Genomic DNA, 119,078 nt, shown 5'->3' on the forward strand with positions numbered 1-119,078 from the left:
TCGGATCTGTGCCTTGATCTTCGCATGCCTTCTCGCCTTCACGTGGGCCTCCGTGTCTTAAATTCTCCTCTCCTTTCTCTTGTAAGGACACCAGTCATTGCATTTAGGGCTCACCTTAAATCCAGAGTAACTCCAAGATCTTTAGCTTAATTTTGTCTGTAGAGACCCTATTTCCAAACAAGGACATAGTCATAGATACCAGGGGTTAGGACCTAGACACGCCTTTTTAGGGGACACTATCCACCCGTTGCAGATAGTCAGGAGGTTAAGGTTGGATAGGTGGGAGAGAGCTGATGGCAGCAGGTCTTCAATTTGTTTTTTGATGTTGTACTGGGGATTCCAGTGTAAAGAGCTCAGTTATCAGTCAAAAATGGACATGTTTGGGAGAAAGGTTGTGGGGTGGACTTATGTGGGGTCATTTTCATTGAGGACAAGGGAGAAATCACGGTGGAGGAAAGAGGAGTAATGTGCGCATTAATTTTATGTGTCACCTTGACTGCACCACAGAGTGCCCAGATTCAACATTATTTCCGGGTGTGTCAGCGAGGATGTTTCTGGATGCGATTAGCATTGCAATTGCAGACTCAGTAAAGCAGATTGTCCTCTGCAGTGCGGGTGGACATCATCACTCCATCCACCGAAGGCCTCGATACCACAAAACGCGGCGGAAGGAGAAATTCATCTGCTCTTCCTGCTTCCTGCCTGTTGAGCTGGGACATTGATCTTCTCCTGCCCTTGGGCTGGGATTTATGCCCCCACCTTTCCTGGGTCTCCAACTTTCAGATGGCAGATCCTGGGACTTTTCAGCCTCCATAATCATGTGAGCCAATTCCTCATAATAATATTTGTTCTGTTTCTCTGAAGAACCGTGACTAATACTATGCATGAGCTTGTTCTAAGGACTGTAGGTCATCATCAGTGGTAAGGGGTGATTTGAATACATCATAGGATGGTTTTCTCTGATTGGTCTCCAGCTAACCCTCCTGGGCTCCTACCAGGGTTCTCAGCCAGAGTCAAGGTGAAATCTGCGTGAAACCAAGGTCAAAGGCAGCACTATGTTGCATTCTAGCATAATGTAGACAGAGTGGACAGAGTAATAACCTCTCAGATTTTCAGAGCACCCAGGAGTGGAGTATGGTGCTTTGGAAGCATCAGGGATGAAAGAATTCTCAGTTAGCTATGAGTTAGGATCAGGAAGGACCTGGAATCAATGTAGCCAACATTGGGAGCAAACAAGGTTGGCCAAGACGTAGGTGTGCAGCTACCCGACGTGCTAACTCAGAAGACACCACACCGTGCCCTTCCTGATGCTGTTCCTTCCTGACTGAAAGTTTTTGCACATATATCTTGCCTTCCCATCTGTGTTGTAGTCTTCTGGAGGACAATGACTGTGTTTTAGGTTTATATCCCTTCAGTACAGTGCTGAGCACACAAAACATACTTAAAAGCTTATTGGAAACAGACCACCAATTTGCCATGTCATTTACCAGCCTCTTATTCTTTTCAGAACTATAAACAAACAAACACAGAAACACCTCAACTATACATCAATGGTGGTGATGGAGGTTTTGTTCCAAGGTGGAAGAATGACATATCCACTGTCGGGCTTTGTATTGCCACATACATTTCTGGGCATAGACTGCTGACCACATAAACTATCACCGACTCGATAGAGTGAGAAGAATGAGTAGGAAGGGGAGATCCCATGAGAGCATCAAAATTCATTCGCTAAAGGTCATTACCCAGAAGCACTTCCATTCTTTTCAAAAGCAACTAGAGAATGGAGGGTATACAGACTGTGTAAGATGCGACTCTAAGTCTATTAGAACTGGCTTAGCTTGAGGCCTTGCATGGAGCCCTTAACACTTAGATTAATTTAATGTTTCAGCCTTTTTTCTTGGGAAAAAATAGAAATAACAAATTGTTTTTGAGAACTAATGTTTTCGTGAAAGTACCACCAAAATCTGAGTGCATCTTTCTCAAAAAAGATACATTTCATATTATTGCAACCATGTAACAATAAAAATGATACTTTCAGAGTTATTAGGAAAAATATTTGCCCATAAATTGTGCCATTTTGGTGTTTAATGTTATCACTAAAGAGCAGACAGTTTCTGCATCAACAAAGGAAAACATCAACAAAATGAAAAAGCAACCTAGCAAATGGGAGAAGGTATTTTCAAATCGTTTATCTGGTAAGGGGTTAAAATCCAAAATTTATAAAGAACTCATACCACTCAATACCAAAAAACAAACAATCTGATTAAAAAATGGGCAGAGGAGCTATCAAATAAGATATAAACAGATGGACAATAGGTACATGGAAGAATGCTCAACATCACCATTGCAAATCAAAACCACAATGAGATATCATCCCACACTTGTTAGAATGGCTATTATCAAAAAGACAAGAAATAACAAGTGTTGGGTGAGGATGTGGAGAAAAGGGAACACTTGTGCCCTGTTGGTGGGAATATAAATTGGTGCAGCCACTATGGAAAACGGTATGGAGATTCCTCAGAAAATTAAAGATAGAACTACCATATGATCCAGCAATTCCACTTCTGGGTATTTATCTGAAGGAAACGATAACACTAACTTGAAAAGACGTGTGCGCTCCTGTGTTCGTTGCAGCATTATTTACCATGACCGAGACATGGAAGCAACCTAAGTGTCCATCAACAGATGAATGGAAAAGGAGATGTGGTATCCATACATGATGGAATATTATTCAGCTATTAAAAGAAGGAAATCTTGCCATTTACAACAACATAGATAGAGCTAGAGGGCGTTATGCTAACTGAAGTAAGTCAGACAGAGAAAGACACTTACATATAGGATCTAAAAAAAATCCCCAAAAACAGACCCTTAGATACAGAGAACAGATTAGTTGTTGCCTGAGGTGGTGGTGAAATGAGGGGTCAGTGAAATGGGTGATGGGAGTTAGGTGGTACAAACTTCCAGTTATAAAATAAATGTCATGGGCATGTACTGCACAGCGTGGTGACTGCAGTTAGTAATACTGTATTGTATATTTGCAAGTTGCTAAGAGAGTAGGTCTGAAAAGTTTTCCTCACAAGAGAAAAGATTGTAACCATGTGTGGTCACAGATGTTAACTAGACTTATTGTGGAGATCATTTTGCAATATATACAAATATTGAATCATCATGGGGTACATTGAAACTAATATAATGTTATATGCCTATTATATCTCAAAAAAAAAAAACCAAGGAAATGAATAGCCGAAAGTACCTTGAAGAATTATTTTAGCAGGAGTGACCACAATAGGGGTTCACAGTTTCTTACGCCCATTTTCTTTCTTGAGGTAAGGAGAATTTATAAGCTGTTAACTTTGTATGCTCTGCATGAACTGTTGTAAAACTTTCAGATCTGGGTTGAATTTAGTGTGTATTGAATTTGTTTAACTACCAAAGATTCCAAAGAGGAAGGAGAAATTAACCAGAAAGTTTTATTTCAAGAGCAACTTGTGTTAATTAAAATATCGTTAGCAATGGTTCCATATATAAAGTTAATAACTTCTCTAATATAGCCATTTGTCATTTACAGACACCAACCCACAAACCTGAGTAACCAGCTGTTTTCCCTTCACTTAGTCAGGTTTAGGGCCAAGCACAGATTTTTCTCTGGCTTGTGTTTGTAAAATAACTTCTTGTAATCTGCTTTATGTGCATTTACACATAGAAAAAGAAGTAAAAATATATTACAAAGCCTTTATTCTTACATATTAACTATATGAAATTTAATTTCCTACCTATCAAAATACTTTTCCTTTTAATTAATTGTCAATTAGTTTCTCTTATTCTTCTTGTAATACACTCCTGAATTACTTTCCTACCTGCTATAAAATTCTATGAAACTATTCATTATGTGTTAGAAAAATATTATTCTGGATGCAGATCTCCAAAAGTTTTTTTAAAAAAAGCTATTTATCATCAAAATCAAAAAAACTTTTGTGCTTCAAAGAACACTTTCAAGAAGGTAAAAAGACAACTCAAAAAATGGGAGAAAATATTTGCAAATCATATATTTGATAAAAGACTTGTATTCAGAATACATAAAGAGCTCTTACAGTCAATAATCAAAAGGCAAATGACCCAATTAAGAAACAGGCAAAAATTCAAATAGACACGTCTCCAAAGAAGATATACAGATGACCAATAAGCACATGAAAAGACACTCAACATCATTAGTCGTTAGGGAAACGCAAATCAAAATCACAATGTCATACCACTCGACACCCACTAGGATGGAGGGTTATAATAAAAAAGACAGACAATAACAAGTGTTGGTGAGGACTTGGAGAAAGTGGAACCGTCATATATTGCTGGTAGGATTGTAAAATGGTGCAGACACTTGGGGAATCCGATTGGCAGTTTCTTGAGTAGTTAAATATAGAGTTAGCATATGATCCAGCAATTCCACTCCTAGGTATATACCCAAGAGAACGAAAACATGAGTCCACACAGAACTGTCATACACGTGTTCATGGCAGCATTATTCATAGTAGCCTGAAAGTGGAACCAACCCAAACGCCTGTCAGCTAATGACCGGATAAAGAAAATGTAGCATATCTGTACAGTGGAATGCTGTTGGGTTGTGTTATGGACTGAACGTCTGTGTCTCTCCCCCAGATTCATAAGAGGAAGCCCTTATCTCCTTGTGCTGATATGAGGAGGTGGGGCCTTGGGGAGGTAACTCAGTTAGATGAGGTCATGAGCGTGGGGCCCGGTGACAGGGCTCCTCATGAGAAGCTTCCTTGTAAGAGCTTCCTTATAATAAAGGAAGAGACAGCGGAGCTGCTTCTCTACCGTGTGAGGACACAGCGAGAAGGTGGCCATCTGCAAGCCAGGAGGAGGGCCCTCACCAGGAACCAGATCTGCCAGCGCCTTGCCCTTGGACTTCGCAGCTTCCAGAACTGTGAGAAACAGACGTCTACTGTTTAAGCCACACAGTCCATGGTATTTTGTTCTAGGAGCCTGAGCTGACTAAGACACGTCACGAGAAGGAATGACATAGTGATACACACTACACATGGATGAACCTTGAAACCATTATGCTAAGTGAAGACGTCAGACACAAAAGGCCACCAAAAAAAGGAAAAAGAAAAGAGAAAAAAAACGAGCAGAGAGGGAGCAGGTCTGTTAAAACCACCTCAGATCAGCTAATAGCGATCTGCTTGGGCCTCGGTGCTGCCGCTCACTTCTGACACAGGAGAGGTGAGAGAGATCAGAACATCCCCCTCAGAAGCGGGCAACTGTTTGCACACACGGGGCCGCCCTGGGTCTGCCCCCGTCATGCTGGGTCAGAGGCACCTGCTTAGACGAGTGAGCCAGGAAGAAATCTTGACGAAACCAGTGTGATTAATACCTGAATCTTGTGAGCACTGCCTTTGGTTTTTTAAAAACTGTTTCAACAGTCTTGTCTGTACTTGAACAAAATTTCTTTTTAGCAAGAAAAAGCATGCAAGTAATTAGACTTAATCGAATAGACTGGCTTCTTTGTTCTAAAAGCACTTGCAACAAAACTCCACCTTCTTTTAGGGGGATGGTCGCAATCCATAATTACTGAAACCTCTTGTTCCATCTAAGAATAATGGCAAGTGTCATGAGGCTACTTTTTAAATATTTTTAAAATTTATTTCTTTTATTGTGGTAACATACACATAGCATAAAATTTACCATTTTGACCATTTTTAAGTGTATAGTTCAGTAGCATTAAATACATTCATATTGTTGCATATGAGGCTACTTTTTGAACTTTATCTTTTACTTGGTCATTTTTTTCCTTCAAAATATAAGAGTGGGGGCTGGCCCCGTGGCCGAGTGGTTAAGTTTGTGCACTCCGCTTCAGTGGCCCAGGGTTCACCAGTTCAAATCCTGGGCACGGACCTAGCACTGCTCATCGAGCCATGCTGTGGTGGTGTCCCACATAGAAGAACTGGAAGAACTTACAACTAGGATATACAACTGTGTACTGGGGGGCTTTGGGGAGAAGAAAATAATAAAACAAAAAAATGGAAGATTGGCAACAGATGTAAGTTCAGGGCCAATCTTCCTCACCAAAAAAAAAAAACAGAGAGAGAGAGAGAGACCAGTTCTCTTTGTGACACTCCTGTGTCACTTCTGCACATCCATTTCAGTGAGGGTCAATGTCCTCCTAGAGAGAGCTCTGGCATCAATAAGATAATTCTGAATTACTTCATCTACTACTTCTTAGGTAGGTTATGTGAAGTCTGGATTAGCAAATTCTGGATGAAAAACGATCCCAAGGATCTGCCATGACCAACGTCAATGGAAAATTCTTTCTTTAAGATTGCCTTCATTGCAGTATACTGTTAATCCGCTTGGCCCATCGGTGTCATACTTGTTAAATTCTTTTGCTAAATCTGGGCAGACAGAACTATGGCACTCCTTACTTCCATAGCTGCTTCCAGGGGCTGCTCTGGAGGAATTCCTGCTTCTCGGCCTCTGAGCAATTGCTGAATGAAATACGTTACAGCTCGCCCTGTGATTGGAACGTGCTTACCTCAGCTGCCAGTCACATGCTCTGCAGCCACAGGACGGACAGGAGTGACACCGTCTTCTCTGTCTGCTCCATAGCAGTCACTATCAGTTCTCCTGCTTGTTTTGAGGTTCAGGATGCTGTTAATGCAAGAACAGCCCGCACAGCCGTGTGCAGGCCTGGAGTGTTGAAGGATGCAAACAGTATTTCAGCGGCGTATTCTGTTTTCTGGAGTATTCAGTGGCGGTTTAATCAAAAGAAAGTAATGACTTTCAGGTTCTTCCTTGAGTATTTAAAGAACGCTTGCTCCGTAGACTTTTCCATCAAGGGACAGTCTCCGACTACGCCACGGTGAGCAGCCACTTCAGGGTACATGTGGCTTTTCTATGACTTCACCCCAAGTAAAGAAGTCTAGGACGTCGACCCTCTCATCGCCCTCTTTGGCACTTAATGGCCCACTTTTGCTGACTCCTTGATAGCAATACATAAAAAGACAATAAACTGTGCTTCCGTGTTTCCAGCGTGTTCCAGTTTTGCACACTCGGGGCCACAGTCCACCTCGCCAGCTGGTAGCTGCCCTACCATCTTCCTTCTGCTCCTGCTGCCGTCTGGTCTGTGCTGGCTCGGTTCTGAGATTGACGGCAGGGCGTGGGGACTATCTAACCCTTCATAGCTGGACTACCTTCTCCTACAACTTCCTCCTCTCACACTGCCATCCTTAAGATGGCCACAGGTGCCCACGCTCCAGTCAGACCCAGGCTGGCTCACACCGGAGTGCTCTGTAAGATTGTTTAGAAATGGAAGTTATAGGGGCAGCAGGAGAAAATTTTGATTTCTAGGTTTTCTTTGCCTCATTGTTTATCTCAAAAGACCTAAAAATCCAGCTTAGCCTAGAATACAGTGTCACCTTCAATTTTGACAAGAATCTAATACAGGTAGGTTAGAAATCGAGTATGAAAAAGAGCCAGATGGACGCAGTGCCAAGGCTACGATCCCTTAGGAAAATGAACAGGATGGAATGGGTGAGATCACGGACGATGCAACTCGGTGTGGTCACCAATCGAATGTTCAGGTTGAATCCACTGGTAGAAGGTGACGTGTCTGGAGGAAGACGGGGGAGGAGAGAAGTTAGGCACGCTGAGGCAGGTGGGTTGTGGCAGGTTACTGCAGGAAGTGTATTTTCACCAGCAAGCTCCCTGGGCAATGCTCTCAAACCCAGATCCACATCTGAGTGATCCATGTGGTTAAAAAAAGCAAATAACAGCTGCCTGGAACCCACCTGAGGCCTACAGAAACAGGATCTCCAAAGGTGGCTTTTGTACTTTTAAGCTTTATAGGAGATGGGTTGAGAAGGGCTATTTGAGCCAGAGCAATCATTTTGCAATGTCCGAGAAACTAGTTTCTACCTGTAAATAGCTAGGAGTGGCCTGAAGAGTTAATAGTCTCACTCCCCAAAAGGGCAGACGTTGTGGATTTCCACTCACAGTCAAGATAGATTTGAACTCAAGAGGGTAGTTCTACGTTGTGAGGAATGTTAAGAACATGCAAGTCAAAGAAGTCACGAGACGCAATGGGGAAGTGAGAAAGGCTTCGACGACACAGAGCAGAGCAGAGGCAGCAGGTGGGTCTCTGCCACTGGCCTCTTGTTGGGGTAGCTCCTCAGTGGGGGGGCGGGGGGTGTCTCTCCAGAGCAGGGCAATGGGGACCAGTGCAACGACAATGCTGTCCAATACAGAGCAAGACTGAGTAGAAGAGGCCAAAACAGGCACAGGAATCAACTCTCGCCTGATGTTGTAACTGAAGACGCTGCCTGTTATCTTGGCTCGATCCCTAGGAAGGAGGGCTGGTGACCAAAATAAGGATCACAACAGGGTGCTAAGTGTTTGTACTGAGCTGTAGGTGCATACAGGTTGACAGCTTTGTAAATTCAGGTATCAATGTATTAACAATATTTTATTTTAATTATATTAAATTTATAGTGCACTAAAAGCTCCATGAAATCAGACTTGGTCTATTTTGTTTGCTGCTGTATCTCCAGTATCAAGAACAGTGCCTTACACTTGGCAGGTGCTTGTAGAAGCTCAATAAATGTTGAGTAAGTCCATCGTTCCAAAGACGAAGTTAAGACCAGCAGAAACGCCTGACCCCAGCTGAGCCTCACTACCACCAGGTTGGGACGATGCACCGTTGTTCCCTTAACAGGGGCACGTGTAAAATTAATGTTGAAGTTTGGTCTTAAGTTAGTTGTTTATCTTCTTATTTAGTCTCCTGTTCTTTCTAGGGGAGAGTTAGGGTCTTAATTCCTTCTTCTTCTCAGTTAAAATCAATTCTCACATCCTTCATCATACTAAGTGGCATAATGTCAAGGACTTCATGGTAGCACTCTTCCAAGGGTATTTACATCTTCTAAATTGAAAGGATGATGGCTTAGTGTGGCATTTGAATCATCATTTTCGTAACGGGGAAATAGTTCTTTTTCAGTAATCAATTGTTCTTGCATTGAAATTCTTATTGACATTCAAAATTTTGAGAAACAGTGTGCAAAGTGCTTTGACATACATTGAACTCTGGACAGAGGATGAAACTCTTAGCAGAAAAGAGAAGCTGTGTCTGGGCAAATACAGGGACAGGATCTGTGTTTCCCCTTTCCTCTTCTTTTTCAGAGAATGATTCCTCTTTCGCCCTGACTCTGAAGGATCTGTGAATGTGTCGGCAGTTCTCCTTGCTCCTATAGGAGTCATGCTAATAGTTACCAGGATCTCATAGCATCCTTAGCATTCGATTTGATTCTGGGGAGAATAACCCAGGTAGCACTCCACAATCAAGCGACTAGAAGAGCATTTGAAGTGTTTGCCTAAGTGTCTGTGGGCAAGGTCGGCCGTGCATTCTGAATATTCCATAGACCACCCACCCTGAGAACGCTGTTGGGGCATGCACACACACACGCACAGGGACCCGCCACTAAGAGACACGTGCTCAGGAGTAGGCAGGTCATGGTCACCAGCCTCTGGCAGCTTTGGCAAAAGCATCAGTTGGCATTTCCAACTTCTGGGGTTTGCTTCTCATCCAGGGCCCACATCAAACACATTGCTGCAATTAAGCAGATGGTCTGCCACAGTAGGTTTCATGGGAATGCTTTCTTGCTCTTCTCTGACACATATAAATGAGGTGAAAAGTCCTGTTTTGCTTTCTTCAGAGGCTGAAACGTAAAGATTACAAAGGACGGGTCCGATCGTAACTCAGCAGCTCTTGAAAACACATTCTGTAGCTTAAACCAAATCGTTTTCTTCCTGTGGGTAAATTATCCAGCATTATGACTTTCTGAAAAGCCTATACCAACAGGGTTATGCCTTCTGTTGTTTTTCGTTTGAAGTTGTTGTAACATTTACTCCTTATTTTCCTTTCAAATGGGAAAATTGGTGAAAATACTTTGTAAGCTGTGATGTGCCATTCGTGTTTAAACTGCCAAGATTTCCAAGGTTTTGAAAATTGCGTTTGGCACTATTTACAGCAAGGATTTTTCCGTGCTTATTGATTGTGTTTCTGGTTGTATTTCGGCAGCAGATGGGTCCTGTCTGGGTGTTCCTCTATAAGAAGCGATGATTCCTTTTGCTTGCGATGCCGCGTGCTTTGAAGAAAGGGCTCTGTAGCTACCAGCAGAAGCCAGAGCCACATCTGTGATTCAGATAAGGCCAAAGGCGCTTCTGCTTAGATAATTGTATGAAGCCAGGTGAGATTAATTAGGGACACAATATACTCACAATGGAGGCATCGGCTTTGGTTCCATTCCCGTGGCTCCCTGGCGCCACTGTTAATCTCGGAATTTTAGGTAGTGGTGGTAGAGTCCAGACTCACCACCACTGTCAGGAACTTGGAGGAGACTTTCAAGGCACCAGGGCTGAGGCATCTCCCTACCACTGCTCTTTTGCCCACTTTTGCAAAGGAGTCACTTCAGTGGGAGGAACAGAGCAGGAGAAACCCCATCCTGAGGGCGAGTGAAGGTGCAAGGGCCAGGTCTTCGGCATTGTGGTCAGGTTGGGGTGGCTGCCGGGAGTCCGAGGCTTTAGGAGTTTTATTTAGCTTTTCCTCCTGGAGAGCCTCTGACCCAGCCTCAGTTCTTCAGAGGTGGGACCTGGATGGAATGGGCTGAGGCCAAACCAAGGATTTGGGGCAAAGAGAAATTTATGTTCTTGTTAAAGGCAAGGTTGACTTGGGATGCCAAGAAATGTCTGCGTCCTGCAGTCCAAGTGAGTTGGTGGAGAGCAAGAACTCTGATACGGAAGGTTAACAGTGGAGAACGGGAAAGATGGAGTAAGCTAGGCAGACCCTGGAGAGCCCTCTGAAGTAAGGCAATGATGCGTTGATCCCTTTGATTCCTTTTGGCTTGAAATGTGACTGATGGGAAAGCAATTCCTCCTACTTGGGGTTTTCATTGCCTATAGCTCCTCGCATCTGAATTGCTGGATCTGAGAACTTGCTGAGCTAAACGAGGACTTAGAGACCCCAGGTTTTCCTCCTCCCCATCACCAGGTGGTATTTTGATGCGCTTGTCTGGGAACTATTCCTAATAGAGAGGTCTGGACATCAAGCTTCAGGAGTAGAAAACTTCCAGGAAATATCATACCAGGTTTGTACACTAAATGATTATTTCTAAAGATGAGTACATACATATTAGTGCACTTGTGCAATCAGAATAATTAGTCAAGGATGAGGAAGGAGTGAATGCAGCTGGCCTGTGACCCGGTTTTCCCCTGACTACAGGAGATGTTCTGGGTGGGATGGGGGGAAGAAGGCGGGTGACCCTAGCTAGTCTCCCAGTCAATATGGCTTTGGACCTCCAGGTAAATACATTAATGATATATGTTGGCAGGAGGTTTTCTCTCTGAAATGCTTTTAGTAAAATGTCCTTGAAGATTGACATGAGAGCTGGGGTATAAAACAGAGAAGTTTCATAGATGAAATGTTCCCTTACTATGTGAGGTAACCCCACAGATCCTTCTTTGGAGAGCTTGTCTATCACTCTGTGCCAGAGAGGATGTGCTCACTGGAGAAGAAAGGACTGGGGAGCTGCCCCTGATGTCCCAGAGGGACATCTCTCTGCTCCATCTGAGCCCCTGGATCATTACGGAAGCTTGATGCTGGGGAAGGCCTTGATTCATGTGAGTCTGATCCTTCGTATGAGCTCAGGCAATGATCAAATAGAGCAAAGAAAACAAAGTGCTTCTAAGTACATATGCCCATCCTCTAAGATCCATTTTCTGTTCTTAGCTCTTTTTTTTTTTGATAATTTTCCGCATTTAATTTATGGAGAAGAATAAAAAAAAGGAAAGCTTTTAATCAAGTTCTTTAAGTATTCAATGAGTTAATTTTTTCTTTTTTTGTTGTGATAAAATATAGATAACATAAAATTTACCATTTTATCCATTTTTTTTTAAAGATTTTATTTTTTCCTTTTTCTCCCCAAAGCCCCCCGGTACATAGTTGTGTATTCTTCGTTGTGGGTTCTTCTAGTTGTGGCATGTGGGACGCTGCCTCAGCGTGGTCTGATGAGCAGTGCCATGTCTGCGCCCAGGATTCGAACTAACGAAACACTGGGCCGCCTGCTGCGGAGTGCGTGAACTTAACCACTCGGCCACGGGGCCAGCCCCCATTTTATCCATTTTTAAGTGCACCATTCCATGGCATTAACACTATTACATTCACAGTGTTGTGCAACCATCATCACTATCCATTTCCAGAACTTTTTCATCATCCTGGACAGAAACTCTGTGGGCATTAAACACGGCCTCCGCATCCCTCCTCCCTGAGCCCCTGGTAACTTCTACTCTATTTTTTGTCTTTGTGAATTTGCCTACTGTAAGCACCTCACCTAAGTGGAGTCATACACTATTTGTCCTTTGTCCTTTTGTGTCTGGCTTATTTCGCTTAGCATAATGTTTGCAGGATTCATCCATGTTGTAGTATGTATCAGCATTTCACTCCTTTTTGAGGGTTAATAATACTCCATTGTATGTACCTACTACATTTTGTTTATCCATTCATACCGTTGATGGACATTTGGGTTGTTTCCATTTTTTGGCTATTGTGAATAAGCTGCTATGGACGTTCGTGTACAAGTATCTGAGTCCTTGTTTTCAATTCTTCTGGGTATATATCCGGAAGTGAAATTGCTGGATCATATGGCAATTCTACATTTAACTTTTTGAGGAACACGGTACCGTTCTCCACAGTGGCTGCACCATTTTACATTCTCACCAGCAATGCACAAGGATTGTAATTTCTCCACATTCCTGCCAGCACTTCTTTTCTTTTTTTTTTAATGATTGCCTTCTTAATGGGCATCTTAGCTATTTTTTTTAGACAAGTCTTATTATCAAATAACAATAAGATTAATAATATTTTACTACCTACTAGCTTGTCCCTATGAGCAGCTGGTTGCATCTTTGTGTCCAGCTCTGCCTCTGGAACAGCCTTGCTCCTGGTGCAAAACTGTCAAGACCGAGCTTCTTAGCCATCTCTTTGGAGGTCTTTGTCGATGTCAGCCCCCTCTTGTCACCTCCAGCCTGCCTGTTTGGGGAATTGATGGGTGAATAGCAGAGAAACCTGTTGGACGATTTGGAACCACTAGCATAATGTCATTCAACAAAGATAGCTCAGGAACAAGTTCCTTCATCGGCCTTCTCTGCTGGCTCTTTCTCCAGTGTGCCGTCTTAGTCGGCTCTGACCATCCATGCAGGTGGAAGGGGATTTGATGTATCTTTCCTGAACCTTTGCTCTGTTCATTGTTCTGTTCTTTTTGGTATGGTTTGCCTTCTAGACAGCCGAAAGGCATATTTGTGTAATGAAAGTAACTTTCATTTGCCAATGTGATTATTGATATTTTGAATACAATATTCAGCGAGTTATCACCGAGGAATTTCTATTACTGATTATTTAAGCCATCATTGCCTTAAAAGTGCATGCATATTCTGAATGTCACAGATTGTTCTTCGGTTATTGTTGTTTGTAAAAGTAACCTCTGCTCACTTCAGATCTTTAGGGCCTGTCTGCTTCTGTTATGGCTGAGCCCAAACATTCAGCTTGCAGTTGGCACTACAGAGATGGGAGGCCAGACTGGGGCCTGTTCTCTCTCCTGGGTTGTTGATAAATCTGTCAGCCAGGTTGTGGGGGCAGGATTTTTTAAGCTTTGCCAACTGGCAACGGATGTCCTCCAGGGGATGAATGTGACACCCTAACTCCCTGCTACAAAAAAATACACACATACATAGTAACACTCATTTGCTTTTTCTGTGATATACTGTGGGCTATGGAAATCTCTCAATAGGATCAGTCAGAAGCAGCTGAGTACAATACATCCTTTGCTTAACTTATTATTTTTTTTAATAGAAAAACTGATAAAGGTCTTGTGTCTATCTTTCTGGTACTTTCCATAAGTAGACAGTTTTATAAAATAAATCTGATGGTACTGGAAATAAAAATTTAGATTCTTCACTTGAGAAACTAGGATCTTGAGTTGGTGTAAGAGTTTCTAGAGAGATGGGTGATTTTAACAGATTCTAAAGTGGTTTGTCAGCTGTTGAGAGTCATCAAGGATCTTGCCGTTCGAAGCGTGGTCCACGGACCAGCAGCATCACAATTGCCGGGGAGCGGGTTAGAAAGCAATAATCTCAGGTCCCTCCTCAGAGCTGAGGGAAGAAGAGTCTGCATTTTAACAAGATCCCTAAGGGACTTGTAAGCACACTCATGTTTAAGAAGTGCTTGTCCAGAAGAGCCTCTCTATTTAAATTTAGAGGAAGATTTCCTTTAAATCGAGTCACAGACTATTTGAAATGCACAACATGCTCCTTTTCCTCTACTTGAGTAAAAGAAGACCCGAAAGATGAACTTGAAAATACTGCATCTTCATTCAGCGCCTATTCATGAAATTTTGTCCGTATCTTAATTGAAATACTATTTCTGAGCCCTTTTAAATTTCTCTGTAATTTACTCAGTATCAGTTGTAACCTTAAAGTGAGTTTTCAGGGATATGATCTGTTCCGTGTAGCTTGGGGTAGATTACAAACTGACAAACCTTTCTGGATTGTAACCTGATTTCAGCTCCTCCACAGCCTCTGGAGAGAGACTGAAGAAAGTCATGAGACAGATTAATAGGTTACTGTAACATCTTCTTTTATAACTAGTTTAACAAATACAAGGATTTTATTTTAAAATTTTAGGTTTTATTATGTTTTTAGGTTTTATTTTTATATTTTATTTATTCATTCATTTATTCACAAAATATTTATTAAGGGCTGGAAGGTTTTTTCCCTGAAATTTTTTTTTCCTATTCTGGAAGTGTTATAGAATTCAATACAAATACAATTTGAGTAAATTAAAATATAGCAATGAGGATACAAAATATATATTTTATTTCTTTATTACTACTTGATGTGTTTTATGTAGAAATGCTGCATGAAAGGATCATACATTAAAACATACATATCAACCAAAGTAGTTTTTAAAATACCTCTTTTAAATTTCGGGTGGGAATTTACATTTCAAAATACTTAGAATTTTCGTCCTTAGGTACATGTACATGATTCATTGCATATAATGTGAAATATGATTCACTTTCATTCCATAGCTTCCATAAATAGCTCTGACATTAGAACAAAGGTTTAAGTCCATGTGTAAAGTCTGGCAATACTCAGGCTTGACTTTTCCAATTACTTTTCCCACTAGAAGTGTCTAAGGATGTGGAGTTGTTGAAATATCTCTGCTACTTTGCCTTGGAAAGTATTTCATGGTGTGCTTTGCAGAGCAATTGCCACATCGAAGGAGGAGTTTATCGGCTCCTGAGAGAATGTAGAGTTCCAAGAGTGAGTGGCTTTGATGTTTAACAAGACGCTCAATGGTAAAACTGAACACCATGCTTTCTTCCTCATCTTTTTTGGTAGTGATCATCACATTTTAGAAAAATTAAGAAATCTCAGGCTCCTTCACCTGCTGATAATGCTGTATTGTGGCCCTGAACATGTACACACACAGATGTCCTGTTCTCAGAAATAGACGAGAGGGCATGAGGTCATTTGTGATGAACATTCTGGTCCCAGATTATTCTGAAGGGTTTAGTGACAAAATATACAATAACAAAGTCATTTGGCCCCCATTACAGTTGTGTGTGAGCTGCTTGTTTTTAAGAAAATACTCACAGACATTAAATTGATAATAATTTCAAGATATTTTCATTGTTTTGTGCAATGTGCGAGCAGAGTCTGATGTGGCTGTAATTTTTGTGTTTTGTAGAGAGACGGTCCATAGACATTCCCAGGTAGAGTGTCATCCTTTTGTTAGCTCTCACAACCTTTCTTAGTTCTCCTGGAGAAAGGAAAGCACCCAGACAAGCCAAATAAATTGCCCAGTTTCACGCTGTTCGACGTTGCAGAGTTAGAAAACAAAGTAACGACCTTTCAGTTCTCACTGTGTTTAAATTACTTAATGTTTACTGTGTTCAAAGATGCTGGAATCCAGCTTCTTCTAGCACAAGGGGGCTCAGTGTAGACAGTATGAGGAAGTCCCAAATAGGAGGAAGCATGGGGAAAAGCTGTGTCCTAGCACACACCTTGACACTTCCTGCATTATTTCATCTTATATTTATGAGGATGGAATGTAATTAATGCCCTCTTAGGTAATCATGAAATTATTGAGCACAACTCCCTTGACTGCATGTTGCTGTGGCTGCCCGGGGTGGAGGTTATAGAGGCCTGGCAGCGAATCAGACATGGACTATCGGCTTTCAAGTATTCTTCTCTAACCCTCGCCACGTGAATATCACCCCCGGGTCAAATTATCATATAGGCCCAGACAAGCTTACTTTACTGTTTATTTCTCTGCAGGGGCCGCAGCACGGGTGTGAGACACCTAGAGAATCAGCAGGCATTTTCTTGATTGTACTTAAAAAAAATGGTTTTCTTAAGAAGATATACACGTTTCTGATACGAATTCCAGAAGTGGAAAAACAATAGTTTTGGAAGTCAAACATGTAAAGACAATCAATAAGATATATTACTATATCTTGTCCCTGTAGGAACACTGCCACTTTCCCCTCAAGGCCAACTCTTTAAAGTTAATATAGTTTAAAAATTGAATTGGGAAGGACTAGTTGGCATTTGATAGTTAAATATATATAATGAAGCAGAAAAAATAAAAAAACTCCAAGAAAGACAATCGCATCGCTTTATTTCACGGAATAACAGCTGCGATGCTCATTTGCTGTCTTTTCAGGCTAATAAAATTTATTCTAAAACAGCCTTCCAAATACCACTACGAAAGCCAAGAATTTTTTTCTTTTTGGTAGAAATCAAATGACTTCTTGCAATACTATTTTATGGAAACTGCTGATTATTTTACCATTTGGGGATAAAGATATAGTCTCAAGAGCTGTCGAAATTCAACTACATCAAATTCAAATCACCACTTCTTACGCCGGGCTGCTGAAAACGTCTAATTCCAAGTGCATCTCCATGTCGTTGTTCACTAAATCAACGCACAATTACTCCGACAGTGGCAGTCAGGTGGCCGTTCACGCGGCGTTTTGGCCCTGTCTGGGGTGTTCTTCTTTTGCCCGTATTTACCACTGACTGATAGAGAGTCCCTCTCGTCCTCTCTCACCTCTTTGTTGTTCCTGTGGGGGAAGGAAGGGAGTGTGCCAGGCCAACGGTGGTGTCGCTTTAATTAGCCCATCCAGGGCTTGATGGAGAGTAGGACGAAAATAGTAAATACATTAAATGTTAGAGAGCTCTCCTTGGGGTGAGACGGAAAGTCAAACATTAACCTTCATGAAGAAAGATATTTGGCGCTTCTGCCAGAGGAGTCTGATGAGTCCTGGTCTAGGTTTTGTTGCTTTCATTTGGGTCTTCATGATGACGTGTGTGGACGTTCCCGCTGAAAGTAAGGATTATGCTGTCTGTCATCTTCTTTACGTGCTTGATTTCAGCTAGGCTCTCTTTTATATGTCTTTTCATTAATTGAAACGGTAATAATGATAATAGTGAAAACTAATGTTTATTTTGAATTTTATTTAAAACTAGTATTTATTGAGTGTGCTTATTCTGGCCAGTAATTATTATATTTGACATATGTAAATGAAGTAATGTATTATTTGCAATAGTGGGGAAACAATGGTAGGTGCTATTATTACCCCCTTTGAAGAGGTGAGGAAACTGAGGCACAGATAGGTTCAGTAATTTCCCCAAGATTGCACAGCTAGTAAGAGGTATAGTCAGAGTCCAAATCCAGAACCTGTTCCTTTCATGCCTATGTTAGATAGCTATTTGCTCACGGGCAGAGCACACGGTAGCTGCCACCGCTGGCTGGTGTGGGTATTGTCTGTCGGTGTACTGGGGAGACTCACAGGGTATTGGCATGGAGATGCTAATAAATAGAATCAATTTTCTGCATGACATTCTGAGAATGGAGGTGGTGAGAAACCGTCAGCACGGTCACATGATGGCCTCAGCTCCTCCGACCCCTTACAGACTGCCAGCTCAAGGCAGCTGAGTCTCAGGTTAGCTATCTGAGGCTATTGGCATGTGCGTGGAGAGTTCTGGGCCACACTGCTCTGGATAAAGCACATGGACACCATGACTCAGTTCCAGCTAGTCCTCCAGCTTGTACTTGGAAAAGTCGCAGGAGGATAGAACAAAGATTTTGAAGTAAAAATTGTGACAAGAATAGAATTGGTTTTGCCATTAACCTTTTGCTTAGAGATTCACTTTTCTTTTGCCCAGTCAGTAGCTATTGGGCAAAATAGAATTTTTGCGGTGTCAATGAATTTTGAGTTTGTCAAATTTTAATAGAATGTCACTCTCCCTGCCCCAATCCCTTTTTTCTCTAGCTTGGCCCTTTTGAGTTCAACTCAGCCAACTGTTGTTGACCAAGGTTCCATATAAGCAAAGCTCTGTGTTTTGAAGGGCAAGGCACAATCCTTGTCCTCAGGGCACAAATAACTCTACAGCAGGATGGCCTGTGATGGGGGATGTCGTGGCTATAACAATGAAGTAGCACAGAACATAGACGCAGGAGAGATTATTTCTGACTTGGGAGGGGAGGATCAAAGCTTCAGGGAGAGGATAGAATTTGCAAACATTGAGGTGAAGAAGAAAGGTATTCTAAGTAGAGAAAAAAGTGTAAGCAAAGGTGAAAGATTGCAGTGCATGTTGAGGTGGTGGGAGGGGTGAGGCTAGAGACGAGAAGCAGAAGAGTGATACGAGGGATCGAGGGATCGAGAGAGGAGACCTTGAGCCTAAATTATGTGCGGCTTGACTACTATGTAGAGCTTGAGATTGGTAGATGCCATTGTAGGAGGTGAGCAAGTAACGGGTTTTAGGAATCTAACTATCCTGACCCTCAAGGCAGGATTTTTTTTAGGTGAGGAAGACTGGTTCTGAGCTAATATCTGTTGCCAATCTTCCTCTTTTTGTTTGAGGAAGATTGTTGCTGAGCTAACATCTGTGCCCATCCTCCTCTATTTTGTATGCAGGACGCTGCCACAGCATGGCTTCAAGAGCAGTATGTAGGTCTGTGTCTGAGACCTGAACCCACAAAGCCCCAGGCCGCTGAAGTGGAGAGTGCAAACTTAACCACTACACCACTGGGCTGGCCGCCATCAAGGCAAGATTTTAAGAGCCTAACTCTCTGTGAAGGAGGCTTGTAGAAGGCAAAGGCCAGAGGCAGAGACCAGTTGGGAGGCTTTTAAGATAGTTTGGGGACAGAAGTAACAGGACCTGAAATCCGGAGAACAATGGGAATGGAAAAGAAGACATGGACAGAGGTGGACCGATGTGTGTGGTTGGCTGTGCTGGGGGCGGGAAAGGAGGGAGAGTCGTTGGTGTTCCTCACCTCGAGACGAACGAGATAATCTGATGCAACTGACCCAAACAGAGAGAAACAGGGACCAACCTATTTTGCCTTTTTTTTTTGCTTATTTTTCTTGTGGTAGTTGGTTCCAGGGATCACAGGGAAGAGATTATTTCTTGAAATGATCTGACGATATGTTTCTCAGCTCTCTCTATGTGATATTTTTTGAAGGAGTAAAGTAGAAAAGAAATCTGTAAAACATTTTCTATTAGAATAATAAAACTAGTAGGGTGTAAAATAGATGAAGGGATTCTTGAGATGTGTTTGTTTTTCTTGTAAAAGTGAGAAAGCCCAACAAGTTCAGCTGTGTAATAGCTGTGATAAATGGTACCGTGGGTGAATGTATTAGGTTTGAACTCCTGTTCTCCTTGGATCACCCAGAAGTTTCGTTAATTTAATCTTGCCTATAAAAGTAGTTTGGGCCTGTTTTATTGAAGCAACTTTCTGACATTTTCTTGGCACTTCTATTTCTGTCCTCGTCTAAACAAGAAGGACAGAGACCTGCACATTTAAAAGCATGAGCTTTCCTTGAGTCACCAAAATTTTGCTGTAATTAAAGGAAGACTTTACGTTTCTTTTTTATGTTTATGCTAAACATTGTGTTTATTCTAAATAAGTTAAAAATGTAGCTTTTGGGCCTGGCTGGGTGGCATAGTGATTAAGTTCTCACACTCTACTTTGGTGGCCCAGAGTTCAGAGGTTCAGATCCCAAGCACGGACCTACACACTGCTCATCAAGCCGTACCGTGGCGTCCCACATACAAAACAGAGGAGGATTGGTACAGATGTTAGCTCAGGGCCAATCTTCTTCAAGCAAAAAAGAGGAAGATTGGCAACAGATGGTAGCTGAGGGTCAATCTTCCTCACCAAAAAATAAGAAGTAGCTTTCTAGTAACACAAACTTGGCCAAGCAACTTATTGTGGATTTGCTGGGAAAGTGACTGCTGCCCAGCAGAAAGGAGAAGAGTGAAGCAGTAGTTGAGGACAGGACAATCCCATGTTCTTTACATTTGTATTTCAATGTTTTGCTCATGTGAGTAAGAGAACCACTGAAGAAGGGAGAGCAAGTGAGTGTGATTGAGAATTGGGATGATTTCCACCTCCTTGTCCTCTAGCCCAACTTGACGTATTGTCGTACAAAAGCCTGTCCAAGAAGCTCCTGCCTGTCTAATCTCTCTCTGACTGTCATCTCCAGTTTGTTGACACAGGCTGGTTGCCTTCCAGTTAGGTAGGTAGCCGGGTGCCTCAATTCTTAGTCTCTTACACTCTCCTCTCAAGATGGTCAGCTTCACACGCTCCGGTTCCTGCTTAAGCTCTGTTATAATTGAATATTTATTTCCTGTCTACCAAGTCATATGTACACATTTCTTTCTTACCCTAGGAACTTTGAAACACAGAAAGTTAAGTGTCTGAGATTTTTCACTTTTTAAAAAAACATTATTTTATTGAGGTCATATTGGCTTTTAACGTTGTGTAAATTTCAGGTGTACATTATTATATTTCAGTTTTTGTATAGATTGCATTGTGTTCCACACTGATAATCTAGTGTTTATCTGTCACCATACATATGTGCCCCTTTACCTCTTTTGTCCTCCCCCCTTCCCCTCTGGTAACCACTAATCTGTTCTCCTTATCTACATGTTTGTTTATCTTCCACACATGAGTGAAGTCATACAGTATTTGTCTTTCTCTGTCTGACTTATTTCGCTTAGCATAATACCCTCAAGGTCCATGCATGTTGTCACAAATGGTATGATTTTGTCCTTTTTTATGGCTGAGTAGTATTCTATTGTATGTATATATACCACATCTTCTTTATCCATTCATCCGTTACTGGGCACTAGGGTTGCTTCCACATCTTGACTATGGTGAATAATGCTGCAGTGAACATAGGGGTACATAAGTCTCTTGGAATTGTTGATTTCATGTTCTTTAGACAAATACTCAGTAGTGTGATAACTGGATCATATGGTATTTCTATTTTTAATTTTTTTGAGAAATCTCCATACTGTTTTGCATAGTAGCTGCACCAGTTTGCATTCCCACCAGCAGAGTATGAGGATTCCCTTTTCTCCACATCTTCTCCAACACTTATTATTTTTTGTCTTGTTAATCACAGCCATTCTGATGGGTGTGAAGTGGTATCTCATTGTAGTTTTGATTTGCATTTCCCTAATAATTAGTGATTTTGAACATCTTTTCATGTGCCTGTTGGCCATCTGTATATTGTCTTTGGGAAAACTTCTGTTCACATCCCCTGCCCATTTTTTCATCAGGTCGTTCATTTTGTTGTTGTTGAATTGTCTGAGTTCTTTATGTATTTTGGAATTTAACCCTTTGTCTGATATACAATTTGCAAATATTGGTGGGTTGTCTTTTCGTTTTGTTAAAGGTTTCCTTTACCTTGCAGAAGCTTCTTAGTCTGACTTCGTCCATTTGTTTATTTTTTCTTTTGTTTCCCGTGCCTGAGTAGACATGGTATTCAAAAAGATACTCACTAAGACTGATGTCCAAGAGTGTACTGCTGTATTTTCTTCTAAGAGTTTTATGGTTTCAAGTCTTACCTCCAAGTCTTTAATCCATTTTTAGGTAATTTTTGTGTATGGTATAACATAATGGTCTACTTTCATTCTTTTGCATGTGGCTGTCCAGTTTTCACAACACCGTTTAGTGAAGAGACTTTCCTTTCTCCATTGTATGCTCTTCAAAGATTAGCTGTCCACGGGTGTTTTACTTTTCAAGTAGTGTTGATATCATTATTTTATTTTTAAAATTATAAATAGTGTATTCCGTTTACAGAGCACATGTTAGAAAACGGGGTGCTACCAGCAATTTCTGGATTTAGATCTCTTCCATCTAGGAGAGTGAGCGATCTTCTAGATGTGCATGTAGATTCTTAGGAAAGGACTCTTACAGGTCAGGTTGGTATCTGGTGTCTGAGATGACATCCCAGTGAGCCACGCTTCCTGGTATTCATGCCTTTATCAGGTTCTTATTGCTGCTGTAACAAATTGCCACAGATTTTGTGGCTCGAACAACACAAATTTATGATCTTACAGTTCTGTAGGTCATGAATCCACACGGGCCTCGCTGGGCTGACATCAGTCTGTCGGCAGTGCTGTGCTCCTTTCCCGAGGCTCTGCGGGAGAGGCCATGCTCTTGCCTTTTCCAGCTTCCAGAGACCACCTGCATTCCTCGGCTCATGGCTCCCTTCCTTCATCTTCAAACTAGCAATGACAGGCCAAGGCCTTCTCACGCTGCCATTTCTCTGGTTCTCCGAAGCCAAGAAGGCTTCTCCGTTTTGAAGTACTCACATGATTAGATTAGGCACCCCCAGATGATACGGGATAATCTCCCTATCTCACGGTCCATACCTTCAATCACACCTGCAAAGTCCCTTTTGCCTTGTAATGTAAGCATTCACGGGTCCTGGGGATTAGAATATGGATGTCTCTGGAGGGCCATTTTTCTTCTTACCATAAGGCCCTTATAAAGGCCCCTCCCCTGCATGTGAGCTGTCCCTGTGACTACATTGAATGAGGGATGATGCCGTGTGACTTCTGGAGCCTTGAAGCTTCCACCTGGGCCTCTTGAAATTCCAGTTCTTGGATGCTCCATGTTAGAACTCAGCTGCTGTGCTGCAAGAGGTCAAACCACATGGAGCTGCCATGCACAGGTGCTCTGGTTGACAGCTTGAGCTGAGCTCCAGTCGACAGCCAGCAAAAGCTACCAGGCACACGAGAGAGCCATCTTAGACATCCAACCCAGTGAGGCTTCAGACAGTGGCAGGCCCGGCTGATATCTGCCTGCAGGTGCCTGGGAGATGCCAAGTGACACTCCCAGTGAGCCCAGCAACTCACTGAGCGTTGAGAGCAAACCACCTATTGTTTTAGGCCATTAGGTTTTGTTACAGAACTGGATCATCAGACAGTCAAGCTGGGATGAGGTTTCTATCCTTTGACCAAACAACTCTGGCCAGGGGTTAAGGTCAGTGTATTTGTCAAATATCTCAGTTGCAAAGACTAGAAATTGACTTATTAATCTGAGCAGAAAAATAATTTCTCAGCCACTTTGAGAGTTTAGCTAAGCTACTCCATGGTATTGCTGCCTCGGCATCCATTTCCTTTGGCAAAGGGGTCCGTATGGGCCTGAAACTGACCTCATGCAGGCACGTACGCTAGATAGCAGCCCATAGAGTCAGCGAATGTAAGTTCCTGATGTGACTCCCCCAACAGCCCTGGTGACTGACAGTTTCCCTGCCTCCCAGTGCCTGCAGGCCTTATGCATCCCTTAGATAAGACCTCCGTGGGTTTTAATTGACCAATCTGGCTGCAGCCTGGGAAACCCAAAGCCCTCTACCCATGGACCCTAATAAAGACATGTGCCCCTGTCTTGCCTCTCTCTCTCTCTGCACTCTACTTTGACCTCCCATGTTGTCCCTCAAGGCACACTGTGAGTAATAATCTTCTCTATTTCAATTTCTCCTGTGGTCTGTGGTTGAACCACGGCTCACCACCCGGCACCCTGTGCTCCACTTAACAAATGTTAATTTAACAGAGTCATAGCAGTTACCTGCTTGGAAATTTCTGCAATTTGGTTTGGATCCTCTCTTAGGAATGTTATGACAATTGTATTCTGGTGCTTTTCAGTCTCTACTTCCAATTTAACATTCCAATTTGCAAATGAAATTGGGCATCTTCCAGAATCGTAAGGACGATTGGAGGACCAAGCTTGGAGGCTGAGTAGCCAAGAACAATGCCCAAAAATTATGTCCAGTGAGAATACTGCTCCATCACCAGAGGCAAGCTTTAAACACTGACTCCCTATTGGTAACAGCAAAGGTGCTGACTCTGGGTATCAGGACCAGTATCGCCATTTCTCCTCCCCAGAAAGTCCATCTCACTTCACCTGTCGCTCCACCAGGAAGAGTCCCCGTGAATCCTATTCCCTTGTGTCACTAGCTCTCCATTCAAAGTCCAGAGCGGTGCATCTGATTGATAGAATGCAGCTAGTCTGTAGCTGTCAGAAGTGTCCCCACCCCTCCAGGCCTCACTAAAGGTTTTGTTGAAATCATTTGAATTTCGGTTTGGATTTTTAAAAATATGGTGCCTTGTATTTTTGGGGAAATCTTTTCTTCGTTGTATTAAAATTATAAACATATTATCAACAATCATTTAGAATTAAGTATTTTTGCCCACTGATCTCATTACTCTCTGCTAATTCCTATACACCACTTGCCTTTCTTAAAATTTTTGGTAATTTTAAATTGTTTTTCTGGTAGACACTCTTAAGTAATGTTTTTCAGTTAGAATGAATGAGTAGTAAATGTTTTGAGTCTTTGTACATTCAAAAGTTTTCTCCTTCCCCCTCACATTTGAATGACAACTTGGTTGTATACTGAATTCTAGGGTCCCAATCCTTTAATTAATTCTTTAGAGATTTATGCCATTTTTGCCTAGTATTAAGCTTATAGATAACTGCACTCAGTTTATTTTTCCTGTCAGTAACATGTTTATTTTGTCTTTTCATTTGTTTGATTTCTCTCTTTATTTTTGAAGATCAGGAATTTCCCTAGAACGTGTTCTGGGTAGATTTCTTCAATATGTCCTCTCAGTATCAGGGTGCTTTTCCACTCTGAACACTGTTTTTCTTTAGGTCAGAAAAAAACCATTTTTTTTCTGTGATTTCCTTTACAATTGTTTCTCCTCCATCCACTCAGTCTTCCTCAGAATCCCTAAGACACAATATAGACGTTTATGGAGAAAAAGTAAAATATCTGTTAAATGAATCGACGGACACCCCATGTGATTATTGCAAGGATGAAATGTATATATAAAACCCTTAGCACAATAACTGGCACATAGAAGTGCTCAATAATTATCTTTTTAAATTAGTAATTATTTTTGTTAGAAAAATTATCAATTTTATATTATTTTTATTAATTATTATAATTAAAATTCAAAGCATAATCCCTGGGATATACTAAGACTCAATAAATGTTAGCTCTGATTAGGAACAAGAACCAGTGCAGAGCAGAGAGCCCAGAAGAACAGGGCTCGGTTAAGGAGAGTGGATAATTCCTGAGTCCTGTCGTCACCCTGCAGACTCTCTCCTCTCTGCTGAAGACTGGTTCTCCCCAAGCCAGAGGTAGCTTTGGACCCTTTTCTGCCACTGCTTCTGTACACTCCCTCCCCAGTCATTTCCAAATGACAGGAGCAGTAACCGCCTGATCAGTCTTTTGAATAGTTTTAAAAAATACATGCATTAGTTATGCTTGCACGCACTATATAGTCTTTCAAATTCAGTGGCTCAGGCAAAGAAAGCATCTTTTGTAGTACCTCTTATCAGATGTAGTTAGGTATTTTATCACACCACATGCGTCCTCAATTACACAACAACAGAGCTTCTCTCTGCCTTGGCCTCTGCCCTCTGGGCTGTATGTTGCTTCAGTGTCTGCAGCCAGTTCAGTCAATGCTCTTAGTTCCAGGCAACACAGTAGTCACCATTTCCTCTTCCATTCTATTGCCCACTTGATTTCATTATCTCTTATTCATAGATTTATCAGTTTCAGTTTTCCAACTTGTTTTCCCTTATTTCTTGACTTAGGGCCTTTCAAATTTCAAAGCCTTCGAATTCTTGTTCAAAATAATTGTTTTATGGAAGCCCTATATGTAAAACAAATAAAAGCTGAAGTCTTTTGGTCAAAGATCCACAGCAGGAAACACAGGTCCTGCATTTCCCTGACTGCCAGCCGATTCTGCTGTTCTCATTCATTACTATATTCTCTCTTTCATCATTACTGCTGCAGCCTCTGTTTTTTCTGGACATCCTGCGTTACAGAACCCTTCTTCTGTGGCTTCGATAGCATTCTATTCAAATCTCCATCAATATTCTTGCCATATTGAATTTTAATTTGATTTTTCTGTCTTTCCTACTAGATGATGAAGTCCTTAGGCAGGGACTTTTGTGTCTCTAGTGCCTGGTAAGAGTTAGCACACTCAGTCAAACTTGGTTCAATGACTGACTCATCGACTGTGTTCAAGATCAGAGATATTAAATCAGACAGAGTGGATTGATAAAGCAGGGGTCTAAATGACGGACAGCTGGTGAAGGATCCAATAGGTAAGCTGTCATCAGAAAAGTGATGGCCCAAAGTGAGGACATGTCTCAGTCAGGACCCCAACAGGAAAGAGACAGAACACTCAAATTAGGACATTTCCAGGAAGATTTATTTACAAAGGGACTATCTGTAAAGCTGAATGTTCTGAGGTGTGGGGCATCATGGGAGATGCCCAAGATTAGTGTAGTAACTCAGGATTAGTGGCAGTTGGACTATTACCACCTAGGCCCAAGTAGACAAGGGAGGAACTGTTCCCAGAACCCAGAAGAATTCATGTAGGGGAGGCCTTTCTGAGGGGAGAGTGTGTCAAGGGACAGAGCGGGGCAGGGAGTCAGGGGAACACACGCCCTGTCCTCACTCTCTCCTCTCCAGAATCTCTTTCTGTGCCCCCTCACTGGCTGATCCCAACAGGAAGTCTGAGAGAAGAGAGCCTGTCACTGCAGTTTATCCAAGTCAGTGTCCCAGGGCAGCAGTGAATGGAAAGGATGGTGAGTGGCTCTGGAGGGGCAAATAAAAGATGTCCAGCACAAGATATCAGGTATGGGACTAAGTCTAAGATGAAGACGCTTGTTTGCCAGATTAGAGGGATATGGGGAGGGAGTTGTTAGCACACTATATTATTGCTGCATCACAAAGAACCACTAAATCTAAGTGGCATCCAGCAATAAGCATTTATTTAGCTTATGTGTCTGTGTGTTTTCTAGCTTGGGCCCAGTTGGGTGGTCTGGCTGGAGCAGCTTGTTCCATGTGTCTCTCTTCCTCCTGGGACCATCAAGCTCACCCGTGGATGCTCTTCTCACTCACAGAGATGGAAGACGTGCAAGGGAGCAAGGCCAATTGTGCAAGTGCTTTTCCAGCTTTTGGTCATGTCATACTCCATAATGTTCTATTGGCCTAAACAAGTCACATGGCCAACTCTGGGATAGAGAGAGCATGTGACTATTTCTGAACAATAATCTATCATACTCACCAAAGATTCTCCTGCACCTTTCCTCCTGTGACCTTTTGAATATTGCTTAAGGGAAACATTGACAAATGATAGAGGATTCTCTGACGGATCTTGTGGAATTCTCTCCAGCATGGTCTCTCCTCAAAGCTGTGTAGTCATATACCTAAAAAAAATTTAGAATGTATTATCAATAGATTCTGCTGCTAATTCCTGCACGTTCAGCATCTCCATAGAACCTAAATTAAAATATAATTCAACACTAGGGAGGAGAGCCACACCACATGCATGCATATAATATTCTAGAGCTGGTGAATAAACCAACTAGCACTGGCATTAAAAAAATAAAAAGAGCCTTTGACGAAGGTACATGGCATTTTTGGGATGCATATATGGCTTGATTTCAAGTATAACTTGGCAAATCCACTGGCTTTTAAAAATGTAAAAATGAATAACTTTGAGTTTCTGGTTGAGAATCAAACCCACAGATGAAAATATTTGAGTTTTGTTGCTTTTAAAGGCTAGAATGTAATGATATAGTAAATTGACATGTAGAGATGAATTATTCCATTCAGTTATTCACTTATTTTTATCATTCAATTGGTTGACTTTTATTGAGCACACACTAAATCAAGACAGTATTACTAGGTCAATCAATGGTGGTTAAAGAGATTAGTGAGACATAATTTATACCACCAACAAATTTATAGTCTTGCTGGGGAGATAAAATGTAAACAAAAAATATAGGCAAGAATAACATAAAGACTAAGGTATATTTTCTTTATAGCTCACCATAGCTTTCTGAAAACAGGACCTGTCACTTGGTATCTAACACATTTTAGGTATTTAGTAAGAGTTGAGTGTGAACAAGAAGTGGTTCATTCCGATGGGAAGGCTCATGGTAAGTTTCATGGAGGAGATGATATTTGGGCTGAACTGTAAAAGATGAGTAAAATTTCAATAAGTGAAAAAGATGGGGGAGACAATAAGGGTGTTCTAGTTGTGGGAACAACAAAACCAAAGCACACGGATGTGTAAAATTCCCCGGCATGTCTGGGTAATGGTGAATGGTTGGATATTGCACAGCATAGGTACTTAAAGAGATGTATTGGACAATGGGGTGAAGGGGGAAGTTTTGGAAAGGTTGTGTGGAAGCCCAAAATTGAGGCTGAGGAGTTTACACTTTGGTCTGTGAACACTGGGGAGCCACTGAAGGCATTGGAGGAGATGGTATAAGCAGGTAACCCAGGTGGCTATTTAAAAGTTGGAGTGGAAAACAAGAGTGCAAACTGAGAGTGGTTAGAAAGCTCGAGCAATACACGGAGCAAAAAAGTTAGTGTGATGAGCTGGACTGGGGCAGTGACAGTGGGAGGAGAGAGGAGGAGACGAGTGTGGCAAATATTGGTGAAGCATTGTTGAAGGGCTGTGGCAACCAAATACGTGTGAGTTGAGGAGAATTTCTTTGACCCAATAGTTCAAGCCTGGGTGACTGTAAGGATGCTGGTTCATGACTGAGGAAGGGAAGTCAGGAAGAAAAGCACGCTTGGTCTGTCTTCAGTTCTGCAAATGTTGAGCTTGAAGTCCAGAGGGCACATCTTACGTGGCAATAGTCATCAGGCAGTTGGAAATTTGAATCTGGCATTCTAAAGAGGTGGTATAATGGGTTGCAGCCTGGAAATCTTGCCCGGGCTAAATTTGGAGTGGCCAGATTATTTTTTTGAGTGGCAAAATTGCAAATATTACAAAGACTTTCTAAACAAGTAGTAAAATTTTTATGGTACAGTGTAACAGTCACTATTTTTCGCCAGGCCATTTTAATCCTTTCCTTCTCCTCTTTCTGCTTCCTGAAGGCCATTAACCAAGGAAGGAATGCTTTTCTTTCTGAAACTTCTTCCCAATTTGGTGAGGCCCAGAGGAACAACATATTCAGTACAATTTGAAAAGTTTTGCTCTGTTCTTCAGCTGGGTCTGAAGGTTCCAGAACCTGTATCTCTCAGGTCTATGCCTCTGCTCTCTGGTGCCGTCTGGGAGGCGTTCACTATGGTCTAATGTGTCCACCATGACTGCGGCCTCTAACCCGGGGCAACCAGATGGTATTGCACAGCTTCCAACAACAGCAAAGCTTGACTGCAAAACTTTTTTTGAAAACAGTCTGGGCCACTGTCCCTTCCCTCAGGCCCTGCTCCAAGCTGATCTCTGCTGGAATCCTGACGGGTTTGGGGCTTTGCTTTCCATTTTTGTCCTCATTAAAACATTCTCAATCTATCAGCATCCTTAGCTTTCCTGTTTTGTTCTGGGTTTTTTTTTGACTGTGGTAAAAAATACGTAACATAAAATTTGCCATCTTAACCATTTTTAAGTGTACTGCTCAGCAGGGATAAGCACATTCACGTGGTTGTGCAGCCGAACTCTTTTCATCTTGCAGAACTGAAACTCTGTCCCATTAGACAACAGCTCCCCATGTCCCCCACCCCGGACCATGGAAACCACCTTTCTACTTTTTGTCTTTATGAACTTGACACCTCTAGGTACCTCACACAAGTGGAATCATACAGTTTGCCTTTCTGTGATGCTTTTCTGGTTTTGATATGTCTCCTTGGTGGGATTTGAACTCACTTTAGGTTTTGTCACTTTGCATACCTATTGACAGGATAAAGGCCAGAACCCCACTGCCATGATGCTGGGCCTTGCTTCTTCCCCGAGGGAAAACTGGATGTTTTGAAGGAATGCTTTGGTGACATGTGATTCCCCATATCCAGTCTGCTCCTCATCGAGTCACAGAACTGGAAGGAATCCTGAAGCTTAGAGCATTCAGAGGCCAGGCTTATGGCAAAGTGTGCCCCCAGCTCTCAGCTCCCAGCTCTGCAGGTAGATTAAACACCACCGGCAAGAATGCAGGATCCTGCAAATCAAAAGAGTCTAAGAATGGCAATTCAAAGAGTTAAAATATAGATAATGAGAAAACAACCACACCAGAAGTTTGGCGTTGATAGCGTACTTTTCCTCTGAGGACAGTAACACGCTTATCAGATATTATCTGAAGAGTGAAGCAGTCCTTAAGAAAATCACAGTCTGTAATTGAACTCTCTTAATAAATGTCCCTCTGGGGACCATGTTTGATTTGAAACTGGAGAGATCTCTCTTGAAAACTTGGAAAGGGGCCTTGGTCATTGATGCTAATCTACGGTGTCAGAGGAGTCTCTTGAAAGCAGGGAGGGCCTCGGTGGATCTGGGTGTGGGTGCTTCAGAATCATAAATAGTATTTCCAATATTCCAAAGAGATCGAGGAGATGTAACAGGGTCTTGGACCTGTGACCTCCATCTGAGTAACTTAGGTTAATATGTCCCTGGGATTTCTCGTGGTCTTCCATCAATTTAACAGTTTGTTCCTATTGCTCAATAAAATGTACTATTGGAAAAGCGAGTGTAAGCATTTTAGTTGTAGGAGAAAAAAAAGAGAGAGAAGGAGAATGAGAGAGAGAGAGAGAGCTGGCTTCAATTGTCTGTTTTTTCTATTTAATGGAGACACCAGGGACTAGAAATATCCCGGGGCTGGATGCAGGCTAGATTCAAGGAACTGGTTAACACAGATAGCAAAGTCTTTGCAAGGAGCCAGGACCCAGTTTCACTTTCAACTATGACATTCTCAATACAGTCCAATCCCTTACATGTGGGCAAAGAAATTCCCAGTGGGAACTTGGAATGAGGTTGGAAACTCTGAGGAGCGAGGCAAGAGTGTGACCTGGCTCCCTGGACCGCTGGCCTGGAGCCAGATCCTCTGCTCCTTTTCAGAGATGGAATTGAGGCAGAGAAGAACTCACAGAGAGAAAAGAGACTTTTTTTGTTTTGTTTGTTTGGTTTGTTGTTGTGTCGGTGGTGGTGGCTCTTGGAGAGAAGCGTTGCCGCGCATCATCCCGGCCATCATCGAATAATGCTGTGGACTCTCCATTCTGGGCTGTACAGCAGGGCTAACCTGTGTCTACCGCACATCTCACTCACTTTTTCCTGTAGTCAAGTCCCTTTCCCTGCAGGGTGTTTGGAGCCACTTTCTACATCAATATCATCAGACTTCCTCGTTAGTTTGGTGGCATGTTATTCCGGGACATATCAGAGGAGACCCTTCTTGGGAAGTAGGTGCAGGAAGTAGTAATAATACCTTAAAAAAACCTCTCTCTTCTTGTTTCAAGTTAATGTTTTTTAAATTTGATATCTATATTTTCCCACTGTGACTGGTTTTGGGTTGTGGGATTTTAAGGAAATTCTCAAAATACAGTGCCTAGCACAAAGTTAATTATTTACTGAGTGCCAATGAGAGAGGGATACAGAAGGAGAAATGTCGTGGTCGTTGCCCAAAAGGAGCTTTTGTGTAGTTAGGAAATAAAGCAGGCACACACAAGACCATTAGTGAACAAAGCTCTACGACATGAGCTAATCGTTTGGAATCAACGAGTGCCTCAGTCAAACCAAGCAACCAACCACTGTGGATCGGAACTCCACGAAGAACAGGAACATGGCTGGGTCCCAAAAGTGTAGATGTGAGTATCTTTGTTTCCCACCCAACACCCCCTCCTTCTTCTTATAATAATAATTCTCTGATTTTGCTCTGAGGGAACTGACTGCTCATTTACCACTTCCAGCCCATGTGTTTCAGGTGATTTCGACTCCACTCTTGGCTCCATGGGCATGACATGACCCTAACGCTGAACCATCGGTGAATGCTGCTCCTCTGGCCACAGCTGGTTCAGGGATGAACACAGGACCCAGTTCAGGCTAATCAGTGCTAATAAGATTCAATACAAGGACTTTCTGAATTATCAGAGATGAGGCCTCTTTTTTTAATGGCAGCCGTTGTGCCTTCATAAGGGACAAGCACGCCTGAGAATGGAGCCAACTTAGGCAGGGAAGAGCTGAGAGATGGAAAGAAACTGAATCTGGTGACATCATTTGAGTCGCTGAATTCAGCTGTGTCTGAAACCATATTCTCTGTACATTTTAGTTATGTAAACCAAAACTTTCTCCTTTTTTTTCCTTTTATAAGGAAGATTAGCCCTGAGCTAATACCCACTACCAATCCTCCTCTTTTTGCTGAGGAAGACTGGCCCTGAGCTAACATCTATGCCCATCTTCTACTTTATATGTGGGACACCTGCCAAAGTGCGGCTTGATAAGCGGTACATAGGTCTGCACCCAGGATGCAAACTGGTAAACCCCGGGCCACCAAAGCAGAATGCGTGAACTTAACAGCTGCACCACCAGGCTGGCCCCAATACTTTCTCTCTTTTACTTAAAACATTTGGCTTGGGTTTCTGTCACTTGCAATCAAAAGAGACCCAACTTGTGCAACAGGACCAGGAGAGGCAGAAGGACAAAAGCAATTCAGTAAGAGGAAGGGCATGAGTGAGGGTAGAGAGGCGCAGGGATTACGCCATTCCGGAACAATGGTGGGGAGGCTTTCAGCCTTGGGACAGAGGCTGGTGCTAGGAAATGACTGTGGACGTTTAAAGAGGGTCAGTTCGTAACGAGTCTGGGGAGTCAGGCACAGACCTTCAGAGTCAGCGTGAAGACAGTGGGAGCTGCAGTAGGTTTGGATATGATGTTGTACATCTCTACTTTTGGTTGACGTAATTTCTTTTTCAGCATTCCTGGGAATGCCTAAAATATGGAATAGACACTCATCATAGATTTGTACTAATCAATATAAGTATGATAAATCAAATTAATTAGAGTTCAAACTAGTTAAACACTGAAACAGACAAGGCCACTTGATTTCCTTGGACTCACTTGTTTATCTTGTATGGGTGACAGACCTAGTTTATGATATATAAATCCATAAGTTAGCTTTCCGTGGGGGTTTCTTAATACTAAGGCATGATGTTTCACTCTTACTCTTTGAGCTGTTTTGTTCTTCAAATTCAGGGTCCAGAAGCTTCACTGTGACTGCTGGCAATGACAGGGCATTTTGAGGAGGCTCTCTTTGCTTACGTTGACTCCTATGGATCACGTGCACGTAAGAATGTTTTCTGACTCTTCCATTGACCATATTTTCCCTCTATGCTCCCTGGATGTCTCCCACCCTGCCGGCTTGCCTCTAATAGATGTGTTGAGGTGATAGACTTGTCACTGGCCGCTGGTGGTCAGACAGGAGTAAGCCACATCTTGGGCCTCTCCTGAGTATTTTCACCCTGGCTTAGTCCCAGCCATGGTCAATCCTTCGAGTTCCTCACCTCTTCCTAGAAAACCTCGGCTAGGTCTCAGAGGCCTCAGATTTACTTTATAGCTACATGGCATAGACTTGGTCCCAGATCTGGTCAGAGATTTACACCAGCCCTGCTGACCTGTGTTGAAGGAAAATAGAGGTTCAGCATTGCTGTGCCTCCAGGGTATTACTGGACAGACCATTGAAAGGGTGAGATGTTGGTCTTACCTTCGTCGCTAAGATACTTGTTAGAAGGCCAGTCTGGAGTTCAGATTAGATTCCCCAAAGTGAAGTTAATGCTTATGTCTGCTTCAATACAGGGCCAGTTAATTACCATCCAGAAAAATGGCGTGGGCTTACACCAGGCCTTTCCAAGAAGGAGCTAATCAAGGGGAGGACAGGTAGGGGGGGAGAAGGCGAGCTACGGAGTGAGCTCTCGTCCCCTTGATTTACAGAAGGAGTGCGACGGCGGGGCCTCTTGCTGCGTGGGACTCTCTCCCCATAAGAGAAGCACTCAGCTGAGGTCTGAGATATGAGAGACACAGCTGGCATCGCACATTCCCATGCTGTGGCCCCACCCATTCTGGAGCTCCGGGAGTCTCCTCGTAAGTACTTCAGCTCCCTGCTTCTGAGGAACACAGGTTCCTTTACCCGTCTCATGAGCAAGCTCTTGGTCCAGGCTCTTTCTGCACCAAGAGCTCAATACCACAGCAATCAGTCTTACGCTGGTGACATCTCTTTCTCTCTCTCTGGGATTTAACTGAGTGGAGTGGCTGGTATCACTTTCGAAGAAACACTGGGATCACCTGGCCTAGCTTTAAGGGAGATGTGATCTGGCTCCCAGCCTCAGCCAGGCTTCAACTCATTTCTCTTTTTCTTTCTTCTTCTCGGAGACTTTGCACACCAATCTGACTTCTTTTCACTACAAAGCAGTCATTTCTTATACCTGTCTCTTAGGAAGTGGATCTTTTTTTTTTGTCTTAGATCAGTGTTTCTAAAACAGCATCAGCGCTCCCAGCAATACCTAGGCAGTGAATAAACAAGCACCCTCCCAGCCCCCAGCCCCACAAGGCATTGATTCAGAAGAGCTAGGACGAGGCACTCCGGGTGACTGTCATCACACTGCGCAGCATCTGAAAACCTATGCCTTCGAGGGACTTAGTACTTTGCTTGGCTCCATTTTGTCTTCAAACAGGTGAATTAAGCTCTTGAAAGGTTTTACGGAGATGGCGAAGCAGCTGAGAAGCAGAGGCTGGCTTGACGTGCGGCTGTGGGGTGAGATGAGCGATACTCCTTGGTCGGCCTGGCTCATCTTACTCGTCATTTCCTGCAGGAGAACAGCTTGAGTGGCTCTCTGCAATATGTCACCTAGAAGCAGGAAGCCATTCCGAACCCACGTGTTCCCAGCACTGAGTCATCTCTAAATGTCCTGAGCTTTCCAATGACCTTGCTGACAGAACAAGTCAAAGTCAGGAAGCAGGTAAGCAACCTGCTTTGCTGTGCTGGCGAACATCTGTATTTTGATTTGACCTGTTCAATAGAGTGTAGTTAACTATTCAAACTCCATTTCACTCACTGGGACTTCGAAGTTGCTTTTGGAGTGGTATGGAGATGTTTGGAGATTTTTTCTTGCGTTGAGCTTTGTTTGGGGTTGGTTTTAATAAAAGACTTCAGGGGACAGCTATTCCAGAGGGAAATCTGTGTTGAGAGAGCTGAGTCATACTTGCTTAAAATGAATTCCCTTCAGGGATTGGATTTAAAATGTGACCATTTACTTAAAGACCATGTCTACTGCTTAACTTCACAAGGAGTTGCATCTCATGTAAAACCGTCAGATGCAAAAGGTATGTTTTGGAATGTGAAAAACTAGCACTCGCTGACTAATGTGGCTCCTTCAGGAAGGATTAGTGCCGGGCACACTGTAGGTGCGCATAAATGATCATTGCTGAGGGAGGAGTGGGATTTCAAGGATGAATTGAGATTCTACTGACTGAGGAACAGCTTTGTGTTTAGTGAGAACAGTAAAAATGTCCTCTTTATCTGCTGATGTTTATGAGTGAAATATTTCCCGATGGCCCTTAAGCGGTAAGTAACGGGTGTTTATAAGCTGACTCACTTTAAGCACTTTATGTTTTCCTTTGCTTTAGCAATTGAAGATAATAAAAAGCATTGTTGCCTGGACAGCAGCTGTGGTTTTATTCCCAGAAAGGATGGCTCTGCTGAGCTCACTATCTTTCATAGTATCAGCTGGTGCTGTTCATGCGCGGCAAACACAAGCAATTCCTCTTTCAATGAAGTGGAAAGCGTTACATGTTTGACGATGAAGGTTTAAACTTGTTGATTAGGCAAATTAAGCTGTCTGACTGCTTTCTGACTGTTCTGTATGGGCGGCTGATTTTCCAAAGGCTAATTTTCAACAGAGATTCTTGAAGCTGCTACAACCCTTCCATTAAAAAACCCAAAAAACCCCCTGTAATTTAAAGAAAATGATGCCTACGGGAGTGGATTATTTGGGGTTTTAGGAAGTTGAAATGACAGCCTTGTTAACTGTAGCTGTCTTTCTACAAAACTTTAAATTGAAGTTTCAACATGGGGAAGGCTTTGAATGAGACATTGATATTTTCTATCCATTTTTTAAAAGAATACACTTGTGAGAGGAAGTGGAGCTTAATACACTATTATTTTAGCTAAGTAAGACAAGTGCACACTGTCCCTGAGAGGGGCTGGGAGGTCTCCAGGAGGTCCTGAGTGGAGTCTCCAGGAATTGTGGGCAAATGCCCCAGAGTCGGGTATGAGGAAGTCAGTGTCAGGTGCTTCTGTCTTTCTAAGCGCCTCTGGGGACAACTTGACCTACAAATACCCGTTCTCCTCCTTCCCTGATCTTACTGAGGCTGCACGAACGAGGTGCTGCCACATCATCATCATGCTGCAAACCAGCTGTGCACCAAGGGGAGCAAAATAGGCCTTAGAAAGAGGCCATTTGAGCAAGGTGTTCTTCATTGTCAACTGAGGGGAGAAAACTGTACAATGTAAAGAAGTGCCCAGGGCAGGCATGGCACATGCTCTTTCAGGCGAAGGCTATTTCTTCACAAGAAATGAGGTCTAAGCTATGTTTATGGAAGTGTACATTTATCATGCAGATGAAAGACGGTCTTCATGGTAAAGAGCAATATTGCCTTCAGAGAAGCACTTTAGGGAAAACCATTCTCGTCCCACTTTATCCCTTCCTCTCTGTCCCCCACTTCCCTGCACCCATCAGACCAGAGCAAATATCCCTCCTCAGCCTCGTTTAGTGCATAATAGAGTTTTCTTTTGGATGCCAGCCACATGCAAGAGGTAGAAAGATAGCTGAAAACTCGAGACCATAGCGTGCCCCTCTCCTTGTGGAAATCTGGTCGAGAAAAAAAAGACGATACACTGAAGTTGTGAAAATTTCAAAACACAAGACAGGACCTAGAATCTTTAATACATAATTTAACTGTCTCTGGTAGGTTTTTAATTGAAATATATGTTAATTTTGGAGTAATTTGTATTTCTATAATATTGTTTTTCCTATCGAAGAACATAGCACACATCTTTCCACTTCTTCATATCCTATTTTGTGGCTTTCAAAAGGATTTAAAATTTTCTTCATATAGAATTCTTGCTAAATTTACTCCTAGGTTTTTTATCTTTTTTTGTGAGGATTGGCCCTGAGCTAACATCTGTTGCCAATCTTCCTCTTTTTGCTTGAGGAAGATTGTGGCTGAGCTAGCATCTGGGGCAGTCTTCCTCTATTTTGTATGTGGGATGCCACCACAGCATGGCTTGATGAGCAGTGTGTAGGTCCACGCCTGGGATCTGAACTGTCATCCCTGGGTTGCTGAAGCAGAGCACATGAAGTTAATCACTACACCCCCGGACCAGCCCCACTTCTAGGTATTTTTTCTCTTTATTGTCATTAACAATAGAAGTTCCTTCCCATTTCCATTTCTCAATAATTATTGCTAAACAGGGAAAAATGTTTGATTTTAAAAGATTATCCTGCACTTAACCACCTTATTAATTCATATAAATTTTCTCTTGGTTTTTTTATACAGTCTTGTCAGTAAAGGGATTAACCTTATTTTTCCAATGATTTTTACATAGTATTTAATTTTTCTAAAATTTGTGTGGCATTTGCTAGCATCTTCAAAACAGCGAATAATAATTGCGATAGCCATCATCTCTGTCTAGTTCTTGGTATTGAGGAAAATGGCTTTATTTTTTCATTATTTATAATGATATCTGCTATTGATTTTTGATAAATAACTTTTATTACATTTAAGTACTTGCCATTTTACTTAATATCTGTATTAGAAATACTGGGCTAACTTTGAGTCTTTTTTCCCTGCATTTATTGATATTGCATGGTGTTTCTCCTGTAGTTTTTTGATGTACTTTGTTATGTCAATAGATTTTCAAATGTTGGACCTCCCATCTCTTCCTGGAATAAGTTCTATTTGATCATAATATATTATTATTTTCATGCATTGATGGATCCTACTCCACAATATTTTATTTAGAAGATTACATAAAATGAGTCTAAAATAAGTATTTCTAAATGATCTAGGTTAGAACCTCTTTGGCAGCTTTATACGTAAACATGTAAATATTTGAAGTTGTGCCTGCAACGGCTTTCCTTCGCACAGCCACTGGTGCGACCTTGTCCATTCCTCAAGGCTCACCCAGTGCTGTCTCATCTGTGAAACCTTCCTTTGTCTTGGCCCTACTACATGAAAACACTTCTTATGCCAAATATTCTTGACATGTTGTAACATCAAAGCATAATTTTCAAACATTTAACATGACACTTATATAAGTACATAGTGAGCGCTTGTCAAAGATTTATTTAACTCGTTAATGAGGGGACCACAGTATGAAAAACTGGTTCAAAAAATTCTCTGATGAACAGAGAATTCTATAATTTTTGGGGGATGGCATGCTAAAATAAGTTGTCTAAGTTAGAGACAAAACTGGTCAGTGTCCTAAAGGGCAATAAAGTCTTACTATTTGGGGTTATTTTTTTCTACTGAACAGAAATCATTTGCATCTCTACTGGACAAAAATCTATAGGTTTTTACATAACCTCATAGAATCAATATTAAATAGCAAGTCAAAGAAAGGTACAGTCTCCCAGAGAAATAAATAATCCTTGGGTGGGCCTGTTAGATGATGTTCACATACGACATTGAAAGGAGAAAGCCAAATGCCATATGATTTCACTCATATGTGGAAGATAAACAACAAACAAACACATAGACACAGAGAACAGATTGGTAGTTACAAGAGGGGAGAAGGGTCGTGGGGGGGCACAAGAGGTAAAAGGGCACATGTGTATGGTGATGGATGGCAGTTAGAGTTTGGGTGGTGAACATGATGTAGTCTACACAGAAATCAAAATATAATGATGTACACCTGAAATTTATATAATGTTATAAACCAATGTTACCTCAATTAAAAAAAATTTATGAAACAAACAAAAAGAATATGCAGACTTCCTTTTTGGATACTTTTTCCTTAACAGTAGTAAATAGCACAAAAGGACAATCTACTTTATATTTCAATTATTTGCATGTCTGACCTATGTCAGCTTGGGGTAGAGGAAAGCACATGGATTTTGAATATGTCACACAATCTAAGGCTTGAATCTTGACTTTGTAAACCCAACCCTTACCAGGCATCGTTTGTGCTGTTGGAGAACGGGTTTGGGAAGCTTGGAGGCATAATAAAAATAGATTTAGGGCTTGGAAGCATCAGGAGAAAGCACACGTGGCACATCTCTGGCATTCTCATAGTAACATGGTGGCAACTCTCATGGTAAAAACTCAGTATGACCACATTTCACCAGCCTGAGGATACAAACAGGGTCACAAGGATGCCAGTAAGCCACAGTTCCTGTTTTTGCCTTTAATTGCCTAGGTAGCACTTTCCATATCCTTGCAAAGGGACCCTTTCCCCTAATATTTCTGGGTTTCCTCCAAAGGGGTGCCCATTTGACCACAATCAATATGACAGGCACAGTCGTCCCAACATATTCTCCTTCTGGGCCTTGGGCTTCTCTTGGTGGTCTCTCCTGCTCCTGATGCCCTTTGAAGCTCCCCATGGCAATGGAGAATGCTGGAGAATGGAGAAACCAAGGGGGCTTTCTTCTGATGCGCCCAGAGCCAATAAGCTGTCTTTTCTACCACTTCCAGCTGCCTATTCCCTTTCCGCCTATAACTGGGTATCTTAACAGGACGGCTCCTTCTGAGAAATAGAGTTTGGAGACACTTTGTTTACTCAAGGACAGTGTACTTGGATTCACGTGTGTGAGCTCTTGCTTTAGGGTAAAGGAGATTTTAAACAGCTATTACTCAGTTGTTATTTGAGTGCTAATTGGTACCAGCTGCTATGGATAATGATACAAAGGAACGTTCCTGACCCTTAAGAAGCTGGTTCCAACTATCTAGTTTAAGTAGGATAAACATACCAAAGGGTCAAGTAATTTTGTAAAAATTAAGAAATTGAGTGAAACGCTATAGGATGTGAACCCAGCCCATGGCATTTGCTGTTAGGCTCTCAGTGGCAATGCGGGGTCACTGTCCTACATTGTTAGAGACAACAGTGAAATTGAAGGAAGTTTTTTCTCCAGAGAGAGCTCGAGTAGGGTTTATAGACTTAGCATGAAGATGGTTTTGTGTTTAAATATGAAATGTCTAGGAATTCATGCTGAAATCTTCCTGCCTCCCTGGCAAGATGTTTTTGATTTTTGTTTTTTTTTTGCCTGGCAAACATATTGACTTGGAAAAACAATTCAAGAGCTCTTGTCGTGCCAACATGAATGTGTGTCGTGTACCATGTGTCTTGTCTGATCTTGTAAATCCTTCACTCCTGTCTTCGAAACACAAACATGCAGTTTCTTTAGCTAATTAGTCACTGCATTGCACTCTTTCATTAAAAAGAACAGTGGATTTACAACTATAAAGATTAAGCATGAAGTTATGGGGAGGCAAAGATGTTGAAGTATAAGAGGTTTTCAGTGTGCAGGAGGACAAAAAGTTGTAGCTTTTGAAGTAAGTACTAACCAGAAACTACATCCGTCCTGAATGAAGGCGTTTCTTTGCTTTCAGAATTATTGAGTAGGACTGTTCAGGTTAGAAGACTTATCTTTGATGAGAAAGCAAATTGCCATTATTTTTTAAAAGTCTTTCTATGACACAGATTTGTTGCTGAGTCATGTCACATCCCCTTTGTTTTATGATGAATGCTGTCTAACTGGGAAACTGAAAAAACAAAGAGGGCCTGGGCTTCCCTTCAGGTAGAATTGAGTTAGGACCTCTGGGGCAGGTGCTGCTCTTCCTGTATCAGTATGTTTTAAAAATCCCTCCAGAGCGAGCCCTGAGGATCTAGTGCTTGAAGTTCAGCTCACTCAGCTTTGGTGGCCTGGGTTCGGTTCCCAGGTGTGGAATCACACTGCTCATCTGTCAGTAGCCATGCTGTGGTGGTGGCTCACATAGAAGAGCCAGAAGGACTTACAACTAGAATATACAACTATGTCCTGGGGCTTTGTGGGCAGGAGTGGAGAGGGGGTAGGAAAGAGAGAGAGGAAGACTGGCAACAGATGTTAGCTTAGAGTGAATCTTTCTCAGCAAAAAAACCAAATCCCTCCAGGTGATTTCAATGGGCAGCTAGGGTAGAGAATCTTGGCCCTATCCCAGCTACACCACGAGATGTGGTTATGTTTACCTGGTTGTCTTGGAATTAATTGGAGTGTTGTGTTGGCATCTCTTTATCGCAGCATCTAAAGCTTGTATAACCCAGACACTAGGCCCTTATCATAGGTGGGGGCGGGGAGTCAAAGTAACAACACATCTGGCTGGGTCCACCTGCAGAATTCTAAGGAATGTTCAGTCCTTCACTTTGAGTGGTGGATTCTGAAATGGTTGGATTCTACCTGGTGATAGAGAATAGGTCTGGTTTCCTTGTCCCTGAACCTCATTCATGGGAATGCCTCCAGTGGGCATTTGTTTGTCGTAACTTCTGTTGTATAGAAAAATTTCTGTGGTCAAATATGTCTTTCTTTATGTATGTGATTTTTACCTTTTTATTATAACTGAGCTTCTTCTGCCCCAAGATAATATTGACCTATGATTTCCAGTGGTACTTCTGATCATTTTTTTCATCTATATCTTAAATCCATATGAAAAGTATTTGAAGTAGTCTTCTATTTTCTTCCTGAAAAGTTGGCCAATGTTCCACTGTCATTTACTGACATCTTTATCAATTTTCCATTGATTTGAAATGACACTGGCCATATTTCTTTGTTTATATTTGAATCTTTCTTCTAGGCTTTCTCCTCTATATCTTTGATCTTTTATTGTTCCAAAATTGTGTTGTTTCTGACTTTGAAAAAAATGTCTTTAGTGTTTAATGATTAAATAAGATGTTGGCATGGAAAGTCTGAGAAGATCTTTATCAGAAGAAGGTATTTGTTTTCTTAATTTTTAAGAATTGTTAAAATCTGTAACGGTTTTATGAATTTTATAATGATCATATAGTTTTTCCAACATATGTGATGAATTATATTAATAATGCCTGATATGAAACCATCCTTGCATTTTTGGCATAAAGCTATGTCATCATGGATCAATCTTCTAACATAGGGCTGGATTTTATTTTTCTGAAATAGTTTGCATTATAATGGAATTTAAAAAAATTATTTGACAGAACCCAGCAATTACTAATATTGGCAATTTGTATAGAAAATGAGTTTCAAGGTATAAGGAGTAAATGGGTATAAGGGAGCAGAGGCAGTCAGTCTTAAAAAGAAAAGTGAGGAATAAAAATGAATTTCCAGTTTAATCCTTCTCAAGAGTTATAAGTTTAACCTGTATGTTGAAGGAGCAACACATTTAAGGTGTAATCAAGAGTACTTTTATTCATGTGCCATCCCTTATTTAAATGCATTCTGTGAGGGTAGTTTTCCCTTTACCTTTGGCTCAAATCTCTGGCTCACACATGAAGTCTACTCTTACTCAAAGAGTCTCATTTCAGTGAACACAGTATTGAGAATCGTGAAATAGTGAAAACTAGGTTAAAATTCCTCCTCTGTGTCAGCTCCGGCCTTCAGTTGGAGCGGTGGATCTGGCTGGACTGTTGGTTTTTCCCTCTTCACCCTGCGGCTTCTTTTCCTCTCCCCTCTTTTTAGCCGAGGCTCCTTATCCCTCCAAGTTTGAAATATGGAGACTGGAGAACAGGGCAAGGAGCAGGAAAGGTGTTGCTTGCCTGGCCCCAATTTATGAAGACCTTGGCTTCTTCAAGCCTCTCATGGGGGCTTGGGGCTTCCCCGCTGAACACTAACAACATCTCATCTGTTGTTCAGTAACGAATACATTTTCTCCAGCCGGGTACTTAACATTCCCCCTTCCATCTTTCAAGTCTCTCAGGACAACTTTAGCCTTTTTGGGCTGGGGTCCTCACCCCTCCAGGCAGCCCTCTTGGGTGAGTTCTAACATCTGACCATCTCTAGCCCAGGATAAGTGCTACGTTGGGATTGCAGACTGTTGTGGACCGAATAAGTCCCCACCCCCCAAATTCACATGTTGAAACCTTAGTCCCCAGTGTGATGGTATCAGGAGGTGTGGCCTTTGGAGGTGACTAGGTTTAGATGAGGTCATGAGGTTGAACTCCCGTGATGGGATCAGTGCCTTTATAAGAAGGGACACCGGAGAGCTTCCTTCCTTTTCCTGTCTCCGCCACGTGAGGACATAGTGAGAAGGCACCACCTACAAGCCAGGAGGAGGGATCTACTGGAACTTGACCATTCCATCGTCTTGACCTTGGGCCTCCCAGCCTCCAGAACTGTGAGACATCAGTGTCTGTTGTCTAAGCCACCAGTTTGTGGCATTTGTTATAGCAGCCCGAGCTGATGAAGACACAGCCTGTTTAAATGCAGCTGTCATGCCCGCTCTTTCTTTAGAGCAGGGGCTCCAGCCGCAGCCTCTCCCTTTCAGCCTGGTGACTGACACTTATCTGGGAACTCTACTGTGTGTCCCCAAACCCAAGGGATACATATCAAGCCCACCAGGTGATCTTCTTGAAGACCCTCGCAGGAGGTTTGAGGAGAGTTAAGGACCCACTTCCCTAGGCTCCTAATCCACCATCAGTTCTCTCTAGAGTTTTCTCTCCATTTAGCTTCCTATTCTTCTAAAAGGCTGGAGGTGTTGGGTAAGCCAAGGGTTGCAAAACTGGCTCAGCAGCCTCTTTCAGAAGCCCTGCACAGGCGAGCCCACAGCTGGGCTGTGACAGTAGCAGGTGCCTATCTCCCCGAGGTCGCAGCCTAAGCAGACACAGGAGTCCTATTTTCATATCCTGTTACACAAGAGAATATTTGTCTTGTTACTTTGAATTAGGTATTTGAGTAAAGGTAGCCTAGAGAAAAGAGAAAGAAAGGGCCATTCAGGAACAGTTAGGGATCCAGCTTTGAAACTCTGGAGTAATTCAGTATCATCTTATCTGGACCACATCAAAATCGGACGGTTTTAGCCTGCACTGGATCTTTCTCTTTCTATTTACCAGCCACGGACTCCTCATTCCCTCTATTAGTCTTTGCCTGACATTTTTTGAAAATCCCTCTATTAAAATTCATGTCTCCTTTTTCATCTTCCTCCTGGTGAGTCTTCTGCTTCCTGATGTAGCTCCTTTTACCTGTTTCTTAAATCTGGGTTTTTGAAGTGTTTTCCAGAATGCTATTCCTGAGAGAGAAGCCACAAAAACAACGATATGTAATTCCATGTACTTGGTGAACGCTGCACGCATGCCAGATCCGTCTTTTGGTGACTGAAAATGCGTACAGCATACCAGAGGGTTGAGAAGTCCTGCCCTAAAGAAATTGGTTTAACTTTTTAAAGCCAAGAGCTTCTCCACCTTATTTGACTATAGACTGATAATGTCACTCTCATTCCTCTCGTAAGACTTGTGTTCTCCACAGGACGTACCTGGGAAATACTGATTTCTACCACACCACTTTGCCATTGAGGCCTTGGTAGGACGTTGTCTTGGTTGTGTGTGAGGTCAAAGGGAACTCAGGGAAGAGTGAGTGGCTATTGCCTTCTTGTGAATTTATTCCGTTTGGATCTCTGAGCTTTCTCTCAAATCGTACCCTGTTGATCTTTGCTTGTGAATTCCCTTTCATAATTTCCATTTTAGAGTTTCATTAATCATAGAAATTTCCCATATTTCCAATTGCATTAGTTATTTCCTCAGAATGATAATTTCCCCAGTTTTTCCTTTATTCAATATCTTATTAGTCATCCTCTTAGGAAAACATTTATTTCTTTTCTTCTTCATCTTCTTCTTTTTTTTTGCTGAGGAAGATTCACCCTGAGATAACATCTATTGCCGATCTTCCTCTTTTTTTTTTTTAACGTGAGCCACTACCACAGCATGGCCACTATGGACAAGTGGTGCGGTTTGGCACCTGGGAACCGAACGTGGGCTGCTGATGCAGATAGTGCCAAACTTTAACCACTAGGCCATCAGGGCTGGCCCTAGAAAAACATTTTTAATCACGTTTTTAGTAGACAAGTAGTATATATTTATTTTAGAAAAATTAGAAAATACACATAAGCAAAAGAGAAAATGATCACCCATAATCCCATCTGCCCTAGAGATAACTGTTCACTTTTGGGATAAATGTTTCTAGATTATTTTCTCTGTGTGCACAGAGGTCCACTCTGTACATACTATTTTTATGTATGGATATATATCTCTCCATACGTGTCAAATATACTTCTATAACACTTTTGTCATGGCATCACATTCTTTTAGATTCTGTAATTTAATTGATTTCCTATATAGGTATTGTGGATGCCATTCCAATCTTTCACAATTATTCACAAGTCTGGTGAAGATTTTTTTTGCCTAAATCCTCACAAACATCTTTGATCATTTCCTTAGGTTCCAGCAATTGGAATTGATTAATGGACATTTAGGTAAAGAGAATGCACAAAACTCTGAGTCTAGCTGTGTGTTCCTAAAATATCCTTTGTAGAAGGCAAATCAATTCACTATCCTATTTAAATAATATTAACATATTTAAAACATTATTGTTTTAATACATGTCAGATATTGTCAACAGTGTTATCTTTCTCAGGTTGTTAGCTCTTGTGTAAAGGATGGTGTGATAGAGGGAACATGGAATTCCACAGATTTGGGATAAAATCGGTCTGTGTGACTTAAGATAATTTATTTAACCTCTCCAAGCCTCAGTTTCTTTGTCAGTAAAATTGGGATAAAAGTTTCACATCAGGTTAGCTGACCCTAAACAATAGACAGCCAATTATTTCTCCAGCAAAAATTGTAACCATGGACCCTCTAGGATCGGTTCAAACTGACCCCATCTTATCAACAGAAGGTTCTTCAAGGGCAAGCCAAAAATTTGTGAGTCTCATAGCCAGACCATGCACAGAGGAGAAAATCTTGACTTGAAATGACCATGGAACCAAAGATTCTCCTCCCTACAGAACCAAAAGACCAAGACCCAGCTGGAACTTGAAAGTCAGGACCTTATCGGAAGGGAGGGGTCTGTTGTCCAGGAAAATCCTGTGTTAAAGCCTCTTCCACACCTTATCATAAATATTTAAAACCTGACATAAATGTTTAAAGCCTGCCAGTTGAAACCTGCCCTGCCAGCATTTCCACGTACCAGCCCATTCTCCCTAACCTCTTAAATTTTGCCCCAAATCCTAAATCGAGGACACAGATCCAAGAGCCTTCTGCCTCCTGTCTCCTTGCAGATTGGCCTCACAATAACGTGTTTTCTTTCCCAAAAGCTGATGCCACAATACTTGGCTCTTTATGTGCATCAGACAAGAGAACCCCAAATTTGTGCAGTAACAAAATGGGCAATTCAGCAAAGAATTGCAGTTCAGGGTCTGCAGCCATGGCAAGCCGAGTGCAAGCCCCCTGCAGCAAGGGAGAAGAGACTTTTATGGAGGGGAGAGGAGGTTGGGAGGGCTGTTGCAAACAAAGGGTTGGAGATGTAGTGGCTTTTCACTGGCTGAGTTGTGACTTGCCCGTGAAGAAGAGGATGTCTTCCTTCTCCCTTCTGGGCTCTGCTCTCAGTGTAGGGCATGAAAGCTCCGCCTTTCCATCTCCTGACTGCATTTTAATGAGGTTTCTGTTTATTAGTTTCCACAGGGTACTGGGGGATTATATTTTGCACACAGAAAATGTCCAATTAAATACCTTACACATACACATAGATCACTTACGTAATGCCTTTATATTCTAATTGTATGCCATATTTTCTCCCATTTAATGATCAAAACCCTAGGGAGAATCATTGTTTCCACTTTACTCAGACATGAAGAGGACAGGCACTCACCAAGTGCTTTCACTGTCAGAGACACGCAAAACCTTGCTCAACAGGAAGAACTCTAGTGTGAGAAATATTGGTTTAGTCCCAGGAGTAAATGACAAGAGAGCTGACGTCTGGATTCTGTTGCCTCCTGTGATGTTAAGATATAATAGGAAATATATATTTGGTCTTTGTCCCTGGTTCCTAGTACGGATCTTCTAAGACTCTTCCTTCCTGAGTGGTGGGGGTGAGAGGACCACTTCTTGTTATTCATAATAAGCCTTTCACCATACCTTACTTCATGCTAATGAAGTGACTCTTCCAGGTTGGCGGCTGGCTGCCAGAGGAACCAGCCATGTGATCAGAGGGTTGTAACTTTCAGCCCCACCCCCTGACCTCAGGAAAGGGGAGAGGGTCTGGGGATCAAGCTAATAACCAATAGCCAGTGATTTAATCAATCATGCCTATGCAATGGAACCTCCAGAAAAACCCTAAACAAAGGGACAGCTTCTGAGTGAATATATTGAGTTGCTGGGAGGATGGTATGCCTGGAGAGGCCATGGAAGCTCTGTACTGCTCACCCCCATACCTTGCCCTATGCCTCTCTTCTCTCTGGCTGTTCCTGAGTTATCTCCTTTATAATAAACTGATAGTAGTAAGTAAAGTGTATTCCTGAGTACTGTGAACTATTCTAGCAATTATTGAACACAAGGAAGGGGTTGTGGGAACCCCTGATTTGTAGTCAGTCGGTCAGAAGTAGGGGTGGGGCAGACTTGTGACTGAGGTCTGAAGTGGAGGGCGGTCTTGTGGGACTGAGGCCGTAACCTGTGGGGTCTGAGCTAACTGGGTAGTTTGTGTCAGAATTGAAATAAACTGTATTTGGTGTCCACAGAGAATTGGAGAATTGCTTGCTGTGGAAAACTCACACATTTGGTGTCAGAAGTGTTGGGAGTAGAGGAATAGTTTTTCTCTTGCCTTCCATCTGGCTCCAAGCCTGATGTGCTACGTGGTTCAGTTAGGCCTTGGTCACAGGGTGAGTGTGTAAATAGAATAAATTACCAGAATAAATCAATGAATGACTGAATAGACTCTATGAAATGCCTCTTGAAGGAAGTAAAGAGAAGATAGATGAGAATTGCACTGCACAATGTGCAGTAAGCCATGAGCAAATACAGACTAAAAATATAAAAAGATTATATTAGATAACAGATTTATAACAAGAAATTGAGTCATCCCAAAGTGTTACACAGTGTTATACCTTCATAGATACTGTGCCTTTCTACCAATTTCCAGAGAAAGAATGAAGAGTCTGACCAGGATGAGAATCATCATGTATACTGGCATTGGGGAACCTTGGCTGTGACCTGGATCCCTTTAGACAAGGTCTAGATCCAGCCCCTAAAAGAGCTGTAGGGTCATTTGGAAGACAGGAGAATTCTAATCAAGTAAGAACTCATCACTCACTCATCAATAAATTGGGTAAGTTTTTGTATTTGTGGAGCCATTTTGTTATATGTTCCATGGTATCTGAGATTCTCCTTGACAGGACAACATTAGGGATGCCTGGTGGATCAGTGCAAAATCTAACATTACTGTAAGCCATTTGTTTTTATTGTGGTGAAACGTATATAACATAAAATTTACCATTCCAACCATCTTAAGTGTAGGATTCAGTGACATTAAGTGCATTCATGTTGCTGTGCAACCATCACCAGCATCCATCTCCAGAACCTTTTCATCATCCTAAACTGAAACTCTGTACCCATTAAGCAATAACTGCCCAATCTCCCTCTCCTCAGTCCCTGGTAACCATGATTCTACTCTCTGTCTCTATGAATTTGACTGCTCTATGTACCTCGTATAAGTGGACTCACACAATATGTGTCCTTTTGTGCCCAACTTATGTCACTTAGCATAATGTCTTCAAGGTTTATGCATGTTGTAGTGATATCGAACCTGAGGTAAGTTCGCTCACCTGTTGCACAGCAAGCCAATCTCTGACACTGGGTGTAATGGAAGAAAGTAGGAATTTTATTATTGCACAGCACTGAGCAAGGAGAAAGGGCAGCTAACGCTGAAATCCCAAACTCCCCAAAAAGCTAAAAGGAGGGGTTTTTATTTGGGGTTTTAGGGAGGGGAGGGGGAGCATCTGGCCTTGCTGGTCAGAGCTTTCCCACCAGCCTGTCTTTGGTCTTGAGACTACTTGCAGAGAGGAGGGAGCCCGTGACCTTGCTGGTCAGCAGCTTCCCCACGAGCCTGTGTCTCTTTGCCGGGAGGAGATAATGAATACAGGTGCTTGTCCTTGGTGGTGTCCATCTCCATGGAGGATAGTGGATTCTGAAGCCAGGAAGCCAGGGAGTAAACAGGGAAAGAGAGTTTTGGTTTTAGCCCAATATATGCTGAGTTTAATGTAGGAAACTGATATCAGGGTTGGTATCAGTAGCATGTATGAGAATTTCATTCCTTTTTCAGGCTGAATAATTTTCCATTGAATGTATTGGTTTATCCATTCATCTGTCCACAGACATTTGGCTTTGTGAATAACGCACTATGAACATGGGTGTACAAAAATCTGATTGAGTCCTTGTGCTATGGACTGAACTATGTCCCCTCCAAATCCATATGTTGAAGCCCTAACCCACAATACGATTGTATTTGGAGATAGGTCTTTAGGAGATAATCAAGGTTAAATGGGGTCATAAAGGTGGGGCCCTGATCTGATAAGATTGTGACTTTATAAAAAGAGGAAGAGAGCCCTGACACAACCATGTGAGGACACAGGACGCAGGTGGCTGTCTGCAAGCCAGGAGGAGATTCTCACCAGATACCAAACCCTGCTGGACTTTGATCAGGGACGGGGCTCCAGAACTGTGATAAGATAGACTTCCACTGTTTAAGCCACACAGTCTATGGTATTTTGTTATGGCAGCCTGAGCTGACTAAGACATCCTGCTTTCAATTCTTTTGGTTGTATACTCAGAAGTGGAACTGATAGAGCATATGGTAATTCTGTGTTTAATTTTCTGAGGAATTGCCATACTGTTTTCCATAGTAGCTGCATCCTTTCAGCTTCCCACCAGCAATGCACAAAAAAAGGTTACAATTTCCTCACATCTTTGCCAACACTTATTTCTGGTTATTTTGATAATAGTCATCCTGAGGGGTGTGAAGTGGTATTTCATTATGGCTTTGACTTGCATTTCTCTAATGATTAGTGGCCAATTAGTGGCATTGGCCATTAGTATATCTTGGGAGAATGTCTATTCAAGTCCTTTGCTTATTTTTTAACTGGGTTGTTTTTTCTTTGTTGAGTTGCTGTAAGTCATTTTTAAAAGAGTAATATTGGATAGAAAGTATCTTTTTAAGCAAAACTCCCCATTTTCCATATAATACTGATTTTCTGGAATTTCCTTGCTATGCTTAAATTTCAATTTTTCCTGTTAGAATTTTTTCATTGATTTTTTTTACGATTACTGGGAAACTGAGATTTTTATCTTAGCATCTGTGTTGTGAAATGCTGATGACTGTACTTTCTGGTACGTGGTCTAATTTAGTTGCTAGTTGGGCAACCCATTTTGGCTAATTGGCCAAACCATATCTTAAAAAGCCAACATTTTAGAGGATAAAATTCATATCTTCTGTTTAATTTTTCAAATTATTTAAATAGTGATGTCCTCCAAGATCTTATAATACAGTAAATCTCTGTCTTACCAAATTGGATATGAGAAGAGGCAGCTCATGACCCTCAACGGAGAAATAGCTTATCATCAGGGTGTTTTTTTGTCTAAGAGTAGATGACTTAGACTAAATTTTTTGCCATGATAAGACTGCGTACTGAGCTGTGTATTGTTTCCCAAGGCTGCTGTAAAAAGCTCCACAACCTTGATAGCTTAAAGCAGCACAGATTTATTCTCTTACGTTCCTGGAGGCTCAGAAGCCCCCAAGCAGTTTCTGTGAAATCAAGATGTCGCCGGCCACACTCCTCCCGAGGCTCTAGGGAAGAATGTCTTCCCGTGTCTTTTCCAGCTTCAAGGATTGCAGCATTCCTGGCAATCCTTGTTGTGTGGCCTCTTCCTCCATTCTCAAAGCCAGCGGCGCAGCATCTTACTCCGGCTGTCGCATGGCTTTCTTGTTCCCGGTGTGTGAACTTGCCTTCTGCCTAATTTTTATCAGAATACCTGTGATTGCACTGAGGAGACACCTGGATAATCCAGGCCCCTCTCCCATCCTGGGATCCTTAAATTAATCACGTCTGTAAAGCGTCTTTCTTGCCATGTAAGGTAACATTCACAGGTTTCAGGGAGCAGGATATGGATATCCTTTGAGGGAGCTTTTTCTAGCCTACCACAACCTATCTATGGCTTTTGGGAAATTGAAAAAGAAAAAGAAAAAAAGGAAGTTGACAACATCATAGATGTCATTGAATCCTAGTTCCATAAACAAAGTTTAAGTTCAGTACAATTCTCCTGTTTTAATCATGCTATCCGCCTCATTTTTTCTTTTCCCATTTTGTTCTTAACCACTTGCAGTTTGGCTTGTGCTCCATGCTACTGACACAATGCTTTCTGAAGTTTGTCAGTGACTATCGAGCCAAACCCTGGAGCATCTCTCTGGTTTTCATCCTCCTCATTCTTTTTGAAGCATTCAGTACGGACCACTTATGATAAATGAAACTCTCCCTTCTTTAAATGCCTGACACTCGCTCACCTCCTGGCTCCCCTTCTTCCATCAAAATCATTTTAAGCTGCCTTCTTCCCTCTTCTTTGCTGTCTTTCACTCTCCTAACCCATGAAATTGAAATTCTTTGAGGTTCTGTGCATGGCCTTCTGGTTTTCTTCCCATAACTCAGAGTCTTTATCCTCTCTGGGGTTTAGCTATGTGTTAATGAGACTTGCAAATCTTTACCTTTAAATATGCGTTCTAACGATATGCCTGTGACAGGCATCTATGTCCTGCTCTCTTACAGGTCATGTTCCCACAGGCATCCTGATGTCATCTCCAATCCAGCATTTATAAAAACAAAATTCATCTCTCACTTTTCTAACCAGCTTTTTTCAATTTCCATGCAAGTCAACGACGCCACCATTATGCTAGACATTTTGGTATCTCATTCCTTACAACTAGGCTTTGTTGTATCTCTTTGATTCTAAGTGAAAATAGTTTTTGGTTTTGTTGTTTTTGCCTCAGTAGTCCAGAACAGGACTCCTCGGTGTGGTCCATGGACCCACAGCATCACACCACCTGGAAGCCTGTTAGAAATGCAAACTCTTCGTCCTACCCCAGACCTTCTGAATTATGACCTGTACTTTAACTGTGTTTTAACAAGCTCTCCAGGTGATTCTAATGCACTATGGCGTTCAATAACCACCATTCTAGAGTCAAGTCTAGACGGGTATCACTCCAGCTTAGATTACTCCAACAGCTTCTGAATAGAGGTCTCCCTGTTTCCAGTGACATATCTTATGGACAATTACTTCCTTATTAAATTCCTATTCTCTTTGTCAATCTTAATTCGTGTCTTATAGCAGGATGTACTTCATTCGTATGAAATACACGGAAACTCGCCTGGAGCACAAGTTTCGGGCGACAAGACGTCTAGGATTAGTTAATGCACTTCCTGGTTTTCATTCCTGTTTTGCGTGGTAGGCTCTGTCAGGTTTTTCCCCCCACCTTTCCTTCTTTGCTTCTTTCAATGTTCCCAGCTCACTGGACTTAGCTCCTTCCATAGGAAACTTCAAACCAGAAGTCTTGCTCCATCTAGGAAAGTTGACGGGAAAGAGGCTAGGAGAGAGGAGAGGCAGAGGGCTGTGGTCCAAAAACTGAATTTGGATTGCAAATGTGAGTAGGAATTTGAGCGCTGACTGCATGGCTGAGGTTTGTCATGTAGTAGCAATTCTGCTTTTTTTTTTTAGGGAAAAGAATTTAAATAAAATTTCCAAGCCTGTTAAGTTCCTCTTTGCTTTCTTCATGCAGCTAGACTTCGTGGCAGTGGTTTATTTGAGGTAATCTCCTTTCCTATTTTTCAACATTATTTAGGGCCAAGGATTCTAGGAGGAAGTCCTTTTGTTGGATTATTGGCATTTGGAAAGAAGGAAGAAAGTCTCCGAATAACCTAATTACACACTCAGTATCTGCCCCACCACTCCTGAATATATTGATTTAACTAACATTTAGTATTCCATGAACACCATTAAAAAATTAATTAAAATTTGTCAGTATTGAGACATATGCTGGAAACAGAACACCACGATGCTTAAGAGGGACTCTCTCACGTTGCTCACGGTTTAATGTGGGAGACAGACTGGTAAACAGATCCTTAAAAGATAGCCCACATCAGTGTAATTGGCCCAAGCCCCTCTGCTTTCAGGATGTCAGAGAAACTCTTAATTCTGCCCCACATGATGAGAAATTCAGCAGTGTAGACTCTGCTCTGAGTGGCACGTCATCTGTTCTGGAAGAACAGAACAGCAGTGGCAGGACAATTTGTGCTATGAAAATGGCAGAGTCAAAGGTCCCTGAGATTGTTTTCAGTTGTAAACCTGATTTACTTATTCTAGGAGAAAAAAAATAGTAGCAGGATCTTACCAAATCGTGCCTATTTATTTGCTATGATTAGAAGTTAAATTTGATTGTTTTATCAATATGTCCAAGATAGAGTTGAAATGATAGATCAACGCATTCGTTCATATGATAATTTGAGTCCCTCTGAACCAAGATAAAATTTTTGAAGGAAGTGCTGAGGTGACTTACATCTTTGACGATTTTAGGTTCAAAAGCTATTGAAACTGTGAACTTTCCTAGAGATTTCTTGGTGAATTACACTTATGATTCATCCTTTTTCAAAGAAGAAGCTCGTAAGATAATAAGAGCCAAACAAAATCATTTATTCAGAGGTTCCATCCCTTAATGAATAAGACTATCAATTTTACATTGTCTATTTAACAACCAGTAAGAATTTTGTAGTTTGCCATCTGTATAGTATAAGACCATTGAGAATAATAAACAAAGTCGAATACCCATAATCTAAAGAGAGTGCAAAATGTTCTTTAACTAGTTCAAAACAGATTTTTTCCTCTCTCCCTCCCTCCATCTCTTCCTTCCTTCCTTCCTTCTTGTTAAACTGGAGGAGCAAGGATTATCCTTTACAAATTTCTGACAAATATAACTTGCTTAAGCATTAGTTTACCTTAAAGATTTCTTGGCCATTTGTAGGAATATATGATATGGAACCAACTTACCTCACATTTTGGCAGTGATGCACTTAATGCAAGTGCGAGGAGTGACACCACATTTTAAAAATTATCTCATGCACATGAATTAGTAGAATGACATTTCCAGTGTGTCCCCCATTGATTTTAGTGACTATAAAACAATCACCAACATTTACAAAGGGCTGATGAGTATACAGAACACAATCCTAGGCATGGCGTACATGATTGGAAACAGTCTTTCCCTTAAATTCATAGTGTTCTTGAGAAATCTAAACTGATGTGCAAAACCATGGAGAATATACATTGCTGCCTGGAAATAGAAACAGTAAGTGGGCACTTTACTAAATAAGTAGAAAAAATGAACAAAGTTATCCTCGGTTGTGAAGCCTTGAGAGTAAAGTCCTTTGCTGGTTTGCTCTGCAGAAACTCCACCAGCTCTGTACAGGTTGGTAGAGTTCCAGACTGATGTTTATATGAAGTTGTGTTTATATGACATGGAGAACCATTGGCATGTATCTCTTTGAAGTTTATTATAAGCAGCATAAATCAAATCAAATCTTATAATAAGTTGTGGCAGCTTTCTGCCTCTGCTGGCACATTTGAAAAGCTCCACCTGCCTGTTTTAATACAGAACCTCTGGCAATCAGAGAGTGGTAAGTGGAGTTACATGACATTTTAGGATATCATTTCAACTCTATTTAATCTCATCTTCAGTCCTACTTCATATCAATGGTCTGTCTTGTCACATCCTCTTAGAATTTTTTCAAAGACATTAATCTTTAAAAAAAAGTAGTTTCTGCTAATATAATTTTTTTTAAAGATTTCATTTTTTCCTTTTTCTCCCCAAAGCCCCCCAGTACATAGTTGTATATTCTTTGTTGTGGGCCCTTCTAGTTGTGGCATGTGGGACGGCGCCTCAGCGTGGTTTGATGAGAAGTGCCATGTCTGCGCCCAGGATTCGAACCAACGAAACACTGGGCCGCCTGCAGTGGAGCGAGTGAACTTAACCACTCAGCCACGGGGCCAGCCCCCTAATATAGTGTTTAATAACCTCTCTTAACCTTTGTCCTACTGTGATAAATCTTGTGTCTTTCTTTAACGTTATTTGAAATTTTAAAATAGAATATTGTGACAGACACTGTTAATAATAACCAAATATTCTCGCTCTTCTTTACATTTCCCAGTCTCCTCTGTGGTTGGGTTGGGGCCATGTGACTAATGGGTCAAGGCAGTTAAGGACCAATATGCCTCCCCCTTCTCTTTCTCTCTTTAATCTGTGTACCTGCAAGTAAAGAGACCCAAGATGATGGAGTTGCCACATTGAAGAGCCTGGGCCCCTGAGTCACTGCCTGGCCAGCTGACTTGCACTGGATTGACATGAGTCAAAAATAAACCCTTGCAGTTAAGCCACTGAGATTTCAGGATTTACTTGTTATTGAGGCATAACCAGAATTACTTAAATAATGTCAAAATCTTGAATAAAATGTGAATCAAAGAAATGGGATAAAGGGCTACTTCCCATGCCTGTTTCACAACCACTGGATGGGGTTCGGATTATATCCGTGAGTTTCTGAGTAGTGCTTCAGGAGTACTTTCCAACAATGAAGTATTTTCTGCCTGCGATGAAGATTGAAACTGCCTAAGGAAGCTGTTCCCTACTTGTTGTTTTTCAGTATACTGGGGTTCCATAATGATGCCAAAAAACCTTTGTTCCTAAAAATTAATTTTAACTATTGGTTTAAATGACTGAAAGTTATTCTTTCCAAAGATTTACTTTCTATACATTTTTTTCTGATTATAAAAGCAGTGTATGCCCATTGTGGGAGAAAAATTTTAATAAATACACAAATAAAAAATGTCCCAAATCCCTCATAATGTTACACACCAAGAGATAAACGCTAATACTGTTGGGTGACGTTTCCTTCCCGTATTTTCCTTTGTCTGTGTGAGTGTGAGTACATGTTCTTATTTTGAAGTCTTGCAATATGGTTTTCTCTCTGTTTTTCATTTAATTACACCACGAGCTCTTCATCATGTTATTTAAATATTTTTTGTAAATATTGTTTTAGCTTTTTTTTCCCATTTTAACTGGGGCTTCCTTGGACTAGATTTCCTTTTGGTTAAGATGATACCTTGGGGGGAATTTTCAGTCTGCTTCTTTGTTGGATGGGTCCTGATAGCCATATTGAGCTTCTGGGAACAAATGTGTGGAATTAAGACTGTGTGCATGCGTGTGTGTGTACATATTCAGATACACAACATACACACACCAAATGGATCGACTTGTCTGACAGTTCTAGCTACCATCCACTTAAAAAAATTGTCTTTTATTTTAGAAGTGGACTAACTTGAAGGGCAGTATGGGGTCTGTTATTTCAACTCAAGAAGCACTTACTGAGCACCAACTTACGCCAGGTGCTGCCAAGTGCTAGAGATAAGATGATCATTCCTGCCCTAAGAGAGCAACAAATGGGTTCTTGGCTGCATGTCTGTTGGATCTGAGGAAACACCAGGCAGACACCACTTGGACAAATAACACAGGGTGCACCTGTCTGAGTGATACAAAATGAAGTTAGTACAATTGGGCTGCTCAGCAGAGATCCACAGCGTTTTCCAAAGAAAGTACGAATCTTTGCCATGACAGGAAGCACCTGTGAACAGATAGTTGCTGATGGTAGTGTCTAAGTGCGTGAGGGTACGTTATACTTTCTGGGAGCATGACTCCCCCCCTTGTGTTCCAGCCTTCTCTATAAGGTTGAATTAGGCTAGAGACCATCTCATCTGGGCAAGGTCAGCTTCACGGGGGTGTGACCAGTGCAGTTGCTCAGGACTCACAGTCAGAAGGGGACTCTGCACTTGGGGTTTAATGCTCTGTTGTTACCATCTTAAGATTCTTAATAATTTATCTTTGAATTTGTGTTTTATAAGTAAAGTCTGATGGGACAATGAAAGATGCAGTGGGGGCTTGAGCTTTGGCTCACGGGAGGTCCCACCCCCCTGTTTCCCTGGATTGGCTTCTTAGCCACCTGTTCCTCTGCCCCATTCAGTGATGTCTGTTGCCCTCCATCCCTGCTGGGGACCTGGGCATGGAGAAGGTCAGTTTTGGGTACTTGTGCTCCACTTCGTCACAAGACAGGGATCCTGGCTCCAGTGAATCCCCACAAGTGTCTTTTTGTCCAAGGAAGAATAACATTAAGTAGCAAAAGAACAACAAAAAACCATCGTGATAGGTCAACTGAGATAATGCAGAAGGAAGGAGAGAGTTTTCCTTATCCTGCTTTTTGAACAAAGCATCCTGAATTTTCATTTTTCACTGGGCCCGACAGATTATGTTGCCGGCTCTGCATCTGGGCCAGGGGTAGGTCATCAGTTTGAAATTATACAACATTTGGTTGCCATTCTAAAGTCTACTCAAGTCCCAACAGACATTTCACTCTTTTTTCAAATCACTCTCTTTCGCTCCTCCAGCCCCAGGCTGAAAAGGCCTGACTCAGGAGACTTTCCTGAATTCTGTGAAGCAGAATCAAACGAGGATCGGTAAATTACCCACGTCTCTGAATGCCGTATGAACAGCCTTTAGTTTAGCTATGGGATCTATTTAGCATTATCTAAAATACTTATTTAGTATGAAAAGTCCTGTATTCATGTCATTATTATTCTCTGTTAGTCTGAAAATAAGATATTCATGAGCACTGTAGCATTTCAGATCTGTGAACAATCTTTATGTCTGTAGATGTAGAAGAAAAAAGTAAACAGAACACATTTTAAGCTAAAAATTGGGGAAAATCAGATCTGAACTGACATGAGGGATTGGCTTATGAGCCATATACTTATTTTTAACCCAAATCTGCTATTTATTCATGCATACATTCATTCATTCAACAAATATTTACTGAGTACGCTATATGCCTGGAACTTTGCTAGGAGCTGGAGCTAGGGTGGCAAGCAAAAAAAGATGTGGCTCCTGACTCTATGGAGCTTACAGACTAATGGTCAAGAAGGGCATTCATAAAATAATGGCATGATTGAGTGTGTCATTACGAACTGAGATATTGCTCTGAAAGAAAGGAACAGCCTACAGGAGCAGCCAACCTGGCCTGAGAGGTCAGGAAAGGCTTCCCTGTAAAGGGAGTAGTTGAGCAAAACCTGAAGAGTCTGTAGTAACTAGGTGAACAGGGCCGGGGAGGGAAAGGCATGTGCAAAGGCACTGCAGTCGGGGGTGGGGGTGGAAGAGTACGACCCATTTGAAGAACTAGAATGTCAGTGTGGCAGAGCTCAGAGAGAGAGAGGATAGTGTGAAATGAGGCTGGGGCCGGGGCAGACCATGCAGGGCATGGTAGACCAGGTTAAGAACTTTGATCTGCAGCCTGCGGACAACGGGAAGAACAATGGGAGTTTAAGCAAAGGCTGAATAGAAGTAGGGTTGTGTGCTAGATCAGATTTATGCTTTGGAAAAGATGACTCTGCCTGCAGTGGGGAAAATAGTTTGGAGGGAGTCCTACGTGAATGGAAAAGACCTGTTAGGAGGCTGGGGCAGTAGTCCAGGTAGAGGTCGTGGCAGCCTGGACTAATGGGTGATATGGAGACAGAGTCAAATGGATTCAAGAGACACTTAGAGAGCAAAATCAATGATCAGTTGACTATAGGAGGGGAATGGAGGTGGTGTCAAAGACAATTTAAAGGTTTTTGGCGTGCATACTTTGATAGATGGTGAGTCCATTCATTGAGACAGGAAATATAAAGAAAATCAGGTTCAGAGGTAAATATCATGAGGTCCATTTTGAAATGCCCCCGTCATCCAAGTGTAACTGTTGAGGACATTCTTGTACATAGGGGTGAGACTTTATGGTATTGGGTTTATAGATGGGTAATTGAAAACTGGTAGACGATTATGTTCCTGCCAGGGAGACAGGAAGAGTGCTGTATCTTGAAAACAAAGGGAAGATAGTGTTTCAGGAGTGAAGGACTGATTCAAGGTATTGAATGTAGCCTAACAGATGAAATAGGAAGAACACTGAAATATCAGTCTTCATTCATATTGGCAAGGGCTGCTTGGATGGGGTGCTGGCATGGAAGCAAATTGGAAGGGTTGGGGAGTGAGTTGGAAGCAAGAAAATGAGACCACTGTAGGCAGCTCTAGATATGTGTGGCCATTAGAGAGAGGAGAGAAGACAGCAGCTGGAGGAAGATGTGCATGGCAGGGTTTTAAACTGGTGAAGCTCTGACTGACGAAGTGAACAGAGAGGTTCTGATGTTATCACTGAGAAAAAAATATATGTGTTTATAATTTTTGCTTAATGCTCTTTGGTTTCATTTTCAAATGCAGCTTTCCTTCAAATGTTAGATTGTCACTTGCAATCTTTCCCCTGGTAAACATTTTTTTAACACTAACTCCATGACACTCATGATTGCCTGCCTTCTCTCTGGAGATCCAAGGTGAATGCTGCACAAAGTTCCTCATAAAAATAAGCGAGATGTGAATATTTCCAAATAGTTTTCATATCAATTCTGTCTGATGTAATTCCCAAAGGTTACAGCACTGGGTTTGAAGAAATATTGGCTTTGTGGTTTTTGTGATTGCATGCGTTAATTCTCCGAAATGGTATATTTTTGGACAGGTCACAATGGATGAGTAAGATTTAGAATAGAGTTGGCAGAACATTTTTTTACATGTGTGATGCAGTTAAAATCATAAATAGCAGTGCTTTTTTTCAACTGTGTTTTGAGAGAGCCAGTTATAAACGGTGTGGAAAGCCATGGATCAGCTTTCACCTTCCATGAGACTATTAGAAGTATTGTCTGTGAATGCCACAGGCACCTTTGTGTCTTCCACCCTTTTTGTTATAATGGATGGAGTCAGTGTTTGTAATTGTGGACACATTTTGGTGAATGCTCACATTCCTTGGACCCCATTCCACTATGCTGCTTCTCTCTTTTTCCTCCTGCTACACTTTTGCCACAGGTTCTCGAAGTTTAACTACGATGCTTCTGAAATTTTTTCTTTCTTTTTTGTTTTCCTCTTCAAACTTTTGTTGGTATCAGTTCAACTCTTACATTTGTATAAATGTCTCTCAAGTTTGCATTTTACCTCAGATTTTTTCCCAGACTTATTTACCCGCTTGTTATATTCTTATTGCATCTCCGATGTCCTTGTCTTTTTCCCTCAAACCAGGTACCAATTCCCTGTCTTGGTTTTCTGTTTCTATGAGGTCACTTTCCCAATTACTTGGGCTCAGACAGGGGCAGCTTTCGTTCCTCTCCCTTTGTCACCAATCCAAAGAATTGTAAAGCTTCTGATTAACTCCTTTTAAAGAAATGAATTCAGGTACGTGGCATCAGATCAGTAGAGAACAATTTCTGAAAAGCAATAGCTTTCTGCTTCTCTCTTCCCCACTGTACTTCCATTCTCAGAGGAACTAGACTTCAACAGTTTTTCATTCTCCTGGTTACTTCAAGAACTGTAGGCAATGTGCTTACACCTGTATCGATTGATTATCTATCAACGTCACGTCTATTGACTCCCCAACATAGAAGATGAGTCTTTTGATTCTTTACTCTCCTCTTCTGATGTTTTGATATTTGTATTTGTAGTTTTCATTCTTTTATTTTTTTACTTTTGTTACTTTAATCTAAATAAGCATCTATTTCTTGTCCTTGAAGGCTTGATTTTGTTTCTTGATTTCCTTTTTGTGAAATGAGAATATCAATCCCTACCCTTTCCTCTATCTTTACTGTAGTCCTCATTTACTCTCCATCTGCACCACTTCTAAGTTTTCTGTTTGATTATCTCTAAGGGTTAAAACCAATAAATATCCCTACATTATCATATATATATATATATCTAGATCTGGGCCCCCATTACATTTCTTTCCTCCTAGATTCAGTGTCATTATTCCAAGGCCCAAAAGGATCTGTGTTTCTTTTCAGGTCTATTGAATTCTCTCTGTTTGTTTGTTAAGGAGAAATGATTATTAAAAAATTAAAATAATAGTACATATGTTTCTGCATTTTAAGGCTTTTCTTTTTAGAGCTGTTTTAGATCACAGCAAAATTGAGAAGGTACAGATGTTTCCCATATATTTGCTGCCCCCATACATGCATAACCTCCCCTATCATCAACATCCTCCACCGGTGTGATACATTTGTTACCATTGATGAACCTACAATTGACACATTATCAGCCAAAGCCCATAGTTTACATTAGGGTTCACTCTTGGTGTCGTACATTCTATGGGTTTGGATATATGTATAGTGACATGTATACACCCTTATAGTATCATACAAAGTAGTTTCATTGCCCTAAAAATCCTCTGTGCTCCACCTATTTATCCCCCTCTCCTCCCAAGCCCTGGCAACCACTAATTTTTTTACTGTCTCCGTAGTTTTGCCTTTTCCAGTATGTCACATGGTTGGAATCTTTTAGTATGTAGCCTTTTAAGATTGGTTTCTTTCATTTAGAAATATGCATTTAAAGTTCCTCCACATCTTTACAGGGCTTGACAGCTCATTTCTTTAGGTGCTGAATAATATGTTGTTGCCTATCCACAGTTTATTTATCTATTCACCCACTGAAACACATCTTGTTTGCTTCCAAGTTTTAGCAACGATGAATAAAGCAGCTATAAACATCGATGTGCACATTTGTGTGTGGACATACGTTTTCAGCTCCTTTGGTAAATACCAAGGAGCATGACTGCTGGATCACGTGGTAGGAATATGTTTAGTTTTGTAAGAAACTGCCAAACTGTCTTCCAAAGTGGCTGGACCATTTTACATTCCCACTAGCAATGAACGAGAGTTCCTGTTGCTCTACATCCTCTCGGCATTTAATGATGTCAAGTGGTGTCTAGAGTTTGGCCATTCTGATAGGTGTATAGTGGTATCTCATTGTTTTTATTTGCTTTTCCCTGATGACATATGATATGGAGCATCTTTTCATAAGCTTATTTGCCATCTGTATATCTTTGCTGCTTGGATGTCTATTAAGGTCTTTGGCCCATTTTTAAAAATCAAGTTGTTTACTTATTGTTGGGTTTTAAGAGTTCTTCATATATTTTGGATACCAGTCCTTTATCAGACATGTCTTTTGCAAATATTTGCTCCCAATCTGTGCCTTGTCTTTTTATTCTCTTTACAGTGCAATTTGAAGAGCAGAAAATTTTGATTTTAATAAAGCCTAGCTTATCAATTCTTTCTTTCATGAAATGTGCCTTTGGTGTTGTTTTAAAAATGTTTTTGCCACACTCAAGGTCATCTAGGTTTTCTCCTTTGTTATCTTCTAGGAGTTTTATAGTTTTGCATTTTATTTTAGGTCTATGATCCATTTTGTGCTGATTTTTGTGAAGGGTATAAGGTCTGTGTCTAGATTCATTTTTTTGCATGTGGATGTCCAGTTGTTCCAGCACCATTTGTTGCAAAGACTATCTTTTATCCATTGTGTTGCCTTTGCTCCTTTGTCAGAGATCAATTTGGTATATTTATGTGGTTCTATTTCTAGACTCTCTGTTCTGTTCCATTGATCTATTCTTTGCCAATAACACACACTGTTACTGTAGCTTTATAATAAGTCTTGAAATTGGATAATGTCAGTCCTCCCATTTTGTTCTTTTCCTTCAATATTGTGTTGTTATTCTGGGTCTTTTATTTCTCCATTTAAACTTAAGAATCGGTTTGTTGATATCCACAAAATAACTTGCTGGGATGTTGACTGTGATTGCATTGAATATGTAGATTAAGTTGGGAGGAACTGACACCCTAGCAATATTCAATCTTTCTATCCACGAACATGGAATATCTCTCCGTTTATTTAGTTCTTTGATTTTGCTGATTAGAGTTTTATAGTTTTTCACATAGGATCTTGTACATAGTTTGTTAGATTTATACCTAAGTATTTCATTTTTGGGTGCCATTGTAAATGGTATCGTGTTTTTTAATTTCAAATTCCACTTATTTGTTGCTGGTATATAGGAAAACAATTGACTATTGTATATTAATCTTGTATCCTGCAACTTTGCTATAGTCATTTATTAGTTCTAGTTTTTCTGTTGATTCTTTTGGATTTTCTACATATTCAGTCATGTCATCTGAAATAAAGATAGTTTTATTTCTTCCTTCCCAATCTGTATACCTTTTATTTCCTTTTCTTGTCTTGTTTCCTTAGCTGAGATTTTCAGTACAATTTTGAAAAGGCGTGGAGAAAGGAGACATCCTTGCCTTGTTCTCATCTTAGTGGAAAAACTTTAGGTTTCTCACCATTAAGCATGATGTTAGCTGTAAGTTTTTTATGGCTATTCATTATCAAGATGAGGAAGTACCCCTCTATTTCTAGTTTACTGAGAGTTTTTACCATGAATGGGCAATGGATTTGTAAAAGGGTTTTTCTGCATCTATTGATATAATCATATGATTTTTCTTTTTTGGCTTGTTGATGTGATGGATTATATTAATTGATTTTTTAATATCAAACCAATCTTACACACCTGGAATAAATCCCACTTTGTCATGGCCCATAATCATTTTTATGCATTGTTGGATTATACTTGTTAATGTTTTTTTGAAGTTTTTCCCGTCTATGTTCATGAGAGAGAGATATTGGTCTGTAGTTTTCTTTTCTTGTAATATCTTTGTCTGGTTTGGGTATTAGGTTAATGCTGGCTTCATAGAATGAGTTAGGCAGTATTTCCTCTGTTTCTGTCTTCTGAAAGAGATAGAGAATTGGTATAATTTCTTTCTTAAATGTTTGTAAGAATTCACCAGTGAAACCATTTGGGCCTGGTGCTTTCTGTTTTGGAAGGTTATTAATTATAGATTCAGTTTATTTAATAGATATAGGCCTGTTCAGATTGTTTATTTTTTTTTTACATGAATTTTGGCAGATTGTGTCCTTCAGGATTTGGTCCATTTCATCTAGGTTATCAAATTTGTGGGCATCGAGTTGTTCATAATACTTATCACTCTTTCACTGTCCATACAATCTGTAGTGATATCCCTTCTTTCACTTCTGATATTAGTAATTTATGTCTTCTCTTTTTTTCTTGGTTAGCCTGGCCACAGGTTAGGTTTATTGATTTAACTGATCTTTTTAAAGAACCAATTTTTGCTTTATTGATTTTTCTCTCTTGATTTCCTGTTTTCAATTTCATTGATTTCTGCTTGAATTCTTATTATTTCTTTTCACTTGGGATTTAATTTGCTCTTCTTTCTAGTTTCTTAAAGTGGAAGCTTAGATTATTGATTTTAGGTATTTCTTTTCTTGTATATGCATTCAATGTCATAAATTTCCCTCTAAACACTGCTTTCACTGCATACGACCAATATTGATAAGTTGTGTTTTCATTTTCATTTAGTTCAAAATATTTTAAAATTTTCTTGAGATTTCTCCTTCAACCCATGTGTTATTTAAAAGTGTGTTGTTTAACCTCTATGTATCTTAGGATTTTCCATTTATCTTTCTTTTGTTGATTTCTAGCTTAACTCCATTGTTTTCTGATAGTAGACATTGTATGATTCATATCCTCTAAATTTGTTAAGGTATGTTTTATGGCCCAGGATGTCCTCTATCTTGGTGAGTGTTCCATGTGAGCTTGAGAAGAATATGTATTCTGTTCTTGTTGAATGAGGTGGACTATTGATGTTGATTGTATCCAGATGATGGCCGGTGTGTTGAGTTCAATTATGTTCTTAGTGATTTTCTGCCAGCTGGATCTATCCATTCCTGATGGAGGGGTATTGAAGTCCCCAACTAGAATACTGGATTCATATATTTCTCCTTGCACTTCTATCGGTTTTTGCCTCACGTGGTTTGACCCTGTGTTGTTAGGGTTATACATGTTAAGGATTGTGTCTTCTTGAAAAATTGACCCCCTTGTCATTATGCAATGCCCCGCTTTATCCCTGATAAATTTCCTTGCTTTGAAGTCTGCTCTGAGATTAATGTAGTTACTCTGGTTTCTTTTGATTAGTGTTAGCATCGTATATCTTTCTCTATTTGTTTACTTTTAGTCCATATGTGTTTTATATTTAAAGTGTTTCTTGTAGACAACGTTTAGTTGGGTCTTGTTCTTTGATCTATTCTGACAATCTGTCTTTTAATTGGTTCATTTTGGCCATTAATGCTCAAAGTGATTATTGATATATGTGGATTAACATCTACCATATTAGCTGCTGCTTTGAGTTGTTGTCCTTGCTCTTTGTTCCTATTTTTGTCTTCCACTCTTTTTCTGCCTTTTTTTTTTTCTGCTTTATCTTCCCAACACCCCCCCCCTCCCCCCCCCGTACACAGTTGTATATCCTAGTTGCAGGTCCTTCCAGTTGTGGGATGTGGGACGCTGCCTCAACGTAGGCTGACGAGCGGTGCCATGTCCACGCCCAGGATCCGAACCCTGGGCTGTCGCAGCGGAGCGCACGAACTTAACCACTTGGCCACGGAGCCGGCCCCTCCTTTTGTTGTTTTAATTGAGTATTATATATGATTCTATTTTCTCTCCTTTCTTAGCACATCAATTATACTTCTTTTTTTAACTTTTTTTAGTGGTTCCCCTAGAATTTGCAATATACACTTACAACTAATATGAGTCCACTCTCAACATTATATTGTTTCATGGATAGTGTATTTTAAATAACAAAATAATCCTAATTCCTCTCTCCTGACCCTTGTATCATTCCTGTTGTTCATTTCACTTGCTTATAAGCATACATAATTGAACACATTATTGCTATGGTTATTTTAAGGAAACAATTATCTGTTAGATCAATTGAGAGTATAAAAGAGTTCATATTTTGCCTTCCCTTATTTCTTCTCTGATGCTCTTCCTTTCTTCATGTTGATCTGAATTTATGACATAAAATTTTCCTTCTCTCTGCAGAACTTTTTTTTTTTAAACATTTCTTACGAGGCAAGTCTACTGGAAACAAATTCCGTGAATTTTCACTTGTCTGAGAAAGTATTTTTCCTTCACTTTTGAAGGATAATTTCACAGAATACAGAATTCTAGATTGGTGGGTTTTTTTCTCTCAACACTAAATGTTTCACTCCATTCTCTTCTTGTTTGCATGATTTCTGAGAAGTCAGATGTAATTCTTATCTTTTTTCTGTATAGGTAGGTGTTTTTTCCTCTGGTTTCTTTCAGAATTTTTTCTTTATCTTTGATTTTCTGTCAATTGAATATGATATGCCTGAGTGTAGTTTTAGGAGGGCATTTATCCTGTTTGGAGTTCTCTGATCTTCTTGAATCTGTGGTTTGGTGTCTGACATTAATTTGGGGAAATTCTCAGTCATTTCTGTTTCAAATATTTCTTCTATTTCTTTCCCTCTTTCTTCTCCTTCTGATATTTCCATTATGCATATGTTACACCTTTTGTAGTTGTCCCATAGTCCTTGAATATTCTGTTCTGGTTTTTCAGATCTTTATTCTCTTTATTCTTTATCTCTTTATGGTCTTTATTCTCTTTGCTATTCAGTTTTGGAGGTTTCTATTGGTATATCAAGCTCAGAGCATCTTTCCTCAGCCATGTCCAGTCTACTAATGAGCCCACCAAAGGCATTCTTTATTTCTACACAGTGCTTTTCATCTGTAGTCTTTCAGTTTTAGAATTTAGGTTCTTCCTTAGAATTTCCAGGTCTTTGTTTATATTGCTCATCTGTTCTTGCAGATGCCTACTTTATCCATTAGAGTGCTTAGCATAGTAAACATAATTGTTTTCAATTCCTGTTCTGATATTTCCAACATTTCTGCCATGTCTGTTTCTAAGGTTTGCTCCGTCTCTTCAAACTGTTCTTTTTGCCTCTTAGTATGTCCTGTAATTTTTTTTTAATAGCTGGACATGACGTATCAGGTAAAATGAACTACTGTAAATAGGCCTGTAGTAATGTGGTGATAAGGTATGGGGGAAGGGAAGCATTCTATAATCCTATGATCAGGGCTCCATCTTTTAGTGAGTCTCTGTCTCTGGACTGTGAACTTCACAAACGCTTCTCTTTTTTCCCTCCCCACCCCAGGTGGAAAGGATGGCTTGAGTGGTCTGGAGGTGGGTATTTCTCTTCTCCCACGTGGTAGACCAGAAGAGGCTGGAGCTGGATATTTTCTTTCTCTCGTGAGGAAGGCTAGAGCTGGCTGGAGTTGTGCATTTCCCATCCAGGTCAGTTAGGCTCTGATAAAACTCTAGCAGCTTAGACTCTGGTCAAATGGTTTCTCCTGAGGGCAGAAATTTTTATGAAGAACAGAGTCCTCTGGCATAGTTCAAAATGATTCCTTTCTGCTTCTCCTGATGGAAGCATAGGGGATTTTTCTATGATTGTTACTGTAAGAACCTGGTTAAAGTCCTAGAGGTAAAACTCACAGAAGTGAGGGGGTTCCCCTATGTCTGGGTCCCTATGGAGTTTTTACTCTCAGATTTGTCCTCTCTGAGCCTCCAGCAATTTGTCAATTACAGCTCTTACTTTCCTACTCAAGCACTGGTTTCTTTAGAGATTTCAGCTCGGAGTGTCTGCTCCAGCAGTTGTGATTCTCTGAATTCCCTTGTCAATCTCTCCAATTTCAGAGGCGGCAGTTTGCACCGTGACCTCACTTTTGCGGATCTAAGAAGAGTTGTTGATGTTTCAATTTGTTCTGCTTTTTACTTGTTAGAATGAAGAGGTGACTTCCAAGCCCCTTACGTGCTGAACTAGAAACTGGAAGTCTTGAATTCTCTTATAGTACACTGATTGCTTAACATCGTTTCCCATTTCAGCTTGCTATATATTTAAATGTAACTTTTTTGGAGGAGGGAGCTTTGTGATTCTTATCCTGCTTTATTATTATTTTTTTAATTTAGATTTAATTCACAGATCATAAAATTTATCTTTTTAAAGTATACAATTCAGTGTCTTTTAGTACATTTGCAGAGTTGTGCAACCATCACCACTATCTAATTCCAGAATATTTTTCTCACCCCCAGAAGAAATCCCTTTAGCAGTCATTCCATGTTCTTCTCTACTCCCAGACCCTGGCAACCATTAATCTACTTTCTGTCTTTGGATTTGTCTATTTTGGACATTTCATATAAACAGAATCATAAAATATGTGTGACTTGTGTGTAGATTATTAGACTTGGCAGAATGTTTTCATCAATGTTGTGGCATGTTCATCCATGTTGTATCATGAATTAGTATTTCATTCCTTTTTGTGGCTAAATATTCTATTGTATGGATATACCATATTTATCTGTTTATCAGTTGATTGAAATTTGGATTGTTTCAACTTTTTGGCTGTTAACGAATATTGCTGCTATGAATATTTATACAAGTTTTGGTGTGAACATACCTTTTAATTTCTCTTTGGTATATACCCAGGGAATGGAATTGCTGAGTCATATGATAATTCTATGTTTGAATTTTGAGTAACTATAACTGTTTTCCAAAGCAGCTGCATCTTTTTACATTCCCACCAGCAATGTATGAGGGTTCCAATTTCTCCATGTCCTTGCCAACATTTGTTATTGTCTCTCTTTCCAATTAGAGCCACCCTAGAGAATGTGAGTAATATCTCATTGTGGTTTTGACTAGCACTTCCCTAATGACTAATGACACTGAACGTCTTTTTATGCATGTATTGGACATTTGTATATTTTCTTTGGAGAAATATCTGTTCAGATTCTTTGCCCATTTTTTTAATGGATTGTCTTATTGATGATTTGTTAAGAGTTTTTTATATATTCTGGTTACTAGACTCTCATCAGATATATGATTTGTTGTTCTGTGGATTGTCTTTTCACCTTCTTGGTAGTGTCTTTTGGAGTATAAAACTTTCTAATTTTAATGAAGTCCAATTTATCTATTTTTTTCTCTTGTTGCTTGTGCTGTTGATGTCATATATATGAAACTGTTGTCTAATCCAAGGTCACAGAAGTTACATCTATGTTTTTGTCTAAGAGTTTTATAGTTTTACCTCTTACTTTTAGGTCTCTGTTTCATTTTGAGTAAATTTTTTTATGTTGTGTGAGACAGATGTCCAACCTCATTCTTTTGCATGTGGGCATCCAACTGTCACACTGGGTGAGCTCTGAGTCAGGTCAAGTAAAGACATCTTTGTGACTGCGGTCTTTCAGGGAATGGCCAGACAGGTCAAATAATGACAATTCTTGGGGAATGAGGAGTTTACCCAGTGGCCGCCAGGCTGCTGGTTCTCACCATGATCATGGAGTGCTGGTTTTCCAGGCTACTACAGAGCTGAAGAGTGGGGGACGGGAATAGAGCAAGTCAAAATGCCACAAAACTCACTGTACTTACTGAGATCCAGTCTCTTGTCTTGAATAAATGCTCCCTGGATGGTTGGTTAATTTCCAGAGTTCTAAAAAAGTTGATTCTGGCAAGTTTCACTGGTATTCTCATTGCTTTTATGGAGGAGAGGTTTTTCAGAAGTCCTTAGTCTGCTGTTTCACTGATGTCACCTCTGTGCTATTTTTTTTTAATCACATTCTCACTATTTTCTCATCTCTCAGTCATATTTACTGTTTCATTGAGTCACTGTCCCCCAAACCCTGGAGATCAGAACCTGTATCCTCCTTATCCAGTCTTTTGACATTCTCCCTGGGCCTATAGCACGGCTTTTATAACAGAACATTCTGGATTGGATTCACTGTTTTCTAGATACAGTGCCTTGTTCTATCTTGCTTTGTCCCTCTTTTTTTCTGTTAACATTGTCAAGTAATTTCCTAAGAAAATGGTATGTGAGAAGAGAATAGGTATGTATTCTTGCATTTGTGAAATGTCTTGTTCTCGCTTTCACTCATTTTTTTTTCTTTTTTTGGTGAGGAAGATTGACCCTGAGCTAACATCTGTTGCCAATCTTCCTCTTTTTCTTTTTTTCCTCTGCAAAGCCCCAGGACATAGTTATACATCCTAGTTGTAAGTCACTCTAGTTCTGTGTGGGATGCTGTCACAGTGTTGCTTGATGAGTGGTGTGTTGGTCTATGCCTAGGATCTGAACCTGCAAACCCTGGGCCACTGGAGCAGAGTGCATGAACTTAACCACTACACCACAATGCCAACCCCATTGCCTTCACTCTTGATTGATAGTTTGGCTAAGTATTGAATTTTGGGTTTAAAACTTTTCCTCAAAATTTGAGAGCATTGACCCTTTGTGTTTCTCTCTCTTATCTATTGCCACAAAAACGATGCATAACAAAGTACCTGAAATGTGGTAGCTTACACAAGTCTAACCATTTACTGTTACTGCCAATTCTATGAGTTGTTTGGGTAATTCTTTTGGTCTCAGTAAAGGTGCTTATGAGTCTATGGTGAGCTGAGAGTGGCTACCAGACTGCTGATTTTTTTTCTTTTTGATGAGGAAGATGGGCCCTGAGCTAACATCTGTTGCCAATCTTCATCTTTTTGCTTGAGGAAGGTGGTCCCTGAGCTAACATCTGTGCCAATTTTCCTCTACTTTGTATATGGGATGCCCCCACAGCATGGCCTGATGTGTGGTATGTAGGTCTGTGCCCAGGATCCGACCCCATGAACCCTGGGCCACTGCAGTGGAGTTCGTGAACTGCTATGCCACTGGGCCGGCCCCTAATTGTTATTTTTTGTCTTTGTTTTGCTTTTTTTGGTGGGGGGGGAGGGAAGAGTCTTTCTCTTTTGCAGTGTTGGCTCTCCTCATATATGTACCTGATAGTCCTCGGTTGTTCATTTATATTCATGATTAAAGTATAGGATAACTAATATGTGCCTCCTTTATCATTTTATGAATAGCTTTATTTTCTAGTTAAATGTCTTCCCTGAATGGAAATTCTTGTCAAGAGTCTGGTGGAGTGAGGCGTTTTCATCGGCTGCCTCGCTTTGACAGTGGGGGATGGGGTACGGACAGAGCTGTGGGATGGGACAGCCCCTACTCCAGCAGTAGAGAGCCTCTTGTCCTCTCCATTTGGACACTTTACTGCTTCGTAGCGTCAAGTCTTTCTGTCTCTCAGATCTCGAACTAGATTGCAGGGTAGGAACTCTATTATATTCATAATCTGCCTCACAAATCCTGCCTTGCACAATATAATTACTTAATAAAATTGATTGATTAACTTGTTTTCAGAAGACTTTAATATTTGAGCAAACTTCCTCTTTCTGCCAGAAAATGTTACTGATCTTACTTGTAAGGAAGAAGCTCACTTCCGGTTTTCTCCAACTTGTTTTCCTTACTAGGATCCTCTAAGTAGTTTAGACAATTCCCATTCCAATAACTAGATTTATTTTGCAACTTCAGAGTTTCCTGGGATTTCCCATACAGTCATAGACATCTGCAAGATAATCTGGGAAAATTTTCAAGTCAAACAGAAGAAGTACAAGAACATCTAACTGAAATCCTCATTGTTTCTGACGGTGCTGAGTCTACTGAACGTTGTTCTTCCTTTTAACTAGACGTGGGATTTAAGAGAAGGTAGAGATTGAATTTTATTGATGAAAAAATTGTTTGAATCCCTACATCACATATACCCTTGGACACCTTAAAATCTATGTTTTCTAAGTTGTTTCTCTTTTTGGTAAAGTTTATTTTGGAAAATTTCCATAATACGCAAATGTAGAGAGTATTATCATTAACTTATATATCCATCACTCAGAATTAGCAAATGTTCCCCAATTTGGTTGAATCTACCCCCTGCTGCTTTTTTTCTTCTGGAGTATTTTAAAGCAATTTTTAGTCATCATTTCATTTCACTTGTATTTTTTTTTTCCTAATCACTATGCGGTTATCAAATGTAACAAAATTAAAATTCCTTAATGTCATCTAATATGCATATTTAAAATTCCTGGTATCTCGAAAATGTCTTTTTGATTTTTTAGAATTAGGATTCAAAAAAGACACATACACTGCGTTTGGTGATTGTGTGAGTTTCCTGTCAGAGTTCTTCCTGCCCCTTTTTCCCTGTCACTGTTGTGTTAGAGCGTTGGGTCTCTCTTTTTCTTTTTTTTGCCTCAGGACTCCTTTACACTCTTAAAAATTATGGAAGACTCCAAAGAGCTTTAATGAAAGTTATTTCACTTAAAAGAAAACCCATTGCATGTTGACATAATTAAAATATTTTTGTGAAAAACAATTAATTTTCCAGAACAGAACAGATTTAGTGAGAAGTGTAGCACTGTTTTGTACTTTTGCAAATCTCTGATGTCTGGCTTACCAGAAGGCAGCTAGCTTCCATGTCTGCTGCTGCATTCAGACTATTGCTTTATGTTGTTTTGACTGACGTATATGAAGGAAATCCAGCCGCATACGGTTATGAAGTCTGGTAGCTTTTGAAGAACTCCACAGTGTACTTGTCAGAAAATAAAAGTGCAAAAGGCAAATAATATGTTAGTGTTATTCTAGAACAGGTCTTGGGGACCCTGGGTGGGCTTCTGCTCCTCAGGCTGAGCCGCCACGGCTCTCCCATCACAGGGGGATGCTCGTCCTGCTCTGCCCCATCGAATGGCTTTAGGACTGAAGAGTTGGGGAAGAAGCTAGAGCAGGGCAATACAAAAACCTTGAACTTTCCTTAGAAGTATTGAGATTGGTTGTGGTATTGATGTGTTAATTCTGAAACTGTTTTGTGTGAGAAAGTATATGAATAAAAATATTGATGTTGGGAACAAAGGTTCCTGCTGTAGGTAAAAGGAAAGGAAAATATGGAATGGGAAAGGTGAGGAAGAATCTTGTGTTAATGGATTTGAATAGGAGATATTAGTATGAATATCTCCTATCTCTGTAAATTCATATCAGTATGAATTTATGATGTTTAAAAATACATATTTTTTATTCTCTCCAATAGAAAGGCCTGGAAACAAAAGCGCCACAGGAGCGATGAATTCACTTGGTGCGCAGGTCTTGCCATCTGCATTCCTTCTTTGGAGAAATGCCTGATTACAGTCCTGGGAATGCAGGGCACAGGTGAGCCTTGAACCCCTTGAGGTGCCAGCAAGCTAAGGTATGCACAATGAAGATGGGACCCCAAAGGGTATGGGAGCTGCCTGGAGAGGGTCCCACTGGACTTAAACTATTTTTGTTTTACCATTACTTAGATATTTAATATTTGTACCTATTTAGGAACTCCTTGTTTCTGTTGTTCTTATACAATTTTAAAAGTAAAACAAATTTACAAATAAGCAAATAACATTATAAAATCAAATGCAATTAAAATGATTTGTTTTAATATGCATATTTTGTTGAAACTAAATTACCTTTTATTAGGTGTAATATGTTTACTTTGTGTGTTTGAACTTCAATCCTACAATGAAGAGAATGCCTGCTTATATAAGTATGTTGTACAGACTATCACTAATCATTTCAAGGCTTTGTTTGCTAGTTCACCATAACGAGACTTCACCCTCAAAACTCTACCAATGAGAGACTGGCCCCATGGCCTAGTGGTTAAGTTTGGTGCACTCCGCTTCAGCGTCCCGGGTTAGGTTTGTGGGTCAGACCCCAGGCGTGGACCTATACTACTCATCAGTGGCCATGCTGTGGTAGCAACCCATGTAAAAAATAGAGGAAGATTGGCAACAGATGTTAGCTCAGGGCTAATCTCCCTCAGCAAAAAACAAAACAAAACAAAACCAAGAAAACTCTACCAAGGAATAATCCTAAATGCCATTCTCAATGATGTATCACTTTAACCCTAAAGCTTCCATTTTATTCAAGATAAGGTTATCATTGTGTTGTTATGGAATTCTACATTACAGTGGCATCTAATCTAATTACTAGGCAAGAAAAATATCTGAAGTTTTCAATTTTTGCAGATGTTGAAAAATAATAATAGTTTAAACACTGAGTGTGATCTCAGACTAAGATCCGTCCATAAATACTGGCAGTGATTTGTGCACCCCATTTAAAAATGACACGACTGTAAGTCAGGTTTCCTTTTTCCTTTTCTTCATCCTTAACTAGAAATTTTGAACTGTGGAAAACTTCTTTTACAGAAAATTGGGTGTGATTTGTCCTTTGCTTGATGTGGGTACATTTATATACTAAGTCCACATTTATGCTATTTCTCATAATTTGTGATAATTAAATTAGTGCATTTCTCCACCAACCATGTTGCTTCAATGTTAATATCTTAAAGAGTCTGGTGGAGTGAGGCGTTTTCATTGGCTGCCTTGCTTTGACAGCAGGGGATGGGGTACAGACAGAGCTGTGGGATGGGATAGTCCCTACTCCAGTACATAGTGAGCCTCTTATCCTCTCCAACCTACATTTGGGCATTTTACTGTTTCATAGAGTCAAGTCTTCATGTCTCTCAAGATAGATTACAGGGTAGGAACTCTAATAATTCAGTCCAAATACAGTGCAGAACAGTTAGCTTGATGTTAGGTGGTACCAACCTAATAGCAGTTAGTTATGCTTATGCACACAGACAAAGTTAAATTCTGTGATTTGAGTGTTCATTGGTGCTCCCATGATTGTCATACTTGGGGACACATGATTTAACTTTGAAGTGGCTTTTTAGGTGATGCAGAATACATTCACATAAATTTTTAAATTGTCAAATAAAAAATGTAAGGTTTAAAAACTTTCCTAGAGCACTCATAGCCCACAATATCCTTACTACTCACACACACACACACACACACACACTCGCTTACTCTGGAACGACACTTTTGGAGACACCCAATTGATGTGGATTTGGAACCATGTTTGGGAAAGGTTTTAATTGGTTCTGTTTCCTCATGGGCATAATCCAGCCCCCCAATTAATTTGATAGAAACACTTCCAATTGAGCTTTATTCACTAACTTTCTGTATTTGCTAAAGTTTTTTTCCCTTATAAAGTCTGTTTCCAGTACTCATAGCACACTAAGCCTGTAGTTCACAAAGCTGTAAGCTACTTTCTAGCACAGCTGTATACTTCTAGTACCGCCAATTAAATTGTTTGTTCCAAAATCTGTTTATTCTAGTTGTCTTTTACTATACAATCTATGTTATAATTATATAATCTAATTAGACACTATATAAATCAATGAGATAAATATTGGAAGGAGAATTATTTCCATGCAACTAAGGTGAATGCCCTGGATGTTGATAAAAACATGGCACTGTGCTTGCTGCCTAAGTCGATGTGAATGGGACGGCTGAGCCTGGAGGCGGGGATCACGCTGGTCCAGAACGTGCCTTCACTCAGACTGCACGACAAGGCACGCTGTGTTCTTTCTTCCCCTGAGACTAATTGGAAATTTGAATGTGATACTGTGATAATTTTCCTTATATCTGAAGATTGGTAAATAACTGTAGTTAAAAATGTTTAAAGTACTAATAAATATTTGATTGTCCACATTAATCAACTTTTACTTTAAACAGCTGTCTACTAGTCCTGAGTATATCCTATAGTCCCTTTGCCTAAATCTTTAGTCCTAGCTGGAAAATAAATAGTGATCCTAAGATAGTTATTCAATTTTCTCAGATGAGCTTTTGTAACACGTCCTAGTCTTTGCTTTCTTTTCTTTTTTTAAAGAAGATGATGTATATCTGTTTGGTCCCTGAGAAGGGAAAGGAAGAAATTAGAAAAGACTCTACTGCAGTTATCCGAAAATGTTGTAGATGTCTATTGTTCTTTACTCACAATAGATGTACAATAAAGACTTGCCTAGTTCCAAGTGAGGAGAGCCAAAACATTTGTTTTTAAAATCTAAAAATGTTTAGGAATTCTTCAAATGTCTTTTTGAGGCTGGTCTTTGAATATCTGTATTCCTGTCTCCTCATGTTTTCTGACTTGTGCTGGAGTGACCTGTCTGAATGAGGGGTGATCCGGTTATATGCTTATGGCAATTGAAGCTGCTCTTGACTAAGGACCCAAAAGAAATGGTTGTGTGATGTCTACGAGTCCATAACCTGACTTGTCTCCTCTATGGGCTCATGCAGCTCTGACCAACACCTATGTAGCTATTTAAAGATGTGCTGACCTGTGGCCTGCTTATCTAAGTAACAGAAAGTTCTGCAGACCAATAGCTGAGATCTTTTAACAATTCTTAAACAATACTGGAGAGATTTTATCTTTGAAAAATAAATACATACATGACTCACCATGTGCAAATGCAAGGTACTTTTTCCTCATGTTGGAAATCAGTGGAGTTCCTCTAACTCTTTAATTTACTTTTCATAGGCTATAATATCACAGTTTTGAAAATTCCCAATAACCCAGATTACAGCACAGCTGCACAGTTTGGAAAGCAGCTGCCTGACTAGGGTGGATCTTGTTCATGCTTATTTAAAAGGACGTTTGTTGTTATTTGACAAAATGAAGAACTTAATCAAGGAAAAAGCTTTTTATTCTGTCTCTCCCTTCTCTATATGCCACCTAATATTTTTTATTAGATGGCTTGTCAGATAATTACGAAGATTTGGTTAATGTTAAAATAAAAATACTTTAATACTTAGTTGGACAAATTGATGTTTTCTCTCCACCCCTCATCCCTTGCAAGTCAATTGATGCAACTAGAAACATATCTCTTTGCAATCAGCATAATTATTTTGTTGAATGCATTTTTTAGTGAGTCATTATGCCCACCTCCGAAAAGAGACTGAGTTAGAATTTTTTAAAGCCCCTTTTGTGTGATGTATATTTGAAAAATTAGACTTTATTTTTTAGAGCAGTTTTAGGTGTAGAGTTGAGTGGAAAGTATATTGAGTTCCCATATACCCCCTGCGCAGACACACGCACAATCTCCCTCACTATCAACAGCCGGCACTAGATGGTACATTTCTTACAACTGATGAACCTACATTGACAAATAATTATCACCCAACATCCACAGTCTTGGTGCTGTACATTCTGTGGGTTTGGACAAATGTATAATGGCATGCATGCACCAATATAGTATCAAACAGAAGATTTTCGCTGCCCTAAAAATCCTCTATGCTCTGCCTATTCATCCATCCATCCCCCTTCCTCCCGGCAACCACTGATCTTTTCACTGTCTCCATAGTTTCGCATTTTCCAGAAGGACATATCATTGGAATCATACACTATGGAGCCTTTTCAGATTGGCTTTTCACTTAGTAATATGCATTTAAGTTTCCTCTATGTCTTTAAGTGGCTTGATAGCGCATTTCTTTTTAGCATTGAATCATATTCCATTGTCTGGATGGGCTGCAGTTTGTTTATCCATCCCCTTCTAAAGGACATCTTGGTTGCTTCCTAGATTTGGAAATTATGCATAAAGCTTTTTCACACATGTGTGTGCTGGTTTTTGGCTGGACCTAAGTTTTCAGCTCTTGTGGGTAAATACTAAGGAGCGACATTGCTGGACTATATGGTGAGAGTATGTTTAGTTTATAAGAAACCACTCAACTGTCTTCCAAAGTGGCTGTACCATTTTGTATTACCACCAGCAATGAATGAGAGTTACTGGTAAGATGTATTTTATTTTATTTTTTTAAAGATTGGTACCTGAATTAACATCTGTTGCCAATCTTCTTTTTTTTTCTTCTCCTTCTTCTCCCCAAAGCCCTCCAGTACATAGCTGTATATTCCAGTTGTAGGTCCTTCTGGCTCTGCTATGTGGGATGCTGCCTCAGCATGGCTTAATGAATGGTGCTAGGTCTGTGCCCAGGAACTGAACTGGAGAAACCCTGGGCCTCCGAAGTGGAGTGTGCAAACTTAAGCACTCAGCCACGGGGCCGGTCTCCAAGTCACTTAAAAGTGACTAGAAAAAACTAAAAAATAAAACTTGATTATTATAGCATATTAAAGAATCTTAAGTATAAAAGATGAATTTTCTACAGGAATAATGAGCCAGAAAAGGAAGTTTAGTGCTAGTGTTCACTCTGTCCTCAAAGTACAAGGCATTCCAAAATAGGTTAGTTCCCCACTAGACTGAGTACTAGGTAGGAGGCAAGCAGGAGTGCTCGGGGCTCCCGTCTTTTCTGATCTCAGCTCTTTCATTCATGGCCTTACAAATGAGTTCTGATGGTCCTGTGTCCCTCTCTCCCCTCAAGCCATCTGTTGCTTGGCTATTATGCTGTCAGAGTTCAGGGACGTTAGCTTCTCAGCCTGACTATGAGTACAATTTATGTACATGTCTAGTGTGTCTAAACTAGTTGGTGGGGTTGGGGCGGAGGAGATCCATTTCTTGGACCAATGGTATGTCTCCCTGAAACTTACTTTTTACATTGTTACAAGAGAAAGAAATGCAGCTATTGTTTCACAAGGTCAGCAGATGATTCTGAAAAACACAATTTTTTTTATGAGTTAATTTTTTTCTATTAAGGAAAATGGAAAAAACGGTAGGTAATTGTACATGTGTGAGTGACAGCATTTTCTCATCCCTTGTACCTTTGCCCAAATATGGTTACACCCTTTGTTACCTTTGCCTATAATCCTACTATTTCTCCAAACAGGTATCCTGTAATGTGGTTTACACATCCTGAATCTGTACAGCCTCATACCAAAGCTTGTAAGCGCTCCCCAACCCACACTGTTGTCTCCCCACCCCCATCACACCTTCTTCTCAAGACTTATCTTTCTTCCCACCACATATTCTACTAGTTACATTATATCACGGCCGTAGATTTAGCTGTCTAGTCTAAGTGGGCCCCAGAAGAATAGACCCTGTGTCTCCCTTACTCCCTCTTTCTTCAATGCTTAGCATCATGTGTGGCCCAGACACAGAGTAGGGGCCAAGATATTAGAATGGAGAATGTTTCCTGTGAGAGAAGAGCCTTCCGTATCTTCAAATGTGCATGTGCAGCCTGAGAGTGCGCTAGTAGGCGTACACACACATGGCCCTCATTATGTTCACTTTCTGTGACCACAGTAAAAATGCTAAATTTCTTCCTATGTGCAGTGTGTTAAACATCACAGCCTAACAAAATCTATACAACTATGTCTCCAAGTTTTCTTTGTTACGTTTGTTCTTGTGCGATAGGAAAAAAAGTGTAAGTGGACTTCTTGAATTAGTAGAAATGAACTAGAAAGTGGAAGCGCCAAGTTCCTAAAAATTTATCACTAATCTTAACATTTGAGAACTAGTGCAGCATCCCAGTAGTATGGTGGGAGTATTGTGCTAGGTTTAAGAGGGACCTGGGTGATCCCATGGTATGTAATCACTTAACTGAAGCAAATATACGAGGTTGACACTGAACATTAAAGTAAAACCTCTCGTGAAGCCTGTTGTTGAGACTGTAGACGGTTAACACCCGGGGGGCTCACGCCATTGCCTCGGGCAGCCTCTAGAGCCTGAGCCCACAGCGGTGTTACACCTATTTTTAGCAGGGAGTTCTATGACTATAAAATGATTTAAGGAAAAATTATGGCGTGCAGGAAGGAGTCTTAATATTTATATTAGGAATAATAAATAATTTTCCTATAAATTTATTAGTCAAAAATTTCCCCAAGTGTCTTGTTTATTTTCAGAGGCAAAGGAAGGAAGCTGGTGACCTTTCTGTATTCTCACATCAACAGCCACGAGGCATTTTAATTTAAGGGGAAACAAAATCTGTGACCTACTTTTAAACAATTGAGACTGATTAACCTTTGTTTAAATTCACCTAACTTAAAATAAACAGTCTGGAAATAAGCTCTAGGACATTTTTCAGTAGGAAGTGGAGAAAGTGGTCATGTGAAGACAAAGTGAGAAGAGATGTTAACTGCATAGATGCTGGTGTGAACTGTGGGAGTCTCATTTAAAAAGTTCTCTTGGCTGCTTACATAGAGATCTCATTCTCATCTCTACTGGTTTCAGCAATGCATGATTAAACAGAATCCTGACCAGTGTCGATAGTTTACACATGAATAACTTAACAAGAAAAATACCTACTGTTCTTTGTGGAAACTGGGGCTCCACCTTGCCTCCTTCCCTGAAGTGAAGTGAGTCAGTCAGAGTGTTGAATCCGGAACCCCTGGACAGGACTGATCTGAGAGGCTCTTTAACCAGAACCCTCCAGGACCTGAACTCCTATTGGGCGTGGAGTTTGATAGTGAGCGGCATTCTTCACAGGGTTCTAGTTGGCACAGTTTTGGGCCGTGGTGGTATACGGAGAGTCCTAGATCAGGAGCCAGGAGGCTTGACTTTTCTATTAACTAGTCTTGTGGCTTGGCGAGCTGTTTAACCTCTCTGTGCCTCAGTTTCTGTTGAAGAATAGAAAGGAGGGAAACCCGTCTTTGCCGGGGTAAAAACTGGATACGAACAAAATGTGCTTTAAGACATATACTTCTATAAAAACTCGAGTAGAATTAAGACATCAACATTGAAGAGGTTGGCTTAGGTGATGATGCTGTTCTGAATTCCTATGGCAACACAAACATACTAAGCTTTAGCTCTAAAAACTATTATATTCATCAATTGAATGCCCTTAGAGAATTATGCATTTTGTTGATAGAACATAGTGCATTTATAATTCTTTGAGGAATCTTTTAATTATTGGATGTGTATATTTAGTGCTTACAAATATCTAATTAATCTATTTGATGGTTAGCATTTTATATCACTAATATGATTGCTTTTCTGTTTCAGTTAGCCAAGATTAGTTTCAGTTCGGACCTAAGAACTCAGACTGTTGTAGATTGCCTTTTTTTTGTTTACCTTAACTTACTTATTCTAATTTTCCTTAGAAAATGTCATTTAACCAAAGCCTTTAAAGGCTTTTTGTCACAGATATTTCAGAGAATAGCTTTGTTTTAAATCTATTTGAAACTTATCAGAGACTTTTAAAATATAACTCAACAGCATATAATTACTTACTGGCACGCTGTTGATAAGGGAACCAATAATAGATTGGTTTAATCTGTTAAAGGAAGAGATGAGATTTGCATAAGAGAAAGTGGCAAAGAGAAGAAGGAAAAAATTATGGATACTTCAGAAACAACAAATTGTTTTCGTTTCCTTGGGGAAGATGTGGTTGAGTTGACAGTGAGCAGAGACCTTTTTCTGTTGCTCATGGATTCTCCAGAAGACCTTGGATGTTTCTCTGTTACGGGTTGCTCAGTCTTCCGTGTCATAGTGCCCTTTGCCAGCATCTCCATCTCAGCTCTGCTAGGTGTATTCCATTTCTCTTATCTCCGTTTTTCATGACTGATCACTTTTTTAATGCACAGCTGTGTTAGTTTCCTATTGCTCCTGTAACAAACTACCAAAAAATTAGTGGCTTGAAACAACACCAACTTATTTATTTCTTAAAATTGAGTTATAGCTCACATATAACATTATATTAGTTTCAGGTGTAAATGATCACCACAATAAGTCTAGTTAACATCCATTACCACACATAGTTACAAATTTCTTTTCTTACAATGAGAACTTTTAAGATCTACTTTCTCAGCAACTTTCAAATATACAATAGAGTATTATTAACTATAGTCACCATGCTGTACATTACACCCCCAGACTTATTTACTTTATAACCAGAAGTATGTGCCTTTTGACCCTCTTCATCCATTTCACTTGTCGCTCCGCACGCCCCCCACCCTGCCCTGGCAACCACCAAACTGTGTTCTGTGTGAGTTCAGCTTTGTTTGTTTTTTTCAAGGTTCCACAGATAAGTGAAATCATATGGTATTTGTCTTTCTCTGACTTATTTCACTTAGCACAATGCCCTCGAGCTCCATCCATGTTGTTGCAAATAGCAGGATTTCCTTCTTTCATGTGACTGAATATCATTCAGTATATGTACATTATATATATTGTATATATACACCACATGGTATATGTACACCACATTTTCTTTATCCATTCATCCATTGATGGACAATCAGGTTGTTTCCATATCTCAGCTATTATAAATAATGCTGCAATGAACCTAGGGGTGCATATATCCTTTCAAGTTAGTGTTTTTGTTTTCTTCAGATAAATACCTAGACATGGAATTGCTGGATCATATAGTAGTTCTGTTTTTAATTTTTTGAGGAACCTCCATATTGTTTTCCATAGTGGCTGCACCAATTTACATTCCCACCAACAGTGCATAAGTGTTCCCTTTTCTCCACATCCTCACCAACACTTGTTTGTTATCTCTTGTCTTTTTGATGACAACCATTCTAACAGGTGTGAGGGGATATTTCACTGTGGTATTGATTTGTATTTCTCTGATGATTAGTGATGTTGAGTACCTTTTCATGTACCTGTTGGCCAGTTGGATATTTTCTTTGGAAAAATGTTTATTCAGTTCATCTGCCCATTTTTAAACTGGATTGTTTATTTTTTTGCTATTGAGTTGTATGAGTTCTTTAAATATTTTAGATATTAACCCCTTATCAGATATATGATTTGCAAATACTTTCTTCCATTCTGTAGCTTCCCTTTTCATTTTGTTGATGGTTTGCTTCACTGTGCAAAAGCTTCTTAGTTTGATGTGATCTCACTTGTTTAGTTCTGCCTTTGTTTCTTGTGCTTTTGGTGTCAAATCCAAAAAATCATCACCAATTCCTGTACCAAGGAGCTTACCACCCATGTTTTCTTCTAGGGGTTTTATGTTTTCAGCTCTTACGTTCAAGTCTTTAATCCATTTTGAGTTCATTTTTTGGGTATGATGTAAGATAGTGGTCCAGTTTCATTCTTTTGCATGTGGTTGTCCAGTTTTATCAGCACCATTTATTGAAGAGACTGTTCTTTCCCCATTGTGTGTTCTTGGCTCCTTTGTTGAAGACTAATTGACCATGTATGTGTGGGTTTATTTTGGGGCTCTCTATTTCTTTACACTGATCTATGTGTCTGTTTTTCTGCCACGACCATATTGCTTGATTACTATAGCTTTACAATATAGTTTGAAATCAGGAAGTGTACCTGAAGATGCCTCCAACTTTGTTCTTCTTTCTCAAGATTGCTTTGACTATTCGACGTCTTTTGGGGTTCCATACAAATTTTAGTTTTTTAAAATCTCTGTGAAAAATGCCATTGGAATTTTGATAAGGATTGTATTGAATCTGAAGATTGCTTTGGATATTATGGATATTTTAACAACATTAATTCTTCCAATCTATGAGCACAGAATGTCTTCCCATTTATTACGTTTTCATTAATTTCTTTCATCAATGTTTTATAGTTTCAATGTACAGATATTTTACTTCCTTAGTTAAATTTATTCCTAGGTATTTTATTCTTTTTGATGCAATTGTAAATGGGATTGTTTTCTCAATTTCTCTTTGTGCCAGTTTGTTATTAGTGCATAGAAATGCTACAGATTTTTGTATATTGATTTTATATACTGCAACTTTACTGAATTCATTTACTAGTTCTAACAGTTTTCTGGTGGAGTCTTTAGGATTTTCCATATACATAAGATTGTGTCATCTGTATATAGTGACAGTTTTACTTCTTCCTTTCCTGTTTGGATGCCTTTTATATCTTTTAATTGCCTAATTGCTCTGGTTAGGACTTGTAATACTATGTTGAATAAAAGTGATGAGAGTGGACATCCTTGTCTTGTTTTTGATCTTCGGGGAAAAACTTTCAGCTTTTTACCATTGACTATCATGTTAGCTGTGGGCTTGTCATATGTGGCCTTCATTATGTTGAGGTACGTACCCTTCATGCCCACTTTGTTGAGAGTTTTTATCATAAATGGATCCTGAATTTTGTCAAATGCTTTTTCTGCATCTCATCTTGGGATGATCATATGATTTTTATCCTTCATTTTGTTAATGTGGTGTATCACATTGGTTGATTTGTGTATGTTGAGCCTGGAATAAATCTCATCTGATCATGATGTATGATCTTTTTAATGTATTGTTGAATTCCATTTGTTAATATTTTGTTGAGGACTTTTACATCTATGTTCATCAGGGATATCGGTCTGTAACTTTCTTTTCTTGTAGTGTCCTCGTATAATTTTGGTTTCAGAGTAATACTGGCTTGTAACATGAATTTGGAAGTGTACGACACAAATTTATTATAGTTTTGGAGGTCAGAGTCTACAATGAGTCTACAGGGCTGCATCCCTTCTGGAGGCTCCAGGGGAGTGTTCATTCCTTGCCCTTTCCAGCTCCTAGAGGTTGCCTACATTCCTTGGTTCATGGATACATCACTCTGATCTCTGCTTCTGTCATCATCTCTCTTTCCCTGACTCGGACACTCTTGCCTTCCTCTTATAAGGACCCTCTTGATTACGCTGGGCTCACCTAGATAATCCAAGGGAACCTATCCATCTAAAGACCTTTGACTTAATTACCTCTGCAAAGTCCCTTTTGCCATGTAAGGTGACATAGTCACAGGTTTCAGGGATTAGGATGTGGACATCTTTGGAGGGTTCATTAATCCACCTGTCACAGCAGCATCTAAGACCCATAGCAGATACAAGAAGCTGCAGTTATTATAATAATGCACATAATTAACCAGGAGTGTAAAACAAAAGCTAAGGCTATTTTGATGTATCAATAATTGATAATTATGCCTTTATGATTAATAGTTCTAAGGCCCCTTGACAAAGTAGTTAAAAAGTACAAAGTAGACTTTACAATACAATTCCAATGAGACCCATCAATGAGATCTTAATGTGCTTTCACTTTCTTCACGGAGATTCATTTATTCACTTGTATATATATTTATTGGTTAATAATTAGAATGAACAAACCATGTGCCAGGTCCTGCTATCACAGAGGCTTACAATGCAAGGTAGAAGACAGCTATTGGTGAAGTTATTACCTGCGGTGATTGATGTGATTACAGATGGTAGTGCTAGAAATGAGGGATACAGAGAGCTCTGTGAGTGTATAAATGGAGTTTCTAACCTGGTGTGGGGCATCGGGGTAGATTTCAGAAGTCATGGAGATAAGTGGCCAAAATTTCATGGAAAAGAACAGGTTCACCTTTAGGCATCTATACCATGAGAAAACCAACTATAAAAACAGTCAATAGCTGTCTCTTGTTATTCTATCCAGGCAAGGCATTTTCCATTGACAGCTTTTGCTATGAATGACTTTTTCTTGTCTTCCAGAAGTCCCCTAGTGCTCTCTTTAGACAATGGTCTGATGACCATAAGGAAGGGAAGAGCTGCTATCAATTCAGTGAGCATTAGGTGGTCTGATGAAAGGAGAGGGAGAAAGTTGAAACTGTCGTCTTCTCAGGTTACTGTCTCAGTGATGCTAGTCACTGCCTGACTATCTCATTCTAAAAAAGGCACTAGTTTGTGTTGTGTCTACTTAGAGGCAGTACAGGAAATTCTGGGCTTCTTGGGGTAAGGGTTTTCTACGGAGCTTTTGCTCCATGGAAGGCAACCATTGGCCAGTACAAAGATGCCTTTCCTGCAGCCCAGGAGCTGTTGAATCCTGTCCATTGCTACATTCTGATGAATGCAGACCACTCAGCTCTGAGGCTCTTTTACTTTATGGTATTGAGGCTGTCCATGGCCACAGAATGGCATTTAGCTCTGAAGCAACAATTACAACACATGTCACCTGCAAATTTTCAAGTAAATCATTAAGTCCTAGTTACCCGATTATCCCCATGGCCATATCTTAATAGACTGTGCTAATAGCATGCTTCTTTCAGAGTCGTTTTTTTCAGGGAGCACCTATGACTTTACTCTTTTCATTGCACTACAGCTCTTGAAGCTTTTATTCCAGGCTTCTGTCCTGAGACATCTGTGACCGGACTATAGATTTGGTGCATTACAGAACCTACTTTAAGCACTTTTTAGGGTTTTTTACAATGTATGATTGGTTACCTGCAGACTTCTGAGTTCAAAGAGATGGGTAACAGATGACTAGCCAGAAAGCTTATGGAAGAATCTAAGCTTTTATATGCTGTTCTTTCTCATAAAGATTACGTTTTGTGGGGAAACAGACTTCATATTCCCCAAAGTGACTGCCGCCTTGACCTTCAGTATCATTTATGTCCATAGGCTTCATTGTTAAGTGTTTGTTTTTATCTGTCTTGACTCTCTATAGTTGAATGAAAGATTCTGGTTTAGATTATTCCAGAATAGATTTTGTTTTATTAAGGAACTACTGTTAGGGCAAACCTATGTTTTGCTAAGCCTAACAACCCATTTTTATTACAGACTTTTATTTTGTGAGGAAAAGATTGTTTCTTTATTCTTCATTCATGTAGTGGTACTCTTAGATACATATCTCCATGAAACTAAAACAAATAATAATTTGGGAGAAGAATTTAGAAGTTTTCAAAAAGAAGGTTGTTTAAGGTTTTGTAAACTTTCATACAAGTGGCTTGCTATTACATAAACATTCAAAGCGAATGCTTTTCTTAGATTATTCTGAGCTCTAACATGCTGCTTTCTGGCAATCCCTCGAGACTATGAATTTGACATATCAGACTAAGTTATTAAGGAATTAAAATAGCTTTATCAGCCTGAGCAAGTGAGAAAATTAAGGAATTTCATATGTAATGATTATATTCTCTATAGTTTTGGCTTTCTTACAATAAAGTAGCTAAAGAATGTGATTTTCACCACAAGCTTATTGAGGGTAAATACGCAAAGATAATTCTTAGTATCTCTTTTTCAAGCCAATTGTTGCTTTTTTCTTTTTCCCCCCAACTTCATTAAGACATAATTTACAAAATTGTATATATTTAACTGTACATTGTGATGATTTGAAATATATAGACATTGTGGAATGATTACCACAATCAAGTTAATACATCTATCACCTCACGGAGTTATCATTTTTCTTTTTGTGTGGTGAGAACTCCTAAGATGTACTCTCTTAGCAAGTTTCAAGTATACAATGGAGTATTATTAATTATAGTCGCTATGTTGTAAATTAGATATCCAGAACTTACTCTTTTTATAACTGAAAGTTTGTAACCTCTGACCAACATCTCCCCACATCCCCCACTCCCCAGCCCCAGGCAACTGCCATTCTACTCTGTTTCTATGAATTCAATATATTTTTTTAAGATTCAACATATATGTGAGATCATACAATATTTATCTCTGTCTGGCTTATCTCACTCAGCATAATGTCCTCCAGCTTCATCCTTGTTGCAAATGGCATGATTTCCTTACTTTTCATGGCTTTTACAAGCCAGCATTATCCTGATATCAAAGCCAGACAAGGACACTACAAGAAAAGAAAATTACAGACCAATATTCTTGATGAACATAGCAGAAATCTTCAACAAAATGCTAGCAAACTGAATTCAACAGCACAGCAAATAGATCATACGCCATGATCAAGTGGGATTTATCTTTGGGATGCAAGAATGGTTCACAGATACAAATCAACAAATGTGATATACCACATTAACAAAATGAAGGATAAAAATCCCTGATCATCTCAAGATGAGATGCAAAGACAGTATTTGACAAAATTCAACATCCTTGCATGATAAAAACTCTTAACAAATTAACTATAGAAAGAATGTACTATAATATACCATAATATATCATAATGTACCATAATCACCATAATAAAGACCTTAGATGACAAGGCCACAGCTAATATTACACTCAGTGGTGAAAAGCTAAAAGCTTTCCTCTAAGATCAGGAACAAAAGGATGCCAACTTTCACTGCTTCTGTTCAGCATAATACTGGAAGTCCTAGCCTGAGCAATTAGTCAAGAAAAAAAAAAAGGCATCCAAATTGTAAAGGAAAAAGCAAAATGGCCTCTATTTAAAGATGACATGATCTTATATATAGATACCCCAAAGACTCCTCCAAAAAATACCAAAACTCCAAAAGAACCCACCCCCAAATCCACTACTAAACTAAATAAAGTTGCAGGATACAAAGTCAATATACAAAAATCAGTTCCATTTCTCTACACTAACAACAAACTATCTGAAAGAGAAACAATCTAATTTATAATACCATCAAAGAGAATAAAATACTTAGGAATAAATTTAACCAAGGATGTGAAAGATCTGTATTCTGAAAACTATAAAACATTGATGAAAGAAACTGAGGAAGACAGAAATAAATGGAAAGATAAGAATTGGATTGGAAGAATATTGTTAAAATGTCCATACTACCCAAAGCTATCTTCAGAGTCAACACAGTCTCTATGCAAATCCCAAAGGCATTTTTCACAGAAGTAGAAAAAACAATCCTAAAATTCATGTGGAACCACCAAAGACCCCAAATAGCCAAAACAATCTTGAGAAACAAGAGCAAAGCTGGAGGTATCACATTTCCTGATTTCAAATTACATTACAAAGCTATAGTAATCAAAACAGTATTCATATAAACAGACACATTGATCAATGAAAAGGAATAGGGAGCCTGGAAATAAATCCATGCATATATAATCAACTAATCTTTGACAAGGGCACCAAGAATACACAATGGGGAAAGGATAATCTTTTTAATAAATGCTGCTGGGAAAATTTGACAGCCACATGCAAAGAATGAAACTGGACCACTGACACCATATACAAAAATCAACTCAAAATGATTTAAAGATTTAAATGTAAGACCTGAAACTGTAAACTCCTTGAAGAAAACAGGGAAAAAGCTCCTTGACACTGGTGTTGGCAAAGATCTTTTGGATGTGACATGAAAACCACAAGTAACAAAAGCAAAAATCAGGGCTAGCCCAATGGCATTGTGGTTAAGTTTGCACGCTCCACTTTGGCAGCCCGGGGTTCACAGTTTCAGATCCTGGGTACAGACCTGGCACCACTGGTCAAGCCATGCTGTGGTGGCATCCCACATAAAATAGAATATTGGCACAGATGTTAGCTCAGCAACAATCTTCCTCAAGCAAAGAGTGGAAGATTGGCAACAGATGTTAGCTCAGGGCCAAACTTCCTCACACACGCACACACAAAAAAGCAAAAATCAACAAGTGCAACTACATAAAACTAAAAATCTGCACAGCAAAGGAAACAATCAGTAGAGTGAAGAGGCAACCTATGGAATGGGAGAAGGTATTTGCAAATCATATAGCTGATAAGGGGTTAATTTCCAAATATATAAGGAACTTATACAACTGAACAACAGGAAAGCAAATAATCCAATTAAAAAATGGTCAAAGGACTGGAATAGACGTTTTTCCGAAGAAGACATACAAATGAACAACAGGTACATGAAAAGGTGCTCAACATCATTAATCATCAGGGAAATGCAAATCAAAACCATAATGAGATATCACCTCACACCTGTTAGGATGGATATTATTAAAAAAACAAGAGACAACAAGTGTTGGCAAAAACATGGAGAGTGGGAAGCCTTGTGCACTGTTGTTGGGAACGTGAATTGGTGCAGCCACTACGGAAAACAGTACGGTGGTTCTTCAAAAAATTAAAAATATAACTATCGTATGATCCAGCAATCCCATTTCTGGGTTTATAGCTGAAGGAAACAAAAATTAGTATCTTGAAGAGATCTGCACCCTCATGTTCATTGCAGCATTATTCACACTAGCCTAGATATGGTAACAACCTAAGTGTCCATTGACAGAAGGATGGATAAAGAAAATGTGATATATACATCTTTTGCTTTGATACAATATATAACAAGCACATGCCACTGTAAAGATTATTTTTTTTCAGTCTTTCAGGTGGAAATCCAAGAGTTATATCCAATTTGATTATTATACTCTCTCCTGCCCTGCCTGGTTCTTTTTCTCTAATCCTACAATATTGAATAACAGGGGATTCTTGTCTTGAGCTTTAGAAGGAAATTATTTATGTCCCAGTGAGGTTAAGAAGCAATACTCTATTTTACCGACTAGGTTTCAGGCCCTAATGAAACCAAAACAACAATTCCTTTTGGTAGTGGTTTGTTGGTTTGTTTTTAACACCTTGTTTAGAATACTTATCTGTTCTGGGATGGCAGAGTGCTGGTGGAGAGTCTGCCAATAATCCTCAAAATTAAAAGCCATGTAGAGAATTTAAGTGAGTGAGTTTGCATATTGGAAGACATTTGCCCCATAAAAATGTTTTAGAAATTATGCCAGATATTATAAATCTTTAAGAAGAAGTGAAAGTTTGGATCTTTTCTATGAAGCGTACTGTTCTTTAATATTGGCAATGAACTCAATCAAAGCGTTGCAGACCAAAGACAACATAACTGCAGAATGAGCTGCCAGATTGAAAGCTCTGGAGTAAATGACATCTAGCTTCCTTCTAGTTTTAAGAAATGTCTAGTCGATGAGTTATACTCACCATTCCACTGCCCTGTTCTCATTAGATCAACATACAGTTTCCTCACTGAACAAAATACCAAGGCATGTTATATAAATAACATGGTTATTTTTTCTACCACAGAGACCTGGCTTTGATATTTTAGTTTAGTAGAATGACGCTGATAAATTGCTCTCAATTTTTGTCTAAACCATGCTAATGAAAGCAACAGGGTTCCTTTTGATAGTTTCCTTTAATGTCATTGTCAGAATAGGTAGTAACTTGAATATGAACTTGTACTTTTAAGTACCCTTTTGTATCAAGTCAGGGGCCAGGTTGTCAGCCATCACAACCTAACTGATAAAATTAGCCAGAAAGCACAGGGACTTTTGTTCCAGGGTTTTTGGTTAAAGAAAACTTGGTATCTAACTCTTAATCATAGGGACTTTAACCTTTGGGGAAAGTTTGTAATAAAATTATAACTAGGGAAAAAAGTAAAGCAGAATTTCAGCATGCAAAAATGGAATTACAGAATTATTTCAAAGTATCTGGCATTGGTGGTTGACTCATATTGGACCCTCTACTAGAAATAACTTGTAGCAACTATATAGTATAGTAAGAGAATATATTAAAAGAAAAAGCAGGGCTTCTTGGTTGGTTGAAGTCTTCACTGTTGGATGGAAGATACTTTTCAGAGATGCCCTGAAACACCTGGGCAGAGCTCAAGGATGCCTACAGGATGCTGCATGATGCAAAGGTGTGAGCCCTGACGGATTCCTTTTAGTGTCAGTCATTCTGAAGGACCAGCTAGTGTGACTGAGTTCCAGGTTCTTTGTGGAAGGCATTAAGCAAGAGGGGAAAAAAGGGTCCTGGATGTGGAAGGACAGCAGGTGGCATGGGACATCTAGGGAGGACTCAGACATACCTCAACTAATTTCTAGATTTAACCAAGGCCATTGCTGTTACTTTTTAAAGTGGGGAACTTTGATTTAGGTGACCTTTCTCTATTTGACAAATCTGCTTACATGTAACATCATGGCAACTCAGCAACAGTACTCACAGAAGGGTAAATTGTCAGAGGGCTGATGAGGGCAGGACTCAAAGTGCACTGGACATGGCTCTTGGGCCAGTGGAGGAGGGCAAGACGCAGAGAATGATACCTCACCCAGCAGTGAGACCTGGGGTCCTTCCCCCTGAGCTGGAAGGCTCTGAATGGTGAGCTAGATTTCAAAATAACGCAGGGAGTTGAGCGTGAAGTGGAGGCCAGGTCATAGTGCATAGGGAAAGATCACCCAGAAAAATATTCTGTAGTTCAGCGTTGGTAGAGGACATCCAGAGAGCGGTGTTCGGGTTATACAAGTTTGGACTTCCATGTGAAGTTAGGCATGCTATTTACTTAAGAATGGCCATCAAAATCCAGTTTCCCTTAGAGTGTCAGGAAAAGAGAATATGCCATGACACATTCCTTGAATGAATTACCTGGAATTTGTGGAAGAGGGCCTGTTTGTTGCTCTTTTAAAAAAACTTTAAGCTTTCCAGCATTTTACCTTCTTACCTATATTTTGAAAATTCCCTGCCACGAAGGTCTTGATGGACAGCAGACCCCACCTCCCACTGTAAAAGCAGAAAATTCTCAGAAACTGCTTCTCCAGTTCCTGTGGAACAAGGTCAATCAGAGAGAGTGGCCTGGGATGTTCCATTCGGAGCTCCTGAGGCAGAGCTGGAGGATGGACAGGGAGGGGCTCTCTGACAGCAGCAGCAGGAGGGTCTGGGGAGCGGGGTCCAGTGCAGGGGCCGGGAACAGGGTGGAGACTGCGCGACCCTGGCGTGGCTACGGCTACAGCGCTTTCTTTTGTTTCTGCCTGTTCTGAGCCTGATTTTCCAGCCTTCCCTATAAATGTGAGATACCAATATCCTTTAGCATCATTATTTTTCTGCTTAAATCAAGTAGAGTTGGTTTCCATTCTTTGCAACTGACCATAAATACACAAGGGAATCATAAAACCTTCTCCCATTCAGTTCCAGAAGAAGAGAACTTGATGGAGTTTAAAAAGCTGGAAATTAAATTGAGCTTTGTTTTAAAATTTCTTTTTTAAAGATTGGCACCTGAGCTAACATCTGTTGCCAAACTTTTTTTTTTTCCTTCTTCTCCCCAAAGTCCCCCAGGACATGGTTGTATATTCTAGTTGTAGGTTCTTCTGGTTGTGCTGTGTGGGACACCACCTCAGCATGGCTTGATGAGCAGTGCTAGGTAGGCACCCAGGATGCAAAGTGGTGAAACCCTGGGCCACCGAAGCCGAGCGCGTGAACTTAACCATTTGGCCACAGGGCCGGCCCCAAATTGAGCTTTTAAACTAGAGAGATTTTAAGGCCAGTTACCAGCCTGGGTGGGGATGGGGAGGACATTGTTCTGTGTGAAAACTCATGAGCTCCCAAGAGGACAAAAAGCAAAGGAAGCTGGTGATACAAGATTGCTGGATGACTTCTCTTTCCCTAGGAGGTCACTCATGTCTTCTCTTATTCAGCAGGCTTCTGCTCCTTGGTTCTCTTGTAACCTTTTCTCCTAATGTGGGGCCTGCAAAGGGTAGTTGCTGCATGATTTGTTGGATCAGTTTTCATGGTTCTGCAGTTTCTTGACGCTTGGATATAAGCAGCCAAAATAGTTTCAAAGAATGATGTATCTTTGGTTTATTCCTTTCTCAATGTTGTGAAATCACTCCCTAATTAGCAAAGAGACTGCTATTTTTCCTGGAGCCTTAAGGAATCCCTTCATGTACCTTTGCTTTGCAGAGACCTCTTTGCTACTGCAGACTTGTTCCTATGGGTTTATTTTTGAGTGATTAACTTGGGATAAGGGAGCCTTTGAAAGCCTTCCTTGTGAGTTCAGAATGTAAATACATCATCGCAAGATCTGCTGCTGTCGGGAGGGTCCTAAAGCAAAGGAAACTTAGAAACTTGAGAGCAAAATGGCAGGACTTTGTTTTATCCAAAAAAAGAAATCCCTATGGCATCATAATTGGAGCCCAGTGCACTTGGAGGCAGACGGCCTGCCCTTGGCTCTGGAGGCCAGCAGGCTGCTCTCCAAACATCACAGCCTAAGACAGCCTTAAAATCAACGGGGGAAAATAACGGAGGAAAACTCTGGAAAGCCCCTGGTCTCTGTTTGTGTTAGTTCCTGAGCCTACCTAATAATAAGACTTTTTACATTCTTTCCACCGTCCTTGGAGGGGTTCTCTGAACCCTAACATCTGTCCCTCGTCCATACACATATTAGATAAATCCTGTTACATAAAGAGGGTTGTAGAGGACCAGCGTAATATTTTACGTAGCCCAATTTTTTGCTCTAACGTGGTGATATTAAGCTTTCATCATAGGGGCGTGTGGCACCGACAGTCACTGAAGCCACACTCCTCCAAAACAAGAGGGACAGAAACACGTGACTCTTGGTTAGCTTCACATGTAACCATATTGAAGTTTGAAGCATGCAGTTAAGTAATACCTGAAATCAATATTAAGTAAATAACTTGCTTCCTGTTTCCTTGAGATTGTCTGAAATGGTCAGTCTCACATTCCAGCTACTTAGCTCGGAGTATGTGCCCACTCTGAAGTTTTGCACTTGGTAATGAAGCAGAAATATTTTCTGTGACTAAGAAGGCATCAGAATTAAAAGGCACTGAAATATTTAATTGGACAGAAAATAGTTTTACAAGTCAATATAAAAGAAACTAAAAGTATACAGCGTAAACTTGCCCCTAAATCAGTGATTCTCACCCTTGGCTGCACATTGGAATCACGTGGGAGCTTTAGGAATCAGTGACGCTTGGGTTCCACCCCAGTCTGATTTATTGGGTCTTGGGTGTGTCCAAGCCATCAGGATTTTTAAAAGCTGCCTTAGGTAAAACTGCTTGACAGACTGAAATGTATCAGAATTTTTTGCTTTTATCCGGGTGTTTCTGAGTGTCAAGTTCAACATATCAGATCAGATAGAGGCATCAGCCAGTAAGAGCAGCATAGTGTCTAACCTTGGTTCTTTTCTTGAGTTGAATTACAGATTGTGTGCTTTGTTTAATCTCGTCACACTCTCTGGACCGTAAGCTCTCTGAGAGCTGGGGACATCCCCATGTTATCCACTGTTGTGTATTCCCAAGGCTCTCTACAGTGTTGGGCATATGGTTGGCCCTCGAATATTATGGAATGAATAAAGAAATACTTATAAAGAAATCCGGGTTATAAATACTCTCTGGAAAGCATCAGATCAGGCCAATGCCATGCCGAAATTTCTTCTGTGGGCATAAATTCCCTTTAATTCTTTCATTTCCAAACTCGAATTCTCTATCAACCACACTTCCTCTCGAGAGAATGCGCTAAGGTATTGATTTTTCACATTTCGGTGTCATGCAAGAATGAAGCTCCACGAGGGCTGGGGCCTGGCTTTGCTCCTTGCTGTGTCTTCTATGCACCCAATAGTAGGATCTCAACTATTCGTGAAAAGAATGAACAGTGTATCCATGCTTTGCACTGCCTTCCAAGGAGATCAGGGCTCTTTGGATATGCCCCGAGGTGTGGAGATGGCAGTGAGACTAAGCAACTGAGCTAAACGCTGTCCCCCGTTCACCTCAACTAGAGCAACCCCGTTACTTCTTGGGCTCCTTATTTTATTTTATTTTATTTATTTTTTTGCTGAGGAAGATTCACCCTGAGCTAACATCTGTGCCAATCTTCCTCTATTTTTTAGTATGTGGGCGTAGCACAGCATGGCCACTAACAGAGCAGTGCAGGTCTCTGCCCAGGAACCGAACCCAGGCCGCTGATGCAGAGCACACTGAGGTGAACCTTTAGGCCACCAGGGCTGGCCCTCCTCATTTTATTTTTAAAATTCAAACATTTTTAATATAGTAATTATATAGTGTAAAATGCATACATAAAAGTGCTCAAAGCGTAGGTAACGTGTTTATAACACAAAGCAAGTACCCACGTGAACACCAAGGTCAAGAAGCAGGTTGCCAGCGTCCCAGAAGCTGCCTCCATGTGCCCCTCAAACACTTTTTCCTTCTCCTAAATAAACCGCTTTCCTGACTTCTACCCCTCTGGCTTTACCTTCTTTTAAAAAAATGTTATATGAAGAAAACTATACTGTCTATGTCCGTATTTGATTTTAATTAATTTAAATAGCCATATGTGGCTAGTGGCTCCCATGTCAGACAGAGCAACTCTAGAAGCTTATTTGGTTTGTCTCTCGCATTTTGATCTTCAATCCAGCTGGGACTTATTCTGTGTGTTTGTGTAGTGTGAGGTATGGGTCAGTCTTAGTGTTTTTTTCCCATATCCAATTGCCCAGAACAATTTGTTGAGAAGCTTGTTTCTCCATTGCCCTGTAGCACCATTTTTGTCATAAATTAGGTATATATACACACTTGTGTCGGACTTTGAGCTCTTTATTTTTGTCTATTTGCATATCTTTCTGTTGATTCCATATGATCTTAATTATGTAGATACATTAATATTTATTGACAGAGTAAGTTGTTCTAACTTTTTTTTTTAGAGAGCATCTTGGCTATTCTAAGCCCTTTGTATTTCCACATAAATTTTAGATTCAGCTTGTCAAATTACACACACACAAAATTCTGTTGGATTTTGATTAGGATTTTATTGACTATAGGCCAATTTGGGGAGAACTGATGTATTGACTATTGAGTTTTCTATTTAAGAAGTAGTCTACCCCTTACTTGGTCTTTATTTTCTGTCAAATGTGGTGGTGATTTTTCACTTCTTTTGCTGGATTTATTCTAGGAATTTGATATTTTTGATACTATTATGAATGGCATCTCTAAATATTTCAATTTCTGTTTGCTGTTCATATAGAAATGCAATTGATTTTTGTTATATTGATCTTGTATTTGGCAACCTTGCTAAACTAACTTATTTATCCTCAAAATTTATTGCAGATTCTTCTGTATATGCACAAGCAGATCATAAGGCAATAATGACTGTTTTATTTCTTCCTGTCCTCACCTTTAAGCCTCCTACTTCTTTTTCTTGCCTTGTTGCATTGGCTAGAACCTCCAGTACAAAGCTGAATAGTAATGGAGATGGTGAACGTCCTTGCATTGCTCCTGATCCATGGAGAAAGCTTTCAGCATTGTACCATTTGGGGCCTGACATCTGCTGCAGTTTTTTCCACACTAGATATCCTCTAAGAGATCCTATTCCTCGTTGACAGGGAGTTGCATGTAGAATTTTATCAAATGCTCTTTTGCATCTATTGAGATGATCGAATAAGTTTCGTTTATTGTGCTATTGTGGTGACTTGATTTTTGAATATTAAACCAGCCCTGTGTTCCTGGAATAAACCCAAGTTAGCCATGATATATTACCTTCTTTCTATATCAGTTAGCTAAAATTTTGTTTGAGTTTTTTGCAACTGTGGCTTTGAGTAAGATTGGCCTACATCAAGGTTGTACTGACCTCACATAAAGAAGGGAAGCACGCCTTTTTCTATTCTTTGGAAGACTTTGTATAAAATGCATTTTTTTCTGGGACCGGCCCCGTGGCTGAGTGGTTAAGTTCATGTGCTCCCCTTCATTGGCCCAGGGTTTTGCCGGTTCAGATCCTGGGCGTGGATGTGGCATCGCTTATCAGGCCATGCTGAGGTGGCGTCCTACATGCCACAACTAGAAGGACTCACAACTAAAATATATAACTATGTACTGAGGGGACTTGGGGAGAAAAGGCAGAAAAAAATAGAATATTGGCAATAGTTGTTAGCTCAGGTGCCACTCTTTAAAAAAAAAAAATTAAAAAAAATTTTTTTAAAAAGACTATTTCTTTAAAATGGTTGGTAAAATCCATCAGTAAAGCTATCTGGGCCTGGAATATTTTTGGGAGAAGGGGAGAAGGTTTAAAATTACAAATGAAATACACAAACTAAAGCAGGTTATTGATCCAGAGTTTGTATTCTTATGTGAATTTTAGTAAGTTGTATTTTCTGGGAATCTTCCATTTCATCTAAATTTTAAAACTTAATGGCATAAATTTTATTCCTGATATTCTCTTATTGTCACGTCTGTAGAATCTTTAGTGTTGTCCCATTTTCATTCCTGATATTGTATATTTAAGCCTTTTCTCTTCTTTTTGACCACCCTCATCAGAAATTTAAAAATTTTATTAGTCTTTCAAACAATTCAGTTTAGATTTTGTTTAAGCTTCTTATCAAATGCTTTCCTATTTCATTAATTTCTGCTTTCCTTTATTCCCTTCCTCCTAATTCTGGGTAAAATTTGCTGGCTTTTATGTTTATTTGTTGCAATTTCTTTTCTTTTAGTCTTTAACTTTCATTTTTATTTTCTTATTTTGTATTGAGGTAACATTGATTTATAACATTATATAAATTTCAGGTGCACATCTTTATATTTTGACTTCTGTATGGACCACATTGTGTTCACCACCACAAGTTTAGTTGCCATCCATCACTATACACATGAGCCCTTTTATACTTTTTGCCCTCCCCACACCCCCTTCCTCTCTGGTAGCCACCATTCTGTTCTCCATATCCATGTGTGTGCTTATCTTCCACATCTGAGTGAAATCATATGGTAATTATCTTTCTCCATCTGACTTATTTTGCTTATCATAATACCCTCAAGGTTCATCCATGTTGTTGCAAATGGCAAGATTTCATCTCTTTTTATGGCTGAGTAGTGTTCCATTGTGTATATATCACATCTCCTTTTTCCTTTCATCTATTGATGAGCACTTAGGCTGCTTCTAAGTCTTGGCCATTGTGAATAATGCTGCAATCGACATGGGGGTGCATATATCTTTATTGATTAGCATTTTTGAGTTTTTTGAATAAATACCCATAAGCGGTATAGCTGGATGATATGGTAAGTTATATTTTTAATTTTTTGAGGAATCTCCGTACTGCACCAGCTTACATTCCCACCAGCAATGTATGAGGGTTCTCTTCTTTCCACATCCTTTCCAACACTTATTATTTCTTGTCTTTTTAATAATAGCCTTTCTGTTGGGTATGAGGTGATAGCTCATTGTGGTTTTGGTTTGTATTTCCCTAATAATTAGTGATATTGAGCTTCCTTTCATGTGCCTGTTGGCCATCTGTATATCTTCTTTGTAAAAATGTCTGTTCAGATCCTCTGCCTATTTTTTTTTTTTTAAGATTTTATTTTTTCCTTTTTTCTCCCCAAAGCCCCCCCGGTACATAGTTGTATACTCTCTGCTGTGGGTCCCTCCAGTTGTGGCATGTGGGACGCTGCCCCAGCGTGGCCCGATGAGCAGTGCCATGTCCGCGCCCAGGACCCGAACCAACGAAACACTGGGCCACCTGCAGCGGAGTGCGCGAACCCAACCACTTGGCCACGGGGCCAGCCCCTCTCTGCCTATTTTTTGATCAGGTTGTTTATTTTGTTGTTGTTGAGTTGTATGAGTTCTTTACATATTTTGGATATTAACCCCTTATACATATTTGATTTGCAAATATCTTCTCCCAGTTGGTAGGTTGTCTTTGCATTTTGTTGATGGTTTCCTTTGCCATGCAGAAGCTTTTTAGTTTTATGTCGTCACATTTGTTTATGTTTTCTTTCATTTCACTTGCCTGAGGAGAAGGCAAAAAGATATGCAAAAAGATACTGCTAAGACCAATGTCAAAGAGTATACTGCCTATGTTTTCTTCTAGGAGTTTTATGGTTTCAGTTCCTACAATTAAGTCTTTATTCTATTTTAAGTTAATTTTTATGAGTGGTGTAAGATAGAGACCTATTTTGTTCTTTTGCATGTGGATATCCAGTTTTCCCAACACTGTTTATTGAAGAGACTATCCTTTCCCCATTGTTTATTCTTGGTGACCTTGTCAAAGATTAGTTGACTATATATCTGTGGGTTTATTTCTGATATCTCAATTCTATTACATTTGTCTACATGTCTGGTTTTATGCCAGTGCTATACTGTTTTGATTAGTGTAGCTTTGTAATATAGTTTGAATTCAGGAGTGTGATAGCTCCAGCTTTGCTCTTCTTTCTCCAGATTGCTTTGACTATTTAAGGTCTTTTGTGCTTTTATACAAATTTTAGGATTGTTTTTCTATTTCTGTGAAAAATGCCATTGCAATTTTGATAGGGATTGCATTAAATTTGCAGATTGCTTTGCATATTATAGACATTTTAACAATATTAATTCTTCCGATCCATGAACATGGGATATCTTTTCATTTATTTGTCTTCTTCAATTTATTTCATCTAATATTTTATAGTTTTCAGAGTAAAGATCTTTCACCTCCTTGATTAAATTTATTCCTAAAATTTTATTCTTTTTGATGCTATTGTAGATGAATTTGTTTTCTTAATTTCTTTTTCAGATCATTCTTTGTTAGCACAAATGGAACTAATTTTTTATGTTATTTTTGTGTCCTGCAACTTTATTGAATTAGTTTATTATTTATAACAGTGTTTTGGTGGAGTCTTTAGAGTTTTCTATATATGAGATCATGTCATTTGCAAACAGAAACAATTTTACTTCTCCCTTTCCAATTTGGATGCTTTTAATTTCCTTTTTTTGGCTTAATTATTCTGGCTATGACTTCCAGTACTATATTGAATAGAAGTGTTGCAAGTGAGCACCGTTGTTTTGTTCCTGATCTTAGGGGAAAAGCAAAAGAAAAAAAAAAAGGGAACCACAACACAATATACTAAAAATTATGGGATGCAGCACAAGCAGTTCTAAGAGGGAAGTTCTAAGAGGGAAGCTTATAGCAGTGAACACCTACAGTAAGAAAAAAGAAAGATCTCAAATAAATGACCTAACTTTATACCTCAAGGAACTAGAAAAAGAAGAACAAACTAAGCCCAAAGTTAGAAGAAGAGAGGAAATAATACAGATCAGAGAAGAAATAAATGAAATAGACACCAGAAAGACAATAGGAAAGATCAACAGAACTTAGAGTTGGTTTTTTGAAAAGATCAAATTGGCAAACCTTTAGCTAGACTTACCCAGAAAAAAGAGAGAATTCAAATAAATAAAATTGTAAGTGAAATAGGAGACATTACAACAGACACTACAAAAATACAAAGAATTAAGACATTATTATGAACAATTATACACCAAAAAATTGGATAACTTAGAAGAAATGGATAAATTCCTAGAAACATACAAGCTACCAAGACTGAATCATGAAGAAATAAAAAATCTAAACAGATCAAGGAGATTGGATCAGTAATCAAAAACTTCCCAACAAAGAAAAACCCAGGACCAGATGTCTTCAGAGCAGAATTTACCAAACATTTAAAGAAGAATTAATGCTAATATTTCTCAAACTCCTCCAAAAAATTGAAGAAGAGGGAACATTTTGAAACTCATTTTACAAGGCCAGCATTACCTTCATGACAAAGCCAGATGAGGACACTACAAGGAAAGAAAATTAGAAGCCAACATCCTTATGAACATAGATGCAAAAATTCTTGTTGAAATTCTAGTAAACTAGATTCAACTGCACATTAAAAAGATCAAATACTATGATCAAGTGGGTTTTATCTCTGAGATGCAAGGATGGTTCAACATACACAAATCAGTAAATGTGATACACCACATTAACAGAATGAAGAATAAAAATCATATGATCATCCCAACAGAGGCAGGAAAAGCATTAAACAAAATTCTACATAATTTAGTGGTAAAAACTCTCATCAAATTAGGTATAGAAGAAATATATCTCAACATAAAGGCCATCTATGACAAGCCCACAGCTGGCATCATACTTAACGATAAAAAGAACTAACTCTTTAGTTGTATGTCAATTAGATATATCTATCAATTCTTCTTTTTTTTTTTTTGGTAATTTCATTGCTTTCTCCCTCTATTTTTGCTTTTATAAGTTTCTGCTTCTAATATAGTTTTAATGTTATAATTGAATGTTTCATTCATTTATTCTCATTCTTCAAGGTCAATATTTTTATTAATAGCAGTTTATAAAGCTATAACCCCATACGTTTTGGCATATAGGGATCTGAATTTTATTTTGCTTAATTAATCTTTTGCATGTTTGCTTTTTATTATTGACATTTTAATAATATGGGGAATTTTTAATGCTTATGACTTGCTTTTCTTTTACATCTCAATTCAAAGCCCAGTGTGTTTACTAAGCCCCCTCACCTTGATGGGTCATGAATTCCAACTTCCGTCTCTCTAGCGCTGACAGACTGCTGGAATCTTGGTTTTATACTTTGGCATCCCTACGGGGCTTTTTTGCTTGGGTTTTCAGCTCTCCCTCTGTGTGGGAAAGGCTTAGAAGTTGGCAAATGCCTCAAGGGCAAGTTGCTCCAGCCTTTTGGCTTGTCCTCTCTGTTGTTCCTTCCTCCCTGTTATGTTTTGGCCCCTTTGTTCTATGTCTCCCCAGCCTGGTTAAATGGCTGCAAGCCCCAGTCCCCTTCTTTGTTTACAAATAACGGTCCAAGTCACCAACACCCCTGTGGGAAAAACCAATCAGCAGAGTGGCTTCGCCTAGGTCTGCCCTTCTGTTCTGTGGGGTCTTTGTCCCTCAACTCCTGATTGGCTTGGTTGCTCTCTGATGTCTTCAAACATTTTTTATGTCTTTTAGTCAGTTTTTATGATTGGTTTTGGCAAGAGAATTGGTCATGAGAGTACAAGGTTTTCCTGTTAATTTAATGCATACTTTCCTTATAATAGTCAATTCCCTTTTAGTTTTAATCTTAGAATTTATTCTACCTTGAACTCATCTGTTGACTTACATTTCAAAAAAACGCAGTTTTGCTTTTATTTAACAAAAATAAAAAGTAGATAATTTCCAAAGGTAGCTTCAGTTTCTTACCATAAATCATTTTACATGGATATTCTGTATCCCTAAGGCAGTACATTTTTCTTCATGTTATTTAATATTGCTTTACTCATCCTTGAAAGAGGAGAAGTCTGACCAGGTTCTGTGTTTGGAAAAAACCGTTTAAAATTCCTCTCCATCCCCTGTACTATTCATCTGGGTGTGGAGTAAATATCTCATGTCTTAAACTGAAGTGGGTTGTTTTTATTAGATATCTCCTAGCCAGATTTCCAGCATCAGTGAATCACTGGTTTAGAATGGCTCTGCTAGCTTTTCTCTTGTCTTTCAGCTGAATTCACTGATCAGAAGGAAGTTAATTCCTGAATCATTAGAGAAGAACTGTCGTTCTTTCGCCAGGGCACTTCTTGAAAAGTGCACTGGTCTCCTTGCCTCTTCCTTTATTTCACTCCTGCCTCTTAAAGACTTCAGAAGATGCAACATGCCTCCACTTGCGTGTTTTTATAAGCCCCTGCTATCTTGGGTTACAGAGGGTTACTAAAATGAGAATTTGGGAAGGAGAATGCCTTAACAGTTGTTCCGGTGTCGTAGAGGAGTGGCTGCCAAGTGTGGGATAAGGAAAAGAGCAGGGCTTTTAGGTCAGGCAGTCCGGGGCTGTAACGCTGGTGATCTCACTCTCAAGCCACTCAGAGCTGGAGAGATCATTGAAACCTTCCTCACTGGTAAGACTGCTACGATAACACATCTTCCTCAAAGGATTGTTGTAAGGGCAAACCAACCAACATAACACAATCGGTATGCTCCTGGTACAAAGAAAGTGCTCTAACACTAGCTATTACTACTTTTATTCTTCTTATTTTAATAGTAAACATTAGGAACTTCATTTTGGGTTCCAGATTCCTTTGGGAAATTCATGTATCTTGTGCAATAAGCAAGGTTTTGTAATATTTCTAATTTGGTGAGATGGAGGTCGAGGTCAAGTAGAAACTAGGGTGTGGTCATGAAAAGAAGAAATCTTGTGAGAAGTTGCTTAGGCTGGTCTTTGAAACATGAGTGACACAGCTCAGTCATTTGGTGGGGGGGGGGGGGGGCAAGCTCTTCCACATCAGAGGCTGAGCAAAGCCCTATTATAATTAACTGCACTATTTTCCCCAAAGTTTTGTCATCACTGCCATTTCTAGGCCTCATTTCCCTACAAAGGCCTTCACAAGCTGACTTCAATCTAGTCTTCCAGCCAGAACGCCCACCATATGCTCCCAACCACACAGGGGAACTGTGATATTCTCTGAACACGTTAACATTTTTCCTCTTCTATGCATATTTTCCATACTCTTCTTCCAACCTGACCAGCCTTGAATGCCCTTTCTCATATGTTGATTGTCAACACTAATTCTTAAACTCTTCCTCCTTCATAATTCAGCAAACTATCTTCTTTCCCAAGAGCTCTTCTCTTCCTCCTCACAGCTCCTATCAGATTTTATTCTGCGTATTGGAAACACATACTTGCTATTATTCACCCTCCAGCACGTCAATTTCTTGAACTGTGTCCTATTTTCCTTGCATTTCCCAGCAATGAGGTATAATTTTTATACCTGGTAGAGACTAATAAAGGCCATTAAGAACTGAACTGAAATATTTTAATTAATCACAATGTTTTTTGATTTAGATGCCACTGGTGAAAGACAGTGCTTAGATAAATGGGAAATAGTTACTCTCAAAATCTGTGAGTTATAATTATGTTTGCATATATAGTCAACTGTGAGTAGGTGGTAACTGAAACTAGTATTGCCTTAGTTTCTATGGGCCCAATCTGTTATTAATTATAAGACTAGATACCTCACACTGCACAGAATGTCTCTAAATTTCCTTCATAGAGCCAAGAAAGCTATTTCTAGATCTTTATGCCCCATTTCCAGAGTCCTTAAATGAAGTTCTCCTTTTCTTACTCTCAGAATTAACTCTTCTTTTATTCTCGATCTTGGTTAATGGTTTCACTCAGTTTCCCCGAGTGAGAAAAACCCAGTGTTTCAGCCACTCTTTCCCTTCCTGTATCTTTCCTTTCCTAATCCCTGCCCAAATCTATCAACTTCCTTGAAGTTTAAAAACAAAATGCAGCTCTTACTTCCTTATCATCATCTTTCCTTCTTGGAATGAGTAGGAACCAGTTCCCTACGCATGTCCCTGACCCTAATCTCTTCCCCACTCTAGTCTGTTTTAAGAATACTTGAGAATTTAATCAATGCCAGTTTTCAAAAAACTTCTTCAATAATACCATCTCTGCTCGTTGAATATCTGTTAGATTCAAGTGGCTAAAATTATGGAATTGACACTCCTTAGCTTTGACCTAACTGACCTTGTCAACCTCATCTCCTACTGTCCTCTCTTGCAACTCAGTTCCAGGAACATGCCGGGTCCTATAGGCTCCTTTGTCTACTGTTCTCTGCCTAGAACAGCCTTTCTTTGCTGTCAAGTTCCTACTCACCCTCCAAGATCTAACAAAATATTAATTCCTGGGAAAGAAGCCGCTCTGTCCATGGGGCTTTCTCAGCCCTTTGTGATGTCACTTCCAGTGGTTACTGCCCCAAGTGGTTATCAGTTTGTCTTCACCTTCTCCTCGGAGTGTAAGCCCTCCGACAGCAGGAATCCAAATTACTTATCTTTGTAATCCCAAGATATTGCACAGTGCCTAACAATGGTAGGGGCACAAGTTACTTTTCTTAACTCCAGTTTTAAAATTTCAGCCACATATTTGAGGTATAATGAAGAGAACACTGGAAGCAATTTAGGAACCTGAGTTCTAGTCCTGGGTCATTTATGAACAAGCTGTATGGTCCTGGGTGTATCACACTATCTCTTTGTACTTTGGTTTCCACATCTGTAAAGTGAAGAGGCTGGACTAGATGTCCTCTGGGGCCCTTCCTGTTCTAAAGGTGACAGTCCTAGGTGGGGAGTTTTATAGATTGACCTGAGTAGATCTGCCAGTGGTAATATTCTATGGCACAATCTTGATTTATGACTCTTCATTTCCTCCTCTTCCTTTCCTTTCCTCTAACCACCCACTGGTTCTGATGTAATGAACTTGATTTCAGAGTGAGCATTAAAGGGTCACAGTGTCACACTTTAGGCATGTGATCTTGGAAACACACGAGGTTCTCACTACACACAGTGCACACAAAAAGCCTTTAATTAAACATGTGAAATGTATTAGTCACATGCTCTTGAGAAAACTATAAAAAGGACCCATCCCAGGCCCAGATGTGCCCTTGGAAGGACTGGACCAGCACCAGAGGAGGAGGGTGAGAGTTTCAGCTGCGATTACTCCCATCTGTTCCTTAAAACAAAAAAAAAGTTTCCTAAATGCACACTAGACATGGGAAAAATTATAAGAAGCTGATACCAAAGCTGGACTAAATATGTAGAATGAATAGCCTCACAGCCTAAATTTTGAGATGGGATTTTAGATTCCAAGTTGTCTTCAAGCCTCTACTGCTTGTTGTTTTTTCCTCCTTGACTTAATTCTTCCTTAACTTTGACACTTCTGTGATGACTCTAGAACGTACCACACATAATGGGGTAAATTTACCCATGGAGCTTAGCTTGCTCAGAATTTATCCACACAAACTTTTGGACACTTAATCCATGGATACAAACATGTATGGAGAACAGTGAATTCTATTTTCCTCATTAATTTAAGGAGCAGAGAATAACTGTAGGTGGGGAGAATTCACTTGTGGCATATTAACCAACATAATTTTAATAAGCCACCATTCAATTTAACAAAGAGAGACATCCTACAACACAGGATAGCTTTTACATTATTAGCCTCTCTATAACCTTTTCCAGATGATGGTAGAGTTAGGGTAGGGTGGACCTTCCATGACTGTTAGTAGCAATAAATAATCAAATGAACCAAGTAAATTCTCATAGATGTTTATGAAATGTGTAGTTGTTGATGTCTGGAGATTGTGAAGGAGTGAGGTGCTGAGATATTTTCACTCTTTGATTTAAATTTCTAATTTGTTGTTATCCAACATACGTTGAGATCCTACTGTAAATTTATATGAATCCTGAGAAGATCCTACTGTAAATTTATATGAATCCTGAGAAGATAGTTTTATGACTGTGCTTAACTTTTCTAATGTATTTTCATTTGAGGCAGTTAAGGAAGTGTTTTAATTTACTGAAAACAGTTGAAAAAAGTCATCAAGATTAAAAGCAAAAAATAATCTTCCTGAAATACTTAAAACCCTGATTAAGTGTGGAATCTTTAAACACTTTTTAAATGTGGAACTTTTTGGGATATAGATATTTAAAAAATAGCAACTAAATACTGTTTTTTCTTCATGCAATCAGAAAAACAAACCAACACCTAAGTCCAGTATGTTTCCTTTGCTGATATTTCCACCAGAAAGTCAGATTTAGAGGCTTCATTCATTACAGCTGCAGAGAATCACGCTAGAGAGAAGAGCTGTTGCCTCCAGTTATGGGAAACGTGAACAGTGTCATGTGAATTTGAGTGTTCTTTCAAAGCCAGTTTTAGGAAGGATCAGGATCCTAACTACTGAAATAATTTTGTTCTTGTTTATTTTTTCTTCCTATTGTAAATCTGAGGGAAATGTGACACAATTTGTTTTTAACAGGTTCACGTATGTGCCTATGGGACATCTTAAACCAGGAGAAAAACCTTTGTATTTCTGGGGACAAAAACTTCACAAACCTGGCACTCACATAGTATGCTGATCCATGATTTCAGGATTTTCTACTCTGCTGACCACTGCTACCTTTCCAAATGCCATCGTAGAGATGTCTTCTACACGGTTTGACAAACTGAGCTGATAAAGAAAGTGCCTCCCAATCACATAATATCTGGGAAGACTTGAAGCAAAAGCACGTTCTAAGTGAATAGTTCAAAAAATACAAAGAAGTCCCTAGGGAACTAAATAAGAGAAAAATCCCTTCCAGTGACAGATAAGCAAGGCTGAACCCACATGGCGCATGGATAGATCCCCACTGGATGGACCTAACAGCTGGGGTTTGACACAAGAGCTGAAAGGAGATTTAGATTTGTAGGTACCATGTGTGGAGGGAGCTAGAATCGCCCATATAAAGCCAGGAGTCTGAAATGGCCATGTTGTTCCTAAAACTGGCTCTAGAAAAACAGGCTGAGGGACTTAGAACAAGAGGGACTGCTGTGGGCACTAGACACAAGGTGTCATCTCAGAGAAGGGGGATTATCAGAAGGGGCAAATGCAAGATAACTGGCACAAAAAGCAATATACATAGTATGTGATCATATAGAAAAGGGTATTGGGTAGCTTGGAACAAAGTCTTGTGAGCGCATTAAATACAGATTCAAAATTTATCTGAACAGAAGTAAAGATGATCTGTTTTAGCAAACTGTAAAAGACGCAAAAAGTGGTTCAGTGGTGACAATCCCTGATGTTGGATACGCTCATTAGAAATTTGAATAAAGTGATTTGAGATGTGAGTGAAGGAAAAAGCAATATTCTTTAATTTATTATGTAATGTATGATTTAAAATATACATTTGAAAGGACATTAGCGTAATACATACACATTTGATGATTTTATCTATATGAGTAAAGATTTTTACATTTGGGTTGAACAAACTTTCTGTATCTCCTCATTTGGAACACTGGGAGATAGCCCTATGTTTAGAGTCACTTTATGTCTGGACACATATGGTATGTAAAGATCTCCGGAGAAAAATAACAAGCAAATATAAAAATGGACAAAAGATGTGAACCAGCAGTTCAAAGGAGAGGTAAATCAGATAGACGATAAACAAAAATGATGCCTAACTTAACCAGTAATCAGGGAAAAAGATTAAAATGAGACAGCACTTCACACCCATTTGATTGGCAAACATCAAAGAGTCGATGTGTGTAGAAAAGATCTTATCCTCTTCTGCCAAGAATGTTAACAACTCCCACCACTTTTTGAGACATTTGCCAATATCTTGTGAAGTCATGGCCTCAGCCTCTCTGATCTACATCTGGCTCTATCTATGTTGATCTAGAACATCTTGCTCAAGTGCACAGAAAGATATGTAGAATATCTCTGTTGCTATATTTTTGTAATAGTGCAAAACTGGAAGTAATCTGGTATCAATCAATAGGGGGATGGATAAGATAGATCTTTTCATGTGATGGCAAATTAACAGCAATTAAAACAAACCAAAGCTATACATATCAACATGGAGAAGTCGTAAATCAGAGATGGATGAAAAAGCAAGCTTTAGAATGATTCATATTATAGAATAGCATTTACGTAAACTAAACACAAAGCAATGATATGTATTGTTTTTGTACTCACATGTGGAGTAATAGTATAAAAGCTTGGCCTGGAAGGAACGTATGCCCCATTCCTCTTAGTGGTTGCTTTTGGGTAGGAAGCAGAGGAAAGGGACTGGATCAGACTGGTAGCATGAAAGAGTACAAGGTCTCAGCTTGAAATACCTGAATGTTTCTTTGTATTCTGATTAGATTTAGACCCAGTTTCTTTTATGTCCTGAAACAGTCTGAACACATTTCTAAGAGTCTCAGCTACAATCAAAATAATTCTTACTATTTGAGGGCAAATGGAGATTTGTGTTCTTAGTGTTGTGATTTTCAGGGCAAGTTATAAAGTTGTTGATTGGAGCGATTATAACCATTTTCTATATTTTATTTCTCCACTAGCCCATAGTCCAGTAGGAGGACTTTTAAATGGAATAAATTGATCTCCAGTTAATGCGGTAGTAGGAAGACAAATGCCATCACCTATATGGCCAGCTGAGAGCAGGTTGTTTAAAACTGATGTTTCTTTTCACCCATCTGAGAGGTGACATACTTCTAAGATGGAAACAGTGTATGGGAAAAGGATGGAAAACTAAAGCAACTTTCCTACCTGTATTGTCAATTGTATTGTGGCATCATTTTTGATTAACTATTCAACTTATCAGTATCCAAAAATAATTATCACCCATCAGCAGAAACCAAACAAATTAATTTTAAAATGCCCACTATTGTTAACTATCGGTATCACTCCCTCTGGTCCCAATTCCCCTACGGTCTGTTTCTATCTTTTATACCTGAGCCAGAGTTCTCCTGTAGTTTACTTGAAGCACAGCTGGCAATGAATCCTTCCATCTCTCCCGTTCCTCTCTTATTGCAACGAGCATCCACGGTGTGTGAACTTCTCATGCCCTGTTCCCCATCTCTTTAGGTAGTTTTGCTTTCTCATGAAGCTTTTACAAATGAACCTCATCAGCATTTTTTCCCCATTTGCACACTTCCTGATCGCCTCCCTTTTAAATGACTGTTGTAATTTTGCATGAGATGTATTCTACTTGTACATACTGCCTTGTCTGCATTAATTAACAAACATTTGTGGCAACTTGCCAAGAATACCTTACATTATCATGGGGACACAAGTACTAATACGCTATTCACTAACGACCCACCAAATTTCTATCTTCATCCCTTACTTTTCCTCTGAGTTTCTGCCTATTCAACAGACCATTTGGATGTCTCTGAGCATCTCAGACTCAACGTGTTGGAGATCCAACTAATAACATCCCCTCTGGACCTGCTCTTCCCTCCGTGTTTTCTCTTCAGTCAGTTGTACCTCCATCCACCAGGATGTGCTAGTTGCATTGTCATCCTTGAGACTGGATCTTCTTTCCTTATTTCTCATATCCAATTTTTTTCTGGGGTAGGTTGGTTTTCCTTTTTACATATCCCACACATCTGTCTGGATTCAAGCTACCTACCATCATCCGTCATGTGGACCACTGCAATAGACAGTTTACTATCTTCCTGTGCTTTCTCTTGCTATCTTTTGGAGTGTTTTGCAGACTGCAACCAGGGGGAGCTTGTCAAAATGCAAAGGCAACCACTTCTTATGCACTCAAACCCTCAGCCCCTGCTTGCTTGAAACCCTGTCCTTAGGCTGAACACCAAAATCCCTTATGTGGCCTGCAAAGCCCTAGTAAGGTCTGGCCCCTATTCCCCCTAACAGCATCAGCCACACTAATATTACATAGTATCATTTCCTCTTTGTTCTGGATGCCCAGATTGCCTCTGTGACACCCCCACTGCCCCCCTGTCCCCCACCCCCCGCACCACCCCCTGCCCCCGTGCCTCCCCCCCACCCCCGCCATCTACTTGACCCCTCCTCTTCTTTCAGATTTCTCCTCCTATGCCACTTCCTTAGAGAAGTTTTTCTTGACCTTCCTGACTTGGTCAAATCCTCCTATTATTCATTTTTAGAGCTCTGTACCTAAAGTCCTTCTTAGCACATAGCACAGTTGTAATATTACATTCATTTGATTAAGTATTTTTCCCACTAGGCCTACACTATCCAATACAGTACCCGCTAGCCATGTGTGCCTATTTGAATTTAAATTAATTAAAATTAAATGAAATTAAAAATTCAGTTTCCTAGTCACATCATCTACGTTTTGAGTGATCAACCGCCACATGTGGCCGGTAGCTACCGTATCCGTCAGTGCAGAGTAAAGAACATTTCTATGATCGTGGGGAGTTCTACAAGACAGGATGCACCAGTTTATAAGCTCTTCAAGGGCAGACACTGTTTCTTCTCTTTTTTAGTGTTTGCTTACTGTCTGTCTTTCTGTCTTTGTCTTTCCATTGTATTCCCAGGGCCTAGCAATATTCTGGCCCAAAGAAGACCCTCCAAAACATTTGTTAAGCAGATGAAGAAATGAGTTAATGAACGAGCATCTCAGAGCCTCGTGAGGACAAAGCAGAGCAGTCAAGAATGTCCCAAATGGGGGAAGCTTCTCCCAGGCGGTTGTCTGTAGACCAGGCTCCCCAGCCTCAGCTGTTCATGCTCCTGTGCACACGCTCCCTGGGCCACATGCCTGCACCAAGCTTCCTTTTGCCGTCTCAAAACTACTCTTGGCAAAGCATGGCCTGGAGAACCTTCATGAACCTTTGGTAAGGAAAAGGTTCTTTGTGGAAATTGAGAAGTCCCGGCTGCGGCAGAGTATGAGCAGCAGATGGGTCTCAGTTTGGGGCAGTGAATAATTGTCCCGTCGGAGCGCCTTCTCATGCCGGAAGGAATATGCCGCATGATGCGAGGGATCACGTTTCCTATTTTACTTTGATTTTACTTTCAGTGGAGTGGAGTTAATGAAGTATAGTCTAAACGGCAAAGAGGGGCTCTGGTCCCCGGAAACCCACGTTAAAGCCAGAAGACATCACAGAGGTTCCAGCGCTTTCACGGAGGGACCAGCCGGCTCGTCTGTCCGTAAAGCTGTGTTGGGTCAACGCCACAAGGGTCATTGCTCCTGTGTCCCTGCTTCCGCCGTGCGGCGTGGGTGTGAGCGGCGGGGACGGAGACCGCGGGGCCCCCCGACTCCAACACCCTCCCCGCCGCCCCCGCGGGCCGGTGTGACTCGTGTGGTTGGAGCTTTGTGGGCGGCGAGGGGGCCCCGCGGACGAAGCGGCCGCCCTGGTCAGTGGCCTTCTTTGCCACCCACCGTCCCGCCCAAGGCCCCAGATACTTACAACGTTTTTCTTCAAAAGCCTAAAGGAAAATGACCGAGCTGGCTTCTGTTTGGGGGCCGCGGGGCGTTCCCGGGCGTGACGTGGAGCCCTGGCCCTGCTGGCGGGGCCCGAACCTCCAGGTGGTGGAGCCCGAGGCCTGGAAGGGTGGCCCGGGAAGAGAGCGGGGCAGGAAACGCGCCCCAGAGACGAGCCCAGCGCCAGGGCAGGGCAGCTGGAAGCGGGGCGCACGCGGGGAGCGTGCAGGGACGGGGGTAAGGACAGGGGGACCGCGGGTGGAGGCAGCTTGGGCCAGGGTCACCGGTGGGACGCCGTGCCCAGAGAGGGAGAAATAGGTCGGGAAGACCCCCAGCACAGTCGCCGGGGAAGGGGAAGCGCAGTCTGGAGTCAAAGGGTCATGAAGAGGTGGGGTTTGAACCAGGACTGGGGGCGGACCCGGGGAGAGGCAAAGCGGAGCGGCAGAGGCCACGTGCAGACTTGATGTCACCTCCCGAAGAGGTTACTAGAAAGTCAGGGAGCAGGGCTGCAGGTTTGAAAGAAGGCAATGAAGTTTAAATTTTTAAAAAATTTCTGACCGTGTGTGTATTTACTATCTAGGGACCCACAAAAAATACAAGTGACAAGCCACATAGCATAAATTCTGGCACCAGGCTGCTTTTGTTCAAATTTTGGCTCTGCCATTTTCTAGCTGTGTGACCTTGGGCAAGTGACTTAACCTCTCCATGTCCTAATTCGCTCTCCTACAAAATGAAGCTACCGATAACACCACCACTAGGGTTGCTGATAGGACTAAATGAGCTTATGTTTGTGGAGTGCTTAGCACTGTGCCTGACACACGGTGAGAGCCATGGAAGTCCCTGCATTACTGGTGGCCTCTGTCTCTCTCAACCTCTGAGGTGCCCTGGCTGGAACATGAACTAGGCACAGACATTGGATATGACCTTAAAATGTCAACTCCTGTAGGAACCTGGCTCCCACGGACTGTGTAAATGGTACTAAAGAATTTGCGTCCTTTAGAAATAGCTGGCTGATTACTGTCCTGGAGGAAGGTCTTCCTTCTTGGGATTTTTTTTCTTTTGCACAGATTGTAAGATAGAGTGTCTGTGTGGGAGTTTTCTCATTGACCCAATTCCCACCTTGCAAAAGAGCCTAAGACTGAGCAGAAAAGAAAGCAAAACCATTGGTAAAGGCGAGGGAAATGCAACTCAGGCGGGGATTTTTGCATGTTTTAGAACTGTGGTAAAATATAACGTAAAATTTACCGTCTTAACCATTTTTAAGTGTATAATTGCTTGGTGAGAAGTACATTCACGTTGTTGTGCAACCAATCTCCAGGACTCTTTTTGTCTGGCAAAACTGAAACTCTGCACTAATGAAATGTCTCCATCTCCCCTCCCCCCAGCCCTGGCCACCACCGTTCACTTTATGTTTGGACAAGTTTCACAGCTCTAGATACCTCATCTAAGTGCACCATCTAGTCTTTGTCTTGTTGTGACTGGCTTATCTCACTTACTGTAATAGCCTTGAGTTTCATCCATGTTGACCATGTGTCCTGTCAGAGTTCCCTTTCTTTTTAAGGCTGAACAATATTCCACGGCATGTGTATACCCCAGAATGTTTATCCATTCAGCCCTTGATGGACACTTGGGTTGCTTCTACCTTTTGGGTCTTGTGGCTATGCTGCTATAAACATGGGTGTACAACAGGCAGGTGTCTTTGTGAAATTCTGTGGTGTGCCCCCCTTGCTCCCCAGAACATCAGAATAAGTTTGAGCTTTGAACAAGGTAGACCCGGGTTCCAAGTCTGGTTTCACTCCTTACCGCCTATGCTATCTTGGGCAAGTTACTTAGGTTCTCTGAGCTTGGTTTGTTCTCTGTAAGAAAGGAATAGTGATATTCAAATGCAGAGTTGTGTTAGGAGTTAAATTAGACCTTGAACAATGTTTGATACATTGTAAGAATTCAATAAATTCATTTCCTTCTTTCCCTTCACAAGTGCCATCTCTTCTTTGATCGCTGTGTGTATCTCCTTCCTTTGTTCTCGCCTTGTTACAGGGAGAGCCACAAACATATCCATGAGACTCGAGGTTGGCTTACGCTGTTAACACTAAAATGAAAAAGTTTCCTCTAGGGTCCTGGTAGGGTTGGTCCAGCCTTGCTTAAACTAAAGAAATATTTCTCAGAGTTTCAGGGTTCTTTTGATAAAGTATTGACATAGCCAAGAAGCTTTATGATCCTATCTTTACGTTGCCTTTCTTAAAATCAGGAAATAGTATTTTTTTTCAAAACTGGTTTCAGATACTTGAATTCACTTCCACACAAACTTTGGAGTGCCGGCCTTCACCCGTACATGTTCCCTGATGCCTAACTTCGTTGGGTCCACTTGCTTGACCTTGATCTCATAAAGAAAACAGAGGCTTTGTGAGTTTGTGTTGGCAGAAGTGCTTGATTTCATTCCCCTGGGGAGTGTCATTGAGGTCGATGCCTCTGCGTGGTACATCTTAAAGAACATTACAGTATGTGACCATACCAGCAACGGCCTGTTTACTTAAACTCAACTCAGTGGTATAAATATTGCTTTAAAATGTCAGAAAAAATTTTTTAAAAATATTTGGAGAAGTGTACAGAGAGAATTTGTAATTTTAGATCTTAGCAAAAAACTATAAAGAAATAAGGTGCCAGATTTGCTTTGTTGGAAAAATTATATTTAATGATTATTTTGTTGTGAGAGGAAAAAAATGAAGAGAATGACTTGAAATTTGGTGGAGAAAAATAATGCAAAATAGAAGAAATTTTGGTAGAGGTGACATAAAATCTAGAGGGGTATGAATATTTTTTCTTAAAATTCCACACATCAAAGAGTGTGAAATAGCATTTTAACATCATGATTCAATCTGACATTAGCTGGTACTAAAATGAAAAGACATAAATGAGCTTATTTGCTTTTGAATTCTTTTAAGTATTGAATCAGAAAATTAAATTGGATTTATAAAATGTTTTGCTTTTGCAAAAACAGGTCCACACTGATACAGATCGTGGTCATTGCTGGAAATGCTTTTTCCTTGTGTGCGAGTGTTTAGTGTAGCACGCTGGCAGAGCAAACTAAGGAGTGTTCTGAAGAGGCCTAGGAGTCTGAGTGTCATCTTCTCAAAGGGGGAGGAGAGTTCCAGTCTCTCTCACGGGACAGGAATGAGAACAGAGCTAAGGTGAGCAACAGATGGTCCCCAATTCAGTGACTCCTGTGTAGTGTTGGGACAAGAGAAAGTCCTAGGGTCATTGAGTGTACCATTACTGGAGTAGAGTCCATCACCTACTTTGAAACCAGGTGGCAGCTGAGGGTGTTAAGCCCAGCCCTTTGGTGCTTCTCCAGGAGAAGCTGTGTTACCAGGCGTTGGTGGGGAGACTGCTAGCAGGGGACTGGCAGCATTGCAATCCCTTTGTTGTAAGGAAGTTCCAAGTGTTGGATCTATTGTTCCTGAGGTCCCAGGAACTATTGTGAAATCACAGTTCCTCCATTTATCCAAAATAAATGTTTTGAGTGATTACTGTGTGCTGGGTAGCATCTAAGGACTGGCTTCCCAAGAGCCTTAAATGCACAATTCCTGCCCTCAAGAAGCTCACCTCAGGACAGTCTGCCTGTTTAATGGCGTGTACAGTGTGTTCTTATTCATTATAGGTAGGGGCTAAGCTCAAAAGGTGTGTGGACACCTCAGAAAGACAGTCCTTACATGGAGGGCCTCTTACCCACAGTCCCCACGGAGGAGAAATTGAGGGGAGGGGAAGGAGGGATTTGGGTTAGTTTGGGCTGCTTCCAGGAAGACTGAGTTGGGGTGAAGCACAGGATAGTGTGGAACTAGCGGACATCCAAGGAGGGGACTTGGGAAGGAAGGAGGAGGATGCCACTGAAGCCAGAGGAGGTCCTCAAGATGCAGTTCATGGCTAGTCTCACGGATACAGAGTGTAACTTTAATTATATGGTGTTGAGGCCATTGTATAACAGCCGGGGGGAGCTGGAGGGGACCTGATCTGTCCTCTCGTTCACCTGCCTCCTCCTTCAGGTCAACAAAGTAGAGCTTAGAGGGGCGAACTGACTTGCATTAGTTAAAAGGAACAATTAGTCCTTTTTTTCGGTGGCAGAAATACACTTAAAATATCCCTATCTTATAGAATTAGGGATCCTCCATGTGCTGGTGACTTCGGAGATCTTCCCAAAGTCACCAGTGACGCTTTTCACTGATCTTGACTAAATGATCTCCTGACCATTGGACACTGTCACTCTGTCCTATTTAACACTTCAAGCTCCTTTGGTGGAACCATGTCCTCCTGGTTTTTCCTCCTCCTTTTTGGTTTCACTTACTTGGCTAACCCTCTACATCCTGCTTCCTGGGGTTCTGTCCGTCTTTCTACTTTGACGATCCCCCCACTCTTTCTGAGCAGTCAGGACTTTTCTGTCTGAAGGTGGTAATTCCTAAACACACATCCCAAGCTGAGATATGCCTCCTGGAACCCGGGCCGTCATCTAACAGCCTACTCAAGGTCTCCACTCGGCTGTTCCGTGTGAGCCTTGGACTGAATCAACACTAAACTGAAGTTGTCACCATTTCTCCCCACCCTCGCCCTGTGCCCCCAAATCTCTTCCTCCCCTAGTCCCTACTTTGCTCGTTGCTACAATGCTTAGGCTCCTCAAACCACAAACGCAAGGCTCATCTTTGTTTTATCGCTCATATTCTGTTGAACATTTTTTTGCCTCTGTAATTTCTTTCCTCACTCTCCTTACTGCTATTAGGTTGAAGGACCTTTCTTTCCAGTCTAGATCATCAACCTGAAAAAATCTAATTGGGGGCCAGCCCGGTGGCGCAGTGGTTAAGTTCGCACATTCCACTTTGGCGGCCTGGGGTTCACAGCTTCAGATCCCGGGTGCAGACATGGCACCGCTTGGCACGCCATGCTGTGGTGGGCGTCCCACATATAAAGTAGAGGAAGATGGACATGGATGTTAGCTCAGGGCCTTTCTTCCTCAGCAAAAAGAGGAGGATTGGTGGCAGATGTTAGCTCAGGGCTAATCTTCCCTCCCACCAAAAAAAGAATAAAAACTAATTGGCCTCTTTGCTGTCATTCTTGCCCACCCCTAACCACCATCCACATAAGACCCAGGGGGGTCCTACTGAGGGAAAAATCCTAGGCCTGTTGCTTTCCTGCTAAACATTCTTTGAAGGCTTCTTATCACCTGCAGAGTCAAGTCCAAAATCCTCAGCATGACACAGGCCCCTTGTGATCTGCTTCTAGACTTTCTTTTCAGTCCTTTATTTTTTTTTTACATTTGTCTCTTGGCATTTCAAAATACCTCTCCTTCTTTAAACTTGTCATACTCTTTAGCTGCCTTCTTACAAAATGAAGGACATATTCTCTCCACTCTGGTGTGTTCCTACTCATGCTTCAAATCCTAGCTCAGACATCATCTCATCCCGAGGTCCGCCTGCCTCCGAGGTCTGGCTGGCGCTCTTCCGTGGTGCCCCTCAGCATCCTGTGCTCATCCCTTCCCAGTATTTCCATTCTGTTGAAGCTCTGTGGTCTATTTAGTGGCTCCTTCTCCCTCACCTCTAGACAGGGTTCCCGTTGAGAGCAGGTATGTGTCTTGTCCCTCTGTATCCCTGACCCTAATGGAGTCTCTGGTCAGCACCAGGTGCTCACAATTAAACAAAAAGAGTGAGTGTTTCTGCACTATTCTAAGTCAAAGCGGGGAGGGGGAGCTTTTGAAGTTAGCTGGAGACGTTGAAGTTTAAACACCCATGTTCTTGTAGGATGTGCCCCACTCCTCCTCACATCATATAAGAATCTTTAGGGGGGAGGGTGTATGCAAATGATCAAAAACCAGATAAGCTATTAAGAGTATAAAGACACATATTTTCAAAATCTAGTAATACAGGAAAAATCAAGTAAATACAAAAAGATGCTTAGGTTTACAATGAAACTATTTTATGCCTTTCAGAGGGGCAAAAATGAAAAATGAGGCAAATCAAGTGTTGGTGATAATATGTAGAAATGGGAATTCAAACATTGCTGGTGGCCCTTTGGAGGGTAACTTCGCAATAACTAGTAAACTCAAATTTGTGTCTATCCTTTGACCAGTACTTGACACTTCTAGGTCCATACTCTAGAGAAACCACAGCACACGTACACATGAAGAAATGTTTGGAAATAGTGATTGCAGCTGTGTGCATAGCAAAAACACAGAAACATTCTGAAAGTTCAGTAGGAGAAGAGAAAAAATGGTGGCAAAGTCATTTAGTGGAATACCGTATAGCAGTTAAAACGAATCAACTAGAGTTGCCAATATCAGCATGGGTATATATAAAAAACAGTGTTCAGCAAGAAAAACAAGTTGCAGAATAATACACTGTGATACCACTTATAAAATTAAAGTCATGCAAAAATATTAAATATTTTTGAACATATTTGGTAAATGTATTAAGATGTGCAGGACATATAAACACTAACTTCTGCATAGGTGTTCCCTCTGGGGAGAGAAGGAGGGCAATGAGATTAAGGAATGTATTTGTGATATTTTCCTTAAAATAAACTATAATTAATGTGCTTAATGATTTTGCCAAATTATACCAAATAACCAGACATCTAGTCGTACAAAGAAAAGTAGGAATAGATAGTGAAAATTGGGATTGAAATATTAAAAATAAAAATGTGCTTTTGGAAGGGATAAGGATCAAAACAATCTCAGTGCCTTATGTAATTGTGGGTGGGTACATAATTTTTGTTTTGGCCAGTTCGCAAAGACCTGCCTTGACTCTCTCTGCTATCAGAGAAGTGTTGAAAACATTGTCTGCTCTGACTTCCTGGATATGCCCTACTCTAGCAATGTCGTGTAAACACCCTCACTGGCATTTCAAGGGGAGCTGTAATCTGAAGGCAGCATGTGATGGAAATTCTATATTCTTTTACTAGTCCGTTCCTTTTCTACCTGACCTTCAAATGTCTTAGTTTGTCATGACTCCATTCTCTTAACCCTCTGTCTTCTTTCCCTAAGTGATTGCATCTGTTTCCACATTTAAATCTCAAGTTCAGTTAGCTCACCTGAGCTCTAGAGCTCAACTAGCTGACTGCTCATTCAACACCTCACTGGATGATCCGTGGACAGCTCAGGGTCCAAGTCTACTACTGAATCATACTCCTCCCAACCACCTCCTCCAAACATGTTCCTGCTGTGTCTCCCTCCCCAGGATACAGTATCACCAGCCACCCAGCTGCATCTACCAGAAACCTGGGAGACATATTGACATCTTCCTCTCTCTTATCCTTTATGTTCAATCCGTCACTCAGTTCTATTGATTCTACCTTATGAACATATTTCAAATACATTGACTTTTCTGTAGATTCATTACTTCTCTTAGTTTTTCCTGGCCTTTGCCTCCTCACTGGCCTCCTTATATGTGCCAGCTCCCCTCCCCCTATATTTATCAGCCTCCACCCCACTAAGCCATTCTCCATACTGTATCCAGAGGGATCTCTTCAAAATGAAAATCTGAAT

At 40.3% G+C, this 119,078-nt stretch overlaps 1 long non-coding RNA gene and 1 pseudogene across 2 annotated transcripts; one reads left to right on the forward strand and one right to left on the reverse strand.

Annotated features, from left to right (window-relative positions):
- Positions 1-6,138: 6,138 nt before the first annotated feature.
- Positions 6,139-7,108, reverse strand: LOC103549257 (actin-related protein 3 pseudogene; annotated as a pseudogene).
- Positions 7,109-17,229: 10,121 nt separating this feature from the next.
- Positions 17,230-113,527, forward strand: LOC139076924 (uncharacterized). Of its 2 annotated transcripts, none has more exons than XR_011528980.1 (6): positions 17,230-17,452; positions 33,403-33,493; positions 34,138-34,287; positions 34,878-35,162; positions 73,025-73,143; positions 110,670-113,527. It is a non-coding gene; the product is annotated as an uncharacterized lncRNA (long non-coding RNA). The 2 variants fall into 2 exon arrangements; XR_011528981.1 differs by lacking the exon at positions 17,230-17,452 and adding an exon at positions 29,148-32,021.
- Positions 113,528-119,078: the final 5,551 nt, after the last annotated feature.

This window comes from Equus przewalskii, chromosome 18, assembly GCF_037783145.1.
Source record: "Equus przewalskii isolate Varuska chromosome 18, EquPr2, whole genome shotgun sequence".
Lineage (NCBI taxonomy): Eukaryota > Metazoa > Chordata > Mammalia > Perissodactyla > Equidae > Equus > Equus przewalskii.